General features: G+C 44.1%; 2 protein-coding genes across 5 annotated transcripts; both read left to right on the plus strand.

The window, feature by feature from the left end:
• Window positions 1-38,812: 38,812 nt before the first annotated feature.
• On the plus strand, window positions 38,813-91,144 carry PAN2 (poly(A) specific ribonuclease subunit PAN2). Of its 4 annotated transcripts, none has more exons than XM_048490338.1 (26): window positions 38,813-38,972; window positions 46,384-46,665; window positions 51,192-51,361; window positions 51,837-51,957; window positions 54,734-54,811; window positions 56,041-56,308; window positions 57,065-57,407; window positions 57,943-58,039; window positions 60,249-60,368; window positions 66,447-66,566; window positions 66,661-66,789; window positions 67,345-67,544; window positions 69,507-69,649; window positions 70,924-71,027; window positions 71,489-71,587; window positions 74,708-74,784; window positions 76,139-76,280; window positions 78,565-78,702; window positions 79,406-79,465; window positions 80,755-80,845; window positions 84,960-85,117; window positions 86,304-86,447; window positions 86,902-87,081; window positions 88,659-88,752; window positions 89,799-89,996; window positions 90,707-91,144. In XM_048490338.1, the coding sequence occupies exons 2-26, from the start codon at window positions 46,396-46,398 to the stop codon at window positions 90,739-90,741; spliced, it is 3,579 nt and encodes a 1,192-aa protein (XP_048346295.1). In that variant the 5' UTR covers window positions 38,813-38,972; window positions 46,384-46,395; the 3' UTR covers window positions 90,742-91,144. The 4 variants fall into 4 exon arrangements, with proteins under 4 accessions (XP_048346295.1, XP_048346296.1, XP_048346297.1 ...); XM_048490339.1 differs by having other exon boundaries at window positions 38,813-38,968; XM_048490340.1 differs by lacking the exon at window positions 38,813-38,972 and adding an exon at window positions 38,983-39,301.
• A 5,032-nt stretch (window positions 91,145-96,176) lies between these two features.
• On the plus strand, window positions 96,177-142,362 carry LOC125427875 (inactive dipeptidyl peptidase 10-like). Its single transcript, XM_048487437.1, has 26 exons — window positions 96,177-96,212; window positions 104,999-105,113; window positions 106,144-106,239; window positions 107,776-107,870; window positions 110,329-110,403; window positions 111,681-111,733; window positions 113,374-113,455; window positions 114,712-114,832; window positions 116,929-117,083; window positions 118,070-118,167; window positions 118,849-118,972; window positions 119,842-119,880; window positions 120,960-121,067; window positions 122,973-123,064; window positions 123,746-123,793; window positions 127,112-127,230; window positions 128,009-128,056; window positions 130,155-130,253; window positions 132,293-132,359; window positions 134,286-134,480; window positions 135,206-135,260; window positions 136,611-136,710; window positions 137,191-137,249; window positions 139,392-139,464; window positions 140,086-140,159; window positions 142,110-142,362. The coding sequence occupies exons 1-26, from the start codon at window positions 96,177-96,179 to the stop codon at window positions 142,242-142,244; spliced, it is 2,361 nt and encodes a 786-aa protein (XP_048343394.1). The 3' UTR covers window positions 142,245-142,362.
• The last annotated feature ends 1,817 nt before the right edge of the window (window positions 142,363-144,179 follow it).

Consider the following 144,179-nt stretch of genomic DNA (forward strand, 5'->3'; position numbering starts at 1 on the left):
TGGACAGATTTATGGAGGAGAAGTCAATCTATGGCTACCAATCTTGATCCTCTTTGATCTGAGATTGCAAATGCCTTAGCAGACCAGGTCCTCAGGAGCAGCAGCAGCAGAAGGCCATTGCTTTCATATCCTGCATGTGAGCTCCCTAAGGCACCTGGTGGGCCACTGCGAGTAGCAGAGTGCTGGACTAGATGGACTCTGGTCTGATCCAGCTGGCTTGTTCTTATGTTCTTAGGGATGTATGGCTTAATTCTGGCTGACACGTAAGACATCAACCTCCAGGTGGGGCTGTATTTCTACTCGAATTAGAACTGATCTCCAGATGTAGCAATCAGTTCCTCCAGCTTCAGAAAATTTACTGTATGGTATCATAATCCTACTGTGACCCCTCCTGAAACCCCAACTTTCACACACACACCCCACCCCCCAACTCTGAGAAGTTCCCAATCCAGAGTTGGCAGTCTCATTGAGAGATCATAAAAGATCCTGTGTTGCCACAGTTTTACCTGCTACTTAACTGGTTACGGTTTTGCTAAGGAGCATTCGGACAAACAGGGAATCCAGGTGCCAACATACATGCATGGGTGGGCATTTTCCCTCCCGTCTGCTTCAGCGGCTGCTTGCATTTTTCAAGGCAGAGGAACAGTGTCATTTTTGAATAGGGTGTGTGTGTGTGTGTGTGTGTGTGTGTGTTGATGTCTCTGAATGCAAACTTAAACTGATGCAGCTGTGCCAGCTTCTTCTTTACATCCACTCATTCCCATCAAGAATCTGTTCTCTATGTGAGAGCATGAAAAGTTTATCGTTTTGATTCCAGTAGTCCAGCTGTGTGGGGGTCTTCTACTAGGATTTTTCTGCACGTTGTCCTCCCATCAGCAGCTGTTTCTCCCTATCATCAGTGGGCTTTAGATGGGCTTTTAAAGTCAGTAATTACCATAGCAATTGCTTATTGCTGAAGTTCCCCCAAAACCCAAGGTAGGGGAAAGGTCCACATTGAGGGAGCTGTTAGCAGGAAAATTGTACTAATGTGGGTGGGGCCTTGGAAAAATGCACTTTCCCTTCTAGGCTGTGTTATGAGTCAATTGAAGTGTGCTCTTTCCCAAATGAGCAGAGCTGATTTGAGGAAGGGAATCATGCTGTGTGGATGCTTTTACTTTGGATGTTAAAGTGGAGGAAAATTTCAGGGTGGAAAGAGTTTGGGGAAGATGCTACAGGCACCAGTTCTAGGACAACCGAAATGGTAAAAGGTTTGGAATCCATGTCCTATGACAGTGGTGGCGAACCTTTGGCACTCCAGATGTTATGGACTACAATTCCCATCAGCCCCTGCCAGCATGGCCAATTGGAATCCATGTCTTATGACAGTGGTGGCGAACCTTTGGCACTCCAGATGTTATGGACTACAATTCCCATCAGCCCCTGCCAGAATGGCCAATTAATGCATGCACTGCCAAGGGGCTGATGGGAATTAGTAGCCAATCCTAGTATCTGGAGTGCCAAAGGTTCGCCACCACTGTCCTATGAGGAGAGACTTGGGGAGCTGGGTATGTTTTGTTTGGTGATGAGAAGGTTAAGAGGTGACATGATAACCATGTTTAGATATTTGAAGGGATGTCATGTTGGTGAGAGAGCAAGCTTGTTTTCTGCTGCTCCAGAAACTGGGACCAGGAGTAATGGGTTCAAGTTGAAGGAAAAGAAATTCCACCTAAACATCAGGAAACACTTCTTGACAGTAAGGGCAGTTCAACAGTGGAATGTACTACCTCGGAGTGTGGTGAGAGTCTCCTTTGGAGGTTTTTAAACAGAGGCTGGATGGCCATCTGTCAGGAGTGCTTTGAGTATAGTGTTCATGCATTACACGGGGTTGGACTAGATGGCCCTTGGGGTCTCTTCCAACTCTATGATTCTAGAGTGAAGTATTACACATCTAGGATTTGGGACCGCAGTCTTCAGAGATCTTCCATCCCTCCTATTCATTCTTCATTTTGTGAGGACATTAATTAGGCAGAGGCAATTGAGATGCAAAGGTGGAATACCTGCAACTGAGCTCTTGCCCTTTGAAGCAGAACGTGTATGAGAGGGCAGGTTTCTTGCAATGTTTGTCCAGGTGTTGAAAGTAGTAGCACAAGACAGTAGCTCTTTAATGAGGGACTAATTTTCCCTCACTACAAGACATGGAAATAGGGTCCTAATAGGGGACCCCATTGTAGAATATATATCTTAAGAAAAATTGGTAGATCTACAATAAATGATATCCACTCCAAACAGTCACATGCACCAACTTCGATGTTCAGCTACTGCTGTTGTGCAAATGAGACGACAACTAATTCCCACTTTAAGAATTTTACTGGAGAAAATGGTACAAAATATAAATAATCCATATAAATATAAAGAACCATCCCTAAAAAGAGGGACACGGTACTGATTTTTTAAATGGTGGAGTGAGGTTCTATAACAAACTGGTTCATTAATAATAAACATTGGTTTAGGCCACAGCACTGGGAAATATGATTGCTCGAAGCAGACTATCAAAGCTTTATGAAATAAATACGCATAAAATAAAATAGAATTAAAATACCTAAATAGAAGTATGCCATCATACCCTCCCTACGTACATCACTGGTTTCTCTCCCCCAATGCCTATTTCCCTGGAAATTACTACATAGAGAAAGGATTTCCATCTCAGAATACATCTTCTCCCCGCTTGTTGCAACCTAAATTACCACCCCAAGCTCTACTTCTGGAGGAGAAAGTGGCCCCCAGAAATGGCATGGAGGAGTCACAGGTGTGTAATGAGAGCCTCCCTTACTACTGAGTCTTCACATTTAAAGCTGCGCTGTGAGCGAAGACCCTCGCCACCACAACTGAGAAGGACTGCAGACGCCACAGGGTATCTTGCTGGAGTAGTTTGAGCTCCCAATTGGTGATGTTGTTTTTACTTAGGGGGATTCTGTCTGTGACGTCCAGATCCTATAGAAGAAAAGAAAGGGTTACATGAACTATTATTTCTTTTGGCAGGTTCATTTTGGGAAGGCGACAGAGAGCAGACCACACCAGGATATCTTGTGACCTTCACTTCGTTACACATCTTTCAGAGCTGAGTTCTTGCACTGGGAAATTATTCTGGAGATGGGCACTGAATAGCTATCACCTGTAGGATTGGCCAAGTCTCAGAGCAATAAATGGGTGATCCAAAAGCAATTCATTATTGAGGAGCCCTTTTCTTGGAGGATGGAGTAAAATGAGTATCATGAGAATTCCCCTTATATACCTCCAAGAGCCGAAAAAGCAGAGACAAGGAAAATGAGTGGCCTGGCCAAGCTTTTATTGTTGCCAGTGAAATTGGCAAAACTGTCCTTGGCCTTGTTAGTTGTTGCAGTTTCCAAAATACCTGTCACATCTTGAGAGCAGACAAGTAGATCAAACTGATCTAATCTGACAGCTGCTCCTCCCAGCACTTTGTCAGAACCAGCTAGAAACCAGTCAGCTGTTCTTCATTATCTCGATTGGTTACTTGCTGTATAAAGAAGTGCTTGCTTCTACCTGTGCACTAGCTCTTAGGGATTACCTATTGCTTGCAGTGGGCATGCTGCCCGTTTGCTGCTTTGAGTTCCTGTACTGCAATTGTAAATATCTGCAATCTGTTGATAAAGTTTTCCTCCACAGTTAAACTTCTGTGTGCAGTGGTAATTGCTTTCAGCTGTGCTCAGCCAGTGCTTAGCCGCACCTTGCTGGCCTCTGTAGCAGGCTTTCTCTTGTGTAAACTCAACTCTGTGACATTAGTTTCATGCACCGTGCACAGATCATACAGAGGGTTTCCCTCCATTTTTCTGTACACTCAGGAAATTCGAATGTATCATGGAGGAAACATGCCAGAATGTGTGTTTACAAGGAAAAAAACGGTGGGCAGGGATATAAAAATGCTATTCAGTTATAATGCATCTGTTCACAGTGATGCAAGAAATGCTACAAGGTTGAAATGTAATTGTGAGGCACATTCCGACATGTATGAACACAGAGCTGCCTTATACTGAATCAGACTGTTGCTCTATCAAGATTAGTACTGTCTTCTTGGACGAGGGCAACCCAGTTCCTCCAAAGACCTGTGGGTCAGGTCTTTTTGACTCCAGCGTGCAGTGTGGTATCCCTTTGAACTTTTAGGATGCTGAGGATTGAAACCTGGGACCTTCTTCTCCATGCAAAACAAATTTTATCCCAGTGAGCCACAGCCCTTCCTGCGGCTTGTGAGGCTCCAGTACATGGTTGTAACTGAATTTAAAACTACATCTCTACAAGATTCACACGTGCTCACTAACTGGGAGGGGAGAGCTGAAAAGAGCTTTTAAGTGGCATGTGTGAAATCTACCAAAGAGACTGATGGTCCACCCACCCACAGTATTTTAAAATACCCCATTTTTAAAAATATTTTACAATACCCCATTTCCAGGTATCTGAACCGGAGTTGTTTCAGTAGCTCCCTGAATTTTCTTACAGCCCTGCTTCGTGACACCTGTATTCCTTCCACCACACTTCTTCCACCCTATAGATACACCCACCTTCTGAAAGAGGAATGACAGCTTTTTCAAGGCAGATTGTAAGCGAGAGTGATACTTTGCGCTTCAAAATACAGCTCCAGAAGATCGTGGGATAACGTGGTTGGAAGTCTGCTTTGGGCTGATCTTTTTTGCAGACAATGCTAGAAAGAAGAACTTTTTTAAAAGAGCGTCAAGATCGAAGCTCTCCTCTATAGAATTCCTGCACATATTTGGTCCTGGAAACTTCTCTCTCTAGCTCCACTAAGATCCGTGTTGGCCCGAACCTTTTATGGCATCAGATGTTATGGACTACAATCTCCCACTCCAGCCCCTGCCAATTGGTCATGCTGGCAGGGGCTGATGGGAATTGTAGTCCATAACATCTGGAGTGCCAAAGGTTCGCCACCACTGCCCTAGATGGCAAGAACAGTCTGAAACCTGAGAAAAGGAAACTGTGCTGCACATCTTCAGAGCGGCTGTCAGTTTTGCTACTTAGATATTCAAGCGTTGAGCCGTGGCATTCAAAGCTGACTCTGGATCTCAGCAGAAGTCTGAACCACTGATGGAAGTACCTAAGCCTAGGGTTAAGAATCTCTACCTCTTCTCTGACAGTCTAGTGCTGAAAGTCTTCATATTTGATCTTATCTTTCGTATCCCACCTCATCCTTCTTTCGGTATTGAGACAAAATCTTAAAAGAGAACTGAAGTTGAGGACACCGGCATTTAGATGAACACAATTACGATTCCTCTTCCTGGCTTCAGACTGTGGACTATTTTGTTCCCCAGCAAAAGAAGAGGTAGAAAAGATAGTGGTCGTGAGTGCAGCCAGTGGAGCACGGAACAATCCATTCAACATGCTGACATATTGCAGCCCTTCTAAACATTTTCAAAAACTGAAATCTGTATTCTACACTAAAGGGGATGTATTCTTCCTATTTAATATATTGTTTCAACATGTCCTTTTTTAACTAGAAACCCTCAGTGGCTATGCTATTATACATTACCCATTTACCCAAACTAGAAATAATAGCCTACACATCTTTCCTTAACTCTGGGTCATTTTTATTGGAAGCTAAAATTGGATGGTTGCAACATGGTCTAAAACACTGGTTTTCAAACTTGCTATCTGCATGGAACAGTTTCCGCAAGGAACCCCTGAATGTTCACTGGGGAATATGCTGCATGTTGAAAAGGATTCTGGGACATATCATAAGAAGGCATGCTCTTGCTCAAAGGGCAATAACCAGGCTTGTTGGATCTCACCATTTACCCTATCATATTATTATTCATCTATTCCATCTCTTCCTGCAGGGAGCTTAGTGTCTACATGATTCCAGCTTCCTTCTTTTTATCTTCACAAAAACCCTAAGAGGTAGGAAAAGTTGGGCGGGAATGACTGGCTGAAAGTTATCCAATAATAGCCTTCGCGCCATCGAACTGGAGGACTCCTTTGACAACAGCGTCTGCTGTCCAGGTCACTATGGCTGTTTCTGCACATCGGCCAGGAGGCTCTACCCCGCCGGCAGGAGTTCTGCCGGCGTGGGGGCAGGAGCGCCTGCCTTTTCGCGCGAAGCGTGCGAGCGAAGAGGCGAAGGGGAGGCCGGCAGACAGGCAGGCGGCTCCATGCGGAGCCGCCTCTAAGCCCTCCCCTCGCGACCAGCCACTCATCCTCCCTCGTGTCAGCCTTGCGGAATGCGTCGCGAGCCCCGCATACGCTTCGCCCTCACGACCCCTGGAGGTCGGAGGGACAGTGTGGGCGGGGCTGCTACGCCTTCCGCAGGCGCACGATTGAGAGGACATCGCGAGGCATGGAGCATCGGGAGACAGCTGTCTTCCCGGCGGCGCTGTTCGCACCAGCGCCACAGGGAAGACGCCCTCCCCAACAACAACCACTTTAAAGAGGTTTGTTGTTTAGAAACTTGGCGGCTCTGACGCCGCCTCTGGGGAGAGGAAGAAGGAGTCAGAGTCGCCGCTGCTGGGTTGCAGCAGCGGCCTACTGTCGCGAACGGGCTGACCTGGGGCGGCAGCTCTTTGCTACAGCTGAGGCCGTCATCATAAATGGGCAGATGCAGAAAGCGGCCTTATGCACCTGCCTTATGTGAATGAATGTTAAGGCACACCCAACAATTCACAATGGCTATATGTTGTAGGAGAACCTCAGCACTGGATTACAACGTTGCCTGCCATTATTCATTCTCTCATTAATTAATCCTGGCTAACTTTGTATCCAGAAAACCCCCACCATCGCTCTAAATACTATTTGAAAGCCATTAATCTGTACCTTGTAAAAATATTTGATGGGGTGAGCTACTTAAGATATACAGGGCTGTAGACATCTTTATACTAGCAAAGCTGGAAATCAAAGCTCACCAACCTGAATTCATCTTTACTATGCATGAGGATTTAAAAAAAAAGTTACCCTTCTATTCTCATTGCCCAGGGACTCCGGATCACAGTGGTCTTCACATTCAATCTTCTTGGGAAACGAATCAGACAAAGTTGATTTCTAGAGGGAGAAAAAGCCGCACTGGGTGAAAGGATGTCTTACTCCTAGAACTGAAAAGCTAGCCTCCTGCTGTGAAAAGACAACTATCCCAACATGTACATCTCCTGATTTACCTCCGGCTGGCCCCAGCTTTGAGGTTGAAGTTATGATCCAGCATCTCCCAGCAATCCAAATAGGAGTCAAAAACCCTCTTTGGCTTTACTTTGTAAACTCACTGCCCATTTCCACAGTTCCTCCTCCTGCTTATGTTGCAGTTGGGTCCAATAAGAGACAGTCCATCACCTACTCAAAATTAGTTCTCTTAGGATATTAGGTTGAGTGGAAAGTTCCTTTTCAAGGTCTGAAAGGTTCTCAGCCAACCAGCCTGTCACTTGCTGGGGTAGTGTCCAATCTGGAGTTCGTCTCGGGTATTGTTTAACAGAACCAAATTTTGGGATCAAGCTTCCACCCACCACATGTGTATGTTCTTATTCTTTCTCTTTTTACTTTAGTATATATATTTCATTTCCTGAAGCACTTAATACCATCTATATAGTGCTTCAAATTGCTATTGGCACATCTTCCCTACTGAGATCTCATACACTATAGGTATTTAACTGGACTATCCCTTAGAGCAGGGGTCTGCAACCCGCAGCTCCAGAGCCACATGCGGCTCTTTCAGCCTTATACTGCGGCTCTGTGTGGCCTGGAGGTCGGAGGGTAGTGTGGGCGAGTCCCTCCAGAGCAGCGCTGGAAGGAAAGGTGAGTGGAGGGGTCGAACCAGAGGCGGCTGCGTGCAGAGCTGCCTCTCTGGCTCGGTAGATCTTCGGGGCCATGGAAAAAGGGTCCAAATGGCTCTTTGGGTGGTAAAGGTTGCTGACCCCTGCCTTAGAGAGTCTAAGCTCTCTTTGTCAGAAGGAAAGGACTATCCCTTATTCTTTTACACATAAATCTGCTGCTCATCGTGCAAACTGACCTGTGTGGTCCACCCTGGAATCTGAAGATGGGTCAGAGGATTACAAACCATACAGGTGGTTGCAGATGGTGGGCTATCCTCACCACACCTTTTCTGACATTCAAAGGACAATGACCCTCATTTCCATACTCAAGCAGCAATAAAGGAAGATACAGTTACACACACACACGCACGCACGCACGCACGCACGCACACACACACACACACACACACCCCCACTGGTTCCTTGGAAATAATCTTGGGTGTTGTTTGGTACATTACTGAGATTTCTGTTAGAGATTCCCCAACTTCTTTTGTGCCCCTGGCTCTCTGAAAATATACAGAGGGGACATCTTGGGGGAAATGGTTAAGCATGCCGTCCCCTCCTGCTCTGCTCCCACTTTGTATCACTCTTTCCGGAACATACTATTTAAAAAACAAAAGGGGCTAATGAATGTTAGCCATTTTCCCCATGGCCAATATATTCCTGGGACAAGGAAGTGAACCATTGCGGTTTGGCCATGACTTCTGCATGGCTTCTGGGTCTCACTCGGGCCCGCCCTGCAAGATTTGCCTTATCCTGTGGCTTTCAAAAAATGATAAAATTGGTGGTTCTTTTGGAAAAGCCCATGCCGATCTGCTCCCATGCAAATACCGCAAGAGACGGGCTGGTTTATTTTTCCAGCTTCGTCGCCTGCTCTCCCCGCCCCCTAGCTGCAGCCAACCAGAACGTTGGGAAAACGGAGTCTATGCAAACTACGTAAACGTTCATGTGGAAAATGAAAATAAACCAGGGAGTTGTGCATAATTCACTGGAGTTCTTCCTCCCGGTCTGAAAGCGCCGACGGGCAGCCATGCGAAGGGAGAAACCGGGATAAAAACACCCTGGGATATATGATCCCAGGTCTATCCCAGGATATTTTGTCCATGGAGAAAACACCAAAGTCAATGTGATCCAACTAACCAATTTTTAGCAAACCTGGATATGCTGCTGGGTTTGTTTGTTTTTAATCTTGCTCTATTCATGGGGTCTAGATTGACCAACATAGCATTAAAAACAAAAAATCTACTCCAAACATAAATTATTCAGGTTAAGCGTCTCACCCTCCATGAAACCGAACATTCATTACTCCTTAAAAATCTTTTCATAACAAGATATTTAAAGAGTGGTGGTTTTTCCTCCAAACATGTGAAAACAAGAGCCAGTGATGCTGCAATATTAGAAAAGTGGAGAAAATCAGCAATTACATCACATCCCATGATTTCCAAATGAAGATGGTATGAAAAACAGATCATTATCTGGATGTGAAAGAGATTATTTTATATCAGAAGTTTTTGGAAGGACTTCAGAGAAAAACATTAATTGCATTTAGTTGATTGTATGTATGGATCTTCCCCATCATGTAGAATTTTATACATCCCTAAGAGGGACTTGGGGTTTCTAAGTCACATTAGTAAAAATAAATAAAAGAGCTGAGGCACAGTAGTTGTTTTGATTGAAGTCATATGGAGTATTCGCATTTGTAAGCTCCTCAGGGCAGGAAATGTTGTCCTTGCTACTTAGTAAAGTGCTGAACATGTTGATGGCAATACACCGCCCTGCCCCAAACAATAATTATGATGATATAAGAAGATAGGGAGGAGAGGTTTGGATTTATACCCCGTCTTTCTCTTCTGTAAGGAGTCTCAAACTGGCTTACAAACACCTTCCATTCTTGTCCCCACAACAGATGCCTCTTGTAAGGTAGGTGGGGCTGAGAGAGTTCTGAGAGAACTACTAGCCCAAGGTCACCCAGCAGACTTCATGTGTAGGAGCAGGGAAATACACCCAGTTCACCAGACAAAAGTCCACCATTCATGTGGAGGAGTGGGGAATCAAACTCAGTTCTTCAGACTAGAGTCTGCCTCTCTTAAATACTACACCACACTGACTATCCTTGCATATGCAGTGTTAAGACACACCTGACCCAATCACTGTTCCTTGTCGCTCATAAAACAGTCTCCATGCCTAATTCATGCCCGTTCCTCTACTGCCACTACTGTCCTCTGCCTTCCTAAATCTGTTCTGTAAACAAACTCCTCTCAGACTCCAGCCTTTTCCACCTGTCCAGCTTACCACAGATTTTCCCAGCAACCAGACCTTGTGTCCTGGAAACGTTTTGTGTGAAATCATTCCATCAGTGACGTAGGTAGGTATAGATTTTTAGGGGGGGTTCAGAGGGTGGGGCCATGCCCCCTGCCCCTGCCACACCTCCCCAAGCCCCACCCCCGGCCTCAGTGCTTATAAAAGCAGCTCTCTGAGGCCAGGGATGGCAGACTCCCCTGTCTACCTGCCCCCCCCCCACCGGCTGGGCTCCCAGCCAGCTTAGCTGGCAGTCCTTTCTGCCCTCCCCTCCAGGCAGAGGCGTAGCTAGGAAAAATGGAGCCCGGTGCAAAATCTGAGTTTTGCGACCCCCGCCCATGGGCAGCCGCTGTGATGCTGGAATCCACCCCCAAACAGCATCACTTTCAATGGTGTTTAAACTAGGGAGTCCAGATTCTGCTTTTAAATCCACCTTAAAGGGAGAATCTGGGGTCCCCAGTTAAAACAACATTATCCCCCACCCTGAAACATCATCACTTTCAATGTTTAAACTGGGGACCTCAGATTCTCCTTTTAAATCCATGCCAAAGGGGGTGGATTTAAAAGGAGAATCTGGGGAAATTTGGGGGGGTGCCTGCTGTCAGGGGTGCAATTGTTAAGCTAGCAGCACCAAACTTTCAGGGTATCTTTAGGAGACTCTCCTGATGATACCACCAAAGTTGTTAATAAGTTTGAGTTCAGGGAGTCCAAAGGTTATATGGACTGGACCTCAAAGGTGCTTAGCCCCCATCTCCGGATTAAGCTCCCATTGGAGAGCAATGGGGGATGGGGCAAACCCCTTTGGGGAGTCCACTTAACTTTGGACCCCCTGAACTAAACTCTCACTGAAACTCTGGGGTGGTATCATCACTGTGGGAGAGAGTCTCCCAACAAATTCCCTTTGGAATTAGCCAATGGTTGCTGCTAGCCTTAAAACGCTAGCGGCCCCCCCCTGCAGGCCAAAACGCTAAAAAAATACAAAAACACACAAACAGGGGGCAGAGCTTCGGACATGTAAGGGGGGGTTGAACCCAAGAAAAAAACCCCTTATCTACGTCCTTGCATTCCAAACACCTTCTTTCCCCCTGCTGTTTTGGGGTTTTTCCCCCCTTGTCTCTTGAGTTGCATTTATTCCTCATGCTACTGCTGAAAACATATTATTCCTGATAGCGGTGGAATGCCATTTTTGATGCAGAAGAACAACTCTCCCCTCTTTTTCTTTCGCACAGGTGCTGTACTGTTACTGCACAGTCACATTTTAAAGCAGCAATGAAAAAATGTCTCAGCCTCCATTTCTGCTATTTCTACCAACCCCAAATGGAAGCCCGAGCAACTCCTGGAGCAGCTGCCATTATCTGAAGGAACAGAAGTGCGCATCCCACTCCTCCCACAAAGAAGCTTTTTTTTTTCCGGGCCAAATTTAATCTGCAGTAAAGCGCAATCGTTACTGCAGCAATCCCCAATTACATGCAGCAAGTACTCCTGTGAAATGTAATGCTTTTTCGAATTATTTCAGTATCCTATACAACTGATGCGAATCTGCCCCTCCACTTCAAAATGCAAGATTCCTCTGCCCTAACATTTACGCACGACTTTGACAGTTCAATATGAAATTGACAAACGGATCCAGCAGACCCTGCTTCTTTGACCTCTGCTTGAATATTAACGTGGCAAGTTCTGTGTGAAATTGATAATGCTGATCCAATGAACCCTCAACATTATATTGCTACTTCAATAAAACAAAGAGAATTTTTTTAAAAATTCGTTTGAAAACAAAGGGGGAAGAGAAAATGGCTGAAGGGGAGGCAATTACATGGGAGTACGGATAAGGGCCAGGTATTTGGTTTTTTTTTGGGGGGGGGAGAAATAAAGACAATTTCAACACACAATTTCGCACACTCAAGGGAAGCTGGCTTGGAAATGGCTTGGGAAAACAATGGAGAAAAATTGAAAGGAAAATGTTTCCAAAGCCAAACAGAGGAAAAAACATGTGGGAAAGGGGGGAGGTAACATTTAGTGGCATGCATTTGTAAACAACCCATGTGGAATAGGCCTCAGAATAGGATAATAAACTCATTTTCTCATCCAATGCCTCTTCTCTACACACACAAAATAACAGCTGTTGTGAGTACCCTTCAGTCACCATCTCCTGCCTCCTTGTATTGACAAGTTCCAGGTCCCTTTGTTCTGGGAAACATTTAATTACTATGGCCCCCAACAAATAAGCTCTTCCAGCTTGTCCTGGGGGAGAACCTGAGAGTTCTCCCTGTACTCCTATTCTGTGGCCTGTGCTCCTATTGCAGACTTTGACCCATCCAACTTCAATTTTTCCACTCACCAGTACCAAAGGCTCCACTCTAAACTTCAAAAGCTGTTGGATGATCTCTTGGGAGACATTTTTACAAAGCTGCCAGTCAGTGCCAGGTTCACTGGGCAGGGGCATCCCTCTGGAAGTTCCAAGTAGCAACAGTAGCCCAAGGAGGCTGTTTTCCCAATGGTACCCCAGTCTTTGCATCTCTAGTAGCATTCAGACTGAGGCTGAAATGATGCAGGAGGACCAGGTTTAAGACTGGGAGATGGAGGAACCAGGCTCCCTATTTATGATTCTGCTACAGGTGACTCAGGCAAGCAGTGGGGATTTCCCTTAGGGCCTGGCAGGTGGGGGTGGGACACTGCAATGATGTCAGGGAGCAGAACTAAAGGCAACAGGTCCCATTCGCTGTAACACTGTTGAGTCCACTGAAAAAGCAGAAGCAATACTCCTGACTGGGCTCTCCAGTGTGGCTTGTGGATAACCTCACAGGGCAGCTCATTTGACTAATCTGAGTTGGAATGCCAGAAGCACCAAGCAGAGTGGGCCAGGCATAAATCCCCTTTGCTCTCCCAACCTGTAAATACACACACTCACAAGAAGATCCTGTTTTTCTTACCTCATCCAAAATGTGTCTCAAAGGAAAGAATGAGGACAGATAACCCTGAAGAAGGGCTTTATTTCCTGACCTTAAATTAATTAATTAATTAATTTATTTATTTATTTATTTATTTATTTATTAATTAATTAAACTTTTATACCGCCCCATCCCCTAGGGGCTCTGGGCGGTGTACAACATAAAAACATGGTAAAACAAGTCACTAAAATCTTTAAATCATGTGATAGGGGTATATGTGAGAAAAGACTCGCCTTCAGACATCATAGCCTCATAGCATTGTAGTAGAATTAATTTTACCAGTTGAGCACTTAAAAAAATTATAGTTAATTAGAAACACACACACACACACACACACACACACACACACACACACACACACCACTCCAAGCTAACATCAGAATCTGTAAAATCAAAACCAAAGAAGGTATCTCCTTTGGATGCAAATATTTTAAATTGGGAAAATGCCACATGGGATCCTGAAAGATGGCCAAGAAAAGGATGCATAGGCACAAAACCAATTGGGGTACAATGTTTTTAAAAGTTCAGTTGTGCAATACCAAAATCACATTTTGTTCAATTGTTCAGGGACATTTCTTGAAATTAATGATCAAATTGGAACTGAAACAAAGGAATAATGACAGATATATTAGAACAAATGGGGGACCAACAAAGAATTGAAGAGGGGATCTCATTTCCCGTTGTCTACTATTTCCTCTTTTCCTTCCCTGAAAGTCCCCATAGCTTCATCCTTTTCCTGATTACTTCTCACCTTTCCATCTTCTTGTGAAACTACCATCACCTGCCCCTCCCCCACCTTCAGCTTTTCCTCCTCACCTCCCACTGGCAGCCTCTACCTTTTACCTCTACCTATCTACCTATTACACAGTGCCAGCTGCCACATCAGAAGACCCAGTTGTGCAGAAGAGGATCCAGCCACATGTAAACACTGATGAAGGAAAGTAGAGTTAAAAAGAACAGGTGAACAAATACACTCCATTGTCTCCATGGAGAGTCATAAAAATAGAGCATGACAACAGTCGTCCAGATACGGCAAAATGTATGATTCATCTGCATTTTCTCCAGGGGTAACCATGGTCTGCTGTAGGCCTGTTAGATGTAGGAGCAGAGGTGGGATGCAGCCTATTCGCACCTATTCGGTAGAACCGGTTACTAAAATTTTTCTTAGTTCGGAGAACCGGTTATTAGTGATTAACTCCACTAGGGACAAGGGTGTAATCTCTGTCCCTGGGTACAACAAATCTCGTCAAGTGGGGGATGCAAAATCGCCCCCCAGGGCCCCCTGCGGCCCCCCTGCCCCCCATGGCACCCCCCCACATGTGTATGAACTGTATGAAATAATACAATATATAGTAATTCTATTTTTTTTGTTCATTGATATAAAGGTTGGGAAAGTATTATAGGTAAAGATTTTTCATTTTCTTTTTTCCCCTTAAAATTTATATTGGAAGGAGAGGAGTTTACTCTTTTAGATTAAGGATTTTGGATCTCTCCCTCTGTTAGTTTTCTTTCAAGTGGAATAGATAAAGTAGTTATAGGAATCTGAAGGGGAAGTAGAAAGTAGGGAGGGAGGGAAATATGGGAAGGAGGGAGGCAATATAGGATGTTTTAGTTGGGGGCGTTGAGAGAAATAAACAATTAGATATGTTTGTAATATGTTAACAATTGTAAATAGTTTTTGGTTTCTCTCCTTACTTATGTTATTATTTAAAATAAATCAATATAATTGTATTAAAAAGAAATAATACACTACCTTTTGGTATATTGCTTTTTTAATACTTTAAACAGTCATTATTAGAATCTAGAGGCGGGGCGAAGGGGAACTGCACCTGGGGCGTGCGCGCCCTGTGTCCTTGCCACAGCCCCGCCCAGGAATGACCCGCCCCCGGAAAGCCTGGCCACGCCCCATCATGCCCCGCCCAGCCCTATTGGCGCTACGCCACTGTTTGAATCCCACCACCATCAGAACCTGTTACTAAATTTTTTGAATCCCACCACTGTGTAGGAGTCTCATTGATACAGTACTTTGCACAAAGTGATTTTTTTTATAATACATCTTGAAGTTAACAAAGTTCAGGTTGTTTTCCCCTTAGACTGTGGGCCTTTCCCCACTCTCGTTGTTCCCCTCTATACCTTGCGCTGCTCTCAGCGCACAGCATCCCAGACGCGCGCCTGGCTGTCCCCACGACCCCGCGCTCTGCGCGGGGCCATCAAAAGGCGCCGTTAAGAAGAGCGCCTGGGATGCTGCGCACTGAGGGGCGCGACAGCAGCAGCTTCGGGGCGGCTGCGCTGTCGCCGCCCCTCTCAGTGGGGAGTGCCGAGGGACCCCGCGCTACTCTCCTCGAGTAGCATGGGGCTTAAGGTAAGTGGGGAAAGGCCCAGGGACTTGTAAAAATGCATGCTGTGCTTACCCTGCATCTCTCTTCTTCACAGTGGGGTTTCCCCATGGATTTATGCGCTCGTCAGATTTCCTTGTTGCAAAGTGTTCCAAGCTGAGTTGATCCGATCCACCATGTTGCCCACCTGCCACTTCCTTTCTTGTTTCCTTGCAACAGCCTTTTTGGTGCCGTCGTTTGTTCCTCAAGGTGTAGCAAGATTTCACTGGATTTAAAGAGTCCATTGCTCCAATGATAGATCTTTGCCATTAAAAATTTTTAAAGTCCTGCCGATCATTCTGTAAAATGTATTGTTGAAGGCAATTCTGTAAAATAATGGTGGAACCACTGCCCTCCCACCATTTCCTTGTGCCAGCATGGTGTAGTGTTGGACTAGAGTCTGGGAAATCCAGATTCGAATCCCCACCGTGTCATGGAAATTTGCTGGGTGACCATGAGCCAGTCACACACTCTGAGTCTCAACCCTGGCAAGCATTTGGATGGGAGATCTCCAAGGAATACTAGGGGTGTGGTGCAGAGGTAGGCAATGGGAAACCACCTCTGAATGTCTGTTACCTTGAAAAGCCCTATGGGGGGAGGCAATAAGTCATCTCTGACTTAACAGCAAAAAAATGGCCATCAGAGCTGGTTTCAATGCAAACTATGTTGAGCTTTCATTGCTGCAAAAGCAAGAGTGTGAGCCAACAGGGATTATGATGTCACAAAATTTCACGCACTCATTTTTTACTTGTTGCCGCCTGCTCATTAAGCAGTTGCATTGATTCCTCCCACATTGATGCTATTATGATTATTTCAGTATGCTTTGAATCTCAAAACACCTGGATTCAGGTAACTGAGTACTCTGGTAGACCACAAAACCACACGATGCTGCAAGGAGCCACTCAGTTCTCCAGCATGAATTTCCTAGGACATGAAGAACCCATCATCAATGAATCTAATTCTCAGCACAGTCAAATTTCATTCAAATCAGCATTTAAGTATTCCAGAGCCATCAGCAGACAAAACATATTTCTATGAAACAGAAAATTCTAGGTATGCAGAAAAACTTAAAAGCTTTTTAAAAAAAATACACTGGGGGTTAACCCCCCTCCAAATAGAATCAGCAGTTGTAGCTTTAAGAAACCAAGGCCCATAGTGGCTGTTGCTAGGTAATCATAACAGCACTGTAAAATGAAACCTTGGTTTCTGTCACTAAAAGGCTGTGGGAGGGCACAGAACCCTTTCCAGCGCTACTTAGGCCTTTGAGGAAGGACTTATTGATGCTAAGCCTGTCGGTAACCACTAGGCAACTTGATACGATTGGCTAGATCTGGCTGATTGCAATCATTCAACAGCACGCACCCCCCCCCCCCAATCCCCATTATGGTAGTGGAGAGTTTCAAGCTAGGATCTGGGAAACTCATGTTCAAATCCCCATTCGCCATGGATGCCTGGGCCAGTTACACATTCTCAGCGTAACCTACTCATGGTGGGGGGGGGCGGGGGGGCGGCTAAATGCAGTATAAGAAATATGTGTGTCTTCAGTGCCATCAAGTTGCTGCTGACTCTTAGCAGCCCCTTGAATCAATATGCTCCAAAATGTCCTATAATTAACAGCCATGCTCAGGCCTTGCAAACGGAGCGCTGTGTCTGCCTTTATAGAGTCAGCCCATCCCACGTTGGGTCTTCCTCTTTTCCGGCTGCCTTCAACTTTTCTTACTGCCTTTTCCAGTGAGTGTTGTCTTCTCATAATGTGACCAAAGTACGATAGCCTCAGTTTAGTTATTTCAACCTCTAGAGACAGTTATTTATTTATTGTATTATATTATTATATTCCACTTCTAGACCGTCCTACTGCCAGAGGGCTCAGGGCGGTGTACATTCACATAAAAACAATAAATACAATAAAACCACTTAATATAATTTAGTTCAGATCAATATTTCCTATGTCACTATATATTAACTAAAGGCAACATTCCTACCCTATACCCACCCACAGGAGACCAGGATGGTATGAGGATCTGGTGGTCACCCCTGCTGGACAAAAGCCTGGCAGAACAGGTCCGTTTTACAGGCCCTGCGGAAGCTCTGCAGATCCCGCAGGGCCCTGGTCTCCTTAGGGAGCCTGTTCCACCAGAGAGTGACCAGGGCTTTTACAGCCCTGGCCCTTGTCGAGGCCAGACGGATCTGTTTTGGGCCAGGGATTTCCAGCAGGCGCTCCTCTGTAGAGCGGAGGGCCCTATTAGGGCAATGTGGGGAGATGCGGTCCCTCAGATATGTTAGTTGGATTAGTTTATTCAACTTAATATGGCACCCCTCCCCTTACACTTAATAATTTTTTCCAGCTTTTTCATGACTATCCTCCCTAGTCTCAATCTCCTTATGACTCATTGGTTGCAGTCTCCCTTTTGGTTAATGATGGAGCCAAGGAACAGAAAGTCTTCAACAATTTCAATTTCCTTGTTGTCCACCTGAAAGCTGAGTAATTCTCCAATAGGTTTTACTTTTGCCTTCCTGTTGTTCATCTGTCGTTCAGTAGTCCTGCTTTGCTGTAATCTATGGAACAAAAGCTGATGTTGTTCTTCTGAAATTCTCTAGTATGCTTCAGTCACCAACATGAATTTGCCATAGGATTTCTAATACTTCTTCCTTTTCTGAATCCAGGGGGTAGTTACATCTTAGTCTGGCATCCCAGCTGTGACCATTCTGCCTTAAGTGATTCCATGAGGAATTTAGCCTCTTGACAGAGAGTAGGATCCTTATGTTATTGCTCACAGCTTCGCTGACACACACAACCTCCCCAGTGGTGGGATCCAAAAATTTTAATAACAGGTTCCAATGGTGGTGGGATTCAAACAGTGGCACCGCCGCACACATGAACCTCCCATGGACGTAGGTAAGGGGGGGGGGTTCTCGGGTTTGAACCCCCCCATTCATGTCCGAAACTCCGCCCCTCCGTTTGTGGGTTTTTAAAACATTTTAGTGCTTTTCGGTTTTTGGCCTGCAGGGGGCGCATTGTTTGGGCTAGCAGCACCAAACTTTCAGGGATTGTTTGGGGGACTCTCCTGATGGTACTGCCAGGGTTTGGTGAGGTTTGGTTCAGGGGGTCCAAAGTTATGGACTCCCAAAGGGGGTGCCCCATCCTCCATTGTTTTCAATGGGAGCTAATAGAAGATGAAGGCTACATCTTTAAGGGTCCATAATTTTGGACATCCTGAACCAAACTTCACCAAACCTGGAATGTACTATCAGGAGAGTCTCTTATTAATACCACCCAGGTTTTGTGAAGTTTGGTCCAGGGAGTCCAAAGCTATGGACTCCCAAAGGGTGTGCCCCAATCCCCCATTGTTTCCAATGGGAGCTAATAGGAGATGGGGGCTACACCTTTGAGGGTCCATAACTTTGGACCCCCTGAACCAAACTTCACCAAACCTGGGTGGTATCATTAGGAGAGACTCCTAAAGACACCCTGAAAGTTTGGTGCTTCTAGATTAACAATTGCACCCCTGACAGCAGGCACCCCCCGAATTTCCCCAGATTCTCCTTTTAAATCCACCCCCTTCGGCATGGATTTAAAGGGAGAATCTGAGGTCCTCAGTTTAGAAGAAGAAGAGTTTGGATTTATATCCCCCTTTCTCTCCTGTAGGAGACTCAAAGGGGCTTACAATCTCCTTGCCTTTGCTCCCTCACAACAAACACCCTGTGAGGTGGGTGGGGCTGAGAGAGCTCCGACAAGCTGTGACTAGCCCAAGGTCACCCAGCTGGCGTGTGTGGGAGTGCACAGGCTAATCTGAATTCCCCAGATAAGCCTCCACAGCTGAAGTGGCAGAGCAGGGAATCAAACCCGGTTCCTCCAGATTAGAATGCACCTGCGCTTAACCACTACGCCACATTGAAAGTGATGCTGTTTCAGGGTGGGGGATAATTCACCCCAAAACAGCATCACTTTCAATGTTGTTTAACTAGGGACCCCAGATTCTCCCTAAGGTGGATCTAGTTTAAACACCATTGAAAGTGATGCTGTTTGGGGGTGGATTCCAGAATCACAGCGGCTGCCGGGCGGGGGGGGGGGGGCACAAAACTCAGATTTTGCACCAGGCTCCATTTTCCCTGTATGCCTCTGCTCAGAGGGGAGGGGCAGGGCAGGGCAGGGCAGGGCAGGGCAGGGCAGGGCAGGGCAGGGGAGTCTGTCATCCCCGACCTCGGAGAGCTGCTTTTATAAGAGCTAGGCCAGGGGTGGGGCTTGGGGAGGCGTGACCATGCCCTAGAGGCGGGTGGGGGTGTGGCCCCCCCCTGAACCCCCCCCATAAAAAATCTATAACTACGTCCCTGCACCTCCAATCCCTATTGGGCAGGGAGGTTGCTTTAGTAACCCCTTCTCGGCACTCAGAAAAAATTAGTAACCACTTCTAGAGAAGTGGTGAGAACTGGTTGGATCCCACCTCTGAACCTCCCCCACCAGATTAACATGTTCTTTCAAAATAGGGGGGTGGATTGTAAATATAGCTGTATAATAAATACAGCTGAAGATTGGGGGTAGGTGGGAAGGAGAGAAGGATGCAGGAAAAGGGAAATGTACAGGAAATAGTGTGGGAGACAAGATACAGGAGAAACTGTCGTTGCAGGTCCTCACCTGTCCACAACTGGGCCTGACTCAGTCGCCAACACTGTACAACTAGGCCAGACTTTCCCCAGGGAGAGAATGCCAGAGGTAATGAAGGAGGGAAAATTGGAGGTGGAGAGGAGGTTACAAGGTAGGTTGGTTGATAGGTGGGAATGAGAAAAAGAGGCAGGAAAAGAAGAGGCTATGGGAGGGCTTTCAGGAAAGGGAAAGAGGAAATAATGGAAGAGAGGGAAATGAGATGCCCTCCGCAAGTCCTTTCATGTCCTCCACTGGTCACATTACATGAGTTAGTTTCTGTGCTTAAAACGCCATGGCTGTCACTCAGATGTCCATATCAACTCGTTTTCTAGGAAAACCTATTAGTATATTTCTTAAGTCTTCATAATTTCCTCCCCAAGGCCTTTGGATATGGTTTTCCTGCAGTTCTACATAACCATAATACTATCACAAAAAATACCCGCCACAGCTCAGAGGGAAAATTTTATCTCTCACAGCCCAAGAATTACATTCTGTGGTCTACTGGCCGGGATGCAGCAAGAGCAGAAATGAGAGAATGAATGCCTTTTTGACAGTGAACATAGAGTCAAAATGTTATGGGGACACCAAAGATTAAAGGATCGCATTCTTTGAAGTTAAACATAATTTCCTGTGGACTGTGAGTTCTTAGTTCACCCCTTGCTGAGAATGGGAAAAGAGATTAGTCACAGGAGAATATTAATACCAGGTCTTTCTCCTCAGAGGTCTCTGCTCTACCGATTCCATTTAAGTAGCCAATGATCTAGCTGATATAGGGTAATCAGGTGTAAAGTATACAAGCCTGTTTGGCTTTGGTTTAAATTATAGGCTTTGTTTTAAATTCATTTTTCATATTTTTATTGTAACCCACCCTTAGACTGTGGTAAAGAGTGGGTAATAAATATCAATCAATAAAAAATATTTTCATTTGGGCAAGGGGTTATCAGCATTTGAGGAGCAGAAGAGGGGTAGCGGTTAAGAGCAGCTGCACTCTAATCTGGAGAACCGGGTTTGATTCCCTGCTCTTCCACTTGAGCTGTGGAGGCTTATCTGGGGAACTAAATTCGCCTGTGCGCTCCAACACACGCCAGTTGGGTGACCTTGGGCCAGTCACAGCTCTACGGAGCTCTCAGCCCCACCCACCTCACACGGTGTTTGTTGGGGGGTGGGAAGGAAAAGGAGATTGTAAGCCCCCTTGAGTCTCCTACAGGGGTATAAATCCAAATTCTTTTTCTTCTTCATTTGCTCTGCCCATTGACTCAAACGCATAAGGACGGTAAAAGGCCCTTTTAATGACCTCCCTCTCATTATTGTGAGGTTTTGAGTGAGTTAAATTCATCCTTCCCCTGAGTATGCATCTCAGCCACTGATTCATATATGGCTTAGATATATGCTTTGCTTATAGGCACATTTTGAATGTTGAAAACATGTAGTGGGCCCCACCACAAAATGGCTGCCATGGAATATGGCTCCAGGATCAATCACAAAATTACTGCTATGGAGAAGACAATCACAGTTGCTTGGAAGAGCCCAAGCCAAGCATCCTCCTGTGCCGGAGGCAATTACTTCTGAATCGGAGCTTCCTATAGACTAAAAAGTGATACATCCTGAAAAGCAGCAGCCCCAAAGAACAATAATACATAATAGAGATGATGATTTGCCAGAAACTGGTACCCAAAACAGAAATATCTCTGGAAAACAGGGACCATTAAATCCCCATAGGGGTGCACACTGTGCACACTCAGAAAGCCTTTTTAAAAAATCATTGGTTCCTATGTTTTATGGTGGAACACTAGCACTGATATTTGGTCATTGACCGTAAATCAAGTATTCTAAATTCACTAGCACTGAAAGCATTCTGAAGTACAGGACCCAGGCACCAATTAAACTTCATTGTGAACCTAAATGACACACCAGGAAATTAGCTGCATGCTGTAAACAAATTCTGTGGGGAAACCCTTGACCAGTATTACTCTTTTTTGGCTTTTTGACGTTTGTCTATTTCCTCCAGTCATCTGATACGTGGTGTGATGGATGACCCTGATTAAAGACATTGTTCTCCAGCTTGGGTATCTGCACCATTCCTGGACGTTTTTTCAAAGAAGGTTGTATACTATTTGTGGAGCACAAACTTGTTGATCCTAATATAGTTAATACAGTCCATTATCGTCTTGAGCTTACTCCTATTTGGGGACTATCGCTTTAAGCACGATACAAAGTGGCACAACATTTGGTTTTGCGAAGATATCAAATACAGTATACCGAAGTCACCTCGTTCTTCTATAATCTGGGACTTTCAGTACGTTGGAGCTTACTTGTTCCTCTACAATTTGGGACTTCCATAAATGGTTGTGCACTCTTACTTATATGTAACAGTTTATGTTATTTAGACATGACATAGTGATAATTATTGTATATGTATTGCTTTCACTATATAGTGCTACATAAACAATGCAAAATTGCAATAAGTATCCACAAGGCTATCACCACAACCACGTGGTATATTTTAACCAATGAGTCAGTTTATAAATGGAAATTTACAATAAATCATGTGTTTTCATACACTTCATATATACATTTAATCATCCAATATTACATCATATCAGAGATAAGTGCATAATTTTACATAAACTATTTTCAGTTGTAAGTAATTCAAAGCTTTTTCAGTTACAAAATATTCAAAACTATGAAAGTATGAGGTGGGGCTGGTTAACCTTCCGGATTTTTAGTTAGCCTCGTACAGCCTTCCAAGGTCCCTCAATAAATTTCCTGTATTAGGATTTGAGTCTCAAAAAGTTATCCTCTTCGTAACATGCTCCTTTCACAAGTGAAGCTAATTGTTCTCAGCAAGAGGGCTACTTTATCTTTATCACATGTTATAATAAATGCATAAATTTATTTAGGCAGCTATTAGTGTGGTGTGGCCACATCTGTGGTGTAGTCACACTGCCTCCAAAGAGGTTCCAGGTGGCACAACAAGCACAGAAACTCCAAAAAAAAAGTCTGGTTGTCCTGCAAACCCCTTTGCAGTTCAGTTGGCTGTGTCTGCCTTCTTGATGGTGTCAGTCTATTCCATCAAAAGGGAATGTTCCCAGGCTGAGAGCCCACTGGAAGCTGGGAATGCCCCCGAAGGTTCCCATCAATGCCAGCATGGGCACTGGAAGAGCACCAGTACAAAGGCTTGGATGGTGTCTGGGCATTGTGCTGCCGTGTCACAGCCCAACACTAGCATAGATGGCTCTGCAGCAGTGTAGATGCCACTTACACTGGCATTAGGTGGCATCGATGCCAGTGTGGGGCTTATGCCAGTTCCAAAGTCCTTTCTACCCACCCCTCCTGTCCCCCCAGCTTTGCATTGCAGTGAGGATCATTGCTCTTCCAGAGGACGCGTTATGTTTCCCTGCACCAATATGTTCTTCATGTATGTTGCACCATCAATGGCCATTATATTGCACAAATAGTATGGAGGTAAGGGTGGAGTAAGGCTCAATTAGGGGGAAACAAAAGAAAGAAGGAAGAGAAGGGAGGGAGGGAGGGAGGGAGGGAGGATAACAGGGAACTTTCATCCTATGGAAACCTTTTACATTCAAACATAGCTTATCCTAGCTAGTACTTCAGTGCAAATAGTTGAAGATGTTTGAACAGGCATCAAAAGGGACCAGTTCAATCAGAATGCCATGTAGAATCATAGAATCGAGTTGGAAAAGACCCCAAGGGCATCAAGTCCAACCCCCTGCAATGCAGGAACACACAATCAAAGCACTCCCGACATATGTTCATCCAGCCTCTGTTTAAAAACCTCCAAAGAAGGAGACTCCACCACTCTCCGAGGCAGTGAATTCCACTGTCGAAAAGCCCTTACTGTCAGGAAGTTCTTCCTCATGTTTAGGTGGAATCTCTTTTCCTGTAGTTTGCTGAAAGAACACATTTGATCTGTGAAAAAAAAACCTGCCATTCCAAATGTGCCTTAGAATGGGTGACTTCCCAGGTCTATTTTCCCTCTTTCTCTCATTCCAGTTCTGGTTTGGGGCTCTCCGTCCACAGTTCTGCAGAATCAGAGATTCTTATTGCTGGGATTCACTGGAGGTCCAATGTACTGGACACAAGGCTGGCTCAGTGGAGATTCCAAATGTTGTTAAGTAAAACTTCCACTGATCAGGGAATGCCCCTTCCTGATTTCTTAACGATCCCACATTGCACAGAAAGGTACTGCACACAGCTATGAAATTCACATGACACATTTCACTGTCCCTAGCCAATTGCCACACTCTGCTTTCCACGTGTCCCTTTTGTTTGAAAACATAGTAGTGTGTGGGGGACGGGAGAGGAAGAGAAAGCAGTAATTGCTTGAAAACCACAGGCATTTTTAGTACTAGGAATATCCTTCTCTTCTTGGCTCATCCTGTATTGCAAAAGAACTAGCACAACTGGTGAGCAGCTTCACCATTCCTCTTCTATACGGCAATCAAAGCGTTCACACAAATGGCCAGCGCACTGATTTTTTTCCCCACCTTTTGGTGACTTCATTACTTCAGAAGGTTCATGGAGAAGTATCCATAAATTTAGTTTAACATCGCTGCCTGACAATGGGAGATTGGTTCACCTGTTGTTATTTTTTAAAGCAGCCGTGTGTGTGTGTGTGTGTGTGTGTGTGTGTGTGTGTGTGTGTGTGTGTGTGTGTGTGTGTGTGTGTGTGTGTGTGTGTGTGTGTGTGTGTGTGTGTGTGTGTGTGTGTGTGAAATATTAGGGTCACTGTACTGAGTGAGGGGATTTTTTTCCCCATACTTTCTGCCTGCTTTGTCTTTTCTGACGCATATCACAGATACCCTGCAGCACCAATTCGCCTCATGGATATCATTTGCATAGCTGTACAGTACAGGACTTCTTGTGAACTTTGATTCAGAAACTTTTGCGCTAGCTGTTAGTAATGAAACTCCTTTCACTTCAGAAATGCAGTTTTAGACTGCATGAACCCAAGAGGGAGCCGCCTCCCCTCCCCTCTCCGTTCTGTTTCATCAGCTGGACCAGCAGCAGGTTTAGGGAACCTCTCTTCAGAATTTTCATCACTCTTTTTTAAAAGTCTAACATGATCATATCTTCCTTCCTTTTCTATCCACTCTGTAGTTTGCCGCATTGCACCTGTGCCACAGAAGGCCACTTTCAAAAGTATTATCAATGAAGGGAGAAGCTGAATTTGACTAAACATCATGATCTTGTACCTGAGGGAACAGAACAACCACTGTCTCAGATCTACCGAGCAGGCTATCTGTAATGGAAACACCAGGCCATCCTCTGCTCTCTCAGCTCTCTCGGGCTCTAACAAACATTCCTCCTTCCTCAGCACCATTGTCCCTATCCAGTCTGTCCCACCCTCCTGCAGATCCTTCTCACTTTAAAACAATTTGTCCCCAGAACCAGTTCTCCACCCCAGCAATTGCTTGGATCAGTTCAGTGATGAGGGTGCCAAAGCACTCCAATGGCTCTGCTCGCTCCGAACCTTCAGTGGGATGGGAAGCAGTTGTGATCACCTTCTGGGCCAGTGCTGATGCTGGACAGGTGCAGGAAGCAATGGGTGTACCAAACTGCCTTGACCCAGCCCTCTTCTTCTGAGATGTCACCAGGGATATTCTGAAAAGCTACCATTCCTGAGTGAACATTTGCACGCCGTAGGCTGCATGGGGTTCCCCAGTGGTGCCTCTCCCCAATTAGATTGGCAAGAATGTAGCAAGGCCTCAATATTCTAATAAACCCTCATGCTGTGGTGGAAATGCATTGGAGCAAGGAAATATTGAGAAATGGTTTCTCCGACACTTTCATAAGGCAACAATATTGATGGTACACCCAGAGTTCTGTTTACTGGATTATGTTGTTTTCATTATAAAGATGTTCTGCATGTTAGCTTTGAATGTTATAACAGATGTCAGACTAATATTAGCTAAGCTGTAGAAAACAAATTTGAAAGAGAGAGAGAGAAGAAGAAGAAGAAGAAGAAGAAGAAGAAGAAGAAGAAGAAGAAGAAGAAGAAGAAGAAGAAGAAGAAGAAGAAGAAGAAGAAGAAGAAGAGTTGGATTTATATCCCCCTTTCTCTCCTGTAGGAGATTCAAAGGGGTTTACAAACTCCTTTCCCTTCCCCCCTCACAACAAACACCCTGTGAGGTAGGTAGGGCTGAGAGAGCTCTGAAGAACTGTGACTAGACCAAGGTCACCCAGCTGGCATGTGTTGGAGTGTACAGGCTAATCTGAATTCCCCAGATAAGCCTCCACAGCTCAAGCGGCAGAGCAGGGAATCAAACCCCGGTTCCTCTAGATTAGAGTACACCTGCTCTTAACCACTACGCCACTGCTGCTCTTTAAAGTCATCTCTAGACAAGGTTAAGGACTTTTCTTTATATGTGAACCTATCCACTCTTTTTTAAAAAAATGAGAACTTTACAGGAATTAATTTAATTTGGTAAGGAGTTTCAGACTTTGGGCTGCATGGAACAAACAAAGTGAACGATATATTTTAAAAATATTTTTCTTTCCCCTTTTTGATTTATTGTATATATTCTGTTTACTTGTGTATTTTTAAAATAACAATAATTCTAAAGGTAAATCGTAACTAAAATGGTGGATATCACTGAGTAACTTGCTACCTAACACAAAAAGTAAAAGTCAGTCATTTAAAGTCCACTGTTTAATCACCCTCCACTGACTAAATTCATAAACTCCAGGCCTGTCGTTAAAAAAGAGACATCAGAAGTTGTAGTGAAACATCTTCCCTTTGTGTGGTTTTGTTTTTCATAACTGGAATGGGGGGGGGGGAAGGAGGCAAATACAAGGTGAGCAAACTTGTGGATGATTGTACTACTGTGGGGAAATGAAATGCTATGCCTCTGGACAGGTTGGTCACACACAAGGAGGAAGTGAAGGTTCCTGGATGTGTTGTTCAGTGACAGCTCTGCCTCCATGGATTTGCCAGAGTCATATCGCTCAGCAATTATGTTTGTTTATGAATCACATTTGCCCACTCCTGGACTTCAGAAGGGCCACACGTAATACAGAAGCTTGGGTTTATCAAGGCCACAACTTTATTAAAAGAACTGAGGCATACGTCATTCACCCCCCCCCCCCGGATCTTTACAGAATACCAAGGGAAGAGGCTGCCTCCTTCAAATGATCAGAATGGAATACAGATGCCCAGCCAACAGAATCAAAAATGCAGTTTTCCACATTGTGGTTCCCACTGGTGGGATTGGCAAGGTGCAACCTGACTCCCTCATAAAAGCCAGAGTCAGTGCATGCTGGATCCTCAAGGCAATCAGCTCTGTGCCATGTCAGTCCTATGTAGAGAGCCCTTTCTAGATTCCAAAAATATGTTTCTGTACTCTAGTTATTGCTTTTTATCTGTCTTGGGTCCTTAGTGTGTTGGGAGAAAGAGAGGGTATATAAATGTCATAAATAAATAGTCTTGACGAAGCCATTTTACCTGGCATGGTTTATTAACTGGCTTCCCCTCTGGGCGGCTCTGCGTTCTGCCATGGGAAGGGGTCAGCTTAGCTTGGCTCCCATCCTCATCCTGAAGTAAACTACTGTAACAGCCCCTCCCTTGAAGAAGTACATGACATTTCCTTGAAGAAGTACATGACATTTAGCAAAGCTATTTTTAACAAACTTTGTCCCACATTTAAAGTATTTTTCCATTCTACCTATTGAACTATTGTGCATTGCACAAAAGTTGCACAATTCTACATTACTGGAATGTTGGCTGAAATACAATTGTATTTGGCTGAAATACAATTTTAATTGTCACGAGTGTATGCATGCCCTCAATTTTCTGTTGCATAGCTTGTGGGATATGCAGTCTCAGAAGAATTCCAAGACACCTTAGCAGAAGAGGACCATCCCAAAAAGTCAAATTCCAACTTTCTCTCTTGCAATTTGCTGACTCCCCACTTCTCAAGTTATTGCCTGAATACCATTGTACAGAACATACTGGTTAGCTGGCAAACCCAGGATCAGAATTGGAGTCCCTTGTTGGAATTTGACTTTTTGGTATGGTCCTCTTCTGCTAAGGTTCAATAGGTAGAATGGAAAAATACTTTAAATGTGGGACAAAGTTTGTTAAAAATAGCTTTGCTAAATTTAGACCAATACCTAATTACCAACATGTATTCCTTTCAATCCACATGATCTGTTGGCAATCAAGAAGTTAAATATTATTTTATTGTATCATAGATGGGCTTAAAGGATTAAGGATGTTTACTTAGATGACTATCAGAAATGAACTAAAAACCAAGACTTGTTTTGTTTACAAGTTTTAACACTGCCTGATGAGAATTCCAGCATAAATCAAAGATATTCATTCTCCTTAAATTAGTTGAAGAATAGATTTTCCTCTATTAGAGGAAACACACCAAGCATTAACTCCAGTTAGAAAAAGCCATCTACAAATTCTAAAAGTACCGGTAGTTCGGGATGTTGGAGAAATGTAAAAATTAAATGTCAATTACTTTGAGATTCTTTGGTTTGAGCGTCACTGCTCAAAGCAGTTCGTATTTCTCCTTCCCCGGGAAATACTGTATGTATGCTCTCCCTACTTCGGAAACTCCCTACTTCTGAAACTCTCCTCTCTGCCTCATGTGTGTGAACCCTCGTTCCAGATGTTATAGAGTAGTTCCACATTCCATTTCATGGGCATGCAAAGCTAGTCTAGCTATCTGGAACATCTTTTATTTTATTTTATCAGATTTGATATCCCACTCTTTCCCAGCACAAGGCAGAATGTGAAGCTATATCCCCTCCTTGGTGTCTTAGTAAATTGCCATGTGATAGAAACAAAAAGAAAAGGAGGATTCCTACAATATTTTATGGCTCTGCAATACCGATGATCTAACCGTAGGGAAGATGGAAGGCCTTGAAAAGAGTTGAAATGCTTGCACAGGATCCAGTGTTTCTCTAGCCAACCAATCCAAAGCATCCAAATATTATGCGCTAGTTCTGCATCAGGGATATTTCTGATAATTGCTTTCTATCAGTCCTGATTCAGTTGCACAGCAGATGTAGGGCTGCCGGTGCCAGATCTCCCACTCTGACATAAGATGTCCTGTCCAGGAGCCTTGGTTCCCCACTGCGATTTGGTAGAGGGGTGGTGAGAGAAGTGCCAGGGAAATATGCATCACACTAATGCCTTGGCATCAGTTCCAGCATGAACCTGGAGCAACACCATCATTTCAGCATGACACTATAAGATCCTCCCTCCCCCCCAAAAAAATCCCCTCTACATTAAAACCTTGGAATTTGGGGAGGGGGAAGCCCCAGAATATCATGATGACAAAATGATGTCACTTCTGGGTCCACGCTGGAAGTAATGTCATGGTGTTGCTTAGCACGTAACCACAACCTAAAGCTGGCAACACTAAGTTGATGCCAATGGTGAGCAAAGTCAGGATCTTTCTGAGGAGCAGCCATTAAGGACCACATCAAGAACCAGTGCCATCTGGGCTCATGTCACCCCATAACTCAGCCAATCAGAGGCAGCACACATTGCCTTAAACATGGCTGGGCCTCTTTCAACAGCGAGTGCCTCTCTAAAGGATTCAGAGTATTTGTAAGTTTTCATACCTCATCTCACCAGCAAGGTTTGTGCTTTATCTCAAGCCTATGTCCTACATAATTTTTCCAGTGCTACCAACAGTGCACCACAATTAATCTCTGAATCAGTCATTTTAATGAAAAGTTGAGCATTTCTTCACATTGTCCCATCGCTTCTCCCACTCCAGAAATTCCATACATTGAATGCATAGACCTGGTGTGGAACACTAAGGAGAGTCTGGCTAGCTGGTGGGTGTACTGTCTGCCTTATGCACCAACAGATACCTTGTCAAAGTTGCTGGAGGTGGTAGCTGACTGGGCCTTGGAGTTCCCCAAACTATTCATTCTGGGGGACTTCAACAACCATTCAGATGATACCACCTCCAGGCAAGCTTTGGACCTGGTGTCATCCATGGCAGTACGGGGACTCCCCCATTTGTTTCAGGTTCCACACACAAAGCAGGACACACCCTGGTAGAGTATGAGGCAGCAAGAGCCTTTACTGGGACTTTGTGGTGGAGTCATAGCCAACTCATTGGTGTATACTACAGCTCTCAATCTAAGAGACATTACTGACCGCAGAAGTAAATTAGGAGTTATTACAATGCTGAGGTACACCCCAAAAGGCATCCCCTGTTGTTGAAGTGCCAAGATTTGAGGATGATTTTGAAAAGGTAAGGAAGGAAAAGGAGATAAATGCCTGCTTTGTTGAAGAAAGATGTCAGCAAGATTTGCAAATCTCCAGAGATGCGATCTGATGGAAATCAGCAGCACACAGCATGTACCTAACACCGAACACTGTTCAGGGTGACCAACGAGAAAAGGATAGATATCAGAAGAAACATGTTAACCGCAAAACCAGTTGGAAATGGAACCAGTAACTGTATTTTAAAACTGTTATTGTATTTACATTTTAAGTTACCTTGGGTTCCGCAAAGCAGAAAGGCAGCTAATAAATGTTTTAAATAAAAGAATAAGCTGTACAATCATCTGGCAAGAATGCTCTATTTAGATTCCTTGTATAGAACAGGGAGGGGGGAGGGTTGAATGAGGTAGCCTATGAACCCCTTGCCAACTCTTTGACTCTAAAGTCACTATAGGTAAAGAACTGTCCAAGGCAACAAAGTATCTAAAGTTTGACATACAATACTGAAGAGAGGGTTATAAAAGTTCAGATATCGAGCTGTGGTAGAATACAGGTCAATTACCCACTTGAATTTTAAAATAGTTTAAACCAAGTTTTTTTTTAAAAAAAACCTGCATCTTTTAATTGGGGTTTCAACCTCCCCACGTCAGATTTATTCTACGAAGTGATGCAGGGCTATGTGGAGTTCTGTGAATCCAGCACTCCCCACAGCAAATTGATCTCCGTTTTTTCTCCCCCCAATTGGCTGGCGTGCTGTGCTGGGGCTGGTACCTAAGCACCTAGTGACCACTGATTGGTTGTCATGATTTATGTCACACTCCAGGGCGGGAAATAAGTGAGGATTAGTCCCCTGCTCCTCCCATCTACACTGGGAAGAAGTGTGGTAAAGGAAAACATTGTAGTTCCAACGAGGTACAGCAAAAACGCAGAATAAGGGGGGAGATGAGTGACAGAACCAGGAAGAAACCCCCTTCATTGCTCAAGCAGTGAGGAGGCATGCCTGAAACCTCTTTTTTTCGCATGAGTACCACACGATTAATTGTAAGTGGGGATTCAATCATAGAGTGGAGGAATACATACAATAAATATTGCAACATACTATAATATGCAACATGTTGTAATTATAATATACTTATGGATGCAACCCCCTGAACTGATCTTTTATACTTTAGTTTTGATCCCTTTATAAGGCCCTCCTGAACATTTCTGCTTTTGCACATTCTCCAAATTCACATTTATTACATAGCTCTTCCCCCCTTTTCTCTTCATAACAACCCTGTGTGGTAAGCTAAAGAAGAGTAACTGGCCCAAAGTATGGGTTTTTGAACCTCAGTGTCATCTACACCATAGAAATATGGAGAACCAACCTGATAACCTCAGGCAGGCTATTCCATAATGTGGCAGCCACCACAGAAAATGTGACTTAATGGGCAGTTGCCACTGTTTACCTGTTTGCAAGATGGCATCTTCAGAAGTCTTTGCTCAGATGAGTACAGCTGTTGTGGTGGAATACAGTAGGAAAGACAGTCCTGCAAGCATGCAAGACCAAGGCCATTAAGGGCCTTGTAGGTGACAGAACTTTGAACTGAACCTGACAACTGATGCGTCTACCAAATGGGATTGATACACACATTCCACGTAACACCCAATAACAGTCGGGATGAAGTGTTCTGTATTTGACTGGAATTTCTGAGTTGTCTTTAAGGGCAGCCCTGTGTAGAGTGTATTACAAGTAATTCCTAACTGCACATTGAAGCTTATAATCAAACTCTCTTAGTCCAACCTTCCTCAGAGGATTGTTGAAAGGATATAATGAGAAAGGGAGAGCCATGTCTGCAGGTCTGAGTTGCTTGGAAGGAGGTTGACAGATACATTACCTGGCAAAGCAGGCTCTGGCTCACAAATGTTTTTGCCCCAGGGTCGATTACATCTTATGCAGGAATCTTTACCTGCCATGCTCCAAGTTACATGTGGTTCTATGAGAGTTTTTTCAGATTTTTTACCCAATGCATTTGGCAGCTGAAACTGAAGCAGAAGGCTGCAACCTGAAATAGATGGCCTCTTAATCTCTCATACTATGTATTCTACTGCAAATCTGGCCCTGCCCACCCACAGTGGAAAAACTATAGATACCACTGTGTTTTCTTTTGCAGGGGTAAAAATAGCATGACTTACAGTGCAGTACTAAGCATGACAGCGTGGTGTAATTGGTAAGAGCAATGGACTCTAATTTGCAGAAACAGGTTAGATTCCCCACTCCACCACATGAGCAGCGAACTCTTGTCTGGTGAACTGAATGTTTCCCCACTCCTACACATTTGTTTCCCCACTTCTACACATGCTGGGCGACCTTGGGCTAGTCACAGTTCTCTTAGAACTTTCTGAGCCCCACTTACCCCCACAGGGTGTCTGTTGTGGGGAGAGGAAGGGAAGGAGTTTGAAAGCCACTTTGAGACTCCTTACAGGAGAGAAAGGCAGAGTATACATCCAACCTCTTCTTCTTCTACCTCTTCTTTTTCTACTCAGTATCTTAAAATTAAAGGTACTCTCCCATGCAAGTGACCCATGGAATGACATCACATCACAACATTTACTAGGCAGACTTTTTATGGGGTGGTTTGCCATTGCCTTTCCCAGTAATCTTATACTTTACCCCCAGAAAGTTGGCATTGACTTTATTGACCTCAAAAGGATGGAAGGTTGAATCAGCCTTGAGGATCAAACTCAGGTTGTGAGAAGCTTTAACTGTAGTACTGCAGCTTACCCCTCTATGCCATACGGCTCGGTATTCAGTACCCTACTCAGATCTATTCTGTGGAACTTACTTCTAGGAACTTACTCCCAGAATGGCACTGTACATGTTGCATGTAGTTGGAGCCTCAGTGGTGTCGAAATTTTTTTTAAAAGTCAGATCAAAAGTCCCACAACTAGAGGTAACATACATTTCCAGTATAAGTGATGGACACCCAAACAAAGGCTACCTGAAAGAACTTTAATGAAGGTGTGCAAGAGTGGAATATAGCAGAGGTAACTGCAGGCAGCGGCGTACTGTCCAGGGGACATATGGGTTCAAATGTCGCCGGACTGCAACCATTTAGTCATGTGGGGGTGGGAAATCGGCCCCATACCCCTCCTCCTTCCCGCTTGGTCCATGCACTGACTTCAAAAAAACATTGTTTGGTCGTGGTGGGGGATGGTGGCCTCCCACATGGGTTGGGGGCCCCCAGAAAACTTAGATTTTGCACCGGGCTACATTTTCCCTAGATATGCCTCTGACTGCAGGGTCGGGAAGAAATAGGAAAAAGTGAGAATGATAAAAAGATTGTAGGGAGGGGAGATATAGAAAAAAACCTGAAAGCATTATGTTATTTTAGCACAGAATTTCCCAAAGACCTTGAATCCTCCAAATTTAAGAGGGTTTCCCCCCTCATAATGCTAATAATACAAATAGAATTAGACCTCTCAGGGTGTGGATTTTATAAAGAACGGTGGAGTGGAGATTGTAAAAACAGTTACAAGGAACAAATTTAGTCATTGCTGTGGGGAAGAGAAAGGGGAAAATCAAAAGAGAACAGAGAGGAATGTAATCAAAGAGGAATGACTATTTCCTTTCCAACAGAGCCACAGGGACAGGGGACAAATGACCCACAGGAACGTTCTTACTAGGAATGGTTTCTCAAATGAAGTCAAAATGATATACTATAAAGATACCACTAATTACTTTTCTGAAGGTGTTCAGCCCTTAGATTTTATTTACTCTACAGCCAGGTTTAACAGTCTTTGTTTCTTTGAGCAGCAGTGGCGTAGTGGCTAAGAGCAGGCGCATTCTGATCTGGAGGAACCGGGTTTGATTCCCAGCTCTGCTGCTTGAGCTGTGGAAGCTTATCTAAGGAATTCAGATTAGATTGTGCACTCCAACTGGCTTAAACACCAAGGTTTCGAGGGAGGTATGCCCACAGTGAGTTTACCTAAATTGAAAAAACCATGGCACAATACCATGCAAGGATAACTAAAAAGTCCTTATAACAGCGGTGGCAAACCTATGGCACGGGTGCCAGAGGTGTCACTCAGAGCCCTCTTTGTGAGCATGCGAGCTGTTGCCCCAGTTTGGGCACTTGGCAGTGGCATAGCACCAAGGGGATGAGGGGTGCATGACGTACTGGGCGCGTGCCCCTACGGGGGTGTGGAGAGGGAGTTTTGGGGGCAGGTGGGGGTGTTTCAGGACATTCCGGGGGCATTCCAGGGTGGGGGCATGAAAGGGGCACAGGGCGCACACGTGTTCCAGGTGCAGTTTCCCCTCGCTCCACCCCTGGCACCCGGTCTCTAAAAGGTTCACCTTCACTGCCTTATAAAGTAGCCCTTTTTTCCTGTATCAGTTGCGAACTGCCTTCATAGTTATCCCAAGACATTTATGTTTTGTGAAGCACATAGTGTTGGCTCTCACAGATCTATTTCACTAATGGCAGTATTTTTCTGTGATATCAGGTGCTTTGCAACACACAAACTTGTTCTACCACTGGAACAGCCTTTGCATTGGAAGGCTGCTTGTGCTGGAGGGAAGTAATTACATTAGTGACACAGATTCTTGACTTTGAATCCAGTGATCCATAGAAGGATATTTGCCCATGGCATGTTACTTTCTTGCCTTCCTCTTATTGTTGTAATTCAAATGCTGCTCTTGAATGTCAAAGGGACCTCCATGGATCCAGCCCACGGCGCAATAGAGAAACCAGATTGCAGCATGAAAGAGGCGTAGCTGGGCCAGAGTGCGCCTGGCGCGCACTCTGGCTTCCCCCTGGCGCGGAGCCCCCCGCAGCACACACACACCGTGGCACATACACCGCAGTGCGGAGCCCCCCCACAGCACACACTTCGGCGCCCCCCCCCCACACTTACTTTAGAAACCAAGCAGGCTGGAGAATAGGCCTGTTCCCCTTCTAGGCTTCAGAGGCCCTGGTGGGAACTATATTTCCCAGGAGACCCTGGGAAATGTAGTTCCCACCAGGGCCTTTAAAGCCTGTTCTCCAGCCTGCTTGGTTTGTAACGTAAGTGTGGGGGGCGGTGTGGTGGGGGGAGTGCTATGGTGGGGGGCTGTGGGGGGAAGGGGGAGGGGTCTGGGGGGAATTTTCCACCCCCCCCCACTTGACCCAAAATCATGCACCCAGTGCATGGCGCACCCCTATCCCCTGGTAGCTTCGCCACTGCAGCATGACACAGCTAATCCTTGGATCATGCAGCAACTGTCTGCATAAAGGAATGAATGGAGGTGACACAAGATTCTACTCCTGTTGGCTATTTCAATGAAGCAGGAGCTCCTGAAGACTCAGATACTACATAAGACATTTTGAACATATCATGGATGCTGAAAAAAGAAAGAAGATAATCTAAATGCTCTTATGCAGGAGTGGACAAAGGAACTGCTGAGACCTTTGGAGCTGCAATACAGGTTATTATAAAAGGAATCTGTGTGCTTGCATGTGCAAAGTGCCATCCAGTCATAATCGACTTATGGTGACCAGTAGGGTTTTCAAGGCAAGAGAGTAACCAAGGTGTCTTGACATTGCCTTCCTCTGCATAGTGACCCTTGAATTCCTTGGTGGTCTCCCATCCAAATACTAACCAGGGCTAGGGATGCCAGCCTCTGGGTGAGACCTGAAGATCCCCTGGAATTACAGTTCATTTCCTACTTTAGACATCAGTTCCCTTGGAGAAAACTGATGTTTTGGGGAGTGGACTCTATGGCACTGTAGCCCACTGAGGTCCCTGTCCTCCCCAGGTTCTACTCCCAAATCTCCAGGAGTTTCTCAACCTGCAGAAGGCAACCCAACCCCGCATCTCCTATGCTGTCCAACACAATTGAGAATATTGCCCCATCCTCTACATTGCAACAGTTTAGGTATCAGAAGTTGGCAATGTCATCACCATACAAGCATCTCTTCTCCTATGTAGAGATTCCCTTTCACTCACTCTCTCTCTATGCTGGATTCTTTTTATATCAACACTGTCTTAGTAGCAGTATGCAATGGGTAGAATTTTAACAGGATAGTTGTTAGTAGTTGATTATTTCTTGTCTGCCTGTTTTGCTTTTATTGTGTTTTTAGCCTTTTGTGGAGATAAGAAAAATTACTTCAAGCATTTATTGCACCCTACGTTGAGCTGATGGGCAGAAGGTCGCTAGTTTGATCCCAGGGCGAGGGATGAGGAAGTTTTTATTTTAATCTGGCTCCTTAAAATGCTGGAGAAAGTCAATTCCGTTTTGTGCCACATTCATGATTTTAGGCATAAATCCCCACCTCTGAACACTTTAACCCCTTTATAGTTGTGGGGAGGGGGTGTGAGAGTGTGTTTGTGTCTACCTTGCATTCACTTAAAAACTACTATACAAAGGCATGTGGAAATGGGGCTTTGTTTTAATCGCCTGTTTCCACATCCCCGCATAGGGTCATTCTGTGCTTGCTCGCAGAGGCGTGGATCCGTCATTTTGAAAATTTAAAAAAAAGTTTCCGCCACAGCACAACGCAGCAGCCCATCAGGATAGCCCCTGAGCGGATCGCGTGATCTGCCAACAGCAGGGACTCCTGCATGGCTGTGTGTGTTTTTGGGAATGAGGGGGCAGAAGCTGCAGTGGGGACCATGAAACCGCGCTCAAAAGGTCCTGAATCAAACCAAACCGGTTTGTATCCACTTTCACTTTTGAAGTGGGGAATCAACCAATGCCTCTTTCAAATCCTGCTTTCCACTTTCTTAAGAACTGTTGTATGAAACGGCCATATTGTTAAGCTGCTGCTCAGAATTACTGTTTTATCCATTTAAATTTGATATTGATTGCTTTCTATTAATCATGACTGATGTTTGATGCCTTGAGTCCTTTATGAGAAAGACAAACTATAACTATGGAGAACTCTCCCCGTATTATATTATATCAATATAAATACAATAAATGCCATTTTTCTTAATGTAAGCTAACTTACATGATTTGCTCTGCTTACAAACGTATATGAATTTTAAGGAGTGTCACGTATACCTAAAAAGGGCCTAATCACCATCATCTTTTTAACTGAAACATACCCTCCTTTAACCATATATTATCAACAGGCATAATTATACTAATCAAAGTACTCCTTCTTTCACAGCTTCTAAAATGGATTGTGTTTATTCCAGTGTTACTATATAAAAGGCAAAAGTTACCAACATCTCACTCCTTAAAGCACAGGACACTGGGAGATGTACTCCAGAGGGTAGTGTTTCCTGAGGCGCTGGGGGCAAAGGCTTTGCAGACAGGGCGAGGGTACGTATGGAGAAGGGAAGAACTCTCCCCATCTTCACAAGCACCCTCCTGGTTCCACTTATCCTCTGCAAAGCCAGGATCCAACTTGGCAAATGAGGGGGGAGGCTATGGATATGGGGAGGACTCTCCCCATCTTCACAGGCACCCTAGTGGCTCCCCCCTTTGCAAAGCTGGGATCCGGCTTGGCAAACAGGAGGAGGGGGTCTTATGGAGAACTATCCCCATCTTCACAGGCACAATGCTGGTTCTCCCCTCCCCCAAAGCCGGGATCCATTAATGCCTTAATGTTATCCATTATAACATCATAAACGAGACTTTACAACTCTATAATTCAATCCCTGGCAAAAATTGCTTTTCCAGAACTGTGCTAGTAGCATCAAAGGCATTACTGTTAGATTTGTGTTCCTTGTGTAGCTTTTGTGGTGGGATATAATTACTCTAAATAAATGCATTTATCTCTCTGACTCTTTCTTTATTCTAACAAGGACAAAAAACGATCACCACCCACATAGAATCTATTTTCAGTCCAGGTCGTGGAGATTTTATGTAGTTTCTTGGGCAGTTACGTAAAGGGAAGCTTCAATGTGCGAATGTGTGTAAAACTACAATGATTCATTACGACAGGAAAGTACAGTTGCTCCTCTCATGAGACATTTTAAATGGATTTTCAAAGAAAAGGACTCGACAGAATAGTAGCAGGCAAAGCCATAATTAGCTCAGCATGGAAAATGCTGACAAAGACTTTTAGACAAGGGATGGAACAGTCCATTTGCTGAATTAAAATGTAGGTTACAGGTTGTTTTTCTCATTCCACACTTAAAGCGCAATTCTAAAGAGCAGATATCTCAAGCAGCTGTTCCCCAGTTGTAATATTTTGCTCCTAAATCCCTTTTGTTCTTTTAATCTATGGACCTGTTTGCTATTCTTGATTGGATACTGTTTTCTGCTGTATGTATGTTTTATAGGTCAAATACATCTTATCATTATTTCGAGCGGCTCAACTTAGATGATTCCCTTAAAAGCGTAAATAGGAAAGGCGCGACCCCACCAGACGAACCCCAATCAAATCTCAGGGAAACAACACCGACTCCTTGCTCTACTACACGGCATTTCCCTTTTAATAACTTGTGTCACTGCCTGACGCCTTTGCCCCTTCTATAGTTCCGTATTCCTAGCACAGCGGCCACAGCGCGTCATCTCAACTTTGCTCCGATTGGCTACTCTCTCCAAGGCGCCCGGTAATTGGTCGATACGCGCCAACATTGTTCAGCTAAGGCGTACCTAGGATGCTGAAGCGGGAGCAAAGACGGAAAGGATTGGGGTTGCTATAGCGGCAGCGGAGAGGTTGGAGGTGGGGAAAAGACGGCAGTAGAGGCGAGGGAACCCGGAAGAGCAAAGGATTGTGGGTAATCCCCTTCTCCTTTCAAAGAGGGAGCGTTGGGTAATTTACAAAGGGTTGTGAACAGTTGGTTGTGTGTGTGTTTAAAAACCATATTGAGTGACTTAATCATGAGATAAGATACGGAACAGGAAGTTCTAAGTACCTTCCATTGCCTTTCTCTCTCCTGCAGCAGGGCAATTTGCCTCTGTAGCGCAATGGATTATGGGTGTCATTAAAAAAAATTGTACTGGTTCTTGTTTCTCTGTCAGTTAAGCGATGGCCTGTTTCTGTTTAATAGTGAAATAAAAGTTTAGTTGGAAGTGAGCCTCTGACTTCATTGGGACCAACTCCAAAGTAAGTTTGCAACTAGAGGACTGCCTGCAGTATTCATTGACCAGAGGCTTTGGTCCTCTTCCATTTTGCTGAAGGATGCTTTGTGATGTGGATTTTGTTGATCAGGATGCCGTGACAGAGTCAGTTTGCCCGCAATTCTAACCGGTGGTGTAACACACACTTAAAATCCCATTGTCTGGCCCCAGCCTCAGAAGCCGGTTTGGTGGGTGTGCTCAGGAGCCTGCTGTGAGTAGCTTAGCATTTGAAAAGCAGGGAGAACGTATTTGCATGCAAAATTTGCAAGCAACACTCACTCCTCTCCAAATGTGCAGACCCAAATGTGCAGACCCAAACACACGCCCCCAGACCTGGCTCCTTTGAATCTAATCCTTGCAAAAAAGGGGGCCGGTCTGCCCGTGAGTTACAGCTCTCCATGCCAAACGAAGGGTGAGCCCTCCTCTCCCCCCCCCCCAAAAAAACTGGCAAACTCCCCGACTCCAAGTCCGGCGGCATCTCTTTGCGGACAGAAGTTGGTGTGTCTTTTTTTGCCCTACTCCGCCCGAGTTTCCCGGTGCTTTGCATGAATTTTTTGCCATGCGTCGGGTGAGGCAACCGAGCAGGAGGGGTGGATGGGAGGTCCAGATTCAGCTTTGCAACAGGGGAGTCCTGCTCTGACTTCTGTGCATACCTGCAGGGTAGGCTGCCATGTGGGATGAATAGAAGCTGCTGCAGAATGAGTAAGGAAGCCTCCTGGCTTACCTTACAAGGCTATTGCAAGGTGGGAAAATGCGTTGCCAGCTCCTGACTGGACATTCCTGGAGATATGAGGTGGAGCATGCCACTATCTGGTGTAGCCCCCCCCCCCTTCTTGGGGAAATGTATCTGTCTCTCCTGGAGATCAGTTGTAATTCTGGAAGATCTCCTGGCCTCACCTGGAGGTTGGCCTGAAGCAGAGGCGTAGCTGGGCAAAGCTGCACCCAGGGTGGCCTCCATATTTTCAGGCCCCCCATGGGTCCCCGTGTCGCACCCTGCACCCCCTGCATCACTACTTACCTTATCCTGCAGGTATGATGGTGCATGGGGGTGGCTGCTGCGCAGGGGCCCACAGGGAGGGGGCAGAAAACGAGGCTGCCATCCCCCCTCTGCCCCATGGAGCAGAGGAGGCTTGCAGGGCACCATTGCCACCCCCTCTCTGCCCAAAGGAGCAGCAGGTGGCTGCCTTCTCCATGGGGTAGAGGGGTTTTGTATGCTCGGTGCTGCTGGCTCAAGCAGTGCGAGTGCTGGCAGCACTAGGCAGGCTGCTGCCGCCGCCACCGTCTCCTCTCTGCCCAATGGAGCAAGCGGCTGCCTTCTTTGCGGGGCAGAGGGGGTTTGCAAGCCTGGCGCTGCGTGCTGCCCGGCACAAGAGCCGGCAGCACCAGGCAGGCCCCTGCCCCTGCCCCCTCTCTGCCCAACGGAGCAGGCGGCTACCTTCTCTGTGGGGCAGAGGGGTTTTGTATGCCTGGTGTTGCTGGCTCGCGCAGTGCAAGAGCCGGCAGCACAAGGCAGGCTGCCACCACCACCACCGTCTCCTCTCTGTCCAGTGGAGCAGGCGGCTGCCTTCTCTGTGGGGCAGTGGGGGTTTGCATGCGTGGTGCTGCCGGCTTGCACAGCACGATAGCTGGCAGCACCAGGCAGGCCGCCGCCACCCCTCTGCCCCACAGAGCAGGCAGCTACCTTCTCCGTGGGGTAGAGGGGGTTTGCATGCCTGGTGTTGCTGGCTCACGCAGTGAGTGAGCCAGCAGCACTAGGCAGGCTGCCGCTGCCGCCATCTCTGCCCAATGGAGCAGGCGGTTGCCTTCTTCCCGGGGCAAAGGGGTTTTTCATGCCTGGTGAGCTGGCAGCACCAGGCAGGCCACCGTCACCATCAGGCGGCTGGCTGCCTTCTCCATGGGGCAGAGGGGGTTTTCATGCCTGGCAATATATGTTTATCCTGTTCTGCCCGTGACCTAAAGTGTGTTTTGAGTTTTGGCCCCCTGTGTGATTGAGTTTGACACCCCTGCACCATGTGCTGGATCATCTTTGTTTTAGAATGCTCCACTTGGGTCCCAGGGCCAACCTAACAGAACTAGGACCCAAGCAGAGCATTCTAAAACAAAGACGGTCCAGCATCTGGCAGAAGAAGTTACAATTCTACTTAGTTCTTTTTGTTGAAAAGGGTATAAAGTCATCTCGATCCCCACGAATGCCCCCAGAATGTCCATGGATGCTGACGCAGCTTGAGGGGCTGGGCTCTCTTCTGGATCCGCCCCCAACAAGATCCATGTCACCTGCCCACCTCCCAGTTTGTTCTCCCCACTGGCATAAGCACAACTTATGCCAGCGGTGTGGGCAAACGCACCAAAACAACCCTTCGCTGGCTCCAAGAACCCATGCGACCCATAGAATGTGGCTGTAATTCACTATATGTGTACAATCTACATGTGTACAAAAAAACAAAGGAAGGTGATTGCATTTCCTATATTTATATGAAAGGCAAGCTGTATTCTCAATGACTACTTAAAGTGAAGGACTCTGGGAGATACAGTCCAGAGGATGATGTTTCCCAACCAAAGAGGGGCTGACTGGAATCCACAATCCTTTGCTTTAACAACACAGTATAGCTTTAACAAACACAGTTGCTTTAACAACTCCAATACTCAATGGCTCCAGATAAATTTAGAAGACAATTTTTGCAAGATATTAAAAGACTACTTGAAAATCACAGGAGACTTTCCAGATATTGACAAGATATTCGGAATAAATTCTAGTTTTGCATTTCAGAATAAAGATCAGAATTGTACACAAGAAAACACTAGATGCCATACTGAACAATCAAAGAAAAAGTAGAAGGGAAAGAAGTGCAGATTTACCAGTATCTACCTACTAGTTTGTTGGGGAAAAGGAGGGGCTTTGATTTTTTTATGACAAATTTTACAAAAAGAAGAAATAAATATTGTTGGGGAGTTCCATTTGCTATATAAGTTGTACTACTCAAGGCCAAAAGAGTAATCGCCACAACAGAACAAGCTAAGCAGATGAATTATTAACAGAGAATACACCTAAAGAACTTGAAAAATGACCTGATAGAAGAGATGCAGCCTGGGGCAGAGAAGGGGGGAACAGGTAAGGTGGTGGCAAGGGAGAGGAGCCCCCAAAATTCTCCTGAAGAGGGCCACCAGAGCATGGAGTGGGATAATCTCCCCAGGGGTAGGTGGGTCTTGGTGAAGCACCTGGGGCTAGGGTCCATGGTACCCCCCCCCTCAAGGGGGGAAAACAGCAATCCTGCTGCCATAAGGGTCAGCTGCAATGGTAAAGATGACCTCTCTGGACAGGTGCAGAGGGTGCCACTATTGGGAAGGTGGGGGCAGGTCCCACTAGCCAGAGTTCTCACATAAAGGGAGCTGTGTGAGGATCAGCCACCAAGTAGTTTCCCTTACCTCGGTGCCTATTTACCTTTGACCAGTCGAAACGGATTTCCCTAAAACAAGGAGAGGGCAACAATATCTTCTGAGTTTGGGCCTGGATGACCCACCATGCGCAGCTGACAGTTGTCGGAGGGGGTCACCCTCTAGCATGACAAGAATCCCTTTACATAGTTCAGCCCTGTCCTTTTGTCAGTGAGAGTGGTGGTTCCAAGCCCAGCAATGGCGGCAATCCTCTTGGATACCATAACCTCACCTCCGCACATCTGCCCCCACAGTCAGTTCTTCCAAGGTCTGTGGTTCCCATATGCAAATTAATGGGGGACAGGCTGGGAGATTAGGGGGCAGAGCACCCCACATGCCACTGCAGCTTGCCTCGTATGGAGCCTTGCTTCCTGACAGAAACCTCCCACCTGTTTGCTCCTGGCCAGCAATGGCCTGCACATTCCTTCTTAATGTTCCTGGGTTGTCCTGCCTGCCAACAATCATGGGATGGTGGTCATGCATCATTTTTCCTTCTTACAACTGCCTAGTTGACAGAGAAGGGAAGCTGCCCTCCATATCCGTCCCCCACATTGCCTCCTTCATGTCCACCCCCATCAGTCGCTAATGTTATGTCTGCCTTTCACCATGGGATTTGGTCCACTGATATGGGGATCACCTGCTGGCCTGTGTAGGCCTTGAAACCATCACTGCTGTCAAGCAGGCTATGCCTGTCTGATATGAGGTTTGTCAGTGGTTGCCTGGGGATTGACACCAGTACAAAATCCACCAGGCACTGAGGCCAGCCAATGCAGTAATACTGAGGTCCACTCCTTCCCCGTCAGCCATGCAGGCCCCTGCTGCTGTTGCCATTGAGTTGCCCTCTCCAAGCTTAGAAAAGACTGACCCCTGGTATATCCAGTGGTTGGATGGTGTGTGTGCCCCTTGGGCCCATGGATGACGTCCTCGGGGTGTATGGTTACTGACTGCCACCCCTGGTCTCTTTGGCCGTGGGCCCTGGTGGATTGAGGGAGACAGTCTGTGTGCCTTTGGTGGTCCTGTGCCAGCTGCAGAATGTGGGCCTGCCTCGCAGGAAAATAACAAACAAACAGTGGTGGGATCCAAAAATTTTAGTAACAGGTTCCCATGGTGGTGGGATTCAAACAGTGGCGTAGCGCCAATGGGTCTGGGCGGGGCACGACGGGGACGTGGCTGGGCATTCCGGGGGCGAGGCATTAATAATTTCTCTGTTACTGTAAAAAACTCTTACTGTAAAAAAAAGTTCCTAATTCCCAGCTGGTATCTTTCTGTCCATAATTTAAACTCATTATAGCAAGTCCTATCGTCTACTGCCAACAGAAACAACTACTTCTCCTCTAATTGACTGCCTGTCAAATACTTAATACTTTCAAATACTTAATTTTGTTTCTAGAAATCAAAAGGATACTTTCCTTAAACAAGGAACTTTACCATATTACTAAAACATGTTTTTAAAACAGCCCAACAGGGAGAATTATCCCATTTTCAACCTTTGCTAACCAGCCACATAGGAAACAACAGGACTTTATGATTTTTGGACCTAATGGAATTTCTAACGGAAAAGCAGACCCAATTAGTAACCCCCTCTCGGCACACACAAATGATTAGTAACCCACTCTCGGGAACTGGTGAGAACCTGCTGGATCCCACCTCTGCAAACAAATAAGTTCATTTGGAATGGCAGAAAGCCAAGAATCAGATTTAAAGTTTTGCAAGATGAAAAAGAGAGAAGAACTAATATTAAACCAGTATATTAAGCAGCTGGTCTGGTCTGGATTGTGGACAATCAAGAACCCAGATCAAAGAGTAATAAAATTAGAAACAACAGATATGGAATAGGGTTTCCACAACTGTTCATGGATTAAAAGATCAATTACAAAGACAGTAATGCAACAAGGAAGCCATGTCATTAGAGATGGACAAGTTAGAATTTGGGAATTTACAAGGAAAATAATTCATCCTGCAATATCCTCAGTAATGGGTCCTATGGAGGCTTAGTATGACAAGAATGTGAGGAATAATAACTATTTTATTGCATATGGGTTATGAGAAATGCCCTAGGATAAATTCAGTCTTGGTAAAATATAAAGAACAAAGGTAAAAGAAGTACTATGGCTATTATATTTCTCAAGATTAAGAAAGGACATTCAAACATCAAGTGGTGTAATAAGGGGACTGATAGAATCTGAAAAGGTGATAACACAGCTAAAAGAACATTTATTAAGATGAATGTATAAGATATTACATCAATATTATATGGAAACAGACTGAATGAAAACATGGTTAAATGGATGTAAAATTTTGAGGACAAAAGACATAAAATTTACAGCAAAACCAATTATTGAGAGAAAATTGATACAAGATGCTTTCTAGGTGGTATAGCACTCCAAAGGATATTGAGAAGATGAACAAGAATTATATAGGGAAATGTTGGAAGTGTAAAGAAGTGTATGGTTATCTTTCAGCATATGTAGTGGACATGTAAAAAAATTAAGCACATGCGGGAATTCAGAAAATTTTTAAAAATCAAATTTTCTATGGACACCAAGAGTATGTTATCAGGCATTTTGCCAGGAAACATTCCAAAAATCTTAGACAAACTATTTTGAAATATAATGATAACAGTGGTTGTGAATAAAAGACCAGTCAAAGAATTTCAAGATAAATGGAAAACTTATTATCTATATTAGTCTTTAAAATGTCAAGTTGAGAAAGTGTTTGTTGAAATGTTGTATGTAAATTATTAATGATCTGTATAATATAATAATAATAATAATAATAATAATAAGCCTTTATTTGGCATAACAATAATCATAACAATAAAAAACCTGAGATAAAAGGTATACAAATACAAAGGTTTAAGATAAAAGGTATACAAATACAAAGGTTTAAGATAAAATATAATATGCTAAATACTGAAAAGGGATTTAAAGGGAAGAAAACATATGAAGCATTTAAACATATTATGAATAGATGACAATGAAATGTGTATTCAATGTGTAATATGTGAAAAATATTCATAGAAATTATTCTTATAATAGCAACCATCAGTTATTTTTATCTACTCCATCTATTTGAATTCATCATATATTGCATAAGGTATTTTGTTTTTGTTGGATTATTATAGTAAGAATTATTTTATGTTTATTATGTTATTCATTATTGACAATAACAGCTATTATAATTAACAGCTATTATAATTCAGTGTCTATTTATCAGATTACTGTACATAATAACATATGCACAGTTTCTTTTTTCTTAGTTTTCCTATCTAATTGTAATATTTGGTTCTTTTTTCTTTCTTTCTGTCCTGTTTGTACTTATAATGAAAATAAATTTTAAAAATAAAATTCATTCACTAAGAAAACTGTTACATAGACTTCAGTTGTCAAGACCACATCACCCTCTAGCAACTGAACGCAACAATTTTATTCATTCATAATATTCTCTAACTGCAGGCTGAGTATGCACCATTGATTTGTTACTCGAATCAAAAGCTAGGGTGCCCAATGGAGTGCATGAAACGTTGATTTCTGTCTTGAAAGTTAAAAAAATGAATGGTAGGATGCATCCAATTATTGTTGCCTTTCTGTAGGATGAAATTCCTAATCTGTTATTGCCTTTTCTTTGCCTTAAAAGTGCGCAGCCACCATGAATTTTGAAGGCCTTGACCCAGCACTTACAGAATATGTGCCTGCCCTTCACCCTGCCCTGGATCCCCACCTCAATCCTAGTCTACTACAGAATGTGGAGCTGGATCCTGAAGGAGTGCCTCTGGAAGGTATTCCCGTGCCTGACCCAGTGCACATCATGGAAGGCATGTACTCAGAACTCCACACTGTGGTCTCTGAAGTGGGTGTACCTGTCTCCTTCTCACACTTTGACTTACATGAAGAGATGCTGTGGGTTGGAAATCATGGGGTAAGTAGTGCTTGTTGTATGTTTCACTGATTTAATTAAACCCAAAGTTAGCTGTTGTATTGCTATGTATTACCGTATATACTCGTGTATAAGTCGACCCACATATAAGTCAAGGCACCTAATTTTACCACAAAAAGCTGGGAAAACTTATTGACTCGCATATAAGTCGAGGGTGGGAAATGCAGCAGCTACTGGTAAGCCCTGATTCTCCCTTTAAATCCACTCAGAAGGGGGGGGTGATTTAAAGGGAGAATCTGGGGGAAATTTGAGGGTGCCTGTCAGGGGAGGAATGTTTATGTTAGCAGTACCAACATTTAAGAGTATCTTTAGGAGACCCCCCTGATGATACCACCCAGGTTTGGTGAAGGTTGGTTCAGTGGGTCCAAAGTTATGGACCCTCAAAAGTGTAGCCCCATCTACTATTAGCTTCCATTGAAAACAATGGGAGATGGGAACACGCACTTTGCAGACCCATAACTTTGGATCCCCTGAACCAAACATCACCAAACCTGGCTGGTATCAGCAAGAGATTATCCTGATGATACCCCCCAGGTTTAGTGAAGTTTGGTTCAAGGGGTCCAAAGTTATGGACACTCAAAATGTAGCCCCATCTACGATTATCTCCCACTGGAAACAATGGGGGATGGGGGCATCCCCTTTGGGGGTCCATAACTTTGGTCCCCCATGAACCAAACTTTACCAAACCTGGCTGGTATCATCAGGAGTGTCACCTGATAATATCCTGAAATTTTGGTGCTGCTAGCCTAAAAACTGTACCCCCTGGAGGCCAACAAAATAAAAACCCTGAAATATTTTTTAAAATACACCTCACTCGCGTATGAGTCGAGGGGGATTTTTTCAGCACAAAAAATGTGCTGAAAAAGTCAACTTATATGCGAGTATATATGGTACATAGTTGAGAAGTGTGGCAGAGGCTTATCTGGTGATCCCGATGTGTTTCTGCACTCCTACATTCCTGCTGGGTGACCTTGGGCTAGTCACAGTTCTGCAGAACTCTCTCAGCCCCACCTACTTCACAAGGTGTCTGTTGTGGGGAGAGGAAGGAAAGGGAGCTTGTAAGCCACCTTGAATCTCCTTACAGGAGAGAAAGGTGGGGTATAAATCCAAACTCCTTCTGCCTCTACCTTGATAGTTATATAAAATAGGGTTAATTAACTTCCTTCTTTCCTGGTCTAAATTCTCAGATAGATAGGCCATATGTTCTCAGCTTAGTTTCCACTGTTTTACGCCAGGGTGAGTTAAATGAGTCCTTGCTGATGAGATAGAGTATTTCCAAAACAGGTAAGCTGTGAAATAGGTAGGCTGACAGAAAGTGACTGGCCGAAGATCACTAACGTCCCTTCTGCATATGCAGAATAATGCTCTTTCAATCCACTTTCAATGCACTTTGCAGCTGGATTTTACTGTGGAGATTAGCAAAATCCACTTGCAAACAATTGTGAAAGTGGATTGAAAGTGCATTATTCTGCATGTGTGGAAGGGGCCTAACTAAGCTTCTTGTCAAAGTGTGGAGTTGTTGAACCTGGACTTTCCAGATCCTAGTCCACTATGTTTATAGGGTCAGAGATATTCAGAAATTTATCATATTAGATAAAAGCTATGCGTTCCTGCCACATGTTAACTGAAGGGAAGAATTTGCTTTTGAGCATTATTAAGTGGGTTGTGGGGAGAGGGGTCTTTATTTTAGAGCATTTAAACAAAACAGAAAACAGTTATCTATAAGTAACGCTTGGTCAATTGCTGACGTTGTGCTTACCACTTATGTACACTTCTCATCAGAAAATGCTTAGTATTTATCAAGCTCTTTCATTCTCTAAACATGGTTTTAGTAACCAAAAAAACAACCAGGTAAAGTAGGCTTCTCTCCATAGCCCCCTGCCTAAAGTTACTTATCACTATATTGTAACTGGGAGGAACTGAGCGTGCCTTGCCCACATTCACCTAGTGCAAGAGATTGTTTACTTTGGCATTCCCTTAATGATCTCTCCTTCCTAACCAATATTTTATGGTTTGCATATACTGTAACTGTTTTTTTATATCTATTTTAACTTCCTTTTAAAAAACTCTTTTAAAAGTTGTTTTCATGAGGAATGTTTGGGAGGGAGGTATTTTAATGGGTTTGTAATGTATTTTATCATGTATGTTTTAAATAATTAGCAGACTTTGCAGCCCTTGTAAGGGTAGAAAAGTGGGGTATACATTTTGTAAATAAAGGTTGAGTTGCAAATTGCCCCATTGTACTAAAAAGTGAGGAATCTGAGTTTTGAAAGCAAGAAGTGACTTCACAGGAATGGGCAGGGTTTGGGACTTCAGCTTAGAAATGAAACTGTAAGGTAATCAATTGACCTTTGACCTGCAAGTGATGTCATGGGACTGACTCAAAGGTTGATTTGTAAATTGCCCCATTGTACTGTAAAGTGAGAAATCTGAGTTTTGAAAGCAAGAGGTGACCTCACAGGAACAGGCAAGGTTTGGGACTGCAGCTTAGAAATGAAACTGTAATGTAATCAGTTGACCTTTGACCTTGATGTTATGGGACTGACTCAAAGGTGTTAGCACTTCTTTATTATTTATTTTATTGGATTTATATCCCGCCCTGTCCCTGAAGGGCTAGATGGGTTACAACATAATTTAAAACATTCAATAAAAATATTTAACAATGTAAATGAGATATAAGTTTTATTATTACTTCATTATGTTCCCTTTGTTAAGCTGATGTTTGCAAGTGTCATTATGGCATATTTTTCCCCATTTAATACTTGTTAAAATATGTATTCATATATTATTTAAAATTTATCGTTTGCTTTATACTTTATAATATTTATATTTCTAATATGAATGCTTGAATTGTTTTTTAAAATCCTCTTGAAATACATTTGCATCCAATAAGAACTTTAAAAAATTGATTAATTCCCTCCAGTGGTTCTTTTTCAAGTTAACCACATTTGAGAAACACCTTTATTTACTGAACAATGCTACCATTCTAAATTTTATAAATCTATATTTTCTCTATTGTTTAGTGTGGGAAAGAACAGGATACCTGTACAGAATAAGGTCATTTGTTGTACCTCTTTGTAAAATTCTGTTTCATTTAAACATATGTGTTTTATGCCATTCAGTCTTCTCCTCCAATGATACGATATATTTTTAGATATTAAAAAACGGTAAATACAAATTTTTCAAATTCTGGTTGTATCTAAGTATGTTATATCTTTGATTTTGAAGTTTAAATCTAGTTAAGACACACTGGTGATTCTCATGTCAATGCTATTAGAAATTTCAACAATTTATAATCTGTCATTTTAAATAGATTTTATAACAATCTCATTATTTTCATCAAAACCTAACATTGCTTAGATGGCAATCCAGATTTTAAAAACTCATCACCTACTGAATAAATATTCACTATAGATGGAATAATTTTATGCTAGTCATATTCTAATGAAAGTACTAACAATAAAATTATCCTCACAGTAGAATATGGGACTCTTGACTTGATCCTGTACTACCCCAAAGCTCTTGGATTCTTTTATCAATGAACCTCATTAATTGTGAAAATATTCTTCATTTTGAAGAGACACCAGAACAAAACCTGAACAACATAATTATTTTTAAATTGTGTGTTTCCTCTGTGCAAGGAGAAGAAAATTCTGGACTGAAATTAATTCTTATCCATTGGCAGTGAGATATGACTCATGGAGTTTTGGAGGAAGTAGTATCAGTGTATTCATTTTAATAATTTTTCTGAAACCAAAATACTTTCCTATTGTGACCCTCTGAAAGAGGTTCACTTAATAGGTCAGCAAACAAGGAACAAGTAAAAGAAGATCTTACGGGTATTAAAATATGCAGGAAGAAGGACCAGAACATAAGAAAAGCCCATCTAGTCCATCATTCAGTTCATACAGCAGCCAATCAGCTGCCTCTAGGAAATTCAGAAACAGAATTATTACAAAAGCATCATCATTTCTTATACAGAGAGTTATGCCTTTATTACTGGAGAGAGTAGATACTGATCATGAGTAATCATTACAGATAGCCTCATCCTCTATGAATCTGTCCACTCCCCTTTTAAATCTGCCCATGTTGGCAACCATGATCAAATGCTGTGGCAGTAACTTCCATAAATTAGCTACACTGTGTGAAAAAGAATTTATTTTTTTTGTCCTCCCTGAATCTCTCACCCCACAGGTTAAGTGGATGACCCAAGAGTGTCTCTCTCCGTGCTACGCATAATTTTATAGATTTTATCTTGTTTCCCCTTACTCGGCTTTTTTTCTAAGTTAAACAGCCGTAAATATTTTAACCAATCAACACAGGGCAGTTGCTGTAGCTCCTTGATCATTGGTTGTTCTTTTCTGTACCTTTTTAGCAGCAGATTATTAAATGGCTTCTGGGAGCCGCTGGTCAACATGGCTGTTCCTCTCTCTTCAGTCCCTACCAATAAGAGATGCCCATGTGACAGAATCAGATTTGAAATGAAGCCTTGCACATCTTAATTTCAGGGCCATGCTACCTCTTTCTTTGGTCCAGCCCTGGAACGTTATTCGTCTTTCCAAGTACACAGCAGTGATGACATCCGACAGATCCAGAGCCTGGAGAACGGGGTGCTCTTCCTGACCAAAACCAACCTCAAATACATGTCTAGAGGAGGCCTCATAATCTTTGATTATCTGTAAGTGCCTTACCCTATGTGATTCTGGGTTTTGGAAGATGCTGACATTGTATGAGTCATTGCTCTTGGTACAACATTTTGCTTATGAGGAGGCTACTTGAGCCCATAGGGATGCAATGATAGGGCTGTACATTTCATCACACATCTGGGATACTGACAAACTCAAAAACGTGTTGGCATTGTGTGGAGTATTCCTGTGCAAACTTGAGATGAGAGTTTGTTTTTCCTATCCCAACTTTCTTCCAGAAAAGTGTGGGCAGATTTCAACATAGCACTTCCTGTTTCCTTTTTTAAAAAAACGTCATCCCATGAGCACATAGAGGTGAAATCATCCCATGAGCACACACCGTTTCCTGGGATGGTCCATGCAGTGTAACTGTGTGATGTAACTTGTTCCATGTGCATCCTCACTAGGACACTCAAGAAAGTTATGTGAGTAGGGAAATTACTCTGCATATCCTTCTTTTTTTTCTAGCATGGACGAGAGTGAAGACATGCACAGCCTTCTGCTGACTGATCCCACCACTTTGCTCATTGGGGGACTCACCAACCATGTTATAGAAATAGATCTCAATACTGTGCAAGAGACTCAGAAGGTATTCCAAAACTCATCAATTTTATGTCATTTATTGAAATTACTTGATACTGGAGGTAGGTATGTCTATGGATGCTACAGATCTGGAGGAAAAATGTCCTGTCCCTTTTAGAAAAGTTAATCCAAGGAACTGGATGACTGAAGCTTTTCATTACACGGAGGTAGATAACAATATCTGATAAATAACATCCTGTTAAAGGGGCAGGACAATTTTTTTTCTCCAGAGAGCTGAGTGTGTCATGTCTACTTTTCCACAAAAACATCTCCAGTGAACAAATGTTTGACTGTTAATACTACCCAAGGCAACAAATTGAGAATTTGAGAAAGAAAGCTGCCTCAAATGACAACTTGAATCTGCCATGTTAGAGGGAGCTTTTCATCTTCTTTGTATTGATTGAGTCAAGCTGTATCTGCACCTATTACAGATAATTCAGAGGTGTTAATATTTTTGCCTCGCATTTCGAAGAATACCCTGGAATGTCAAAATGAGGGTCCAGATTTCTTTATTCTTTTAATGTTAAAAAAGGGGAGGGAAAGGCAAAGGTTGAATTTTCAAAGAAAAAAATAAAAACATGCCCATTTCTTTCCTCGTGTAATCTAAATAACCTTAAAAAAACTGACCCAAACCTTAATTTTGAAACGTTGCAATGTATGCAGATATACTGAATAATTACATTTACAATTACATTCAATGCATATACAGTTCTTATTTTAGATTTAGACAAGGTCTGTTAGTGATAGATGGTGTGTCAGAATTATTATAATTACCTGAATTATATTCCTAGGACAATAATAAGGGTAAATGATCACTCTCGGTACGAAAGCCAATATAATATGAACTGATGTTACAGACGGTTTTAATAGAACTTAGGCAATAATCAATTACACTCCTTTCTCGAGCAGATATATAGGTGAAACTATTAGAGGATGGGTATTTTGTTGAACCATTTAATAACATGAGGTTATGCTCAATACAGAGATCCATAAATTGGATCCTGGCTCTGTTTACTACAGTATCCTTGGATATTTGAGGTAACCTGACAGGAAAAGGAAGTGTGTCCTTGAATTCAAAACCCAATTGAACTGTTACAGATTGATTATTAGGTCCAATGCAGGCATTAAAATCACCTGTAATAATTATATAAGCTTCATTGTCTATTAACAGGTTAGACATTGTCTGATCTGGGAAGAAATAAAGTCCGATAATTTAAGCCAGTTGTTATCTAGAATTACTCACACAGTGGGTAAGATATACATTAACCAGGATTAGAGGGATCATATCAATATGGATCAAAATCGTCATTGCTAAATTCTGGCAAGTCCTGAGTAAAGGGGAACTGGTTGAAAAACAGGACTTTAACAAAATTGTAAGGCCCGTTTGCCTTTGGAGTGAATTTACCAGGTAGGCCGGAAGATTGTAGGAAGTAGTGAAGCCATTAAACCTTATTTCTGCCTGTTTCCTGTAATAAAATTTCTGCCTGTTTCCTGTAATAAAATTTCCAAGTTTCCTGTAATAAAATCCAATCAAAAGAATTCAGGTAATCAAGATCTTTAGACCTAGTGAGCCAACCAGCAATATTCCAAGTTATAATATGGAATTTTGAACAAGGGGGCTTTACAGATAGTCAGTCGATTTCCTCAATTCAACTTTTTACAAGAATCTACATATATACAGCCATTAGATAGAAAAGGCACTTGAGCTACAGGCATCTTTAGGTGTGTAGAGTCAGAACAATTGGCAGAGTAAGTCAAGTCAATTAAATATGCTTGCTTAGTGCAGCAACCTTACGGATTTTTCTTCTACTAGCAACTCACAAAAGTCTGATTGTCACTCTTGTCCAAAGATGACAAAGTGTAAGCTAGCTCCATTAGTTCCTGGACCCATGATTTCTCTTTTCCTCTTGTGGCAAAATCAAAATGTAGGACTCTGTTAGATCTCGTGTCCAATTTCTAGAGGACCAGCTTCAGACCTCTTTCGTTTCGTCATAAAGAGTGTGTTTGTATCAAAAGCCTTCTCATCTAAGGGGGAGATGCAAAGGTCTATGCAGGGTTAGGTTTTACAGTGACCATAGAAAGATTTATTTCTGGACAATTCTGAACAGTCTTACAGTCGTATTACCCTGTTTCCCCGAATATAAGACATCCCCTAAAAATAAGACATAGTAGAGGTTTTGCTGAAGTGCGAAATATAAGGCATCCCCTGAAAGTAAGACGTAGCAAAGTTTTTGTTTGGAAGCGTGCCTGACGAACAAAAAAATAAGACATCCCCTGAAAATAAGTCATAGCGCATCTTTGGGAGCAAAAATTAATATAAGACACTGTCTTATATTTGGGGAAACACGGTAGTACAGTGTAGAGAAGTCAAGCTCCATGCTGATGTTGCCAGTGGGCCTAGTTACAGGAATCTGACTTTCCATCTGCCCTTCTGCTGTCTCCTGCAGGGTCTTCTTGTCTTCTTGGTTCATCAGATATTGCCTTTTCCAGCAGATATCCCATGGCTCACAAGCTCCACAACTCCCGCCATCACTGCCCTGTTCCTGGTCAGTCAGTTTTGCAACTGCTGTGACCAGAGGTTTGTCTAGGCTTTGGTGGAGAAGAGCAATGGTGATATTAGCATAACAGGATCTCCACTGGATCCTTAGCTTCTATGAGAAAAAGAACTTGCATATGACATCATTTGGTGTTCCCCTGTTTTTGCCTTCGTGCATTTTGTGCTTCTGTGCATTTTGTGCAGCATGTGTTATGACTGTCCTGCTCCTACCTTGCTGTTTTTTTAGTACACTGTGGAAGTACCTGGAGTCACCATCATGAGGCAGTCAAACCGTTTCTTCTTCTGTGGCCACACTTCAGGAAAGGTAACCTTTTAACCACCTAATTGCCATCCACTGGAGAGTCATAAACAGCACCAAAGTGATACAGGTTGTATTAAGTTGTATTAATTCCCTAAGAAATCTACCGTTTCCATCCCAGGAGTAAATCGCGACATTCCTATTCCTTTAAGCAATTGTACCAGTTTTCTTTAGCTCTTAAAACATTCCAAAATATCATAGGGTGTTATGGAATTGATCTTGTTGTTATAATAGGTTTGGGAATGAAATTAGCCTTATGGCTGGCTGGCTGATGAACTGGAAGAAGGCTATGGGCCAAGATGCATTGCATCTCCTATTAGAAGGGAGCAATTCCTTTCAGCTGTTTGAGTGAAGAGATTCTTTAAGCTGGTATTGTTGTAAAAAGCATAAATGGTTGTTAAAGCTCTCATTGTATCTCTTGAAGCTGTTAAAAATGGAGTGCTGCTGCTAGCTACATGATATTTACTTGCCGTTCAGTCCGAAATAGAATTGCAACCTTCAAAGTGCATTGACTGTAGTGGGCTTAGCAGGGTGTTAGAAAAGCGCTGTTGGTCCGCTGCTATATGGCAGACAATAAAGCTATAAGTGAGAACCAGATAGATTAGTCTTCGGTAGTCTGAACGTGTGATGCCAGACACATCTCTCCTACGGCTCGCATAATTTCCGTGACACTCTTGGTGTTCAGAACATTGGAATAGATCATCTTGTTGGTTATTCTTGCTACCGTCCTGTAAGTTAAGCCAGTGTTATTATTCCCATCTTTAAGGTGGTGAGAGAACAGAGTAGCTTGCTTAAGGCCACATAATGAGTTCATAGCAGGCCAGAGATTTGAGAAACATCCCATATAACAGCTTTTTCTTTTAAGGGACCTTAATTATATAAGATGAATGGACAGAAGATAGGTTGGGGATCCAGAGTTTATGTTCATGGGAGGCTGTTCTGTCTCCAGAATGGCACTTTTTTTGCTCCTTCCCTCCCTCTGTAGCCCATAGATCTTTCCAAAATGGTTCCCTGTCCCCCCGGGAGCAGCATTTTGGGGAGATCTCCCGGCTTCTGGGGGGAGGGGGGAAAGAAAATTTTCTTCCAGTTAACATAATTGCATTCCGTTCAGAAAATTTACTTTGAATCCAACCGTCCCTTTGACTTGAAGGAGCCTATGGAGAAAAGTGTCATTTACTTTTCTGCTGAAGTCCTTGTAAGTGGCTCTCATGGAGTATCTTTTGCTTCCTCGTTAGGTCTCTCTGCGTGACCTTCGCACTTTTGCTGTAGAACATGAGTTTGACGCCTACTCAGGTAGTCTGTCGGATTTTGATGTCCATGGCAACCTGCTGGTGACCTGCGGTTTCTCCAGCCGGATGAATGGCCTCGCGTGTGATCGTTTCCTCAAAGTGTATGATCTGCGCATGCTACGAGCCATCACACCTCTTCAAGTCCACATTGACCCTCTGTTTCTGAAGTTCATTCCTACCTACACGTCTCGCTTGGCTATCATCTCCCAGACAGGTAGGAAGATGGTCAGGCCAGTTATTTGGCCTCAGACAAAGACATAGGTCTTTGAACCCAACCCCCCCATTACATGTCCGAAGCTACGCTCCCACGCCCCCCCCTGTGCCCCCTCTCCTGCCGGCTGGGCTCCCAGCCGGGAGTCCCTTCTGCCCTCCCCTCAGGGGAGAAGAGACTGCCATCCCTGGCCTCAGAGAGCTGCTTTTATAAGCACTGAAGGAAGGGGGCGTGACTCAGGGAGCGTGTCCACGCCTCCCCAAGCCACGCTCCCAAGCCCCGCCCCCTGGCCTCAGTGCTTATAAAAGCAGCTCTCCAAGGGTGGGGATGGCAGTCTTTTGTGGCCTCCCAGGAGCGGAGGGCAGAAGGGACTGCTGGCTGGGCGCCCAGCTGGTGGGAGGGGCATGGGGGCATGGGGGTGGAGCCAGGCGGGGTGAAGCCTCTGTCTCCAGGTGGGGGCTGGCCGGGATGGAGCTGAGGGGGGCGGGCTTTGGGGAGTTGTGGCCACACCCCCAGGGTGGGTGGGAGTGTGGTCCTGCCCCTTGAGTCCTGCTCCCCAACCCACCCCATAAAAAATTTATACCTACGTCACTGGCCTCAGACATGCTGGCTTTTCAAAGTCACATCTTGGCAGTGTCTAGCATCCCCCAAGAGGTAGCCACAGAACCAAGAATAAAGTTGTGTTGGGGAAATGTTTGCACTGAATGCTGGGAGAAACCAAGTTTCCGTTACGCTCTCCTTTTCTTCCATCACATCTAGGTCAGTGTCAGTTCTGTGAACCCACCGGACTGGCTAACCCTGCAGACATCTTCCACGTCAATACAGTGGGCCAGCTGATAATGAGCTTCGATGTGTCAGCCAGCAAGCAAGCCTTGGTCTTTGGAGACTCTGAGGGCTGCGTCCATCTCTGGGCTGACTCTCCTGAAATCACATTTAATGCCTACTCCCGGGAGACTGACTTCGCCTTGCCTTGCATCGTGGACACTTTGCCCCACCTTGACTGGAACCAGGATCTCATGCCTTTATCGCTCATCCCCGTGCCACTGACCACCGAGTCCTTGTTGTCAGACTGGCCAGCTGCCAGCTCTGGCCCTGCACCCAGGTAGTTCTCCAGTGTAACAGATAAAAACAAGAAACGTTGAACCTGTTTGGGAGCTGAGTGGGTTGCTTTGGGTGATCGCTTGCTGTTTTTTAATTTGCTTCTTATTAACATTTTACTGCTGTTTTATTATGATTATTTTTTTGCTATGTTGCATTATAAGCGTGTGTCTGTGTGTTCTCATTTTATTCATTTATGAATTATATTGTAAATCACTCTTAAGGATCTAGTGGGCTGTTGAGGCAGTGGTTGCATATAAAAAAGAAAAGTCTCTTTTTAGACTGGTAAAATCGCCACCTGGAAATGGAGCTAATGGATTGAATCCTACAGATCCAATGGCAGCATTTTCCTCTTAGACAAGGAGCCATCTGCTGATGCAAGAATCTTGGTGAGATCTTACCTGATATCAGGGCATTTGAATCCGTGGAAGAGGTCTAAGGAGTGCTCTCACACCTCCCATAGCAAATATCTGCCTCTCTTTGTGAAGCTTCTCTCCCTTTTTGAGGAACACGGGTTGAAGCTACAATTTGTTTTATAGACGAGCCCCACCTGTTGACCCAGAGATTCTTCGTACCATGAAGAAAGTTGGCTTTATTGGGTATGCTCCAAACCCAAGGACAAAGCTTCGAAACCAGGTAATTTACTGCACCAGCTGTCATTTGTGTTTGCACTTTCCGAGCGCTTAGGCTCTTTCCGCACATGCAGAATAATGCACTAGCAATCCACTTTCACAATTGTTTGCAAGTGGATTTTGCTATTCCATGCAGTAAAATCCAGCTGCAAAGTACATTGAAAGTGCATTATTCTGCATGTGCGGAAGGGGCCTCAGGGACCTGCAGTTCTCTGTGGTGGCTAGGATATATCCCTGAGGATACAGTTATCTCAGAAGGGTTTGATATTTCAGGTGAAGGCAAGGGAAATAATTTCTGCATTCAAATCTGAATGTTTATTTTGCATCAGATGTGACTGTTGGTGTAAGAGAAGTTTGTCAACTTCATGAGTGTTGGTTTTATAGAACCACCAAGTCCTGTAACTCCTGAAATTAACCTGGAGAACAAAACAGAAAGTGGCAAACAGGGGTGCCTATTCATTACAAAAAATAGAATTGACCTGACCAACCTTCCATGTGTAATAAATAACCATTCCACCAATGCACTAATGTTTGGAAAAGAAGGGATGCTGTTATTTCTAATGTCTCATGTACCATTCTAGACCTGTTCGGGGCAAACTATTTCCATACCACCAGACTTTTTTCAGGACTGTTCCCGTTCTGTATAATAAATAGACAAATCATGCATAACAGTTAACCAGTGACCACTGAAGAAGATTTTTAGAGGCTACTGATTTAGAGTTTGTTACAGCTCTTTGAAAGTGATTCATTAATCCTAACGTTTTGTCATTATCCTTTTAATAATTTTTTAGCACAAAAGGAAAATGCTATATTGAGCAGCTTTTGAAGGAGACCCCCAAATTGCACATGTCTAAATCTGTGAATTGGGCCCTTTTACATAGAAGAAAGGAGAAATCTGAAAATGAGGGGGAATCTTTCGAAACAGGGGAGCATTGTCTGTGGATGTGCCGACGGTGCTTCTGCTGTGAGGAGAAGACATTGTGAGGGGAAGACATTACCTGGCTTCAGCAACAACACTGCTTTTGCCATCCCAGCTCCCACATCGTTGACATGGCCCCCAGGCCCAGTGTGACTCATTGTTTTGCCATGGTTGCCCTTGAATCTGACACAGCTCTTCAACAGGCCACTGGTTCAGTGAAGCCAGGGCAGCTCAGGACCTGTTCTGAGACACACGAGGAGGCTGTCCCAGTGTCTCCTGGGATGGATGAAGAAGAGACCAGATAGAGTACAGAAGACTATTTGGGGGGTGGGGGTGGGGGGTAGGGCAGTAGCAAAGGTGGCAGTCTGAAGGTAGAAGAAAAGAAGAGTCTCCTGTAAGGAGACTCAAAGGGGCTTACAATCCCCTTTTCCTTCCCCTCACAACAAAAACCCTGTGAGGTGGGTGGGGTTGAGAGAGCTCTGAAGAACTGTGACTAGCCCAAGGTTACCCAGTTGGCATGTGTTGGAGTGCACAAGCTAATCTGGTTCCCCAGATAAGCCTGCACAGCTCAAGTGGCAGAGCGGGGAATCAAACCAGTTATCCAGATTAGAGTGCACCTGCTCTTAACCACTACACCAAGTCAAGGAGAGGCATCACCAAGGACAGGGGGGTGATTGGTTGGCCCAAAAGGAAGTCAAATTAGGGAAGGGTGAGGGGAGAAAGAGGAAGGGAGAAGGCTGACAGAAGGGGTGGGAGAGAGAAAGGGAAAGGAGATTAACAGTTTTTCTGTTAGAAAGTAAAGGCAGGGGGTGGGATGCCCCCTTTTTCTTTGCAGATTCCCATTTGTTGCTGTATATTCCATTAACATTTAAGCATTAATTTTTAAAATTTAATTTTTATTCCTTTTATTTTCTGTGTTAACATTTGCTTTGCTTTGTTTTTTCTTTCATCTGACATGGTTCAACCTTTGGTGGGCTAAGGTTCTTATCCCTACTAGGTGTGGATGTTGAGTGACTGATGGATCTCAACTGGTTGGGGTTCAATTATTTGTTGCATGTTATTTTGTTTTAATACCTCTTCATGAACCCATTCATGCGTAGAAGAAGTGGCATATACAGATGGAAATAAATAAACAAAACCGCCTTCTGTACAGCATGGGGCTGAAATGGGATACACGCGAAGAATTTTTAATGTGTGAAATCAATGTATTCTGTCTTTGGGGGGAAACTATGAAGAGGAATGGCAACAGTACATGTATTGCGCCCAGGTCTTAGCGTGCTTCTTCCTTTTGCAGATTCCCTATCGACTGAAAGAACTTGACAATGAGTTTGACAGTTTCAACCAAGTCCCTGAATCACCCATTGGACGGGAAGAAGAGCCATATGTCTATATGGTAGCAAAGAAATACAGGAAGGTCTGTTTCAAATGTTTCTCAGGGCACTGGGTCTTTTGGCAAAGGAAGCTCTCCGGATAACAGAGCAGGTGTGAAAGAACAGCGTCTTTTTCGGGGGGAGGCGCTAAGTATGCCCATCTGTAAAAACCAGCACTCTTCACAAGTACCACAGGTCCCCAGCCTGACCAGAGCATCATCTGGCGGTGAATCAGCTTTGTGTACTTGTAGCGCAGAATGGTAAGTTGTGGTACTGCAGTCCAAGCTCTGCTCAGGACTGAAGTTCAATCCTGACAAAAGTCGGTTTCAGGTGACTGACTTAATGTTCACTCAGTTTGCCATCCTTCTCTTATGGCTCTCATAATGGATCCTGATGCCAATGTGTACAGTTAAAGGACTATATTAAGAAGAGCCTTTTGGAGCGAAAATAGGGCAATATTAGGTTTACTCCTAGAGGAGAAAGAAAAAACCTCACATGAATGATAACGGCTTGAAAAAGAATCATTGAAATAAAAACCAAATCTGGAGGTTTTATGGCCAAAAAGCCTACATGCTCACCTGTTGAACTACAGTAATAATATTTTGAGTTGTTACCGAGATAATAAAGATAGAATTGTATTCCAGTTTATTATTGGTTGAAATATTACTCATTTTGTGAGTATAAGGTACGCACTGGTGTAATTACTTTGGTCTTTACCTGTTTTACACCTGCCTTGATTACTATGGTAGATCTTTCCAACGCAGGCAGAATGAGTACCCAGCTTGTGTAGATGACTGGGGAAAGCAATAGTAAACCACCCTGTAAATATAGTTCGCCTAGTAAACATCATGATGTGGTCACTTTTGATGCCAATAAAGGCTTATGTATGTATGTATGTGGTCACACAGTGGGTAAGTAGTGACCCAGTTTTGTGCACAGGGGGACTACCTTTACCTTTTACTCAGTAGTGGTGACAATATTGGTCATAGCAGGGTTGGTAAAACAGACTAACTGGAGGGGACAGTGGGGAGGTAAAGCCTTGGTCACAAATCTGTCCTATGCAGGGTAGATCCAGCTCCCTTGTATAAGCTCAGGAGCAAATGGAGGATGTCAAAGATATGTGTTCTGCTTTATGAGCTTGAGTGGTGGACTTCCGATTCTGGTACTGGAAGTAAGTTGTTTATGAAATAGCTCCGATAAGGCTGGAGAAAAAATTTAATGTATTTTAATTATATGCAACCTTTTTAAAATCACATAACTGCCTGGAGGTTGTGAGACTGCTCCTTGGTCTATTATGGGACGTAAAAAATGGCTGAGGGAGGCGGAAGGAATTTCTTCTCCCTTTGCAAAACAACCTAGGGTAATGGATTTTTTCTAAGTTGCAGCTAGCAACTGTTTTATAGTTTTAAGGGATAATGAATTAGAGATTGCTGATGATGTGCCAAGAAGGAATACTGGAGGTATTCTGGACATTTATGTGAAATGAAAAACAACTTCAATGAACTGATGAGAACAGCAGAAGAGAATAATGATGTTAGTAAAAAGAGGGTCTTTCCAGTCTTTTGTCACTTACTGTTTCCACTGTTGAACGTATTTTTAAGGAGTTAAAGCTTTTAAATGACAAATTGGATAATGTCATTAAATTTAAAGAGGATGTGTCAGAGGAGGATCCAACCGGAAGCAGCTAAAGTTCCAGTTAAGGAGCATGAAAGGTATACACCAGGACTTCAGCACAAAAGATAATGGAACAGCAAAGGACTGTAACCTGATACTCTCCCCCAACCAAATTTGTATAACTATTTACAATTACAGAGGTTTAACCCCTAATTGGAATAACCTCCGATATGCAAGGAGACACCTTAGAGTGTTGCTAAGGGGAAATGTTAACTATGTTAACCTGCAATCAGTGGAAGCACTGGAATCTGGCTTACAACTACCAAGCGTACTACTGACTTTTAATACAAACAGAATCTCCTCATTACTGCTACGTAAACGAGGCTTTTTGGAAACTAAAGGTGTACTCCTGTCTCGTATATTTAAAAACACCCTTATTTGACCATTGCTTCACAATTCTGAACTTGCTTATAGAGGAAGACCTCAATGCACAGTGATGAAAGATATGAGGTGTGTAATTAACCCCAGGATTCCACATGATGGAATATATGATATTGGTGATCCCATCAAGATGATGGATATACAGAATTTTTCTAACAAGGTACTGGACAATTACGCACTAGAGGAAAAGCTTAAAGAATCCTACCCAGCCCTACCTGAGCAAGAGCAAGAAGGTATGATTAACAGACTAGAACTACTAAAGCAGGAGCTATTAAGAAGCAGAAGGCCCTTAACCACCAGACAGCAGAATACATGTTATGAGGGTAACAATACAGCACAAGTTGGCCCTATTATTCTAGACTCCCCATTGCCAGAGGAACTTATTAAGATTCCCGTACTAATGAATCAAGCTGCCTAAGACATGGGTGTAGCTGTGATAACAGAAACAGAAATAGAAATTGATAGATGGCCAAGCCAGATATTAAACAATAAATTATGTGAAGAGTGAAAAACGTGGGCCCAAGAATTGGCTGAATTATCGCATGACGGAATATATGATATTGGCAATCCCATCAAGATGATGGATACACAGACTTTTTCTAACGATGTACTGGACAATTACTCAATAGAGGAAGAGCTTAAAGAATCCTACCTAGCTCTACCTGAGCAGGAACAAGAAGGTATCATTAACAGACTAGAACTACTAAAGCAGAAGCTATTAAGAAGCAGACGGCCCTTAATCACCAGACAGCAGAATACATGCCATGAGGGTAACAATGCAACACAAGTGGGCCCTATCATTCTAGACTCCCCATTGCCAGAGGGACTTATTAAGATTCCCGTACTAATGAATCAAGCTGCCCAAGATATGGGTGTGGTTATGATAACAGAAACAGAAATAGAAATTGATAGATGGCCAAGCCAGATATTAAACAATAAATTATGTGAAGAGTGAAAAACGTGGGCCCCAGAATTGGCTGAATTATCGCATGTACCCGCCCCCATTGGACATGAAGAAGGCGTTACCACCTATTGAGAGATACAATGAAAGAACACCTAATGAAGGAAGAGTACTGGGAGAAAATAGGAAACAACAGAATAATGGATGTATTTTCCTGGATGATCGTGGACAACTGGTCCAGATTAACATTGAATGACGATGTAGCACAACTTCCAGATCTTTGAATAAAGCATCTTCATTAACACTCATGTCATGGAATGTAATGGGCTGGAAGGGAAGAAGTATGGATTTGAATACTTGTAACTTTGTAAAGAAATTTAATGTTATATTAGCACAAGAGACCTGGTGCCTTGAATCTCCATTCTTGTCTGGTTACTGGATTTATGATCTTCCTGCAGAGCCATCCTCTAGGGGAAGGGCAAAGGGGGGATTGGGCATTCTGGTCTCGACTTCATTAAAAGTGAAGATAGAAGAATTAGATTCTTACTCCCATTACACCATGGCTGTGTTATTGCATTGTAGGCAAATAAGTTATCTGGTGGTCAATGTTTATTTACCCCCTGCTTAGTTAAAATCTCAGATAGATCAACTTTGGGAAGGCTTGGGAAAATATTTACACTGGCTAATGAAGAATTATCCCCCCCCCCTTTATTCTGGGGGGATGATTTCAATGCAAGAATAGGTAGGCAGGAGATTTTTTGAACCTTTAAGGTTTGTGAATAATAATAAGGATCTTTCAATCAGGATATACTCAAAAGATACTAAGTATAATTATGCTGGAGGCAAACTGGTTGAATTGGTCAATTTAAATGATTTCGGAATAATGGTTCATATCTGGTGGACCAACCAGCTGAATTTACTTACCGTTCAGGGGACAAATTTAGTCTAATAGATTACATTTTGGTCTCTGAGGAGATGGTGGACATGGTTGAGAATTTCCAGGTTTCCACATAGTATGATAGCGATCATTTACCTCTTGAAATGAGATATAAAATTCCATTGTGTGACGTTATTATCCAGGACAGATTGGTACAAGAACTTTCGTACAAGAACATGCACTGTAAGGCCAGATAGAATAAGTCTACTGATAAGAATATGAAACAGTACATGAGAGTGGACTTAGAGAAAGAACAACTCTCGAGTCTAGAATATTAGTTAAAGAGACTGAAGATATCTGTATAGCTGCATATGAACTCCTGACTAGTGAAATCAAACCAATTATGTTAAACAATCAGCCCAGCATACAGAGGCATCAGAAAGTTCAGAAAATTTATTCTAAATCATGGTTGGACAGTGATTAAATTTGACTATTAGAACCGGGAATCACTCATTGTTCTGGAGATTGACTTAGAATAATATTAGTGGAACAGTTAGGTTAACAAAAGAAGACATTATCCCAGCCATATGGGAGGATTGTTTTAGATATCTGTCTGCAACATTGGAAGACTTGCCTCTAGCAGATAAATATATTTCTGATTCGCCACACTGGCTTCCAGTATGCTCTTCAGAAATACATACATTAATTACTTCATTGAAAAGTGGGAAGGCTCCTGGAATAAACTTGATCCACCCAGATCACCCAATTAAGTATATAGACTGGTGGACTCCTATTCTTTCAGCACTCTTTGCTGCTGTAGACAGATCTGGCATAATTCCTAAAGACTGAATACAGCAATTATTGTCTCTATTTTTAAAAAAGGGAATAGAAAAGAACCAGTGAACTATAGACCTATAAGTTGATTAAGCATGGTGAGCAAGACACTTGCAATAGAAACTGAGTGACTGGTTGATTCAGCAAGATCTTATTGAAGAAGAGCAGGCCGGCTTTAGGGAAGGCCGTTGTTGTCTTGAAAATTGTGTGATTTTAAACCATCTGATGGCCAAGTATAGGTCGAATAAGTACACATCCCTATATCTCGCCTTTATCTTAAATCGACTTTTGATTTGGTTCCCAGGAACAAGCTCTGGAATAAACTTGCCATGACTAATATAGATAACAGACTTCTATTCTTAATAAGGGTGCTTTATGAAAATACCTACATTAAGATCAGACATAATCCTCAGGGGCACCTAACTGAAGCTATAAATACCAAAAAAGGAGTCAAACAAGGGTGCATATTAGCTCCTTTATTATTACTTAATTTCTAGATTAATGATTTGGTATCACATATGTGGAGATTAGAATTCCATCCCTCCCAAATTAGCGGATCATCATATTTCTGTTTTATTATATGCTGACAACACTGTTTTACTAGCACGCACTCCCATAAGTCTAAGGCGAGCTCTGAATGCATTCGTATTGTCTTGATAACAACCTGGAAATTAACTACGGGAAAACTAAAATCATGGCGTGTGGTAATAGTAAGGGTTTGTGAAAGCGGTGGATAAACTCCGTCAGTTTGGAACAGGTGCACTCTTGTAGATATCTGGGTGTGGTCTTCCAGGATAATGGCCAGAATAATTTGCATATAGCGAATGCCTCTGCAAGGGCTGAATATCCGCGCTATTAAGTGATTCTTTTGGAATGAGGATGCCCGTAATGTAGAAGCGGCGCTAAGATTGTTTAAAGCGAAACCCTTGGCACAACTGCCATACGACTCCCTGTTCTGTTCTGAAAGAGCTCAGTTGAAATTTTTGAGAGCCATTTTTCAGGCTCCGCCATGTATTCTAAATGCTGCGATGAGGCTGGGATGATCATAATCGATACTAGCATTTGATTGGTAGCTTCTTTGTATTGGCTCAGACTTTTTGATTCATCTGAAGGTCTCCTTTATCTCATCAGCAAGGACTCATTTAACTCACCCTGGCGTAAAACAGTGGAAACTAAGCTGAGAACGTATGGCCTATCTATCTGAGAATTTAGACCAGGAAAAAAGGAAGTTAATTAATCCTATTTTATATCACTATCAAGGTAGAGACAGGAGGACTCTTATTTCCATATTGGTTGCTGAAACCGATATGGGTGCGTGCTTTGACAGATTGCAAAATACCTTTGAGTCACATTTCCCCTGTTGGAGTGTTGTTGCTCATTACATGTGTAATACGTGATTATATGTACCTTCACACCATTACACAAATACATGTTTTTGTGGCTTGATTTGCTTAGGTCACCATTAAATATTCCAAACTGGGATTGGAGGACTTTGATTTCAAACATTACAACAAGACTCTCTTTGCTGGCCTGGAGCCCCACATCCCCAACGCTTACTGCAACTGCATGATTCAGGTAGGTGCAACGTTGCCTTTTCTCTGTGCTTCACTTCCTGCTTCTTGTAGTCACCCCTTTTCTCTGGTAACCTCTTCCTCCTGTCTGTTCTCAGGTGCTGTATTTCCTAGAACCTGTGCGATGCCTGGTTCAAAACCACCTGTGCCAGAAAGAGTTCTGCCTGAGCTGTGAACTGGGTTTCTTATTCCACATGTTGGATTTGTCCAGGGGAGATCCTTGTCAGGTAAACGTGGGCTAACATACCATGCAGAACATCTAGATCTTTGAGTCAGATGATGGTTCACAAGGTGTATTTAGAGTAGTGGCAAAATGAGAGAGAAGCTCATGAAGACTAAACCTGTGGAGTGTCATTAGAGGGTTTTTTGCAAAGAAGTGCAGATGGGGACTGCTTGCCTTGGGAGGAGCCTTTAATTTTGTGGAGCTCGTGGGAAGTGGGCAAAATGATTGTTCATCGCACCTGTCCTCTTCTGCTTCACTGCAGTGCTTGCATGAGGCAATAGGATGGGGCCACAGCACAGCAGACTTCCTCCACAGATAGCAACTCCCTGACTCCCAGCTAATAGCATCACAGTGGGTACCTGGAAGGCAGCACAGCCGCATGGCAGAAAGTGATTTAAGGGCTCTGTCCCTCTTCCCCCTTCCATTTAGGACAGGACCTCACAAAGAGGGTGGAATGGGACCAGTTACATGGAAGGGTGGGGCAGTCTTGGGATCAGTCTACAGGCAACTACCTTCACCTTCCCTTTTTCAGTATAGTCCTTCATTCTGTCTGTCCCAGGGCAGTAACTTCCTCCGCGCCTTCCGCACCATTCCAGAGGCTGCTGCTCTGGGGCTGATATTAGCCGATTCAGATGAGGCAACAGGAAAAATGAACCTTGGACGCTTAATTCAGAGTTGGAATCGCTTCATCTTAACTCAGCTCCATCAAGAAACTCAGGAGCAGGAAGGCCCTCAAGCTTACCGGGGCATTGGGAGCAGGTAGAAGAAAACACGTCCCTTCCTTCTGCTTTCCTCTTGTCTGTTGTGGGCGGATTGGAATTGTACATTCAGCAGTTTCTCTCTTGAAATCCACCTTATTCATATTCCTGGTTTGATCTGGGTTTAAAGTAGCCATTTCTGGATTTCAGTCCCTCCTGATGATATAAATGAAATGATACCTGAGATGCAGCTTAGCCATAGTGTAGGCAAGCTCAGCCAACGTTGCAGGTTTAGCAACTAAACAACAGTCTGGATCCCAGCTGGTGGCAGGGAGAGAAGATACTTGGCATCCTGATGGGGCTTACTATATACTGTCTGTTGTTTTGTATCACCCTATAGCAATGGCGTACCTAACCAAAATGGCACCTGGGGCAAGAGAGGCCGGACATGCCCCAGCATGGAGGGAGCATCAGATGTCCCCCCTCCCAAGATCATCGGGGAGCCCTCTGGGGTGGGAGGGTCCCAGCAAGGATGCCTGGAGGCTGGGGGTGGTGGCGGCACCTTGGCCCCTGGGCCAGGAGCGCACTTGCCACCCCTGCAAGGCTCCCTGTGCACCCTTATATGGCCCAGCACAGTGGCATTGCTGAGCCACGCAGCGCCCCAGTCGCTGGATCCGTGTGCACTGATGTGTGGCTGAGCAGTGCTGCTGTGCCGGGCCAGGTAAGGGCACACAGGAAGCCCGGCAGGGGCGGGAAGTGCGCTCCCAGCACAGGGGGCCAAGACGCAGCTGCCACCAGCCTCCAGGCACCCTCAGCGCTGCAGTCGGCTGGGCCAGCAGGGTCACAGCCGTGGCAGGGCGAAGGGGTAGGTGGGGTGATTTTGCACTCCCCCCCACATGGCGGCCAGGGACATGCGACACCACATGTCCCTGTGGGCGGTACACCGCTGACCTATAGCCCAGACTGGCCCTTAAAGAAAATCTTCTCTTTTCTTTATTCCTCATAGCCTGCTTCAGAGGAGGAACCGGAAATTTTTCTTTGTTTCCCTTTTGCCTCAACCTCCCTATCCTTTGTTACAGAACACGTTGTGAGAACCAGTGTCAGAAATAGTCCATATGCATGAGTGGGTGTACTTAATTATACTTGGCATTCTGCCTGCTGATGAGTGGGGTAAGAGTGCTGAAGTTCAGAAACTGAATCATAGGCTCAAAGAGTTGGAAGAGACCCCAAGGGCCATCTAGTCCAACTTGCTGCAATGCAGGAACACATAATCAAAGCATGGCCATTCAGCCTCTGTTTAAAACTCTCCAAAGAAGGAGACTCCATCACACTGCAAGGTAGTGCATTCCCTGTCAAACAGCCCTTACTGTCAGGAAGTTTTTCCTGATGTTTAGGTGGAATCTCTTTTCCTTCACCTTGAACCCATTACTTCTGGTCGTAGTCTCTGGAGCCGCAGAAAACAAGCTAGCTCCCTCACTAACATGACATCCCTTCAAATATCTAAACATGTCTTTCATGTCACCTCTTAACATTCTCTTCACCACACTAAACATACCCAGCTCCCTAAGTCCCTCCTCATAGGGAATGGATTCCAGACCTTTTACCATTTTGGTTGCCCTTCTCTGGACCCGTTCCAGCTTGCCGATATCCTTCTTGAACTGCAGACGACCTGTAAAATGCATAGCGTAGATTCTAGGGTGGGCTTTTGGTAACCCAAACCAAAAACAAACCTCTGAAAAACACTTTGTCAGTATTTTGGAGGGTTTTTTTCATCCAAGAAATCAGCTGAAAAATCAGATCCTGAAAAATCCCAATTTCTCCCCATGTCTATTAAACCCAAAACAGAAACATACAAAAAAGGCTGGCCAAAGCACCTATCAGATTGAAAAAACATTCAAGTTCCTCCCAGTAACAGCTGTTACCTCGTAAAGTAGCAGATAAAGTGGACTGTAAGGACGTTTCAGCATTGCCCTTTCAAATGTTCAACCCGAAAAGTCAGCTGACCAAGTCTCCTTTCTTCTAGCAACTTCGGATCTTCAGGGGACTCAGTCATTGGGCAGCTTTTCAGCTGTGAAGTGGAGAATTGCAGCATGTGTCGCTGCGGCAAAGAGACTGTTCGGGTTTCTTCTACACTCCTTTTTACACTCTCCTACCTTGACAACAATGGTACGACCTTTAGGGATGCTAACAAGAGCATAGGGGAAGCATGGAATTAAAACTGGACCGTGATTGCCTTGATACTTTAAATCAGAGGCAGCAAGGATTGGGGAGTTGTTGTGAACCTGTGTTTTCCAGTGGCTTCTTTAAGGCTTATGTATCTGGCAACCCTTGATTAGAAAACCACAGGTTGGAGCCATGTGTTAGAGGCGTCCCTGCAGTGGCAGAAACCCTTGCTAGGGGAGTTATAAGCTCCTTGCTTCCATGTCTGAGTACAGATCCTTCCCTGCTTGTCTGGTACAGTGTAATCAGCGGCTGGTTTAATTTCTGTAATGTTTCCTAACATAAACCACACTTTGCAGTTTACCTGTTCATCCTCACAGCGGCACTATGTGAGCATCGTGATTACTTTTCCCATTTTACGTGCGGGGAAGATACTAACTTGCTCAAGGCAATCCAGTGAGTTCATAGAAGAGCTGAAATTTGAAGCCAGGCTACTTGAGTCCAAGTCCAGTGTTCTGCCCACTGAACCAACATCGCGTCTAAACCGGTTTCTTCCCTGGGGGACCTTCAAGCTTGCCTTCCCCACTCTCTTTTTAAATTTTTATTTGCCTGCCATTGCTTAAGACAATGTTGAACTCTACCAGCAAGTTAAATCTGATGGGATCTCATGCATCTAATGAAATGGACAAGAACCTATGAACATTGACACTTGAGTAAAGATGTGCTCGATTTTTACGATGCCACAAGACTTTCACTTTTTAGGGGCCCCTTTGATTTAGTTTTAGAAGAAGAGTTTGAATTTATATTCCCCCTTTCTTACAACTTCTTTCCCTTCCCTTCCCCCAACAAACACCTTGTGAGGTAGGTGAGGCTGAGAGAGCTCGAAGAACTGTGACTATCCCAAGGTCACCCAGCTGGCATGTGTTGGGAGTGCACAAGCTCATCTGGTTCACCAGATAAGCCTCCACACCTCAAGGGGCAGAGCAGGGAATCAAACCCGGTTCTCCAGATTAGAGTGCACCTGTTCTTAACCACTACACCACGCTGGCTTTTACATGAGAAGCCGATGCTCACTGTGATAAAATTTCAGACCCCTTCATTAAGAAAGAGTCATACTCATCTCTGGCTCCTGGTAATTACTTTTTGTCACAGTTTGCCCTTCAGCAATAGCACTTGAGCTTCTCACCCTGGGGTTAATTTTCTTCAGTGCCCTTCAGGGTTTCTAGTTAGATCTATGGGGGCAATGAAAGTCATTCCTTTTCCCCTTCCCTTGTCCCCAGATAAAATCAAGGATTATGATTTTGCCCAGATCTTAAAGAGAAGCATCTGTTTGGAACAGAATACACAGGCCTGGTGTGAAAACTGTGAGAAATACCAGCCCACGGTAAGTGGAGAGAGAATTATACCTCATGAACTGTTTTCCCAACCATAAGCTGAGGCATATTTGTCCAATGAAAGCTTTTGCACAAGGCTGTATCAGTCACGTCTGCTGTGATAGAGAGTTCTTGAAATTCTGAGTCCTGATATATGTTATTAGTGATTTTGTTTCAGGTGACCAGCTCTTGAAGCAATCACAGCTAATTTTTGGACTTAAATTCTTAAGCTGATAGCACTGATAGACAGTGGAACTTCCACATGAACAAAAGATAAATCCATCAGTTTTAATCTCTGGTATCTTTCTCTGTGCTGCTCTCACTGCAGAATTCTTTTAAGATGGATCATTTGTCTGATGAGCTATAAGAAATACTCAGTAGCTGTACGAGAAAACCACCACAGCAGTGCCAAGTAGTCGTGTGTGTCACTTGCTTTTCTATCATGTAATATGTTGTGTTTTTGCCATTCAAGGTCCAGACCCGCAATATCCGCTGCCTGCCTGACGTCTTGGTCATTAACTGTGAAGTGAACAGCTCCAAAGAAGCGGAATTCTGGAAGATGCAGGCAGAGGTATTTAGGAGTGCACATTTCCCCTTTCAGTTTGCAATCAGATGCTTTTCAAGACATCTTTGTACAGGACGTGTACAAATACCTTTATTTGGCATACATTAAAATAGACATATAGTCAGAAACATTTATAGGTTAAATATTAGTAAAAATGCCATCAGCCATTTCTACTATACAGATGGAGGTCAGTATTTCCCCTCTGCAGTAAAGGTTGGTAGCCCAAATTTCGTTTGCTTCTCCAGTTTGGATACAAGGGCTTGATGGTGAAATGGATAGGCTGCAAGTGAGCTTTTTGAGATCGCTTTTCCAGATCCCTTAGTGCATTCCAAATGCGGTTTTACTCCTTGAAGCTGGAGAATATCCAATATCCAGTGTGGATTGCCGCCATTAAGCTATGGATTAAGGCAGGGGTGTGCAACTCTGGTGCTTCAGATGCTCATGGACTACAATTCCAATGGACCATGTCAGCAGGAGCTGATGGGAATTGTAGTCCATGAACATATGAAGTGCCAGAGTTGGACACCTCTGGATTAAGGTTTTCCTCTTTACAAAGGGATCTGGTTTATTATCCTAGCAACTGAGGAGTGTGTTAGCCATTGGCATAGGTTTGTTGAACGCAAGGCAGCCTCTTATGGCCATCCTTTCTTGCTTTGCTTGGCCCGGATGTCAGGATGGCAGCTATGGGGGCTGGGCTGCCAAGGGAACTGTGCCTTTCAGCTTTTGCTACTCTGCCTTTTTCCACAGCTGGCTTATCATGTAACCTTGAATGCCTGGAGATGTTGCGGGGAACTGTTCTGCTGAGTGTTTCACGTGTGTGTGTGTGGGGGGGGGGAAGTATAATTCATATTAACACTGGTCTGAGAGCTGAAGACTCAGAACAGTCTTCTGTTGCTTTCCTGTCACTTACAATAAAATCTGGAACTTCTGAAGTTTCCCTGGTACATTGTCAATGCAGGGGAGTGTTGACACCGGACATGGCTCTTGAAGCTGTGATAGAAAGATTTAAAGACGTAAGCCTAGCAGAATTGTGGCTTGTGTTTACCTCTAGATCACAGGTGTCAAACTCATGGCCCTCCAGATGTTATGGACTACAGTTCCCATCATCCCCTGCCAGCATCATGCTGGCAAGGGGATGATGGGAGCTGTAGTCCATAACATCTGGAGGGCCGTGAGTTTGACACCTATGCTCTAGATGCTCCCTCACTGAATCTGGCCTAAATTATTTAAATTCATTCGGTATGGCTAATTACCTAGAAAATCTAACGGTGGTAAGATATCAGAAGCTCTTTGGTATGGCGAAGCTGAATGTGTTTCCATCTGAGGTCCTTCAGGCTGCTTTATGAGAACTCCTTATTCAGCCAGAATCTGTCCCTGCAATGGCACAGGCATAGAATCTTTGGAACACATTCTTTTGTTCTGCAACTGGTATCATAATCTGAGACAGGAGTTGATACTGCCTTTAATTTCACATAGGAAAAATTTACCATTTGCATTATTGGTCAAATTGCTGCTGGAAGACAAGTACAGTGGAACCTCGGTTTTCGTTGGTAATCCGTCCGAAAAGAATCGATGAAAACCGAAACCAATGAAACCCGAGGCAAGCTTTTACATACCAAAACCACATTTTTTGGTTAATAAATATAGTGTTTAATGCTGAAAACAGTAACAAACAATAACACTAGGACCATCTTCAGAGCCAGTGGACCAATGTCGCACCAGAAAGCTGTCCAAAGAGGTCTTTTTCTGACGCCTCTTTAAGATTTGTCTGAAATGGGGCAAGACATTGTCATTAAACAAGTTGCAGACACGGCCTGCAACAGCTTTGTCGGTGTAATTTTTCTCCACAAACCCCTACACCTTACTGCAAATCGATGAAAACCGAGACAAATTTTTCACTGAAAAAACCAATGAAAACTGAAATTGATGAAAACTGAAGGCAATGAAAACCGAGGTTCCACTGTATGCAAAAATTACCCTTGCAGCTGCAAAATTCCTTTCTGAGGCAGTCAGGATTAGACTAAGTCCAGTGTTGACATGTGCTTTCTATATATCGTTGGATCATTTTAATATGTTTTATAAATGATGGCAGTTTTTTTACTGCTAATTTTGCTCTTTTTAAATAATGTTTATGGGTTTTTTTGTAAATCGAGTCTTTGGACTGCAAATAAATGAGAAAGGTTAAGATGGTAAAAGTTACAGTTAAAATTGATGTTATAAAAAGATAAAATTGGTGATTATGTTATATCTTTATTCGTAATTCATATACCTGTTTCCCCAAAAATAAGACCTACCCCGAAAATAAGCCCTAGCATGATTTTTCTGGATTTTTGGAGGATGCTTGATATATAAGGCCTACTCCAAAAATAAGCCCTAGTTACAAATTCCCCAGCGCAGCTGATCTGGTCACATTTGGGTGGGTGGGCACAAAATCATGGAAAAAATAAGACATCCCCTGAAAATAACCCCTAACACATCTTTTGGAACAAAAATTAATATAAGACCATGTCTTTTTTTCAGGGAAACACGGATATGTCTTTACTTAATTTTGTAAAAGATTTAATAATTGCATTTTTCATTTTTAACGGCCGTGAGAAGTACTGAGCTATCAAGTTTGTGAGTTGTGGATCTCTACCAGACAGGAGGAGAGCAAGTTGTTTCTTTTTGCTTTGAGTTGTATTGACCTGAGCCATTGGGGCAATATGTTTCTCCTGTAAGTCCTTATAAAGTTGCCAATCAAAGAGTACGTGGGAGGTAGAGTCTGACATTTCTCCCCCGCATGTGCAAAATTGCATGAATATGGCACATGGAGGAATCTCCCAGAAAGGACGAATGACAGGAAGGAATTCTACCTGGCCATCATAAAGGCGTGTCTGTGCGTGGGTGATTCTAGATCAGAAAGATAAGATAAATTAGCATTATAATTAAACTGGATGCCCAAAGATGGGGAGAACAAATTCTTGGGTCGTGTGGAAATAATGTTGCAATTTCATGGTCACGGATTCTTTGTGACGTCTTTGCCTTGATCTATTCCTGAAACTGGCATGAGAACGTTTGAGTGACTCACTGCAAGTTTGTATGGACATCTGTTAGATGTATGGTTTTTGGTTTCTCCTTTCTCAACAGTATGCCTTTAAGAAGTTGAGGATGAAGAAGGGTGGCCTGGAATTCTCCAAGAGTAGCGAAATCCCTTTTGGGGAATGGTAAGTTAAGATAGGATCTTACCTGCCCATCAGAAAAATCTGTTTTTGTCTTCTCGAATTCATTGCCACTGCTGATCTTCTCTTGCTTTAGTCACTTGGTTTAAAGACTGGAAGGCAGAAGTGGCTTTGACCAGTCTTGTCTGTGCTATGCTTTGCACTGGCAGGGTACACAGAAGGAAACCTCAGTAGCCAGGGTGAACTGAATAATATAGACCATTCTATCTAGGATATCTATGTACTGAAACAATTTAAAAGTCCATACTGAGTTATAGCCCCATCCCCCAGGCAGCTGGGAACAGTGCTGTTGCTGCACCACCCCACTTCCTTGGGGAGGGCAAATCCACCTGCTCAGCCGTGTTCCACTCCCCAAAACTGTTTCAGCCAAAACTGTTTCAGCTCCCCACCCCCTTTGAGTGGGGCTGTTAGTAATCTTGTACAAGTTTTAGATTTCTTAGTTGACCTTGAATAACAAAAGGTAAAGTGTAGATGTCATTGTAATATGTAGTAACACCAGTATTATCTAAGAAGTAACTTGCCCTTGGTTAACCACTAATTGTGGATATTAGAGCTTGGCCTGCCCACTTGTAAGTGGCGCTGCATCTGGCCGTCCTCAGCCACTTGTCTCCCCACACCGTGAAATCATGGAGTAATGTCCCGTTGAAAAGAAAAATCACGAACACAATAGATTTTTCTATACAACCAAACAGTCAGGAGTCAAAAGTGTCAGGCTGAATAGACTAGACCATGCTGATTCTGAGATGGTCATTTCACCAATTCCATCGTAACTTTTTTTCCCCTTCGGAAAGCCATACCAATCCTCAGTTGCTTTAATGGATACACTTTGGCAAAGTGAATATTGAATAAGCTCTCCCTCTTCCTATTTTCTTTGTTTGATATTTGTGGATCTTTACTCCCCTTTTTTTAAAAAAAAAAGAATATAACCACTGTATTTAAAAAAATGGAAATAGATATTCTGTTTTTATGAACAATTTGCATGGATTTTGCAGGACACATGAACAACTGGTTATTAGACTCGTTACTCATCCATTCTTTCTCACAGATTTTTCCTGCCAAATTCACAGAGAGCTTTGCGTTTGGATGTGGCTTTTTCGTGTTTATTTTTCCATACAGAAAGACAATTACGTGAGAACTGGTTCATTGTATAACTGACCAAATGGCTGATAGTGAAATGTGCAGGCTCATCTCCTTGGCTTGTGTCCTTTGGTTCTCTCTCCATCATGTCAGGAGAGCCTGGTCCTTGACCGAGCTGGAAAAAAAATTGCTCTTGGAAGCCGAGTCGTCTTCCTCACGCATGCTTCCTTCTGGGTCTGTGTGCCTGTGCTTTTGCTTTCAGGAATGAACTTGGAATTGCAGAAGGGGGTAACGCTTACACCTCCATTGAGGAGCTGAAGAACATCTGGATTCCTTATTCCATCAAAATGAAACTGTCCAAGAACAAGGAGCTGGAAGTTTACAACTGGGATGAAAGTTCTGAAGTAAAACATCTCATACTAATAAAGTGACCTGTAGCACCTGATTTTTTTTGGGGGGGGGGGGGAGGGATCCCTAGGGCTAGAGAAAGCAATAAAATACATATTTTAAAATTTCAAATATGGTTGCAAAGGATGAGTAAGAGAGGATTCATGGGGGAGGGGTCCATCAGTGGCTCCTAACTATGGTGACTGAAGGAAACCTCCACATTTAGAGATAGAAGGTCTCTCAATACCAGTGCCAGGAGGCAACGTCACAGGGGGATCTTGGCTTCTGTGCTCTGATTCTTAGTCCTCGAGGGCCACTGGTTGGCCACAGTGTGAAATAGGATGCTGGACTAGATAGATCACAGGTCTAATCCATCAGGGCATGTCTTATGATTTGCAGATGCTTTCTCCAGATCACAAACCTCAGGGATTCTTAAGGAAATCTTCTGATCAATTTCTGTCAACTTTCAGAGACAACCAATCCCTGAAAGGTGTTAAGCAGCAAATTTGGAAGAATGTCCAGGGTGAGGGCTTCTATGACCCCGGGAATTTGTCCCATGGCTTGATTATTTTGTAGACTGGTTGTAGTGGATTTTCCAGGCTGTGTGGCCGTGGTCTGGTGGATCTTGTTCCTTACGTTTCGCCTGCATCTGCGGATGGCATCTTCAGAGGTGTATCACAGAGGGAAGTCTGTTACACACTGTGTCCAGTGAGAAGGGAATGTTTTAGTGGGGTATAAATTTTCATGTCCCTGGGTGGGGAACCAATTGAATCCAGCCGTATATTAGCCTTTGGGAAGTTAGCATGCTTCCATGGTAAATTGGATGTTTGGGTGGATGCCATTGCACAGGGAGGCCATTGAAATTCATAAACACCAAGAAACTTCAACAAGAAAGAAGAGACTTTGAAAATTAATAAAGCTTGGCTATCAGTGCTTAAAAACAGGGCCAAGGGCATGCTAACTTCATGGACAATGGACTCCACCCCAACACAGGATTTGCATTCACCAATACTGCTGCTGCAGGAAATGCTAATGCGAATCACTCCCTGGACTGAAAAACCCCACCTGCAATACTATACTATCAACCACACCTTTGCATAGCAAGTTCCACCCAAACACTTACTGATTGGTTCCCCACCCAGGGACATGAAAATTTATACCCCACTAAAATATGCCCTTCTCACTGGACACAGTGTGTAACAGACTTCCCTCTGTGATACACCTCTGAAGATGCCAGCCACAGATGCAGACAAAACGTTAGGAACAGGATCCACCAGACCATGGCCACACAGCTGGAAAACCCACTACAACCAGTTGAATCTGGCCGTGAAAGCCTTCGACAATATATTTTGTAGACTGTTTCCTCATAATGAGAGAGATAAGTTCCCCTTTGACCACCATTTGCCTCCACTACGACCACATTAACATGTGGTGTGGAGATTCATATGAAGAATAAACTGAGTTCTCATCTATTATTTACTGATTTGCATTACTTTCATCATAGTTTCCCCACTGATGTGCTCAAGGATTTGGTGAAAAACTGACAAAATAGCAAAAATTAGAACATTAGTACAAAATTATGACAAGAACCGTAATGATGTGATAGAAGCAAATTAAAACATTTCGGGATTTCCCTGTATAGCTATTGGGTCATCTTCCAGGGCAGTAAGCACCAATGATAGTAAATGAAAAGAAGAAGTCAAAACAGATCCAGGAGCCACAGCTGGCTAAAGTTCCTAGAGACAGCACATGTTAACTCTGTGAAATTGTCTGTAGGTTTCAAAGGTTTTACCACATGACTATAAACACATCCCTTCAGCTCATAAAGGAACTAAGTGGGTTTGGCTTGCAGAAAAGGTAGCAAGCAGTTTTTCAGATGTCGAGAATGCAAAATAGTCTCTGTGGAAACAAATAAATAGGAAAGGGTCCAAATTGTGTGAGCAAAGCAAACTAGAATGATGGCGATCCAATGAAAAATCAGAGCAAACATGTTTTCCTGTTTTCGTGAGAAAGTTTATATCAGACTGTAAGCCAGAATTATGAAGGTTCTGTAAACATTAGGAAAGAATTTTAATGGGTATTTTTTAAAGTAAAGATACTGTGAGGTAGCCCGTGTGACGGTAGTTAAATGTTCTGTGTTGGGACACAGAAAGGCTCGAACATTCGAGTTCGGATTTCAAAGCCTGTTTACTGATGCATATGTCAGGGTGGGGCAGCTTTTCCTCCACATTGGAAAGAGTGAAGTTTCTTGGGCCCTTCGCCATTTCCAGCCCACTGATGGTGCCATTGTCCTCTTTGCAGCTAAGTGTGTTGGATGATCAGGAGTCAACATATGTCTATGATCTTATGGCAACTGTTGTGCATATCCTGGATCCCCGCACTGGGGGCAGCCTAGTGGGACACATCAAAGTGGGGGAGACCTACCACCAAAGAAAGGAGGTGAGTCGGCAGCAGAAACCAAAACAACTTGATGATCTTTCCATTCCCTGCCCTTGAGTGTTCTCAGATCTCATCAGTGGTGTCCCGAACTCTGGGAGAACTGTCTTCTGTCAAGGCTTTATTCTGTCACTGTTTGTACCAGAGTCTCCTTGGGTATAGGTAGTAGAAGAAGAGTTTGGGTTTATATCCCCCCTTTCTTTCCTGTAAGGAGCCTCAAAGGGGCTTACAATCTCCTTTCCCCTCCCCCCCACAACAAACACCCTGTGAGGTAGGTGGGGCTGAGAGAGCTCTGAAGAACTGTGACTAGACCAAGGTCACCCAGCTGGCATGTGTTGGAGTGCACAAGCTGATCTGGTTCACCAGATAAGCCTCCACACAGGCGTAGCTCCAAGGGGGCGGGTGTGTGTGTGATGCACTGGGCGCGCTCCCTTGTGGGGGTGTAGTGTGGCAGGATGGGGGCGTTCCGGGGCGGGGGTGGAGGATGCACCAGTGCACCGGGTGCTTTCTCCCCTTGCTATGCCTCTGCCTCCACAGCTCAAGTGGCAGAGTGGGGAATGAAACCCAGTTCTCCAGATTAGAGTGCACCTGCTCTTAACCACTACACCACGCTGGCTGCCTGGTAGTCTTCTGTTTGACTGTAACTCATAGTCCACAAGCAAAGATTTGCAGCCAGTAATGCATGTATGTTCTTCTCTTTGTTCAGGGGGTCACACATCAGCAGTGGTACCTTTTCAATGACTTTCTCATTGAGCCTGTGGACAAGGTAAGGATACCTTGTTCTGTGTCTCTTTCTTTTCCCAAAAATCTAAATTCTCCATGAGAGAACTCCATTTGTACACATTCGTATGTAAAAGCACTTTTTAAAAATCAAGGTGTTATCTTTACCTGTTTTTTGTGAACATGGTAGTTCCTGTTTTTTCAGAAACTTTTAGCATATGTGGAAATAAAGCTGTGGAAGTGTAAAAGGGAAGGGGAATAGGTGAAGCCCTCCCACCACCCCACCACAATATGGTGCCCAGGCTGGCAGAGCAGTGGTGCCTTGATGGCCGCTGCTCCACAGCCCAGGAGAAGCCCTCTTCGTCCCCCACCCACCCAAGTATCCTTACTCTACCCTTCCCCAACTCAAGTCTCACCTTTCCACCCTCCCTCTCAATACCTACCTTCCAATTCTCCCCACACCCCAACCATCACTTTTAAATCCTCCCCCCACTCAAGCCACACCTTTGCACCCTCACCCCCCAGTACTTACCTTCCAACTCTCCCACCCCAACCATCACTTCCAACCCCTCCCCCACCCCAAGCCACACCTTCAGACCCTCTCACCACCCCAGCCCACACCTTCCAATCCTCCCCCCTTCCCAATCCTTCCCAGTTCACCCTCCCCCACCCCAAGCCACACCTTCCAACCCTCCCCCACCTCACCCCTCACCTTTCCTTCCTTCCCTACCCCACGCCTCACCCCAAGCCACACCATCCAACCCTCGCTCCACCCCAACCCTCACCTTTCCACCCTCCCTCACCACAAACTTTATCTGTTCACCCTCAGGCATCCCAAGCCTCATCTTTCTGCCCTCCTCCCCCACCCCAAGCCACTCCTTTCCACCCTCCCTCAATCCTGACCTTCCCACCTATGCCAACCCACATTTTCCCGATCTCTCCAACCCCAAGACCCAGGACCAGGTAGGTGGCGAGTGTTGCGCCAGGAGCTGGGGGGAGGGGTGCACTGTGGCCCCAGTAATGCCCATCATGGGGGGGGGGGGAGATCCTTCCTCCCCCACTCTTTCTTAGGGCCCATTGCATCTTCCCTGCAGTGGGCTTTGCTGCTAGTTTTTAATAAACAAGCCCTGTACGGTTTGGGTCTGTGAAAGAGTTCAACGCACAGGAGTGACCTTATCCAGGGGGAACTGTTTTCTATGTTTCCACTTTGCTTTCTTTTTTTAAAAAATGGAATTGTTGAAATTGTTACTTGAAGCGTGTTCATGATTCTTGAATTTTGTCATTGTTGTTTCCCTTATTTCTTTATTGTTTTACTTTTTTGCTTTTGGGTTGCAGTGTGAGGCCGTGCAGTTTGACATGAACTGGAAGGTGCCAGGTATCCTTTATTATGTGCGGCGGAACCTCCACTCCAAGTTCAATTTAAACAGTAAGTGAGCCCATATGTGTGTGGCTGGCTACATGGAAATGGCTAGAGCAGAAATTTACAGATGTTACTTTGACTCAGGAGACCCAAGGTCAACTTCATGCTCTTGCCACTGACTGACACTCTCTCTCTCTCTCTCTCTCTCTCTCTCTCTCTCTCTCTCTCTCTCTCTCTCTCTCAAATGCAGATTCTAACTATAATATGTATGGAAGTGACCATAAAGCTTCTGCTTCACTTTATACTTGCGCTGAATATGTGCACAAAATCAATTAAGGCTATTAAAAATTGCTTTGTTTAGTAGCATTCTTCCAGAGTCCACAGATACACATTTTTTTACAAAGCCAGTGGCATTCCAGAGCCAGGGCTCCACTATATTATTCCAGGTATGGTCTGTGAAGTACAGAAAGGTCTGGAATCCGTTCCCTACAAGGAGAGACTTAGGGAGCTGGGTATGTTTGGTGAATAGAAGGTTAAGAGGTGACATGATAGCCATGTTTTTGGGGAGGGAGCAAGCTTATTTTCTGTGACTTCAGAGACAAGTAATTGGTTCAGGGTGAAGGAGAAGAGATTCCACCTAAACATCAGGAAGGACTTCCTGACAGTAAGGGCTGTTTGACAGTGGAATTCACTGCCTCTGAGTGTGGTGGAGTCTCCTTCTTTGGAGGTTTTTAAACAGAGGCTGGATGGCCAACTGTCAGGAGTGCTTTGATTTTGTGTTCCTGCATTGCAGGGGGTTGGCCTTGATGGCCCTTGTGGTCTCTTCCAACTCTATGATTCTATGAAAGGTGTCATTTGTGATTCATTTTACAGCAACATCCCAGCATCTTTGCTGTCAATATCCCTTGAAATATGCCTGAATGAGTTCTTTAGATGCACCTCTCTATGGCTCATTCCGCACATGCAGAATAATGCACTTTCAAACTGCTTTCAGTGCTCTTTGAAGCTGTGTGGAATGGCAAAATCCACTTGCAAACAGTTGTGAAAGTGGTTTGAAAATGCATTATTCTGCATGTGCGGAAGGGGCCTCTGTTTCCATCAGCAAGCCTGACAATCACAGTATAGGATAATATCAACTCGATTTGCTCAAGATACTTGGCTGTCCCCCTCTTCTTTGCAATGAGTCAGGTTCCTACATCCTTCCCTGGTTATTAGTTCCCACGAGTCCTTATCCATGTATTCGGCACATCAGTTTGATAATCAGCTCTCTCTTTTTTTGCCATCAAATTGCAACTGATGTGGGGACACTCTGTAGGATTTTCAGGCCAAGAGACGTTCAGAAGTATTTGCCATTGCCTGCCTCTGTGTAGCAAATGTGGCATTTCTTGGTGGTCTCCACTCAAATACTAACCAGGGCTGATACTGCTTAGCTTCTGAGATCTGACAAGGTCAGGCTATCCAGGTCAGGGACTTGATTTCACCTCCAGAGACTTCTAATCCTATTTATAATATTCTTTGTGTTGGAAAGCATTCTAAAAATTCTCAACCATTACTGCCCTTTTGTACTTCCTTCCTGTTCTCTTCTGAACTGTCCTTGATTGCCAAGTGTGGAGGTCTGACTAATGCGGAGTTTTTACTATGGGATTGGGGTGGTGGGGTGGTGGTGGATAACAGTCTTCATAAGAAGGAGTGTGGGAATAAAGTGGTTTGTTACGAGGTATTGACGCACCACAGGAATTGGACAGGCATAAAGTACCTCATGCAAAGAAGTGGGCTACAAATCACAAGGAAGTGAAAACATATTTGGCTGATGATGAAAAGGAAATGGCCACATTTGTGGCAGGGTACAAAAAATGCTGCTCTTAGGCAAAACTGTGTCTACTTTCTGGAGGTGTTGAGGCAAATTTGCATAAACCTAGAAGTCCAGATGGTGAAATGGAAAGCGATTGTATGTGGGTTGGCGTTCAGGCACAGGAAGAAAGACTGCCTCTGTGTGTGACCCTGAAAGGCTGGATTGTTCAGCAGGCATGGACATTTTACTACATAGTTTCTGGTCCTTTCTCAGAACCCTTTTGTAGTGGTGCTATAAGTCATCTCCATGCCCAGAAAATCAGAACGTGGGCTAATCATGTACTTTCTGCTCTGCATTTCAATATGCACCTGAAGTTGTGTGAATTACTCACAGTATGATCAGCTTTAGTGTTGTGTGGTGAATGCATGAGAGAGGAAGGGATCCTTGCTTATGAGTTTGGTACTGCTAAGAAAAATGAATCCTAAATCTCAGTGCCATCTGCAGGATTGCCATCAAAAATCCATCTGGTGGGAAATTACATGAGTACTTTGCTTGCTTGGTACGAATAGAGCCTGTATAATGGAGCAATGATGCTGCAGGGCTTTTTAAAGACTTGACGATGCCCTTGATCCCATTAGAGTCCCTGATGAAGAGAGGTTATTGTAAAAGTAATGTGTTGTTAAACACATTAAAAGTATTTTAATTAAAAGTAATGTATGGGTTTGCCCTCTCTGCAGCAACATTGTCCTGAGGCTGTGTTTTGAGGGGACAATCATACCCCAGGATTTAAAGATACATGCAGGTGAACTTCTAACTCTGTGCAGACACACATGTTGCATGAGAGAAAATGGAACTGAAAGTCTGCCTTAAACAGTCAAGCAAGCACATCTGAGCTCTCGAAAAAAGCCCACAGATCTTTCTTGACTGCACAAATTCAAATAAGCCAGTTTATTTCTTTTCCTTCATTTTTCCTCTATCTTGACATTGGCCCCTTTCCCTTTCCCCCTTGCCGCATGGGAAAAGTGGAAGCTTTTTTTTTTTTTTAAGATGCTGCAATGTGTTTAAGATCCAAACACTTGTCTTCATCTTTTTTAAAATTTGGATGTGGTACTGAAAGTGCAGGAAGCAAGCCCCCACCCCCACCCCCACCAGTGAAAACAGTGACTGAGACATGGAGTGTTATTCAGAATGGCAATTATATCTTAAGTGGCTTCTAAAAGACAAATTCAAGGAGAGTTCCATCAACTCCTGTCAGCCACATTGACTACATGGAATCTTCGTATTCAGAAGTCATTGGTGAAATACCTGGAGGCCACTGTGTGAAACCAGATTCTGGCCCTTAGGGCTCTTCCCATAAATTATCCTGCTGCGACTCTTACAAAACCCCATAAGGTTGGTCCATATTATTGTCCCTATATTGCAAGAGTGGATGACTCTGATTCAAATTGAGGACTTTCTGACTGGCAAGAAGAAGAAGAGCTGTTTTTATATCCTGCTTTTCTCTACCTTTCAGGTATCAAACTCACGGCCCTCCAGATGTCACGGACTACAGTTCCCATCATCCCCTGCCAGCATGATGCTGGCAGGGGATGATGGGAGCTGTAGTCCATAACATCTGGAGGGCCGCGAGTTTGACATCTATGCTTTAAGGAGTCTCAAAGCACCTTACAGTTGCCTTACCTGTCCTTCCCCACAACAGATACCTTGTGAGGTAGGTGGGGCAGAAATATCTGAGAGGGTTGCTGGCCCAAGGTCCCCCAGCAGGCTTCTAGTGGAGGAGTGGGGAAGACAAACCTAGTTCTCCAGGTTAGAGCCTGTCGCTCTTCACCTCTGAACTGCTCAACACCTGGTTTGCTTCAGCTTCCTGAATGTTATTTGGGTTTCACATGAGCACCTCATTTTCTGAAGGGAAAAGTGTTGTTGGGACTCCATCTGGGCATAACCTACTCCTGAATTCACTCATCCCAAAAACTAATAGGTAAAATCTAAAGTTCATTTTTTGGAGTATGTGGTTATGGGCTGTCATTAAGAGTTTTAGCATTTCAAAATGTATCTTCATCCAGTGGGTCTATATCAGGGGTGTCCAATTCTGGTGCCCCAGAAGTTCATGGACTGTGATTCCTATCAGTCCCTGCCATCATGGCCAATTGGCTGATGGGAATTGTAGTCTATGTAGTCCATGAACATCTATGTAGTCCATGAACATCTATGTAGTCCATGAACATCTATGTAGTCTATGAACATCTGGGGCGCCAGAGTTGGACACCCCTGGTCTAAATGATGAGCATCCAAATCCAAAATCAGTGGTGGGAGGCCCCATTGTTGTTCTTTTCTGCAGATTATAATCCCAAAGGGCATCCATTGAATAAACATCTCTTCCCCTTCCAGTTAAGAATCCCATTGAAGCCAATGTACTGCTTGCCGAAGCCTCCCTTGCTCGCAAACAACGCAAATGTCACGCTACTTTCATCCCACTCATGCTGAATGAGATGCCACAGGCTGGAGACCTGGTGGGACTGGATGCTGAGTTTGTCACCCTGAATGAGGTAGAGGGTTGCGCTGGACAGCTTCAAATGTGATTTACAGTTTTCAGACAAAAAAGAGGCTACCAAAAATGGTGTTAAAAGGTCAACCTCTCAATTAAAGTCCTGGGGAAAATGAAATATTTGGCTGACAGAGATGAACATAGCATCAGATGAGCCGCATGGGGAAGGGCATTCCATAGGCAAGGTGCCATCACTGAAAAAGTCCTGTCTCTGGTGGCTCCCTGCCTCATCTCTGAAAATGGGAGTGTGGAGTTGGGAGAAAGGGTGCCATATTCCACGGAAAAGACCTGATCCTCCAGCCATAAACCTGGATTCATCACGATTGAAGATGTTCACAACAGGAAGGCTGAATTGTTTAGATTATCCTGTGGTGTGTAATCCACAAGTTTGGGATGTTTTATTAGCGGCATGGAAGGAGCCACGTGGTGTAGCGGTTAAGTGCTTGCACTGCCACTCACACGGTCAGGAGTTCAAGCCCCCTGTGGTTCAGATATCCTGGCAGCTGGCTCATGGTCAGCTCAGCCATCCAACCATTCCTTGGTTGGTAAATGAGTACCTAGCACATAGCTAGGGGGGGTAAGGAATAGCCGGGGAAAGCATTGGCAAACTACCCCACAAAAACGGCTTGCCTATGAAATCACTGCTCGCTGTGGGACCCCAGGGTCAGACACGACTGAAGCGGAAACTTTACGTTTTTTATTAGCGACTTGGTACACACTACATATTTTAATAGCTTAATATTTTAATGTTAATGTTTTATATTGGTTATGCCCCGTGGTACAGAGTGGCAAGCTGCAGTACTGCAGTAAAAGCTATGCTCATGACATGAGTTTGATCCTATTGGAAATGGATTCAAGTAGCTGGCTCAGAGTTGACTCAGCCTTCCATTCATCTGAGGTCAGTAAAATTAATACCAGCTTTCTGGAGGCAAAGTATAGATGACTGGGGGAGGCAACGGCAGACCATCCCGTAACAGTCTGCCTAGTAAACACTGTGATGTGGCATCACCCCATGGGTCAGTAATGAGGTCAGTACCTAACTCACTTATACCGTAATGTCATAAATCACCATGAAACCCTAATCAATACAACATAAATAAAATAACCCCCACCCCCAAGCTATTGATGAGTTCTTTTGTGAGGGCCACATGAAACAAATCTATTTGCGCTTTTAAAATCCGTAACAGGAGGAAGCTGAGCTTCGCAGTGATGGGACCAAGTCCACTATCAAGCCCAGCCAGATGTCGGTGGCCAGGATTACATGTGTGAGGGGGCAAGGTCCCAATGAGGGCGTTCCTTTCATTGATGACTACATTTCCACGCAAGAACAGGTATGCAGCCTTTGGCATAAGAACCTACCTAAGGTTACATTGGCTCCCCCTTCTGAAGAGGTCATATTGGATTACAGACAAGTTAGTTTTCAAATTCCCATTTCTGGAGCTTTATGCGAAGCTGGTCTTCATTCGCTTTGGAACCCAGTAGCTAGCACAATTGATTCCATGGGGAGATGCCCTCCTTTTGTTTCCTCTGTTCAAGAGAGCTCTTGCTTTGATAAGCTGAACATCGTTTGTTGCAGTTCATAATGTGTTTTTTTGTTATACTTTTTTGATCCTTCTGATCTGGGCCATACTTTCCCCAAGAAGTCTTGATATGGTATCCCAGACTTTATATGATATCCCAGGATAGCAGTTGGCCCTCTCCCAGTGAGCATGAAGAGCTTTCATGTTAAGTCCAGTGTTTTTCTGTCTTCATAACTCGTTGACCATCCTCTCTTCATCTTTCTAGGTGGTCGATTATCTCACTCAATACTCAGGCATAAAACCAGGTGATCTGGATGCTAAAATTTCTTCCAAGCACCTCACAACCCTCAAATCCACCTACCTGAAATTACGCTTTCTCATTGATGCTGGAGTCAAGTTTGTGGGTCACGGGCTGCAAAAAGACTTTCGGGTCATCAACATCATGGTGACTGTCTCTTTTAAAAAAAATATCTCCCAGATTAAAATTTTAGTTGGTGTAAGTTTGGAGTGTATGTTTCTGTGCTTATGAAGAAGGTGAAGGCATTCAGGGCAGAAGAATAGCAAATGAACATAGTTGCAAAAGGAATAGTGTGGGGTGTTGTCCTTATAGCCCAATCCAGAGGGCTGTGGTTGCTTCTACATGAAGCTCTTGCTCCTCTTTGCCTCCCAAACTGCAGCAGTTCTTTTTGGGGCTTACACACAACATTCTTATTTAGGCGATTTCCCCACTGATGATTAATCCTGGGATAATCACCCGAAATATCCCGGTTTCCTCCCAATCTCCCCACTGCCGAACCGCGGAACACAGATCAGTCCTGGCTCTGTCACTCCTCCTCCCCCATATCCCATGTTTCCCCAGTACCTGGCTGCTTGTGCAACTTTTTGGCAAAACACGCTACCAATCCACATCGGTGGGGAGGTTCGGGGGCCTGATACAGTTCAATTTCCCACCATTCACAGTGACTCAAATGCCGCCAGCCAATCAGAGCTTGGCGGTCCGTGCGTGATGCGTGCGCAGTTATTTCTTTGTTTTCACTTCATTATGGTTTCATTTTGTTTTGTTTCAGTCTAATGTTTGAACAAGCGAATGAGAGCAAGGGGACAATATTCTGTATCATCATGACATTATAACATTATAATATTATAACATTTAAACACGGGGGGGGTGCCTTGCTCACGGTCTCACGTCTTCATGGGCTGACGTGATGATGTGAAGAGAAGTTCCCGCCCCAACAGGGCCAACAGCCAATTGGGACAGTCCTGGCAACCCGATCGCGCGGTGATGGGGATTGTCGTATTTCTGGAATCCGAGGCAGGCCCAGACATCTTCAGTTGAACATGGCACAGTGAGGACAATGAAACTGCGATTAAAAGTAGTGGTTTATTTCATTTCATTTTAACCTTTAATGGCATATAGGTAGTGGTTTATTCCGAAACTTGGATTAATCTACATCTGATTTTCAGTGGGAAATCGACCTTAGTTATTCTACGTCCATGTTTTCCCTGACTCTGCTTTTTCCCAAACCAGCTTTGGTAACATCTTCCCTACAATACTGTACCCAAAATTGGTGGCAAGTGTGAAGCAGAAGATGTGGATTTCTGCACCTTCCCCACCTATGTCTAGCACCATTTGCTTATCTTACCCCCCACTGTTGAACCTTTTAAAATATATATATTGGTAATAAATACATCATCGTACTGCTGAAAGGCTATATCAAAATACCAACTGCCAATTTTAAAAAGGCAGAAAGCCTGCCAGTGGTGGAGGTGAGGAGGAAATGGAGGGTATAAGACAAGGGTGTCAACCTTTGCTGGGAATTGTAGTCCATGAACATCTGAAGCGCCAGAGTTGGACACCCCTGGTCTAAGGCGAAGACCTGGGGAATAGCCCCCTGTGGAGGTTCCATTGCTGCTGCAAATGCTTTTGCAAACCAAAATGGTGAACAGCGCTTATGCAGAAGCAACCTCTGTGTTTGTTTGTGTGCTGCTTGCACTTATAATAAGGTTTGCCTTTCCCTGCAGGTGCCCAAGGACCAAGTCATCGACACCGTGTACTTGTTCCATATGCCCAGGAAGAGGATGATCTCACTGCGCTTCCTTGCATGGTATTTCTTGGGTCAGTATAGGCTTCCAGCCACCAGAATCAAATACAGTGTCCCTCCCAGTCAGTTGATCTCCCTTTGTTATAGACTAACACATCCTTCTCCCCGCCCTAGGATTCACCTCCCTCAGCGTTGATGGGGGACCCCAAACTATTGGGTATGATCTACCAAGTGGGCTTTAATCGACCTAGCAGGAACAATATACCGTTCGTATCTCATCAACTTCTCATCATGGGGTACCACGTCAAAAGCTTTCCTAAAATCCAAATACACCACATTCACAGGGTCCCCCGATCCTCCCAACTAGTAATTCTATTGGGGGAAAGATCAAATTAGATAAGTCATGCTGAGATTTAACAAGCATCCTGTCCCTCTCCAAATGTTCAAGCACACCCCTTAATAATCTGTTCTTTCTTGGAATTGATGGCAAATTAACAGGTTGATAATATCCTGGATTATCTTTATCCTCCTCCTTAAAAATAGGTACAATATTATCCGTTTTTTTCAATCCCCTATTACATCCTCTGTCCTCCAAGATTTTCCAAAAATTAAAGAGGGGTTCTGACATGACATCTGCCAAGTGATTATCCCTACCCTTTCCTCCCCATTGTATACTCGCTCTCCTATTTTTTGAGCCCTATGAAGAAGAAGGATTGGATTTATATCCCCCCCTTTCTCTTCTGTAAGGAGAATCAAAGGGGCTTACAATCTCCTTTCCTTTTCCCCCTCACAGCAAAGACCCTGTGCGGTGGGTGGGGCTGACAGAGCTCCAAAGAACTGTGACTAGCCCAAGGTCATCCAGTTGACATGTTTTGGCGTGCACAAGCTAATCTGATTCACCAGATAAGCCTCCACAGCTCAAGTGGCAAAGCGGAGAATCAAACTCAGTTCTCCAGATTAGAGTGCACCTGTTCTTAACCACTACACCACGCTACCAATGGTACAAAGAGAATTTTGCACTGGAGTAGAGTTGTTTCCTCCTCTCTCTTGTAGTGAGGAATGGCGCAGGAAAGGACAAGGCTACACTTGACCTGGCAACATTTTGTCCCTTGTCTCATAGACCTGAAGATCCAGGGGGAAACTCATGATAGCATTGAAGATGCCCGGACAGCCCTCCAGCTCTACAGGAAGTACATGGAGCTGAGCAATGGAGGCCTAGAACCTGAAGAGTTCCGCAAGGTCCTCAAGGGCCTCTATGAGAAAGGGAGGAAGATGGACTGGAAGGTGCCAGAACCAGAAGGCCAGAGCAGTCCTAAGAGTAAGGAGCAACTTTTCTTACCATGAGCTCGGATAAATGATCCCCTGTATGGACCAATGTCTCTGCCCACAAGTGTGTGAATGTATCCAGGTGCCTCTTTTGGCATTCTGCCCTTTTGTATCTGTGTACAGAATGCCTGTAGCCAGAGCCACCTATCTACATTTGCATCTGCAAATTTTGCACACCTTCATATACAATACAGAGTGGGTGAGCAAAATGCATTTGGCATGTATGTAACAACTTCAGTATTGAAGGCCAGAGTTCCAGAACTTATCGCTTTGGGTACTGCTGCTGTAGTCCATGTGCCTCTTCATTATTTGACCCAGAGAAGAATCTGGTGGAATCTTTTGTGGTGTGTGTGTTTTGGCTGCTGCAGCAGAGATATCAGCACCCTGAAAGGTTTTCTGCATCATTTGATATGAGATACATTGTATGGATTTGAATCCCTTGACCCTTGTCCATGAAGACCCTGCTGACTTTGGATTCTCAGCTGCCATGTTTGCTTGTGGAACAGCAGGAGGGCAGCGTTGGTTGATTCTCCCTGCAGCAGTTGTTTCCTCCTCTCTCTTTGACCCACATTATGTTCCTGGGGTTCCACCGACCCACAATGGGAACATATTTGCAAGTAGCGTAGCTCCTCTCCTAGAAGTAGGCTTTCAACCAGTTCTCTCCTCATGGTTCAAAGTATTCTGTTCTTGCTTCTCTAACAGGTGCTGCTGTGTTCTCTACTGTGCTGTCTCTCTGACCCAAGAAGACCTCAGTCACAAGACTTTTTACCTGTGCTTTGGAGAGGATGATCCAAAAACCTGATCCATGTCTTGTGGCCATTCTAGACATGTATGAGAAAGGAAGATCCAGATTTTAAACAACACTCTGCACATTCCTCAAGAGCCCAGAGATTTCCGCCGGGGTGTAGTTGTCCCCAATTTACTGACCAAACTCATGGGTCTCAGACTAAGACAGTATATGAGGTGGTTGCCTTTGTTGACCATGTGGGGGTGCAATTACATCAGAAGTGCTGGTCTCTGGGTTTGGATGCTCTGTTTATGTTTCATTCAAGAGAGGAATTGTACATCATCCAGCACTGCAGTGCATTCACTCTCTAGCTATTCTAGCATATATTTTATATTAAAAGGGGTTTTCATGAAGCATGCCTATGAATTGCTTAGATACCCTTCCTTTCGACACACACCAGTTTATTGCCAGAGTTGTCATTGTTTATTGGGCAACGTTAGCTGGACGACCTTTTGATAATGGTTCCTCTTCTATGCCTAGCCTATGCCTAGATGGATTGTGATGTACCGTCAACTCTCCCTCCACATCTGCTTTAGCCATTGGCACTTCCTGTCTTTTCTGTGGCTGGTATGCAGAAAATAGCAAAAAGCTGTCTGACTTTGCAGGGATGGGACTTGTTAAACTTATAGCTGAGAGCTGCTCCTTGAAACCAATCAGGGCTGGCCACTACCCTTCATGTGGGGTCAAATGTCTCCAGGCTGTGGCCATTTAGTCACAGGGGGGCAGAAAATTGCCCCCCCTCGCCCCTCCTCCTTCCCCTCGTGTCCATACACTGCCTTCAAGACCTGGTGCAAAAAAAAGTTGTTTCGTCGTGGTGGGGGAGAGCAGCTGCCCATACAGGGGTGGGGGTGGGGCAGAAAAGTCAGATTTTTGCATCGGGCTACATTTTCCCTATATATGCCTCTGCCCTTCATAGAAATCTCATGGTTTTAAAAACACTTTCCTTTTTTCCTCTGCGAGTTGTGATCATGGGATCTTTGAAATGACATCAAGTCATAAAGTGGTCAAGTCAGTGTTTTGAATGCTACTTTGAAGTCCTGCCTTTTCCTTGTCTGATGCTCTGTTTTTGTTTTATTACATTGTACCAATATAAGCAGAATGTCATTTTATGTACACAATCCCCCTTTTTTACTCTGGTAAAATGGAGGCATTGGAGCTCCATCCCCATGCTGAATAACTGACCAGAAGACAGGTCGTCATATCAGCCCTTGTGAAATTCCTGGGTTCAGACCCCAACTTCGTCATACATTTTTCCTGCCATGCAAGTCCTTAAGATTAGGCAATCATTTCTACTTGTGTGTAAAATAGTTACGAATTGTGTATAGCAATTTTCAGGATTAATGTCTTAGGGCAAAATATAAAATAGGATGGGGCGGTATTAATGGGACACCAATTTGAAAAGCAGTTCATTAGGGAAAGGGTAGAAAGCAACTAAATCATTTTCAATATAAACAAACACAACCCTCACTAAATACTTCTGTAGGCAGAATTCAGGATCCTGTCATTATTGGTGATGTAGAGTTGCCTGCAACTTATGATTCATAAGCCCAAATTTAAATCCTGGGTCATCAGTCTGTGGCACAGACAGTGAGAATTTGTGGAGAGTCCCCAAACCTGATGGTGCCAAAAATGCTGTAGTGACTTTCCCTGCTGCCTGTTCTATGTTCTCAGTCAACTATGGCTGTTCTGTGGCCCAGATCACATGGGGCTCTTTATTTCTTGTAATAAGCATTCCAGAATGATTCTCCCTTTATATTCTGAGTTTGACTTGCCATGTTTTCCAAAACAGATTGGCCCCTTACAATTTATGCTATTCATATGCTTCGGTTGATTAGTCTAGAGATGGTCTTGAAGTGTCAAGAGTTTCCCCTTGTGATGGAGCAACTTTTTTGTTGTTATATTTTGAGCTGTATCCCCAGAAAATCAAAGATCGTTCCATACTTTCCAACAAAGCAGGAAACAGAGCTCACCCTAGCTGACTCTCACACAGTTTTCCTTTCAGTCACAGTATACTTTCTTCCAGATGAATAAGTGTTCACATAAGTAATGATTGTTAAGGAGCAGTTATGTCATGATAGGTACTCCTTTCTTGTCCCATTTGCCCTGAGTAAGTAGCAAAGCATCTGAGAACCACTGGCTGGTTTTAAAGTGATGCAAACTCCCAGGCCTCATTAGCCAAAAGGCATGAAACAGAACCCCGGCTCCAATATCAACCTTTTAGAAAACAAAGCTGTTCTAGATTGTATTGGGACATGGGGGAGAAAGAGAGACAGAAAGGATCCATCTGGGAAGAGTACAGTTAGTCATATTTAATGTGAAGATGTGAGCATGCCCATTCCTAGTTCAGTAACTTTCCACATTTTAATAGATGACTCAGTAAACAATGCAGAACTAAACTAGAGACTCTCCTCCCTATCCCTCAGCCACAATTTCTCTATGCCAGTTGATGCTCTTGTATCTGTGTTTGTTAATAAAAAATACATTTCCCCCATTCAGGTGTTTAGATTATAGTATGTATGAGTTCAGTGTATGAGCTCAGTGAGTTCCTCAGGTGGTTGAACATTTTGGTAACGATACTGGTCTGAGTAGTAAATATTTTAACTACCCAAAAAGAAGATGATCCTCAAAGTAATAACTCCCCTCCCCCCAAAAAATAATTATACAGAGTTTTAGTTTGGTTTTTTCATTTCCATTCATACCTGAAACTAGTATGTGATTTTTAAGATGATCATACTATTTTCTTGATGGCACTCCTGGGAAAAAAACTAGTTTTCCTTTCAGGTAAGTGGGTTGGAAAAAAAAACCCTACAGGTGGAGAGAGGATATTCTCTCCTAAGCAGTTTCTCAAACGACTTCTGCTATGGAGAAGAAGAAGTTATCTAAGGCCCATTGTGCATGGATCACTTTCCTCAGGGCTCTTTGCTATGCAGTGGGTTGTAATAGGTCTCCTCACAGTTCACTGTTTACAGGTAAAGAGGACCCCACTGCCTGGTGTGCAGCTTGTCTGCTGAACTCTCCTGGGTCTGGTTTTCCTGGCTCTCTTAACTCTGCCCATCAACTCACTCTCAAATGCACAAATCTGACCACACCCAGTAGTCTCACGATTGCTGGCTTTGTTAAAGCACTTTAGATTAATGTTATATTGATATTGCTGTTGTTGCAGTTATATCGATATTGTGGCCCCTTTCCAAAAATAATCCCACCCCAAATGAAAGAGGCAAAATAGTTTCCTGGATCACACTCTGCTGAAGAAGGGGACCATGTTCTAAAACTGATATTCTCTCCTCCGCCCTCTCCACCCACCCACCCACACACACACAGTGCTGCTGCTGCCATGGCAGGAGAGAGAGGCTTGTTATTTTGATATTCCTATATTAGATCTATCAGTATTTCGAGAGATCTAATATGGTACAAACGCTTGAAGTTGAAATAAAGTTTTTAAAAGCCCGCCTGATCATAAGAGAGGGCTGAAGTAGAGCTGTGAGGGGGGAGGGAGGCAAAAAAGCCCAAAACAATAACACAGGGCCACTTGTTCCATCTTCCCTACAAAGCAGGGGGAAAGGTTGCTTTTTGCCTGCTTTCACAAACAGCAGAGATTATGGGATCTGCTGCACAGTGAGTGTGAAAGGGGGGGGGGGTCATCCGTAACAGAAGTTCTGCCCCAAACAGAATCTCCCTTCAGCACGGGGCAGAGCAGCAGTGTATAATCAGCCTAGGAGTCTGGTTGCTCTACAATAAATCTCAAATAAATTTTTAGTAAGAACCTGCCAAATCCCTGTGAGAATGGGATGGTCAAACTCCCTCAAGGGACCACATATGTGACAACCTACTGCTGTCTTTTCTGCCTATGTTTTGTGCAGGAGAAACCTAATCCATGGTCTGGCAGACAAAGAATAAGATGTGTTTTTGTGTGTCTTGTGCTATCAAGTTGCTTCTCACTTACAGTGATCCTATGAATGAATCTTCTAAGCATCCTGTAGTTAACAGCCCATTAAGCCAATCCATTGTATGATTGGTCTTCATCTTTTCCTGCTGCCTTCAGCATGTTCCAACACTATTATCTTTTCCTGAGACTCCTGTCTTCTCATAAAGTGGCCAAAGTACAATTGCCTTTGTTTAGTTATTTTAGTTTCTAGGGAGAGTTCAAGCTTGATTTGATCTAGAATCTACTTATTTATCCTTTTGGCGATCCATGGTATCCGTAAAACACGCCTCCAATTCTCCACCAATCGCACCTCTCAAATCAAGTTTCTCCTCGTCAGCTTCCTTCATTGTTCACCCATTCACACCCATATATAGTAACAAGGAATATTAATCTTGGTTGCCATCTTACACTTGAGAATCTTCTAGCTCAGTGTTTCCCAACCTTTTCGAGGTCAGGGTACCCTTGACCTCACTCTTCACATCTCACGGTACCCCTGCCGCCACCCTCACCTTCCCCTTCCATTGTCCCTGCTTGCCACACCCCCACCTTCCCCTCTCAGGATGAAGGGAAGCACTGGGGGTGGAGGTGGCTGCTGACCTTGTGGCAGGCCCTGCCCCATGGGCCAGCTCCATGTCCTTGCTGGCACCAGTGGGAGACACCACAAAAATGAGGGGGGCCCGATAGTGTTGTCGCGGTACCCCTGGGACATGCTCACGGCACCCCAGGGTACCACGGAACCCTGTTTGACAATGGCTGTTCTAGCTCCTTCATGGCTGCTTTCTTTCCAACTTACACAAACGTGTGGGCTATTCCTGCTGGTAATCCTAGAAGCTAAAAGGACGATGAGTTATATTATTATTGGAGGTAGCTTGGATATTTCTCTTTACTTGCTCCCCCTCCCATTATAATTGCAAGGAACTTTCTGCATGGGGCATGCAGCTGTTCTGCATGGGGGTTGCACAGGTTGATAGGAAACTGGACTCATCTGCTTTTGAGTCAGACATTGGATTTGAGAGCCTTTTGGTCTTTTCCTGGTCTCTGAAAGAGTGGGGGCTTTCACTTGATGTTTTCCTTTGTAATCATTCCGTTCCCACATCCCTATACCCTAAACAGTTAAATTACCTTCTGGGTTCCTGCTTAAATGCTCCCTCCACCCTTTTTTCCCCTTCCATCCATTCACTTTAATTGGTTACGCTCCCTGCCAAGCCATTGGCAGGAATTTTTTTTTTTGGCTGAGGGAACCTTGATTGCATTTGTCATCTTGATTGATCCCCCTTCCTCTGCATTGGTCAGTATATCAGTTGTTGCTGAAAGGGTATTCTTCAAGAAGCGCTAATGGCCTAGGGATGCCGAAAGCCACTTCTGTGTTCCAGAGGACCTGAAGATTGTCACCGGGGACGAACAGAGGGACACCCACAGTTGGTTTTTGTACAGTTTGGACTTCTTCACAAGAACTCAACATGATTGCTGCCCATCAGAACATGACAACTCCTCTGGTGAGTTTCGCCTGAGCCTGAAGCCTTTGCTCATTCCACTTTAAAGCAGGTTTTCGAGCAAAAGGGAACTGGATTGGGGCTCCAGGGCAGTTGCTTAAATAGGGCTTAACTTCGTGGGTAGCATCGCATCTCCATCTGTTTCCCATAGAGCACTTTCAGGATGAAATAAAGATTATAGACAACAGGAAAAGAATATACATTTGTTGCTGGTGAGCAAAAGCTGAGTTAAAGAAAGCACAGACCAAGGGATTCTGATGAGCTGAGGCTAGAAAGTTTCTATCTGTGGGCCCGTGTGATCAGGGATTTATTTCATTATATGTTAAACTGTCATACCTGGAGGCTAGATTCAAGTTCTAAGGGGCAAGTTTTGATATTCACTATATCACATGTGCTTGCTGCTTCAGTGACAAACAGTGGGTGGTTCATTTATTATTATTTTTAATTGTGCTGGCTGTATCAGAATGAATTCATGTTTGCATGCGGCAGCAACAGGCTAATTCGATTAAAAAAACCTGAACAGAGATTTGAAAACTGCCTATCAATAGGATTGTTCATCCATGTTCCTCGTTCCTATACCAGTTTGGAACCTTTCAAACCATGGCTTCATGTTCTCTCTGGCATGCACCCTGTTTGTTGTGGTCTGATTTACAGGAATTATTACTATAATCCAACCGTTTTCAGAGACTTGGGTTCAAGTGGCAAGCCCAATTTTATAGTCACAAATTAGCCATCCAATTCACACCTGTAAAAATGAGACAATAGTAAGCTACCTCACAGGGCTAGTACAAAGACAGTCAAGGAGAAGGCCACTTTACAAACTGATCTTACCATGGAACCCAAGAACTGACGCTACAAATATTAGATTCGTAAGTGTCGTCAACCACAAAGGCAGAACGAGTTGTGGGGTTTCTGCACACACGGGACTCCTCACATATGCAAAAAAGCAAAAAAAACCCCACCCAATGGCACTATAAATTCACCAAAGGTAGCCTGAGGGATGAATATGCTTGAGGGGGGATGGAAAATGGAGGGCAAGTGGGAGTCGAAGGAAGGAAGGAAGGAAGGAAGGAAGGAAGGAAGGAAGGAAGGAAGGAAGGAAGGAAGGAAGGAAGGAAGGAAGGAAGGAAGGAAGGAAGGAAGGAAGGAAAATAGGCCAGCTTAAGCCCTTGAGAGCTTATAGAACCCTAGAGGGGGGCTTTTTTGAGGGGGACTCCCAAAATGGTCCCCATTCCCAGGATTCCTTATGTTTATTGTAATAAGCGTTTATTGTATGTTTATTGTAATGATTACCAGTTTATTGTAATAATTACCAAATGCAGCTACAATAGCAATAGCCAAAATATTTTAAATAAATGTTTAATATCTTTAAAACTGCTATTCCAGGCTCTGAAATTCAGAGCAGGAAGGGAAATCTGAAACTCAGCAGGTTTATAAAGCTAACACATGATAACGGATAATGTGAATTTGCCTCACCTGCTGATTGTAAGAATGGAGTGCAAATTATCCTTATCATTGCTAGAATGAAATGATGAGGTCTTACTTCGCTTTGTCACTTGTCAGCTTTGTGGTAGGCACTGGTGCATAGGAAGCAGCAAAAACTATTTTTCTAATTGAGGGAAAGCTGCATCCAGGAATCAGACTTTGGCACTCCAGATGTCATGGACTACAATTCCCATCAGCCCCTGCCAGCATGGCCAATTGGCCATGCTGGCAGGGAGGAAGGCTATTGATATGATTGTAGTCCATGACATCTGGAAGTATAAAAATTTCTCCTGCAGGGACTAGAGGGTCATTGGCTAACCAGCTGTTTATTGCCTCTTGTTTGTTTAGAATATTTCTATGCTGCTTTTTCAGAGTCCTACTCAATATGGTTTACAATTAACCACACTATTCGAAAACAAGCCATTAGATATAAGCAGCATAGAACAATCTAGAAAAGAGAAACTGACGGTTAAAAGGCTGATGAATTAAAGTCCCTAATTAAAAGTCTGGATTTAAAAAATGTTCTAGGCTAGTACCTAAAAGAAAGTAAAGTAGCTGCCAGATGAGCCTCAAAGAAGAGAACATTCCAGATGGAAGGTGCCACCAAAGATAATGCCTGGTCTCCAGTCATCACCCTCCTCACCTCTGAAGGCAAAGGCATAAAGAACAGGGCTTTTGAGGCAGATTTTAACTGAGAGGCTGAATAGTATGGGGGTGATGGTCCTTCAGGTACTCTGGTCCCAAGACATACTCTGGCCCAAGACATCAGGTACTCTGGTCCCAAGACATTTAGAGCCTTAAAGGTAAGAAACCAGCACTCTGAATTGCGTCTGGAAACACAAGGGTAACCAGTGCTGATCTTTCAGCATAGGGGTGTCACAGACTCCAACTTTAATGATATAGAATCTTGAACAGGAAATTTGCTTTTAAGTTTTCAAATATGCATACATGTATTGCTCATTTTTCTCATTGTCCCAACCTTGAGAAAGATAGTTTATTATTAATGGCCTTTTGCCCAGAATAAATATTAGAACAAGCAGAATATGATTTGAAAAAAAGTATTCCTTGGGAAAATGTCATTCTGTGTTCCAAGATGCCTTATATCATACCTTCAGAAGAAATGAATTAGATGGTTTAATAAAGTCATGTGAGGGTCATGTAATTGAGCCTATCCCTAATACCCTAATTCTGCAATTTGGTAAGAATCTTAGAAATTCTTTGGTAGAAATACGCTTTGGTAAGAATCTTAGAAATAATATTCTATCTCTTAAGTTTAAGATAGATAGGATCCAGCATAATGTGTACTTTTCTATTTCTAATTGCACTAACAAATGCTAGCATTTTTATATCTCCTGATTCTCAATGTAAGAGTGATTAAACTGATTTTAAATTTAAAAAAAACTTAAAAGATAATGTTGAATGATGGGATATCATGTTTTGACTTTACACCTGAAATAAATAAACCTGATCTCTCTTCAGTCAGAGGGCTGATTATCTGTCAGAGGCTGATTATCAGAGAGAGTAATGATCTCAATACAATCTTGTGGCTTAGTGGTTATTATGTTGCTTTGAAACAGTCACAGAAATTTAATTTCCATGTGCTTGTTATAAAGTAATGTTTCCATGTACAAGAGGGACAAACTTTCATAACAGGGTAAATATAATCCCTATAACCAACCCCTGCCCATAGCCTGGCCACTGAATTTTGGACCAATTGAAATTAGAATACAACTTTGTATGGGAGTAACTCTCTGGCTTTAAATTTAACATGGGGAGTAAAAAACGGACTAGAGAGCTGGAAGAAAACTCTCCTCCCCCCACGGCTAAACAACCAAAAATCCGGGATTTCTTCCAAATTCCAGTAACAAACCGGTACACAATCTTAGCCGATAATGAACCAGTGCCGAGAGATAAAAGTCCCATTAGAAGCTTATCAGAAAGAATAGAAACAGGAATGTCTTCTAGCAAAACAGTAAACAAGCCGAACCAATTGAAATTTCCAAATGATTTTCCAAAGCAATCTAACTTGGATGTGATCAGAGCATGGATCACTGCAGCTAGATCACACTTTTAGAGGAACAGCCATAACTGGAAACCAATCATAGCTGATAAAAGGTGCCATGTGCTATGCAGGAGACCTGGGCCTCTAACTTTAAGCCAGGATCTAGTAGCACCCCCAAACTATGAACCCGCTGCTTCAAGTGGAAGGTAGGCCTCTCTGGGACAGATTGGCTTCACAGTCCCCAAGAAGCTTTTCCATTGACCAACAGCACCTCAGTCTTGTTGAGCAATGGTTTACTGTATTTCATCCATCCCCTTACTTTATCCAGGCACCAGTTTAAACTTCCTCAGACCAAACTCAGCTGTTAAGGAGAAATGGAGCTGGGTTTTGGAGGAACCTCACTTCAGATCCCCAGATGACCTCTCCCAGTGATTTCATGTAGATATTAAATAGCATGAGAGACAACATGGAATGCCATGGGACCCTATAGCATAAATACCATGAGGCTGAGCAGCAGTCCCCATCTTCTGGAATCAGTTGGTCAAAGAACTGCTGTATTTAATATTTATTCATATATATCCCACCCACAGGGAACCAAAGCAACTTCCATCATTCTCCTGTCTTCCATTTTATTCTCACAACAACCCTGTGAGGTAGGTTAGGCTAACCACTATACCATACTGGGTTTTGTGGCATGGCTACTGTTGAGCAGTAGCAACAGCAAGGTTGGGTTACCCGATATGGTATCCGATAATTTCTCAAAAGCAGCTGTGTGGACCAATAATATGACCTGTTTGCCTTCAGATTACTTGGTAATGACCTGCTTGCCTCCAGATTACTTCTTTCTCTCATGCCATCACAAGCTATGAACCCTCAACATGTACTCAATCCTTCTCCTTAATTAGCTGTCTCCAAGCATGAGTGAAGAATTTTCATTGCAACATTGTGTGTGATACAAATGTAGTGACTAAGTAGGTAGGTAGATATTTATGCCCAGCTTTTCTTCCCAGCAGTGACCAAAAAAGGAATACAACATTGTTCTTTCCTTTCCCACAGCAACTATCTTGTGAGGTAAGCTAGACTGAGAGACTTCTCCAAGATCACCCAGTGAACTTCCATAACAGAGCAGGAATTTCAACCTGGGTCACCCAGATCCTGGTTTAAACCGCCCATTATGTTGTCCTAGCTTTCCTATTAAGTAGAAATATTCTGCATGTGCTCAGTCAGATCCTTCATTGTCCTCCTTTTTCCCAAGGAGCCGTGGTGTATATTTCAGGGGCAGGGCTGTCATAATTATGTTACATCCCCCCCGCCCTGGCGCAGACACGCGCACGCACACACACACACAAACCTGGAATTCACCCTGTCTTCCTGATTTTCTAGTGATACTACCTACCCTTCCCCATCTCCATGCTGGAATTGCCACTCTAGGGATACTTGTTGTAGACAAAGCTGGTTTTCCCTAAAGGGATTTTTCTTTCCATATAAAGATAAAGATCAAACTTTAACTGGGAGCTGAGAGTAGGAAGTTTTATGGAAGAAAGCTATTAAAAAATCTCAGTGATGACACCAAATATTGCACAAACCGGTCACAGCTCTCAGGGGGGAATGAAGCTGCTGCTGCTGCAGTGTGAGGAACCAAACTGTGAATGTTGAGTCCAAAACTTTCATAAGCAAATATATGTCTAGCGGTGGACCATGAATCCATCCTGGGCTCTCATCCAAGCTGCTTTGGAGGCTCTCTGAAGTGATCTCTTAATTAAGACTGAAAATACCAGTGAGGCAAAAAGACAGATTGGATGCCAGGCAATTAGTTTAAAAGCTCTGTGGGTATTATAGATCAATAAATAGATAGTTTCATTGAGGGTTTTTTAATTAGTAACTCCTGTCTTTTCCAGAAAGAGGGATTTGGGGGAATGAACCAAAAAGAATTAGAATCTTATAGAGTCCTATCCAAACCTAAGGAAGAGACTATATTCATCTGACAGCGAGACTGGAAAGCATTGGGACTTCAAATACTCCTAAAGGGTAGGAGCGCCATTTCAAATAAAGTGGAAAAACAGGGACCTTTTCTACATCCTGGAATTGCTTCTGATTTTCTTGGGAGTCCATAAACATTTGAATCGATTTGGGAATGGTTCTTCCAAACACCTAAACTCCCTGTGCATTTTTACAGTTGTGGAGTTAATTAATTTTCTTTTGCACATGCTTAAATAATGAGGATTTTCAAGGGAAGGTGCTGTTGTCATCAGTGTCATTATTGGTGGTGTCACAGCAGCCCCTTATTTTAAAAAAGTCCTAAAATATTAATATAATTCTAGACCTTATTCTGAACCTCAAACTGCTATGCCATATTGGCTTTCATTAATTGTTAATTGTTGATGCCAGGCCTAGGGTGCCAGCTTCCAGGCAGAATCTGGAGATTTCCCAGAGTTTCAACTGAACCGACAGAGATCTGTTCCCCCCAGAGAAAATGTTACTGCGCTGCCTGGTAACTTTTAATAGCTCCAGACCACCCAGCTCTCGGCAGTGCAGAGGAACAGAAACGGGACCCGACACAGCAAGTATAGTGAATAAAAAGAAGGTTTTATTGAGATGCTGACCAATATGTCAGCACCTCCGCACCACAGCAACTGCAACTGCCTAGCTGCTTTACAACATCTTAAATACCCTTTCTCCCGTCGGGAGTCCGGGAGAATACAAGACAGCCTACAACCATTCATTCACAAAATACATGACAACCAATCATACAGCTACAATACATGGGAACCAATCAGAGTCCGATGGGCAGTCCCTTCTTGAATTTCGCGGCTGGAGTAGAGTGAGGCGATGACGTAGGTACTGGCAGGAAAAGCACAAAATAGTCCTTTGGGTGCTTGGGGTCAGGAAATGAAACTTGACAATGATGGCACCCTTATCTGCCTGCTGGTGGGATTAGGCAGATTGAGGCACTTCTTCCGGGGTCCCTTTTGTCAATGTCCATTCCGGATTTTACAAATGAAAGGAAACGTGCCCAGGTGGAGCAGGGGTGGATTCCTGCCTTGAGCCAAGGAGGTTCCATGCAGACGCAATTACAAAAGATAACTATAAGTCCTACTCTCTATCTAATACAGGGTTGTTCCTACCTATGTTATACAGAAATAAAACATTACTCCGTTTTTATTAAACTCAAGACCAGAAGTGGAATAAAATCACTTCTGGCTCCACTATCAAAAATAACTCCTTGCGAGATGGACTCTGGCGTTATATTCAGCTGAGGCTTCTCCCCTCTCCAAACACTACCCTTCTTAGACTGCACCACAATATCTCCAGGAATTTCCTAGCCTTGTCAGCTCTAGTAAAATCTGGCCCCAATGAGTCTGCTGTCAAACATTAAAGTAGGCCTGGAAAAGGATCTGCCCCTCCCCCTGGCTTTTTGCTGATAGAATCCAGCCTGGAATGCTGCTGTTGCCTAGCAATAGCCACTGAGGGAGTATGAAACTTAAAGGGAGGGAGTATAAAACTTAAAGCTACAGGCACTCCTTTTATTTTGGGGGTTTTTTTAAAACACCCCCAATTTATTTTTTTCAGATTTCACATTTTTCTGGAAACCTGGGATTCAGGTTTCTAGAAAGATCTGTCTTGCCTGTTCATCATATTTGCCTGTTCATCACATGGTCATCATATTTAAGCATCCTCAGATTTGGCTGATTTGACTCTTAGTATATAGACAAGTGGGGCGAAACTCATGGGGGAGGGGTGGACAGGGACCCCGTTTTTTCTCCCCCTCCCATTGCTTACCTTACTTACAGTAATGGGGGGTGGGGTGGGCAGGGACCCCGTTACCAGCTCCTGGGCTACACTGCCATAAACAGGCTACCAGACTCTGCATCACTGCATCCCTGTGGTGCCTGGCTGCAGCAGCTGAGTCTGGTGTGGATATCTATGCTAACTACCGCAGAGCACCTGGTGGGGACCCCGCTGACTGTTTGTGCTGTAAATACAAATAAACCGGGCTCGTGCAAAAGAAACTGGAGTACTTCATCCCAGTTTTAACTCGATTCCTTCATGGAAACGGACAGCCATGCAAAGGGAGAAACCAGGATAAAATCGACCCGGTATGTATGATCCCAGATTACTGTTCAGTGTAATTGTGGCATGCAGAAAATGCCATATATTTTTCTAGTTGCTGTTCATGCTCTGTGGGGGGTTGTACATAAAAGGATACTGACCAACTCAGTATCATTTGGTCAACAATATCTACATTTACTAAATTTTATTATGTATGCATAAAGAATAATGATGATTCTCACAATGTTAACCTAATACACAATACGCAAAGTTCATATCAAGAAAATGGTATCAGTTGTAGATTGCACAATATATTCAGTCTGTGCTTTTAAATCATTGCTACCAGCAATAATTATTACAAAACTCATCAAGTCCATCAAAGTAAATAATCATTCTTAAACAACGAAGTCCATTATTGAAACTAGTAAGGTCCATCAAGGTTCCACAGTAAACTTCTTGTTACTCTAACTGCTTCCTCAGAAACCGGATATGTTTTCAATATAACAATGAAGGTTCTCCACTGCTTCAGTCAAAGTCTCATCAGATGCCTTCTCAGTATTGTATTGTACAAATGAGAATCTGCGGAGAACTGGAGAAGAATGGAGATCCCATTTTCCTCCCTTCATACTGTTCCTGCTTGTACTGGCTCCCCTGTATGAGGTCCCAAGATTAATGGGAATGAACAACACGTGAACCATAGCTTTCCTCCTTTCCTTTTTTCAAAGACCTGTGCTTTAGGCAGGCTTTTCACCCCACAGCATGGTGTAGTAGTTAAGAGTAGATGGATTCTAATCTGGAGAACTGGGTTTGGTTCCCCACACCTCCACCTGAGAGGCGGAGGCGTATCTGGTGAACCAGATGTGTTTCCACACTCCTACATTCCTGCAGGGTGACCTTGGGCTATAGTCACAGTTCTTCGGAACTCTCTCAGCCCCACCTACCTCACAAGGTGTCTGTTGTGGGGAGAGGAAGGGAAAGGAGCTTGTAAGCCACCTTGAGTCTCCTTACAGGAGAGAAAGGTGGGGTATGAATCCAAACTCTTCTTCTCAAATGGTATTTTGAAAACAAACCTAGAGTCAGGCAGCCCTTATTTTGCTATCTGTACTGGCATCCGAACAGAATTTTGGGGGTAATTGCCATTCCTAGAAAAACAGCCCAATTAGCACAATTGATAACTTCTTCACCGATATGCATGAAGCAAAGTAGGCCTTTAGGTACTAAATGTGGATCTTCTTTCTCCACTCCTGCTCAGAGATTAGGGGGTTCCAGCTCTTCACCTCACAACTGGAAAGGCATTGGAATCTCTCTGCTGGTGGTTGCCATGCTGGCATCTGTGATCATCTTGGCTATTTTGATGCTCACTCCAGGTAAGCATATACATCATCAGCAAGGAGGGTGATGCTTTTCTTGTTGGCAGAGCTGCAAAAGACTGAAGAACGCTTATTCTCTAAGGATTAAAAATTTTATATATATGTATGTACATATATGTATGTATGTATATGTATGTATATATATGTGTGTGTGTGTGTGTATGTGTGTGTGTGTGTGTATGTATGTGTGTGTGTGTGTATATGTGTGTGTGTATATATATAAAATATATATTAAAATATATATATTAAGTCTAGCGATCTTCGTCCCAAAATTCTGTCACCGCCCTCATTGAAACAACAATCTGAATTAAGTGTGCAGCGTAAGAAGATGTATGCCATTTGAGTAATTTGCATAAATGTGTAATTTTAATTAATTTGCATAAATGTGTTTTTCATAAGACATGTGCCAAATACAAGAGATTCTGTTAATTCTTCAAAACTGACAGCACTCTACACACAGTTAAAGTGATAAAGGTCACAGATCTCAACCTGTAAATGGCTATGTATTTGTGGGTACAGCTGTAATCTGGATTGTGGACAAATGGGAAAAGAGATGTAATCCTTCAGTCCCTCAGTTAGTTTTACTAATAGAAACTTGACTTCCTATGTAGTTATTAGCAACTAATTATGTAGTTGGTTGTTGTGGGTTTTCCAGGCTGTGTGGCCGTGGTCTGGTGGATCTTGTTCCTAACATTTCATCTGCATCTGTGGCTGGCATCTTCAGATGTGTATCACAGAGGGAAGTCTGTTATACACTGTGTCCAGCCTTCGACAATACATTAATTATTTAGCGATTTAGTTATTAACAGGGGGCTTGTTTTAGAACTGCTAATAAGTGCAGGGAGCATGGTTTTAATTACTAAAACAGAGTGGCACTTTAGGCTTTAATGCTTTCTTAATCCCAGTTGTGGGGAGTACTTGCTTTTCACAGACTGACAGACATCTGTAATCTCTATCATGCCTGCTTTGGCCCATGGTAGAGACAGCACTGCTAGTCAAATGCTAACTCCTCTCCTTCTCCATTTAGAAGACCCTCCATTTGGCTTCAGCACCCCACTGACTCTTGCTGACCTGGAAAGTGATGAATTCCAAACTCATCACCCTCAGCTACAATGGGAGACAGGTGAGTAGCTTTGTTTTCCCCCAGTGATTTTACTCAATTTACAATGGGGCCCTGCAAGGAGGTGTAAGGCAGTTTAACCCTTCAAACTCCACCCAGTTTTGTCAGCCAAACCTGAGACCTCCACTTCGCTGTTAGCATTCTAAAGGGGGAGAAAGTGTTTTATAAGGATATGTCTCTGTTTCTCTTTAAAATGCTAATAACAAAGTGGAGTAGCTGATTTTGATTAGTAAAACTGAGTGGCAATTAAAGCGATAAACTCCTCTCCCTTTTTTTCATGAGCATGATGCAAACTGAGGCTTGCATGAGCCTGTAATTTGCACTGTAACGTGGATGAAGATGTGTAGTCTTCTGAGTCTTTATAATCTTCTTCATTATGATGACTGCAAGCTGACTTGAAGTACAACTTATTACAGAGTACTGATTTTCAAACTTTCTACCTTCAGAGAATCTCTGCCTTGTATGAACTGAGAGTGGGACCAAGAAAATGCTCAAATACACTTCTGTTTATACATTTGTGGAAGAAAATTTTTAGTCAGGAAGAGTGGTGGTCACCTGTCTTTCAGGCATACCTACCAGTATATGCCATTATGAATCTTCCATTAGGAGCCATGTGATAAGATTCCCAAGAAATCCAGAGGTCCCCCCATAAAACAGTTTGAAAAATACTATTCCTGCACATTATTTGACATATTTTCCAGAATTACACGCACACACTGCTTTTGTGAGTTCTGTGCCTGATCATGACCATCTTTACTGGCCCAGAAAATTTTTTAATTTGAATGAGGTTGGGTAGAATAGCTGAACCAGTTCACATGACCAATTCCACACAGAGAAATCCAGTGAAAAACTGACTTTTGGGGAATTCTATTAAAATAAATAATTGTGAATTTCAGCTTGCAATCCCATAGAATATATCAATGTTCTTTACTTACTGCATATTACATCAGAGGGTTCCTTTTTATTGTTGTTTGATTGATGCTCAAAGCCATAATATTAAGTTCGTTCTGTGAAAGGACTAGTACCTGGAGGGTAAAACAAGGATGACTATTAGGAATGAAGAGGACATTGAAAAGACACTACGATTTATGTAAAAGTAGATTACACCTAGGAAACACCTAAATTCTTACACCTAAATTCTTAGGCCCTTTACCACCCTAGATCTGAAACTGACCACATGGCAAGAGCCATTTCCTATTTTTTTCCCCCCACCCAGATGGCAAATATTTTTGGGGGATGACTATCACTTGATTTAATAAACTTTGCTCTCTAATCTCTATTTTGAACATTTTATTATTTCTCCAAGGATTTCAGGATGGCATGCATGATTCTCCCTTCCTCATTTTATCCTCACAACAACCCTGTCAGTTGGGTGATACTGAGAGAATGATTGGCCCAAAATCACCCAGTGGAATTCATGGCAGAATGGGAATTTGAACCCAGGTCTCCCAGATTCTGGTTCAATTTGCTATCCACAACATTCTATCTGATAAAAAGATTCATTTCAGGTGTTCAGCTTGCTTTCTCTTATTTGTGCAGATGATGAGCTAGTGGTGCTAAGTGACACAGGGACCGTGATGAAGTGGCACATGCCTCAGAAGAACAGCACCTTGTTAGTGGAGGACAGAGATTTGGTAAGATCAGCTGCTTTCATGTTCCTTGTGTTCTCATTGATAAGATTTTGGGAGGAACATCTGTTAAACTTGGAGCTTGAAAAGTATGTATCTGGGCCTTTGGAGCTAGCTTCTGTCTACCCCTTTTCATCTGGAATGTGAAGCCAATTGTACTTAATCTCCCACAGTGGAAGAGGGACGGGAAAAGAAGTGCAGAACTGAGGTCAGTACAACCCCTGGCCTCCCGTGTCCTCTCTTGAGATTGGGAAACTTATAAGCCAACTTAAACGAGGTAAAGCTGCTGGTCCTGACACTCTTCTTCCAGAGTTGTTTATAGTATTTAGGGAATGGTGGTCCCTTATATTGGCACAATTGTTTAACATGGTTAACCAAACAGGCATAATTCCCACTGTGTGGAGCTACTCAATTATCATCCCTATCTATAAGAAAGGTGACCCTAACAGTCCATCTAATTATAGACCAATCAGTCTTCTCTCGGTCTTGGGAAAACTTTATGCCAAATACCTCCTTGGGAAATTAACTGATTGGATTGTTGATAAAAATGTCATAGGGAAGGAACAAATTGGATTCCAAAGGGGTAAGTCAACCCTCGACCACTGCCTGGTGTTAAGTTGCTTGATAACCAAATATAAGAGGAAAAAGAGCCCCTTGTATGCAGCCTTTATTGATCTCCGGGGCGCATTTGATTCTGTTAATAGAGAGATTCTCTGGAAGAAACTCAGCAGCCAAGGTGTAGAGCCAAGGTTGCTTGAATTAATTAAGATCCTGCACACAAACACCTATTGCCACGTGAGATGTAACATGGAGGGATTGTTAACCCCAAAAATTCAAGCTACTAAAGGGGTGAACTGAGGTCAGTATCTACTAGAAAAAACTTTTAAAAATATTTTAGCCCCTGGAAGTACTCCAATTGCTTCCTAATTGGGAAATGCATTGGGCAACTGTTGTTGGGAAGGCAGCTATCACACCATCCCAGAAGAAATGGGGATAATGGGCAAAAAGTCTAAAGAACCCTGGACTGGGCCTGCTTATATGAGCAGCATTAAGCCTGGGTAGGGCTGTCAGATTTTGAGGATGGAGCCTGAGAAGGACAGGGTTTGAGGAGACAGACTTCGTTGGGGCAAGGTTCCATAGAGTCCACCTTCCAAAGCAGGCATTTTCTCTGTCATCTTGGGAATCAGTTGTAAACCCAGGAGCAGAGGCATAGCAAGGGGGAAAAGCGCCCAGTGCACTGGTGCGTCCTCCGCCTCCACCCCAGAATGCCCCGTCCCACCCCTGCCATGCCCCTGGAACACCCTTGCGACACCCCACACAGGGGCATGCGCCTGGTGCGTTGTGCACACTTCCCCATGTCCCCTTGGAGTTACGCCTCTGCCCAGGAAATCTCAAGTCATTACCTGGAGGTTGGCAATCCTAGGGCTGGGACATGCAGCCAAGATCAAAAAGAGTGAAGCCACATCAATAACAATAATACCTTGGATCTATACAATGTTCAAAGCAGTCCACATATATTATCTGCTATAATTTTTACAACAACTTTGAAAAGTAGGCCAATATTATCATCATCTCCATATTTCACATGCAGAATTATGTCTGAAAGAGAAATTGTCGTGCTTATAGGCACTTGATCAATTAAAATGAATTCTTCAGAATATCACCTTTGCTAGCTATTGCACTAGACCAGCTTGATAGACGTCATCTGGCTAGTGGAGCTGTGGAGGTGAGAGAGCAAAGAAAGCTTTGTTGGAGGTCGACTACCATCTGCAGCAGGGAGCAACCCACAAATCCAAGATCTTTCAAATCTAATGCAGACAGGGGATGGGATGTTAAATACTTGGGGAGGTTGTATACCAAAAAGCAGGATGTGCATTTTGTAAGAAATAAAAAAGTAATAACATTTTGATTGTGTATGGTCTAAGGCAGGAGTTTGACAGAGCGGGCCCTGGCTCTTTGCAGAGTCACTAGGTCCTGGGGGGAACTGCAAACAGCTTCAGTTGAGATGCATAGAAAAGCCCAGAATTCCTTGGCCTAGGGCAGTGGTGGCGAACCTTTGGCACTCCAGATGTTATGGACTACAAATGCCATCAGCCCCTGTCAACATGGCCAATTGGCCATGCTGGCAGGGGCTGATGGGAATTGTAGTCCATAACATCTGGAGTGCCAAAGGTTCGCCACCACGGGCCTAGGGAGTCAGACAACACTAATGAGCCAGTTCAATACCACAGTTTGGTATAAAACTCTCATACCTGCTACTGTTCTTCAGACTGAACATTGTTACTGAGGGAGTTAGTATTCCTCTGCGCAGGCTGACAAATGGTGAATGGAATGGTGGACTGTCTTGACTGCCCTTGGGTTTGAGTACCTCTTTGTCTCATCCAAATATTTAAGGTTAACCTCAAGAAGGAGTTTAGTTGCCTCATCCTGTACACAATTCAGGCCTTTTCTTGTCCTTCTACAGCGTTTCTTGAGAGCTGCGAGGTTCCAAGTATCTCCAGACCTCCAGTTTCTGCTTTTGGCTTGTGATGTACAGCCGGTAAGCTTCGTTTTCCCATCCAGTAGGTAAAACGGGACCATTAGAATAAACATCTGAGGCAAGGGGATTTTTTTTTTCTGGAAAGGGTCAAGATTTATCACCAATAAAAGCTTAAATAAGCTGGTAAGGGTTGGAATTGGCTGCCTTTCCTTGTTCCTGTTCTCAGACAGTCATAAAACATTAGAACAGGCAGAAGTGCTGAGTCACTGCTGTGTGCTACCTCTTCATGCCAGCATTAGGGGATCAATTTTGCTTTTCTTGCTTCTTCAGCCATTCCTGCAAGTGTCTGGATTTCCTGTTAGGTGCAGTAAACACTTCCCCCTCCCTGTGTCAATGGAATGAAAGGCGCTGTAGTTGCCTCCACGTGTCAGTTTTTCTCCACTTTGGCTTCCAAGCTGAAGTTTATTTTTGGAGCATTCACACAACATTGTGTTCTAATCGTGTCGCTCTTTCCTCATCCTCTGCACATTCTTTCCCAAACTGGCTTTTTCTGAACAGGGAGGGGAGGGAGGGTAAAACGCAGTCCAGTCCAGCATGGTGTCATGCTTAAGAGCTGTGGACTCTAATCTGGAGAACCAGGTTTGATTCCCTTCTCCTCCACATGAGTGGCAGACTCTGATCTGGTGAACTGGGTTTTTGTTTTCTCAGCTCCTCCACATGGTAACCTTGGGCTGGTCACAGTTCGAACTCCCTCAGCCCCAATTTTTCCCAAGGTGTAGGAAGGGGAAGGGAATATTGTAAGCCATTTTGAGAGTCCTCACAGGAGTTAAAAGTAGGGTATAAAAACCATCTCTTCTTTTTCATGCCATCTGGATAGAAAAATGCATATTGGCAAAGCTCCTGCCCACATTGATGCCATTTCCCTTCTGTCAGCCCTTTGAGGCTGCTGTTTTCACCACTGTGCCACAAGAGGGCTTTTTGAGGATTGTTTTTTTTTTAATCAATAATCATCAAAGTGCCATTTTTAAGCCCTCAAAAAGGCCTCTGGTGGCATCGCACAGAAAAAAATGCACCCTAAGGGATGATTGATGGAGGAAAGTGAAAATTCCTCAGTGGAACCTCCATTGTCAAAGAAGATGCCTCTGCGGAGCCAAAAGCAATACATGCAAAACAGATAATTTTTGCCATGTGGATTCAGTCAGTGATATTTTGCTATCCCATGCTATCCCATCCCTTCCCCATTGTGTCATTAATAAAGGTAACCTGAGAAAAAGGCGGGAAACGGGACCCCAATGGATTCATCATGCTAATGTCAATTTTCTCCCTGTTCTTTGAAGGTTTTTCGCTACTCCTTCACTGCTCAGTATCTGATCTATAACTTGGGGACCAGGTGAGAGCTACAGGATGAGCATTGGCTTGAGATGCATTCTTCAATAAAACAAGCACATCTATATAATTTCAAAGAGGTTGTTCAATAATGTTTACAGCAGATGCGTAGCTCCAAGGGGCGGAGGGTGACACACGGGGTGCTCCTGTGGGGGCGTGGCGGGGGCGTGGCAGGGCAGAGGATGCACTAGTGTACCGGGCGTTTTCCCCCCTTGCTATGCCTCTAGTTTACAGTTTCTACATACAAGAGCCCACACATCTATAGTTATGTAGGGGCCAACTAGAATAGGATATGGATTTTGTTCTAAATCACCTCTGTCAATGAGCCTGTTCGCATAGCCATTTCAGCCCACAGCGGCTTTAAGTCTCAGCTCGTGTGATGATACCCCAGACTGCTTCATCCCATGATAGCGAGCTGGATGTGTGCTTGAACTTGGCAGCCGTGCACAGAAAGGATTGCCTTAATTGAAACTTTCTGTGTTAAACTTTCTATGGCTTTAAAGCCCCCTCCCAACACACATATAAAATCTATTTTCTTAACAGTCTTCCAGAATTTATTTCATTTCCCATACTCAGTGGTCCCGGTGATTATATGATGTTTTACTAAGTTTATGCTTAGAAAAGAAAATATCCTCCCTAATTTGCACTAAGCTAATGGCTGACTTGCATACTGCAATTTCTCACTCAAAGGGGCAAAGGGGCTGTTACACAAAATCTATTTGTGGGCTGTAAAATCCACACAGATGGGTTTTTCATCCAGTCCAGCATCTTGTTTCAGAGGCCAATCTGTTGCTTTGGAGAACAACCAACACAGCATAAAGAGACTTTCCCTGAGGCTGCCTCTTAGGTCAATTCCCCGCAGTCAATTTATTGTGTGATACTCACGTGAAAAATCACGGTTTAAGCAAGAACTCCCCACGGTTTAAGTGCTGAACACGGCTTCATCCCAGTTCTGGCACGTCTCACCCACTTATCACACATTAGTGCCACTGTGCAGAAGAAGATTGCTGCCTATATATATGGAGGTTCCTTTAACTCACCACGGCTAATAGCCATTGATGGACCTATCCTCCACAAATCTGGCCAGGAACATAAGGGGGCGGGGGGTTTGAAAAAGGTTCGTGGAGGATATGAAATCCGCCATGGTAATCTAGGCTGAGTTCTCACATTAATTCTGAAATAGCATTTTTGTCTTGGATTTTGTAACGCCCAAAACAGCCTTAGATGCACGACCTGGTTTCTTGGCCCCTTCCTCCAGATCTTTCAGCAAGTGTTGATAGATGTTGTCTTACCGATTATGAAATTGATACCTATGCTGCAATTCCCCAACTCTGACTCGAAGTCATTACTTCATTCTATCGAGTCTCAAATTCTGGCTAATTGCTTTACAAAAGCAATCAAAATTCAGCATCAAAGGAAGCTAGCGGTTGCACCTGGTATAAATTGGCATATATTTGCTCATTTTACAAAATTCTTGTATGATGGTTGGGGCAAAAAGATAATCAAGGCACTGGAGCATCATTCCTTGTCTAGCTCCTCATGGTCCTGGGAAGACTTGACAGTCATCATTATAGAAAACATAAAAAGATAGGTTATGCTTGCTGTGCTTCCCAGATTACCCTACTGTAATATTTTCCTTTCTAGAGAAACCAGCAATCTAGATGTACCCAAGACAGACACCACACAAGTACAGTATGCAGCCTGGGGAGCCCAGGGTAACCAGCTGGTAAGTCTCACATCTGTCTCACTCTATTTTGATACTCACAAGAAGATTCTCAGCTTGAATGGCATGTTGTTGGTATGCTTTTGTAACCCCCATGCCCAGAATGGATTGGCCCAGAATGGGTTGACCCAGTAAGGGGGTGGAGACTCAGAGCAGCAGAAAGGCTGAAAGAGCTCTTTGCAGAAGACAAGGCTACCAGACTCGGACCTTGATTTCTATAAGCCCTTAACACCTTGTTAAGGGTTTCTTTTGTGGTTGTAATGGGTGAGAGTTCTCCTGGAGACCTTCATCATGTTGCAACCTGTTCATCAAGCCCTTGGAGTCTTCAGGAGCCAGCCAACTTGCAAAGAAGAATTTGGACTTGGCAATATTAGTAGACTGTAAATAGAAGGACTTGAAATGCAACCTGAACAGGACCCTGAATTGTAATGTTAAATGTTGATGTTTAATGTTAATTGTAAAGGAAAGTAAACCATTTTGTTGTTTAAAAATTGTTGTTGCAACTCATTCCAAGTACTGCCCCACAGAACCCACAGTTAGAGGTTACACTTTCAGTATGAAAGTGACAAATTATTTGAATCAAATGACCGGTCGTCTGGAATTTTATTTGATTCCACAGAGGACAAATGTTAATTCATGTGGCTCCAAGCTAAAGGTTATTTAATATTTGAGGCTAATTAGATTCTGGTATGCAACTTTGCTAAAAAGAAAATATTAATGGTGCCCTTGCCTTCTGTTATCACAAGGTAGCTTTTGTTGTTGAATTTTAAATCTGCAAATGTATGCATATTTACTTGCAGGTAAATCCTACTGAACACAGTACAACTTACTTCTGAATAGAGTGGCATACTTACAGTACAATCAAACTATGGGTTCAAAGGAGACAGTTCTATTTAGGATTGCACGACAAGACACTTCTTTCAGTATCCCCTTTCAGTAACTAGGGTTGCCAACCGGAGAAAAAATGCCCTGTCCCTTTCATAGAGACTTAGTGGGATGTCTTTCACCAGATGATGTTATTTACCTCCATGTCACAGAAAGCTTCAGCGGCCATATATATAAATATAAACACACACATACACATATGGTGTATATATGGTTCCTGAAAGGGATAGTGCCCAGTAGTTGCATCTGGTAAAAGCTGGTTATTTTGTCGTAACACTTGCTCTTTAGAATGTTTCTTAATCTCTGGTTTTGGGGAGAAAGAGAAGCTGTAGATAGGCTGATCTATTCACCTTTCTGATTTCTTCCATTCCCAGGTGTTTATCCTAGAAAATGATGTTTACTATCAAGCTGATGTCTCCAGCCAGGCCAAACGTATCACCTCATCTGGACACCAAGGAGTAATTTTCAATGGGATCTCTGATTGGCTGTATGAAGGTGAAAAAAATGGAGTGGGCAGAGTGATATTAAAGTATCTGGAAGCCCTGGGGCAACTATAACTTCCTGGGCAGAGGCAATGGGAATGACATCCCATTTCATTTACACAGGCACTTGTAGTAGAAGGCTCTCACTCTGAACAAAAGAACCTTACCTTGATTCTTTTATAGCCCTATCCAAATTGGGGGGGAGGAGTAAAGGGAATGGTGCAACCCTGCAGTGGTGCATTCGCCCTCCCTGGGGCATTTACCCTGGTGGAGGGGAAAGATGTGTAAGCAACCGTGCATCCTGCAGCCCCACAGCTTACCAACCCAGAGGTTTGGGCTGCGGCAGGGCTGCATTGGGGTCCTGCTCGAATGCCAGTGGGGGGGACAGAATGTTCCTGGGCTGACATTAGTCAACTCTCTCCCAGGGTTTGGGCTGGTTGCACAGCCCTTAGATATACACTGTCCTTTGGGCGGTATTTGTCCTTTAAATGCTATGGGGCTTTCCAGTGGCAGGAGAGTTTGGGGGCTTTCCTGAGCTCCCTGCACCACCAGAAATCCCTATTGGAAGCGGCGTTGCGGCACCACCCTTGCGCTGCGTCCTGCCGCCTTCAGGTTTGGATGGAGCTGCCTGTTTTCCTTTCAGGCTGTAGTACCTGTGCACAGTGAACAAAGTCCCCTTTTTATGTAGTCAAGTCACATCTGACTTTTGGCGACCCCTGGTTGGGTTTTCCAAGCAAGAGATGTTTAGAAGAGGTTTGCCATTGCCTGCCTCCACGTCCCAGCCCTGGTATTCCTTGGAAGTCTCCCATCCGAAACTTGCCAGGATCGATCCCACTTAGCTTTTTTTTACAAGATCAGGCTAGCCTGAACTGTTCAGGTCAGGGCATAAAATCTCTTTATATCTCCTCTGGAGCTTCAGAATTCATCAGTAAATCACTCAAGGTTTCCTTCCGTTTCATAAGAATTAAATGAATCACTTTAAAGCGCAATACATTGGTTATATGTTTCACTAGTGTCAACAGCTATTGCTTTATTGTAATACTTTGACTAACCCATTGGCAAACCTGGTAGAGGTAGGGGCAGAGCCAGTGGTGCAGCTGGGAAAAACTGAGCCCGGGGCAGACTCTGCATTTTCCACACACACACACCCCACGCCCCCCCTGCACTGCACCGCCCCCCTGCCCTGTGCCTCACTTACCTGGTGGAGCAGGGAGGGTGGCGCACCGGGTGGCGCACCAAACCAGCCCCGCTCCTCATGGAGAGGGACGCACCAATTGGGGCTGGCTCAGTGGGCCAAGGAGAAGGCTGGGGCCACGCGTTCCTCTGTTGGCACGCTGGGCCAGCCCCGCTCCTCCTGGAGAGGGACACGCTGAGCCTACCCGGAGAGGGAAGCAGCGCAGCAGTGACTGAGCTCCAGCTGCGGCTGTGCCACTTCCTGGAAGCCAAGCAGGCTGCTTAGAGAGGGAAGCGGTGTGGCGACAGCTGAGCTCCAGCCATGGCTGTGCCGCTTCCTGGAGCATGAGCAGGCTGCTTGGCCTTCAGCTGGTGCCTGCTCGGAGCACTCTGCTCCAAGAAGGAGCCAGCTGGAGGCAGAGCAGCCTGCTCAGAGAGGGAAGCAGCGTGGCCATGGCTCTAGCCATGGTCGCGCTGCTTCCTGGAGCACAAGCAGGCTGCTCGGCCTCCGGCTGGCTGGAGACTGAGCAGCCTGCTCAGAGTGGGAAGCAGTGTGGCTGCAGCTGGAGCACTCCAGCTGTGGCCGCACTGCTTCCTGCTCCCAGCCTGCTCATGTGGGGGGCCATTTTGCACCCCCCATGTGACTAATTGGCGTGCACCCGGGGCACATGTCCCCACATGTCCCTGTGGCAGCTACACCACTGGACAGAGCTCAAATGGTTGATAAATAATAGGGAGGGACTTCACAGTTTTCTGAATATTCTCTATAATTAATCTAGTTATGGGTGAGAATTTGAGAGGTGTACAAGTTTTCTGAGAATATAGTGGTTTCCTTCCTGCATTCTCTGAGTGTGTTCTGAGTATCAGATTGGTGGTGGATTTCAGCATGCTGGGCTTTATATTTAGTACTCATATTTGATGTCCCTTGCTCCCAAGAGGAGATCCTGCTGGCAAGCAATGCACACTGGTGGTCTCCTGATGGTTTACAGCTAGCCTATCTTACCATCAACAATTCCCTGGTGCCCAGAATGGAGGTGCCCCAGTTTCTAGGAGGAAACTACCCAGCCAGCAGGCACTATCCCTACCCAAAGGTGAGTCCCACTTCTATTCTCTCATATCAAAAGAAGGAAACAGTAGTCACAAGGACATTTATGTGTAGTTCTTAGCCAGATCAACTAACTAAAGTACTTTGCCTAATCTTCTCTGTGCCTTAGGTGGTGGCTTGAAAATTCCTTTTTCCCAGACTTTTAACTTAGAATTTTACCTCCGGAAATCATTTTATTGACAGCATTTTAGTCCCCTTATTGTGCATTTTATGCTCTGGATGTTTTCATGACACAGGTTGTTTTTTAATGGCTTTTTAAATTGTCTGAATTCTAAGACTCCCCGAGTCAAGTTGCTGGAGAGAGCATAACTTTTTTTCCTAGCAAAGTAAATAAATATTATTGGCAGAACCAGTTTTTAGATTGAATTTATCCCTTCTCATCACCTGATCCTGGGACTCTAGATTCTGGTCATATGAGTCAAAGGCAGAATCTATGCAGATTTCAGTACAAAAATTTCTAAGTATCCCACAAAGCTTCTCCCAAACTTCTCTTTGTAGCACCTAATGCAGCAGCCCCTGCCTGACTGCGAAGAGAGAACAGCCCCTTCAGCGTTCCTTGCTTCTCTCCGCTGTAGACACTTATTCTCCTACTATACAGAACAACCCTCTGGGAAAATGTAGTGATAGAATTTACAATTCAGAGAAATTCCTTGATATGCTACATTGTTAAGGCATTGATGATTTGAGGCTTACCCTAGGATCACATGATCTTTGTTTTTAGAGACTCACTCATGCAAGATGTTTTAATTGCTCTTCTTAGTGAAGTTAAGCCATTCCTCATTTTGGTCATCGTGTCCAGGGAGCCAGAAACATTATAGAGTGTGGTTTACCCTCACAATTCCAACACCTTTCTGCCAGCTAGTGTTCACACTAGTATTGTGTGGTGTTTGCACAGCCTTGCTCCGCTAGCACATTCTGACGTCTCCTTAATTTCCCTCAGTCTCACGTGTGTTTTTTTCTTTTTCCTCTCAGGCTGGCCAACCCATTCCATCAGTTCAACTTTTTGTGGTGAATCTGTCTGGGCCACTTGGCGTGAGGGAGTTGCTCCCTCCTAAATCCTTCCAGGACAGGTGAGGGACGTGGGGAGTTGTTAGTGTTGACTGTCTGTGATGTTTTGCTGCTTGGGTGGCTTCAGTTGAGCACTGAGACCCACTGCAAACGCAAGCACACCAAAAAAAAAGTTGCTAGTCTAAATTGGCTCCTATATTGGCTCTTCCCAGAATATGCTGGCGCAGGAGTGGTCAGTATTTTTTTTTAGTTTAGAGGGAGAGGTCAGCATCTTTCCAGGCCAGCTGCCTAGGAGCCAGATTTCCTGTCCAGTGACGTCAATATGATGTGCAGCAGGGAGGGCCCATAGCTTGCGCTGAAGAACCTGGTAGAGCAAGATGAGAGAATACCACAGAAGCTTTTTGTAGAGCTCATTTTTCATTTAATGCCAGAAGGGCCACCAGCCAGGTTCAAGGATTACCTTGCAACCTTGGCCATCCAGTAGCTTGCCTGAGGAAAGTCCGATGCATTGGCATCAATGCATGATAGGGCTTTCTTTCATTGTGTTCCAGGAGAGGATTCTGCCAGATCAAAAGGTATCTACTTCTTACCTGGCACAAAGAGGAATGATACAAAACAGAGCAGGGCTTAGAATGACTGCTCCTGTGTTAATGGCTTGGGCAAGGGCTAAGGGGGACATTAAGGCTGTTTGGATTACTTCCTGAACCTCCACCCTGATAGTATCTCTTCTGTTTTGTCTCCAGAGAATATTACATCACTATGGTAAAATGGGTGACACAATCCCAGCTGGCTGTGCGGTGGTTAAACAGGCCACAGAACGTGTCTGTGTTGACCTTGTGCGAGACCACCACAGGGGCCTGCACTGAGGTAAGCACTGGGCTTTGTCGCTCTAAGCTTGATGACAAGGTACCAAGGAGGATGCATCCACACTAAGTGATTAAATCTGGAATAGATAGTATTCATTCAGTCCATTTTTAAAGAGATTTCAGATGATGTCTTCAACCAATTATATTCCTCCAATGTCAGTGGCTGCTTTCACTCAGATTTATTTTCCCTGCATGGAAAGCAAGACCACCACCACCCCAATGAAAGGGGAACATTTGACAGCGGCACCAAGCATGATTCACAGTGTTCTTGAGGCTTTCCTCTTAATATGGGGTTCAGAAATAAACCACCACTGCCATGGATGCCAAGAGAGATTCCGAGCCCTACTGCTGTGGGCAGTGGGCTTAAAGTAGGTGGTGGGGGCCTGGAGTTCTTGCAACCCCCCCCCCCCCCCCGCCCGCTGAAACAGCAACCAGGAAATAGGGGAAGCAGATTCTTCAAGCAGAATGGAACAAGGAAAAAAGACTGTACGAGTAACAAGGTGATTGGGAACCGAAGGAGAAGAAAGACTGTGTTTATGTGAGAGAGGGTGATAAGGCATTTGGGAAAGGAATAAGAAAGAGTATGTGTGACAGAAGACGCTGGAGAAGGGAAAAGGGGGCACAGCACTAGAGATTGCAAGGCATTTATAGAACAAGTAATAGCTTGTAACGGTTATATTTCTATATCTATCTATCCATCTATCTATACTGTGTATATATACTGTGTGTGTGTGTGTGTGTGTGTGTGTGTGTGTGTGTGTGTGTGTGTGTGTGTGTGAGTATTCATACTGTATATATACAGTTATTACAATGGTTCCAAGTCAAACAAACAATGTTAACTTTGCTAACAACTTTATGTGTTTCCTTTAGAAATACAAAGTGACCTCAGATGCTTGGGTGGATATACAGGTAACAGACTTTATATCATTTGAGTCCCTTATTATTTACAGTCCAGGCCAGCTCCATTCTTTAGACTTAGAAGAACAAAGGGTGTTACCCTATGTGGTCACTTTATACTTTGGCATTCACTCTGAAGTGCAAATACAGGTGCAATTGTCACATACTTGCAAATTGCATATTGTTCAGGTACACTAGATGGAGCCAACCTGACTGCTATGAAAAGAAGCCCCAGTCAGCTTATTATACAACACAGATGGAAATGCCACAATTCAGATATGGCAGTTGTCATCCAAGGGTAGACTTGTCAGGTGTCATGAAGGGGGCATCTATTGCTAATTTTTCTAAAGAAGGTACCATCTTGTGTGTATAAAGCCTAAAGGACAACAATAGTACCTCAGTTGATAGGATAACAAACAGTAAAAAGGATGACCTTTCCAGAGACAGCCTAGACTAGTCAGAGATAAGTATATTTTATACTTAGAAGATGCCAAATTCCATGCCTTAAATCAAGGATGCAGATTAAGTATGCTTATATACTTGTTCATTCTGCACAGTCATTCTTTGGGTAGTTGTGTAGAAGAGTAGTGAGATTCTCTCTGCTGGAAGTCAGGTTCACAGTCTGGTTCAGAGTCTATCTGCTTGTGGTCATATGGGGGTAAGGACTAGAAACTTACAAACTTGCTTTCTAAAAAAATCGAAAGCTCAGGTTCTCAGGATGCTGACATCTATCAAATTCCAAATGTACATGTGCACTTGGCCAGATTTTTTTTAAGGGGTGGGGTAATGGGGGGAAAGGCCTGAGCCCTTCAAAAATGCTCCAGGCTCGTCCCTAGAATTTTTCACTTACTTCAAGCAAATGAAATGTTCTAGTCTTTTGCTTACATATTCTCTACCTCGTTAGTCTCCAACACATGAAGGTGGGCTACCTGAAATCCCGCAGTGCTGGTATTGACAGTATTCAACTTGAAAAACAAAAAGGCCTGACTTATAAAGCAGTTTGATCGATAGCGTGAGGCAGTAGAAACCCCAGTCACATCCAGTAAACTGAGGTATTCTGCAATGCAGCCACAACCTTGTTCTTATAACAGCAGGGGCTGCCAGTCTTTTCTGAAGATGCTGAAACTCTCTTTCTGCGTGTGCCAGTGAAGCAGGGGGCCCGAGGAGAATTCCACCACATCACCATGCTTTCCACACAGGTAAGTCTTAGCCATCTGGTTGACAGAGCAGTTCACTTTTTAAAATACATGTTCTCAGGGCCAGAGCTAGGGACAGCACGTGGAAGCAGCTGCCTGGGTAACAGGCAGAGAAGGGATGGTGGTTCTCAGGTGAGAGGCTGGGACTACATGTCCCACTGCTGCTGCTCTCAGGATGTTCAGTGACAGAGGGCAGGCTGGGATTGCGCATCCAGTATGAACATGCCACTCTCGGGGCTCCCAGGGGTATAAGAGGAATGCAGAGGGAAAGATGGCGAAGCTTCCAGTAAGCTCTTGGTGCAGAACAGGCTCAGCTTGTCCGCTGTTCTTAGTAGTTGGGGTGTCTTTGGGGTGGGGCGTTGCAGTTGAATTGACTGCAACATAAGGAGCAGTGTCTTCCTCAACTCTGCTCAGTCAGCCAGTGCACAGAGTTTGCAAGTCTCCAACACGGTTGCAGGCAGGGGTCATACTGAGGGATGCTCGTTGTCCGTCTTCCATGGAAGGCAACTCTCTATAGTGAAGAGAAGACCTTCCACGGGGTGGGGGGCATCTCAGCAGTGCCCTTCAGATGGAGGAGAACTTAAATGGAGGCTGTTGGAGATGCCCTGCAACCCCACTGCCTTTAACTTCTTAATAATGGGGTTTTTCCCCCCCTTGAGAGAGGTCAAAGCAAATTGCAAAGTTTGGAAGTTCAGCTGTGCAATCCTAAGAATACCTTTTGGGGGAGGAAACTGGGTTGAGTCAACCTGATTAGGGTTCAGAATAGGTCTGTTTATGATTAACTCTAGAGGAAACACGAGAAAGATTCAAGTCTCGCAGTACCCTAATGTTCAGCATGCTTTGACATTATTGGCAGGACATTTTTTTTGCTGTTTAACATTTACCTTGACGTGCCTTGGAGAGTAGCTTTTTATGAGCTCTTTTAAATCTGTATATATTTGGGGTTTTATGTCTGAGACTAGCATCCACGGACTCTTACTGAGAAGCTCCATTGACCTCACGATGTACTCTACAATAAGCTTGCACAGACTTTCTGCTCAAATGGGGGGCACTGAGATTAAACAAGGATACAGTTGCATACCCATTTAATTAGCAGAATGCCCCACTGAATCAAGGTGTGTTGTTAATTAGGTTGATCCAGCTGCTGTTAAAAGCACAAGAGCAAATCTGACCAGGGATTTTTCCAGTAATTTAGTAGCTCTGCCTGGAGGATGAGAGAAGGTCATGAGAGTTCTGTCTGATGGTACCCTCCATCCTTTGGTGCATTGGGAGAAAATCTCAGGCATGTTAAGGCCAATATTCATATTCCCTAAAGGCCCCTTTTCAAAAACAGCCTGCATGTTCCCCCTCTGCAGGCTTCCCACCTGTTACTTATTACAAAGCCTTTTTTGTATGAACAGGATAGATTATATTATCTATAATTCACAGGATAGATTATATTATCTATAATTGCAAAAAGCAATTCTATTACAAATCTGTTACAAAGCACCATTCTATTACAAATCTATTACTAATGTATTGAATTTCTGTTCATGTTCTAACACCTGCAAGAGGTCATTCCCTTACAACAGAGGTGTTCAACTCTGGTGCTTCAGATGTTCATGGACTACAATTCCTGTCAGCACCTGCTGGCATGGCCTCTCTGATTCCTGGTCTGTTTTTGTTTTCCTTTACCATTCCTGGCCATTGAAGAGTAATCTGACCTGCAGGCATTTCTTTTAGTTACTTGCTTACTTGACTCTTTGCATAAGAAACCATCTTGTAACTATAAAAGTTAAGAAGGTGAAGCTTTTCCTGACACGGAAATGAAACTGTGGGAGCCTGCTTTGGAGATCATTTTTAAAAACTAACAGCACTTGTGGGGAAAACATGGGAGTCTCACAACATTTCTTTTTTCTGTCCTATCAGCCCAGCCACAAGGAAAGCAGTGTGCGCCTCCTGACCTCTGGAGACTGGGATGTCATCAGGATCCTGGCATATCAGGAACACAGCAAACAGCTGTGAGTCCTCATACCGTGATGGGGAGGGGTCAGAGCTTCATGGCTGTGCATGCAGGAGGTCACAGGTTCGTTCCCTGACATCATCAGTATCAAGGGTTGAGAACCTCCCTTTTCTGTCAGTGCCCCTGGAGAGCTTCTGCCTGTCAGAGTAGTGGACTGGCAAGCCTGACATTAGGCAGTTGCATATGATCCTTGCCTCTCATGGCTCCTTAAGCAAGAGTCTTCTTGTTTTCAGGCTATATTCCCCTTGAGGGAGTTAGCACTGACATTTTCTTCCCCAAATAGCTCCATTTTGGGCATTTTCAGGGGTAAGGTTGACAGCATGCATGTCTTCAGCACTGCTGTCCATCCACTGTTTCTTTGGTCTTCCGCGTGGGCAGTGGCCTCCATGGTCAAAGTTTAGGGCCGTTTTTGCAACAGAAGTCTCCTCCTGTCGCATAACGTGCCCAAACTACCAGAACCGTGCTTCCGTCATTTTGTTGTTGTTATTGGTGTAATTCCTTGTTCGTATGGCTTCGTTTGTAACACGATAGAAAAGAGTCAGGCCAAGCATCCACCGGAGCATCTTCATATCCATCACATGAAGAGTTTGTTCATGTTTCCGAGTTGTTGACCAACATTCTGTTCCATATAGGGCCACAGGGAGCAAGAGTGTGTAATTGAATCTTTCTTGATTTTCAGGTACTTCCTAAGCGCTGAAAATGGTCCCTCCACTAGACACTTGTACAGGTGAATCATCTGACCTGCATCAAATGAAATACGTTCTTGCCACAGTGAGCCAGTTCATCTTCCTCCTCCTCCTCCTCCTCTCCTCCTCCTCCTCCTCTTCTTCTTCTCCTCCTCCTCTTCTTCTCCTCCTCCTCCTCCTCCTCTTCTTCTTCTCCTCCTCCTCCTTGGCACCTTCTCCTAGGCATTTTTAATAACATATTGCAAGTATTAAATCGGTTCACATACATGATCTATCAATTTCTATCTCATCCTGTGCTCAAAGAGGCTAAGGTATAAGGTGATCACAGACTGAAAAATTCCTGGTGACTTGGAGGTGGAGTTTGGGTAAGGGAGGGAGTTTAGCAGGAATGTGATGGCATAGAGTTCACCCTCTGATACTGACATTGTCTCCGGAGGAACTGATCTCTATAGTGTGGGGATCCGTTTGTAATTCCAAGAGACCCCAAGGTCTCCTCAGTACAATACTCTAATAGTGCAGTCATAAACAGAGCGTAACTGTAATCGTTACAATAATTCTGAAGGTTAGGTCAGTGTTATCCTTGTTTTGCAGATGGAGGGCTGAGACCTACGGCTATCTAGAGAATGCATGACTGATCATCACCATCTTTGATGTCTTATTTGACGTCTGTGTGTTAAGTGCTGTCAAGTCAGCCCCAACTCATGGTGACCCTATGAATCAGTGTCCTCCCAAATGTCCTATCGTTAACAGCCTTGTTCAGGTTTGTAAACTAAGGGCCATGGCTTCCTTTATAGAGTCAATCCCTCTCATGTTGGGTCTTCCTCTTCTGCTGCTGCTGGCAACCTTTCCTAGCATTATTGTTTTCAGGGGACAGTTCAGGCTTGATTTGATCTAGAACCCACCTTTTTTTGGCAGTCTACTGTGTCCATAACACTCCTTTCCAACACCACATTTTCAAAGGAATCTACTTTCTTACTGTCAACTTTCTTCATCGTCCAGCTTTCACACCCATGCATAGTAATAGGGAATACTATGGCAAGAATTATCTTGATCTTGGTTGCCAGTGTCACATCCTTAAGAATCTTTTCTCTCTCCTTCACGTGTGCCCTTCCTAGTCTCAGTCTCCTGACTTATTGGTTGCAACCTCCCTTTTGGTTGATGATGGAGCCAAGGAATAGAAAGTCTTCAACAATTTCCATTTCCCCACAAAACTGAGTAATTATCCAGTAATCACTACTTCCGTCTTCTTCTTTTTTAGTGTTTTTTCTTTATTGAATTTTTTGATATAACATTGTAATCATTCATATGTAAACACAGTAAAACAAATATACAAGATATAATTTAATATCTCTTAAGTATATATCATTAGTCCTAATATTAAACTAAAGACTACTCAGAAAACAGGACCAAATGTTCAATTAAAATTGTGTCTCATCATATTACTATTTCACATCTTTCTCATTACGTTACCTCAGTATACTAAAAGAGTAAATAAAGTTCTTTATAGTATCATTCTCAACAAATTATCTGATTTTTTAAACAATATTAACATTATCATATTATTGAATATTACAATCTCCTTATATTATAACAGTTCACTAGAAAGCCATAACTGGAATTTAGACTCCCGTATTTTCTCTAATGTACCTTCTCCACTGTTCCCAATTTTTATTGTAAGTATCCATGGGCAAATTCCTTATCTGATGTGTCATTTTGTCTAAATTATAAAATTGTTGTACCTTTTCATCCAGTCATCTTTTGTTGGAACTTTTTCCGTTTTCCACAGCCGCGCAAGTGCAATTCTGACTGCTACTATCAAAGGTATAATAAGTGTGTGTGTCGTTGTATCTCAGCATTAGAGAAAAATATCCCAAAAGACATACAATGGATTGTAATGGAAAATCAATCCCTATAATTATTTTAACTTCAGCATGAATCATACTCCAGTTTCTGTATACCAACCCACACCTCCACCATAAATGGAAAAATGGTCCCTCCTCCCGTACTTTTGTCTTCTTGATGTTCAGCTGTAGTCTTGCTTTGGCACCCAGATTCATGGTGGTATACAACTATTACCAAAATCTGAAAAGAAATATCCAGTGTATCCTCCCCTACTCCCCTCATGTAAGTCTGAACAAGGCCTAACTTCACTGTTAACTTCAGGTCCTCTGGTCTTTTTTTACAATGATCACATACTGCCACCTAGTAGTATTTATATAGAACAACACTCAAGCAAATTGGAGATTTCCAAAAGAAATATGGAAACACTCATACGAGGAATTTTTTTTTTATTATTAAGGTGGTCAGGAAAGAAAGACTTGCAGGGAAAATGGGACTTATACTACCTCCACAAACCCCTAGGGACAGTCCAAAAGTGCATTTGTAGTATTATCACTAGGTAAGGTGGCTGGCTTTTCAACTGACTAGGTTGGGTTTTAGAGGCAACATGGTGTGCAGAAACTAGCAGGTGATCATTATTACCGCCCAGCTAGGAAAAATTTCCACTACAACTTTCAGCTGTCACTGAGACAGAAAAAATTATTCCATTTCTTCTGGTCAGTTGGCGCCCTCATATTCAGTTGCTCACAGGCTATTTAACCAAAGACACAAATGTGCTTTGAGGTGGGTGCTTTTGAGGTGGCTGTTGTCTATGATGCCTCATTTCTAAATCTTGTCTTCACATGTACATCCGGTTTCCTCTTGGAGGTCTCATCCTCTGGGATCTTGGAAAAAACATAATTTGAATGTTTGCCAGTGCCTGTTGTGATAATGCTAAGGGTTTAGGACACTGCAGGGATGGAGGAGAGGAAACTGCGCCCAGGGCACAACCTGCCCCTGCACACCCCATGCCCCGATCTGCCCACGCTCCACCCGGCCCATGCCCATGGGAGGGGGGTCTGGGGCAATTTTACGCCCCCATGTGACACCAATGGCATGCTCCCAGGACGCAGCAACCCAGCCCCGGCCCCATTGCAGCTTCGCCACTGGAACGTATATTCATTACATTTTTACTCCCCCCTTCTAGCCCTAGTTTATATTTTCATGAGGGAGAGGATGCACAGCATTTTTAAAGCTTTTGGTAACGTATGCTGCATTTTAACCACAAAACCATCCTGTGAAGTAGTCTCAGCGGGGAAAGAGTGACTTGCTGAGATTACATGCAAACCTGTGTTTTCCTACCACAAAACTCAGTACTGTAGTCTTTGGGCCACTTTGGCTTTTCAACCATTGGTAGTTAGGAGAACAGGACTGACAAGGTTGTGAAGCTGCCTCTATCTTGTTGGCCATGTGCATAATGGTCCTTGGAACAAGAGAGAGACTCAGTATTTGCTTCTCTTCTCTTTTTTTTTCCTGGATAGCATGAACCTTGATGACTCCTTCAGCCGCACCTGTGTGACCTGCGGCCTGCGACTGGGCTGCTCATTTGTAGACATCTCTTTCAGCCCTGGACTAGGACACTTTGTACTGTTCTGCAAAGGTGGGTGTCTATCAAAATATCCATTAGTATTTGCAAGCAAATATGCAGATACATGTGTTTATTTCTATAGTGTGGAACTGAGTCACTCACAAGGTATTAAGGTACTGCTGCTGCAGGCAGAAAGCTGAAATTGTTGCTTCAGGGCCAATTGTGACTCTTTTTGCCTCCAAGTGAGGTATTTTATATCCTCAACTCCAGACTGGCCAGGAACTGAGCTTCTTTTTCACCCCCTCCACACTGGTACCTGGAACTAATGGGTTGTAAGATGAAGCTTCAGGAATGATTGTAAAGGATGCTATAACCAGATGTTAGAACCCTGAACTGGGAAGAAGTTGATAAGGACACCACATCAGGCTGAACTGCCCCAGATCCTTGGAAGCTTGAGGTGTGCTCAATATGACTGTTGTCTGGGGCATTCACCTTGCCAGTTCCATTTTTCACCAAATTCAGTGCTGCATCAGTGAGAACCACAGGGGTTCCCGACCTTTTTGAGTTTGTGGGCACACTTGGAATTCTGACTCAGTACAGTGGATGCAGCAACAAAATGATTGCCACAGCTTAATTTAATCGACGCTTTCAAGTTTGAAAAGAGGAAGACCCCTGTCCTCCTACAGTATATAGTCCTTCCCCAGTAAAGGATGGAGGAATGCTAAGGGGTTTTAAAGCAAGAAAACTTTTAAAATTGCATCCATCTAGGCCCTCTCTGCAAGTAACTTTGTGTAACGGCTTATGTTTTTCACCCAGCATAGGCTAGATAGGTATTTCTTTCATTCTGCAGGACCCGGGATTCCTCAAGTGTCTGTTCACTGTACAGCTAACCCACATGGTAAGTATTACAGCTGGGGAGTGCTTACTTTTTATTAGAGAAGAGCAAATTCCTGCAACATAAGTTCCTGTCTGTTTAATGTTTTTAATGTAATATATTTTATGTATAATGTTTTTATGTAATCTGTTTTATGTATTTTATTAATATTGTAAGCTGCCTTAGTAGGGAAGGAAGGTAGCTAACAAATCGGATATGAATAAATTGTGGTTCTCTACTTTAGGGGATTTGATCTAAAGATCATCTGTTAAAGATTGTGAATTTCAATGCAGCAGAATCCTATGATGGCAGAAGGAGCCACCCTTTGCCTTTCCCCAGAATTTTCCCAGTATCTGACAACTGCATTCTTTTTATTTTTTCCAAAGTGAGGTTCTACACTTCTTAGTGACTCTTTGCACAGTTTAAGTTGTAAGAAAGTCCTCTGCTACAATCTTAAAACTGTAATATATTCGATTTCGAATACCTCTAATGGCATATAAAAAATAGATTAACATTAACATTGCAAGATAACAACAGCCTTAACAACTTCTGACGAGTTAAAATAACACCATTTAAAAATTTAGCCACCGCTTCCAACAGCTCGTAGTTGTGTCTGTTTAAAAGATATATAACCTTCTGTTTATCTGTGATGCCTTCACTTCCATGCAGGAAGGGGATTATGTGCTTCTTCCTATCTATCTCATAAAAAGGCTTTTGATAGAGAGTTTCAACAGAACTGTAATATAAATGTGTATGATTTGCATTATTTCATCCTCTCTATTTTAAAAAGAAATGTTAATATATTTGACAAACTTGTTTTCTTACTAGTGAAGACATTAAATTTTGCAGCGGTAAATATCCAAGGAGAAGATATTTAAAAAGGAAAAGTGGAATGAGGAGAGGGATTTTTTAAACCTCCTAGCTGGGGGAGAATCATGTACAACACAAAAACCTACACTGGATTCCTTTTGTCTCAATAGCAGCACTATTTTATTGGCCTGGGGCAGGGGTCGGGAACCCGCGGCTCGCGAGCCGCATGCGGCTCTTCCGCCGCTGTTCTGCGGCTCCATCAGCCGAGCCGCGGGGCCCCTCTTCTCCCGCCCTGCGAGAAGCAGGGCGGGCGCATCGTTCCCCCAGCGGCCGGCCCGGCCGAGCCGCCGGGCACCTCTTCTCCCGCCCTGCAAGGAGCAGAGGCGGGGAGCATCGTTCCCGGCAGCCCGGCCCGGCCGAGCCGCGGGCACTCTCCCGCCCTGCAAGGAGCAGGGCGGGAGCATCGCTTCTGGCGGCTGGCCTGGCTGAGCTGCTGGCACGCCTCCCGGCCCTGCAAGGAGCAGGGCCCGGGGGGGAGCATCGTTTCTGGCGGCTGGCTTCTGAAGCTGAGCCGGGCCAGACGCCCTGCCTGCAAGGAGCAGGGCGGGAGCACTGTTTCCGGCGGCTGGCCTGGCTGGCACTCCTGCCCTGCAAGGAGCAGGGCGGGAGTGATCAGCCTCGGCGGCCGGCCCGGCCGAGCCGCTGAACCTCTTCTCCACGCCCCTGCACCACAGGGCAGCAGTGGCGGGCACGCATCGCTCTCGGCGGCCCGGCCCGGCCGAGCCGCCGGGCCCCTCTTCTCCCCGCCCCTGCAAGGGAGGCAGGGCGGGAGACATCATTCCCGGCGGCCCGGCTCCGGCGAGCATGCCGGGCACCTCTTCTCCCGCCCTGCAAGGAGCAGGGCGGGCGCATCACTCGCCCGGCAGCCCGGCGGCAAAGGCCGAGCCGCCGGTGCCTATCTACGCCTGCCCTGCAGTAAGCGTGTGTGTGTCAATGTGTGAGCAATAATGGCGAAGGAGAGGCCTTGGCGAGCGAGCAAGTGGGCGGGGGAGCGGAGGGGGGGCGTGCCAGCGAGTGGGGGGTGGGTGAGCCAAATGGCTCTTTGAGGGGAAAAGGTTCCCGACCCCTGGGGGGAAAGCTGACAATTTAGAAGTAACAGTCAAGCCTAGCATAGGGAATCGATTCAAGTGTGTGGAGAAGCACTGGCTTTCAAAGACTGGCATCCAGAAATAACTTTGGAGAACAAACAGGAGGCTTTTCGAACCACTGCTGATACAGCTGACTTCTATGTAATTCCCCCCCCCCCCCCCAGACTTTCTTCTTCTAGAAGAGAACCGACTCTTGCAAGATAGCCTCATGCACAAGGAGACACCCTTGGTAGAATTCCGGACCCTCCGCTTGGCCAACTATAGTAAGTCGGCAACAGCCTCCCTGCCCCTACTTGCAAACATTTCAGCTGCATAGGAAAGGCTTGACGTGGTATGGTTGAGAAGCAGTTTCTGGTGAAGTTAGGAACCATGGGGATTTGCTTTGCATTGTAGCTGTACTGGTGGTAGATCTCTTTTGTGGCGATCGAAACAAGGTCAAGCATCGTTAAGTCTGATTATTAATAGTTATTTAATTTCCAACTTTTACTTTTAAAATACGTCTCTGGCCTTTTTGATTGCAGAGTTATAAGGGGAAAAATACTGGCTGCACATTTCTTCTAATAATTCTGTCATCAAAAGGGCTGGATACTTACTGTTAAAAAATGAAACTGGGAACTGGTACATGATTGCAACTGATTGTTATAATGCTATGGTACTGTGATACCCCTTCTCCACTCATATAGAGTGCCTACCACCCTATATGCCTCTCTCTTTCAGATTCAGGATTACCAGTAAGTCAGGCTGTCAAAGACTACCCTTCTTTTCTCTTTTAAAGCCTTTGGAGAGCAATTACTATTTCACACCTCAATTCCTTTCTTCACAGAGATATCAGCAGAAGACCCCAGCCTTCTTTCCTAACCGGCACTCGCTCAAACACTTTACTGAGTTATTGGGGTTGGGGGCTCATACACTGTTCCATTCACACACTGCCACCATTTACTCATATTATAACATATACAGAGGCCCCTTCCGCACATGCAGAATAATGCACTTTCAATACACTTTCACAATTGTTTGCAAGTGGAATTTGCTATTCCGTGCAGTAAAATCCAGCTGCAAAGTGCATTGAAAGTGGATTGAAAGTGCATTATTCTGCATGTGCGGAAGGGGTCGGAGATCTTCATTGGTTTGTGTGTGTGTTTCTTTCCTTGAGACACACAACCTACAGGATTAAACAAACAAGGAGTTAACTTTTATTTATGGTTTGAACACAACAGTAAAGAGAGTAAAGTGGAGGTTGCAACATTTGACTTCTATTGAACTTTTGGACTGTTCCCCTACTCTAGCAGCTTGGATCTTAATTACAAATTGACTCTGAGACTCTCCATGCTGTAACACTATCAAAGTCATAGATTCCCTGTCCCAGGCTGAATCTGGCAACTGGGGACTAAGTTACAGCTTGGTGTCAGTGAGAATGGTGGGATTGTTGAGGAACTGAGAGGCTGCAATGGCTGAGTCACAAGAATGGGAGCTGATGGTGGTACCACATGGTTGGGGAAAGAGGCTATGATGCCTCTGGTAGTACGGAAATAATTTGGAAAAAACTACAATAAATTAAGGACAGTGATTGGGGTCATGATGGGGCTGTACTATGCATGTGCATGATCACCTTCTTATTCTAAGGCAGGAGTCGGCAACCCGCGGCTCTGGAGCCACATGCGGCTCTTTTGTCCTCGTACTGCAGCTCTGCAGTGGTGACGTCAACGATGGCAAGTTGCACTTGGGACGCAGCAAGTGCGCCTCCTTCCCCGTCCCCTCCTTCCTTCCTTTCTCCCTCTGGCGTCTTTTCCCCTCCTTTCCTCATCTGGCACCTGGGAAGGAGAGGAAAGGACACCAGAAAAAGAAAGAAAGGAAGGAGGGGGGGGGGAGGAGGCACGCTCACCACGCCCCAAGTGCAACTTGCCATCGTTGGGGCTGCCACCGCTGTCTATCCCGCCCGCTTGGCTAAAGGCAGGGCTTGGGGAGGGCGGGGGTGGGGCTTGGGGTGGCGGGGCCAAATGGCTGTTTGAGTGCTAAAGATTGCCGACCCCTGTTCTAAGGCAAAGATTGGATTTCAAAGTTTTGGTGTCAGAGAAGAAACTGGGTCCTATTACAACTTGTCATTGTGAGTGTCAGGGTCTATTGGGAATTATGAAGGACCAAAGATTCTGAGGCAGAGTCTATAGGGGTCAAAGGTCATAAGTTTGCAGAACTCTTGATGTTTGGGTGATTTGTCATGAAGAAGGATATTTGAGTAAGACAGGTAATGGGTTACCTTTCCATACCCGCAATTATTTTCTTTCTTCTTTCCCTCACAATCCAGACTTGTCTGTGCGTGTGTCCTTGCCACCTCCAAACCAGTGTGACTTATGTCCATTGCTACTGATGCTGTAAGTGACACCCCTCAGAGACGGTAGCCAGCTAGATGACCTCCGGGACTGGTGGACTGATACTGCTAGCCTCGAGACAGAATGAAGGATCCTGGTTAACTCTCATTTGAGGGGGATTTCTAAATTGGGATTGGCACAGGCAATATGGACCTGCCTTTGCTTGGACTACCCTACTCTGGAACTTAAGATCCACAATCCAAAAATAAGCACTCAAAATATAGCTTGTGTACAAGGAGCATAGCTCTCCCTCGCCCCTTAATTGATTCTATAGAGATGAATGCTTGAGTAGACATAGGGATTTAAACAAAATGTTCAAGAAGCATGGCTCAGAGAGTAAGGATGGTTTCTTCTGCGATCATGGGGCTGTGTGTCTGCCTCTCCTGCCCTCCCTGCCTCTGCTAGTTGTTTGTCTTGTCCTTAGGGGAACGCTTTAACTAGCACCTCCAAGTCTTGGGTAGCAACTGTGTGAAAGAGTTGCTGTTGGTTCAAAAGAGTGGGATATCAAACTCACTAAAGCTGATGCCCCCAGGGCCGCTCACACTCCTTTTCTTTTTAAAATAAAAACGCCAGTGCTACTGGAACGCAATACCTAACTCTTCCTCTCATCCCAATTACATGTTAACATTTGACAACTTCGTATCATTTCATGGAGTTCTTCACTTCTGAGGAACATCAATAAGCACCCATTCATCTGGGATTAGCCTTCCAAATCAAAGGAGGTGGGGATAGTTCTGAAGCAAGTGTGAACCCTGTGGCAGAATAGACCTGTTCTGACGTCAGGCCCTATTCAGCCCTTATCCTCTCGCAAGGGGTTCCCAACTCCTCCTACAGGGGCTTGTCTCTCTCTTGCAGCTAACCATTGCCACCACCTGACTGTTGTAGGAATTGCCCACTGGGAGGGTCAGGATTCCCCATGCAAGCATTAAGACCTGGCCTTGCTATCTCCCACTCCCCCACTCCTGAGTCTTATGGGCACAATTTAGTGCCTGGTGAACACCTGGAGGAATAGCTGGTTGCCAACTGCAGCCTTCCCTCCTCCTGGCACCCCCCCTTTTAAAGTAACATGTCCAAGATGGTGGAGGTCTATATGGTACAGAGAACTGCTACTGACATCCAAAGTTAAAAAGTATTTATTGAAAAGAAACTGTTTACAAGCATACTTTTAGTTCAGCACCAGTTTGAGCAAGGAATCCAAAAGAAACGAGAGAAAGGCAATTCCTCCGTCCCTCGTTCCATAGATTCCTTATCAGATGTTGGACTATTGGACAGGCTCTTGAGTTTAGGATGTTATACGTCTCTACTGAATCTCCATTACTTGCAAGTTTTCTGCAGCTCCCTGGGACAGCCCATGGTATAAATGGCTGCCTCCTCCAGATCTGTCTTCCTTGAGAGACCCAGTAAAAAGGGACTTTTCTCCCAGGAGTTTTTTCATCCCCTGACTAGGTCAGCCTGGGTCAAGGAAACTTTTCCTGAAGCCTCCAAAGAGTCGCCTTCCTGAAGTCTTTTCCAGCATTTTAGAACCTCCAAATCTCTGATCCCTGCTTAGAAAAGCGGGGGAGCTTGATCCAACCCACTGACTCTTGCTACCTCTATTTCTAAAAAGTGAGGCTGGAAAATAACTGAACTGACTTCCCCCTTGCTATATTTTTAAGTCAGTGACTGCATATGTGTATCTTGATTAGCTATAAACCAATCAAGCAGAAAAACTGGCCATCGTGGCTTTAAAACCTTGTGACTTTTAAAACTATGAGGTTGTAGGATTTATTCAGAAACAATTGATTCACACAAGAAATCCCATCAGGGCTCCCTTATCCTGTCTTCAATCTCTGTCTCCAATCAGGGTCACTTTGTTCGGTTTTGCATTCTTTTTGCTTCAAACACAAGAACTGGTTTTGTACAACTAATCCCTCACTGCTATTCATGCAGCCCAGAAACTCCAGGCAGCCAGGAGGCCACAGAGGAATTCCGTCTCGACTGGGACACTGCTCTCTCTAGCTCCTTGGGGGCTGTGGTGGTTCAGTTTGACGGCCGAGGCTCTGGGAACCAAGGCCTCAAACTCCTGCATGAGCTCAACCGCCAACTGGGCTCCTTGGATATCAAGGACCATGTCACTCTGATGCAGTAAGTCTGCTCAAACCTTTATGTTTAGGCAATGTTTACATGTTGCATATATTTATTCCACTACAGAATTGCAGTGGTGATCCTCCCATAAAAGTTCCCCTGCCTTTATCAGGGATGGACAAGGAGGTCAGTACACACAAACAGCCTCCAAATGTTCTTTAACTCTGGTGCTGGCCCCCTGCCCCCTTGAAAAATCTACAGCTTTGTACTTCTCACTGCAAAGCATCTCGGTCTAGCTAGGGTTGCCAACTCCAACGAGAAATTCCTGGAGATTGCAAGGCAATGCCGATGGAGGGTGAAGTTTGGGTAGGGGAATGAGTTCCGTGGGATTGTAATGCCATAGTGTAAAGGAAGAGGATGTCACCATGGCGCCCTTGGGTGTATGGGATAGACCAAGGATCTGATTCAGTATAAAGCAGTTTCATGTGTTCATGTGTGTCTATGACTTTCTGGAAGCAAAGCAGTGGTTCTACCATGGAGCCTGGGCTTCACCCCAGGAAGAGTATACATGCTCTGATGGTTGCATGCTCACAGCAAAGAAGAGACAGGGGTCAATGAAAGAAATGTCAAAGCTCTGAAAAGATACAAGTATTAAGCTGCAGAGTGCTTTTTGGGAAGTGGAAACCTTCATAGCAAACTCAGGCGTGGGAAAGAGAGCAGTTATTGGTAGCAGAAGGTGGCAGAGGGTTGTACTAACTGTAATAGGACCCCTTGTTGTATTGCAGGCTGCTGCTGCAGCTTCCTTACGTGGATCGCAGGCGCACAGCAGTCTATGGAAAGGTAAGTATTGTCCATTGGCACAAAGGTGACCTGTTACGGGCAAATCCATGGGCGGGGGGGCGGGGACTCTGCTGTGCCTGACCCAGAAAAGTCTGCACCAGCCTAAAGCTGTAGGCCAATGCAGCTGGGATGGTCTGGGGGTGGTTGGCTTCCATGTGGCTTTCACACTGGGAATACCTCCAGTACAGGGCTCAAACTTACACCACCCCAAAGGGTGGCGTAACTCCAGTTAATTCTCCATAAACAGCCAGGGATTCTCCAATTTGTTCTGCTTCTCCATGCTACCTGGAAGCCCTCTAGAGGTGGTGCAGTGGCCGAGCCAATCTCAGCCACCACAACCTCAGGATTGGGCTGCCTGTTTTACATCCTGGATCTGTATAGCACAAGACGACTATGGTAGAATGTTCCAGTCCATTGGACTCATGACCTTTCCTCTGCCAGCCAAATTTCCAGCCCAAGGGGGATCTGGAGTCTTTCCTGAGCAGTACAGCAAGCCCCAAAGGGAACTTCCCAACGGTAACTCCTCCTGCATGTATACTGCCCACACAGCCTTGGAAAAGGAAGTACCTCAAGGACAGGACTGAGATAAGCATAGAAAACCACACAAAAACCTGGGTTTCTAGTACCAAACTACAAAGTGGCAGTTGGATGGGTAGGCCAGTTGATTTAAAAAAAAAAATCATAGGGCATTGCGTTCATTCTCTCTATGGGGCAAATCATTCTTTCCCTGGCATTGGACACCATCCAAACCAGTTAAATTCAGTTTGAAACCAGTGGTGCCGATGATAGTTCACTAGGACAGAGATTGCTTGTATTCAAATAAGAGGGACTTCCATGTATGGTACTAACATAGCCGGCTTGGTGTTATCCTTAAGTGTTCTTTGCAGTGGTCTTACCACTCTACTTGGGGTTATCGGTAATCACTGCTGAAGTGATTTGCCCTGCACGGCTTGTAGGTGTCGGGTGCCTATCACTTGCAAAAGCACCATGATTCGTGGAAAGAAACCGACTGGTGGAAGGGCTTTTAGAGATTTTGCTTGTTCCATGTTCAGCCTATTCATGCAGGAATTTGAACTGCTTGTGTCTATTGAAAGAGCAGCATTGAGTAGATCAAATGTTCTGTTTTCTCTCTATCATAGCAAAGAGCAACAGCAAACAATAGGGATTAAATGGTAGTCTCAGGACCAACTGTGAAAACAGCCCAGTCTTTCCTTTGAAGGGGAAGCAGAAGGTCAAACACGTAGACACAAGTAGAGTTGCAAAACTGAATAATCCACAGCTCATCTACAAGTCAACTTAACCTGTGCTAGAGGCATGAGCGACTCTGTGCTGTTTCTGCTTTTTTTAAAGGCATATGGGGGCTTTTTAGCACTTAAGCTCCTGGCAATAGCAGAGGACCTTTTTAAATGTGGAGCAGCTGTAGCGCCCATCACTAGCTTTCACTTCCATGGTAAGTAGCAGCAAGGTTTGTGGATTGCCTGTGTTTATAAAGGACAAAGGAAAAGGAATCAAAAACTGGACTGGTAATGAATGGTAAACCTTTAAGTTTACCTTTGTGTGTTCCTAATTTTTAAGATCTTTCACCATTATTACTGCTACTCCTTCCTTCGTCTGGCTAAATAAAGAAATTCATACAAATACAATTCTGTATTGAGATGAAATGAATTCTGCAAAAGGTGAAGTTAATTTCTGCAGTCTGCATGAAACTTCACTGCTGAACCATCTTGTGAAAGCAGTCAAGCATCAAAAACTTTCACCTGAGGTTTGGGATCCAGGGACCGGAGACTCAAGCTGTTGCCCAGCTGCTGAGGCTTGTCAAAGCACAATGCTTTGGGACACTGCTGCTGAGACTGTCCCATGTGGAGATGCTTCTTGGTAGAGGTCGCCTCTATAGGATTCTAAACATCCCATCCTTTGTCTCTTTCCACAGCTGCCCCTTTCTCTGAACGCTACTTAGGGATGCCAGCCCGTGAAGATGCAGCCTACACGGTATGGGTGCCCAAGAGGTTCTCCCTGTCTCTGTCTTATCTTTCCCCCTCTTTGCTGGGCTGAATGCAGTAGGAACTGAGAGGTTTTGTCTCCCAAACATCATTTTGAGTGTGTGGTACAGTGGTTAAGAGTAATGGACTCTAATCTGGAGAACCTGGTTTGATTCCTCACTCCTCCACATGAGTTGCTGACTCTAGTCTGATGAATTAGATTTGTTTCCCAACTCCTCCACATGAAGTCTGTTGTGTGGTTAGTCACAGTTCTTTAGAATTCTCTCAGCCCCACCTACCTCACAGGGTGTCTGTTGTGGGGAGGGGAAGGGAAAGGAGTTTGTAAGCCATCTTGAGTCTCCTTACAGGAGAGATCCAAACTACTGCTACAACTCCCTTCCTCCTCCTCCTCCTCCTCCTCCTCCTCCTCCTCCATTGCTTCTTTCCTTGGCTTTTTAAAGCATGCAATGAGTACTTCCATTGTAGTAGTATAGTGGGGAGTGCTCAGCTGAGCTTCAGCTTAAAAACCAATAGAAAACAAATTTCAAATGACACTAGTAGGGAGGAGTAGCACATCCTTCATCATGAACAACGTCTTGGCACCAACCAATTGGCACCTGGGCAACCACTGTCCAACCAAGCATCACAAACAAGAAGAGACCATCAAATGTTCTCAACAGCCAGATGTTGAATGTTTGGATCACACAGTGCCACTACTTTGGAAGTGTTTGATGAGGTGTTTGGTGTTTGATGTTGCCTGGGATGTGTACAGCATCCTTGTTTTTCACGTGAGGCACTGCAAAGGCAAGGTGGCCTGTGGAGAAACATGATTTGCTGTCCCTAAACACAGCCAGTACCATCTTTTGGTTAGTGTATTGGACTAGGACTTGCGTTTGAATCTTTACTCCTCTGTGGAGGCTTGCTGGATGACCATGGGCTGATCCCACACACTCAGCCTCACCTACTTCACAGGTTGGTTGGTTGTGAAAATAAAATAGCTGAGAAGAGTAGTGTTGCAAGCTACTTTGGAGGAAAAATTAAATATAAACAAGGAGGCTGAGTTGTACCACTGGTCCTACTATTGAGCATCTCCATGCAACACAGCCCTTCAGTCTGTTCTTAATAACCCTTGCTAGCAATCCCTCTTTCTTGTTCTCACTCCAGCAAGGTCCAGTAAAGTACAAAACCAGATTAGCCAGTTCCATGACCATTTCCCCTCTGTTTGGACCTTCACCAGGCCTAACATAAGAAGAAGAGTTTGGATTTATACCCTGTAAGGAGACTCAAGGTGGCTTACAAGCGCCTTTCCCTTCCTCTCCCCACAACAGACACCTTGTGAGGTAGGTGAGGCTGAGAGAGATCTAAGAGAACTGTGACTAGGCCAAGGTCACTCCGCAGGAATGTAGGGGTGTGGAAACAAATCCAGTTCACCAGATAAGCCTCTGCCACTCAGGTGGAGGAGTGGGGAATCAAACCTGGTTCTCCAGATTAGAATTCACCTGCTGTTAACCACTACACTATGCTGGCTCTCAGAGTCAGAGCAGAGTTTGGTTAGGGCAGGGGTAGGGAACCTGCGGCTCTCCAGATGTTCAGGAACTACAATTCCCATCAGCCCCTACCAGCATGGCCAATTGGCCATGCTGACAGAGGCTGATGGGAATTGTAGTTCCTGAACATCTGGAGAGCCGCAGGTTCCCTACCCCTGGGTTAGGGCCTGGATGGGAGACAGCCTAGGAAACTTTTGGTAGGCCAGCATGGTGTAGTGGATAGAGTGTCAGATTAGGATTTGGGACACCCAGGTTCAAATCTTCACTCAACCATGGAACCTCACTGGGTGATCAGGGCTAGTCACATAGGCTAACCTACATCGCAGGCTTGTTGTGAGGATAAAATGTAAGAGGGGAGGATGTTGTACACCATTTTGGGTCCCCATTGAGGAGAAAAGTGAGGCATAAACAATACAAAGAAACAAACAAGAAAGCACTTTGGGCTGAAAGGGGGAATACAAAAAAAAGTAGAAAGCTAGCGTAAAAGACCAAAAGAAGCGAGAAACCACGTCTTTTGAAACAATGTATGGAATCTGACTCTGGCAGAAGAATAAAAAGGCCAGGTTTTAACTCTTTCTGTGCTACCTGCTCTATTTCCTCTACAGGTGGCCTCTGTACTGGAGGAAGCCATCCGCTTGAAGGACAAGAACTTCCTGATTGTGCACGGAACTGGAGACGGTAAGGCTGAACATGGATCCATCCTGATTATAATGTTCAAGGGGGGTAGGAACTCTTCTTCTCACGGAGTCTCTCAGATCATGTTGCTATGAATACGTCCTCAACTCTGTTCTTAGAGAACCCCAGGAAGAGTTAAAGTGAGGAGGGAACAAGAATTCAGACTCGTTCTGTTTTGTTCCAGGTGTATGCATAAGACCTGTACACCTGAAAATGAACACATTCTTCCGATACGTAAAATGAAGGCTGGTGGCAACTTAAAGCTTAACACTCATTTTCCATTTATTTCAGTACATTAAATTTCCCTTTTAAAAACTGGGATTTCATTTGCACATATGAAAGCTGGAAAATATGTGCATGTCCCTGGCCACACAAAATGATGACTATGCATATCTGGAGGATTTCTGTGTGGTTGGAACACCAAAACTGAATGTCTAAAAGGAAATATACAAAAAATGTTTTAACTGTCTATTGGTGGGATGGAGCCACTTGGTCTGAATGTAGCCGCTGGTAATACTGGGCGTTCTTAGTTCAACGTTAGACCTCATAGAAAGGGGTCTGCAAGAGTTAAAAGACCCTCCTGACATGTCACCCAGTTCACTTTTCCTCTCTTTCCTCCAACAGCCACGGTGCATTTCCAACATACAGCTGAACTTCTTATCCAGCTGTTGGCTGTGGAGTCTAACTACTCTACCCAGGTAGGATGTATTGGAAAGGAAGGACCAGGTCTCTCTCACTGGGAGACTGAGCATATCCTCTCAATTCTAATGAATGAGACAATCATAGTTTTCTTTTTATCTTTTGCTAATTCTGGAAGACATTTTGAGTGATCTTTTGAACCTGTTTGATTGCTATAATAACATATGCACGTGCCACCAAGTTGCAGCTAACTGATCGCACCCCTGCAACAGGTTTTCAAGGCAAGTGAGAAGCAGAGGTAGTTTGCCATTGCCTTTCTCGGCAGAATCTTCCTTGGTGGTCTCTGTCCAAGTACTGACTGACCCCCCTGGTTCGCTTCCGAGATCTGATGAGGCTATCCATGCTGCCTTCCCTCCCTCATAATTTAGTATTCAGTAGGAAACTTGTGTGGTCTTGAAGTTATCTAGGACTGAATTCCCACTGAAAATTTAATCTAGATACAACCAAGTTTCAAAAGAATCAGCACTTTTTCATCCAGGTTCCAACATCCTCACTGCAGCATGTTTCTAGTGAAGACATCTAGGCCTGCCCCGGGGGGAGGGGGGGGTGCCTGCTGTCAGGGGTGCAAGAGTGCAAGCTAGCAGCACCAAAATTTCAGAGTATCTTTAGGAGTCCCTCCTGATGATACCACCCAGGTTTGGTGAAGTTTGGTTCATGGGGGCCAAAGTTACGGACCCTTAAATGTGTTACCCCATCTCCTAATAGCTCCCATCAGAGTGTTTTTTTCAAAAAGGTGCATACATAAGCAGGTCCAGGAAAATCCCATGATAAGGGGGGAGCGCCAGAAATGGGATTGATCTGTGTTCAAAGGTTTGGAAGTGGGGAAGTCGTGAGGAAATGATATTTCGGGGGACTACCCCAGGATAAATCGCCAGTGAGGAAATCACCTAGAACTAGAAGCGTGTGTTTCCCCGCCTACCATTAATCTATGAGCATGAATGCCACACCTGATATAACTCTTTCTTGTCTGCCACTGCTTGAAGCTCTGGATCCTGGGCTGGCAAACCTAGAAGATCAGAAAGCTCTAAGAAGAGCTGATGAAGCTATGCTTTCTCAGGTTGATTTGAACTAAGCAGCTCCTGCAAAGTGGGAGGGGGGAGAGGAGCATGTTCTGGGCCGGTCTACTCCAGAAAGGCCCCCTCAGAGAATCACAAGATTGTTGAATGGTACTCATAGCAGTTGTGATAGAATCTAGCTTTGCTTTACCTTCCTCTCACTAAAACAGTAGCAGACACAGCTGCCAGCTCCAGGTTGGGGAATACCTGAAGATTTTAGGGGTAAAGTCAGAGGGGTTTGTGGGGGGGGGGGGGAGACTTCAGTGGAGTTTAATTCCATAGAGGTCACCTTCCAAAGCAGCCCTTTTCTCCAGGCAAGTTGCTCTCTGTTGCCTGGAGACCAATTGTAATCCAGCTACCACCTGGAGGTTGGCAATTCTACTTTAAAAAGGTCCAGCTGTTACTACAATGATGCTGATAGAGGAATTGAGCATCCCCACCTTTGTCTTCCTCATTTAACAACAAAGACCTTTATTTGGCATTTAAAATAGGTTCTAGAGCGTTGCCAGACACTTTTGTCTTCCTCATTCAAAGGGAGAGCCTATAGTAGGTAGGCCAACCTCCTGGCGGGACCTGAAGATCTGCTATTACAATGGATCTCCAGACAACAGATCTCCAAACTCCACCCTCCCAGACTCAACTCCCAAAATCTCCTGAGTATTTCCCAACCCGAAGCAGGCAACCTTGGCAGTAGGCCAAAATGGCCACCTTAGATCTTCTAATCTGTTTTATTTCTTTATAACCTGGCCTTCTTTTCCCTGAGCTGTTTTCCTAACCTTGGTAACTTTCTGTGAGTTGTTACCAGCATGAAATAATACACAGGGTTTTTTTTTCTTTTTTGCCTCAAAAGGCAGTAACGGAAACATAACTAACCACAATGTGTCTGTTTACCAGATCTACCCAGATGAAGGCCACATCTTTTTGCAAACTACCCAGCATCACCTCCGCCAGACCCTTTCTGCCTTCTTTCAAGACTGCTTCAAGGACTCAAAACAGGAACACCTGATAGCCGAGGAAGACTATGACTAATGGTGCTTTTCACCTGAGGGATGCCCAATGCAACAGAATGCAGTATTGTGACGGGCCTTTGTAGCATTCTGTACATCCCAAAGATCAGGGCCATGTATTTTTCAATCTTACTATGCAAGCAAGCACACAACTGAGACTGATTGCAAAACTGAGCATCTTTAAAATTTCAGTATAGTCTTGGCAGGGCGGGGCAAGGACGGGGGCAGGGGGCAGTGTTGCTAGCCTTTAGAAAAATCTGAAAGGCTGATTCCGCACGGGCCAAAAACAGCGGTTTGAAAACGGTGTGAAAACAGTATAAATCCTTTTACACCGTTTTAAACCCTTTTACACCATTTTCACACTGTTTTCACACTGCTGTTTTTGGCCCATGCGGAATCAGCCAAAGTTTCCTTGGAAAAATCTCAGCAATCCATTAAGTTGGGGATTAGAATTTCCAATTATCAGGAGACAGACGGGAAAATGCCCCAGCTTATTCCTTTAACCATCGAACTAGCTAAGCAGAGTAGAGACCAAACAGCATGTGACCCTGGCCTGGATAAGCAGCAAATGTCTTACTTGGTGATTCTAAAAAGCAACTACAGGCAAGGCCCGAGGGGGAGTGCAGACCAGGTGCTGGGGAAGAGGGGGTTAATACTGTTCCCGTGCTGTTATGTCAATCACAAATTTATCTGTCAATCACAAATTTATCTCTCAAGGCTCAATATGAGTACATGTATTTTTTTTAATTATTGGAATTTAAAGCAGCAGCGGCAGCCCTTTTGAGGATGTCCCTGCCATTGCTGCCCTGATAGATATTTTCTCCTTTTCCCTGTTCTTTTTAAAGAGCCAAATTACACAACTGGTGGTTCAGTCCTACAACTCATACCAGGTGGTTTAGCCCTAAGCCCGTGGTGACGAACCTTTGGCACTCCAGATGTTATGGACTACAATTCCCATCAGCCCCTGCCAATTGGCCATGCTGGCAGGGGCTGATGGGAATTGTAGTCCATAACATCTGGAGTGCCAAAGGTTCGCCACCACTGCCCTAAGCTATGTAGCTAAAGCAGATGTTTGCAACTTTGTTGGCTACATGACTTAGGGTTCAACTACCTGGTATGGTTGCCATCCTCCACATGGAGCCTGGAGATCTCCTGGAATCACGACTGATCTCCTGACTGTAGAGTTCAGTTTACCTGGAGAAAATAGCTGCTTTGAGGGTGGACTCCATCCCACTGAGGTCCTTCCCCCTAGTCCCTGTTAGATTTAGTTTAGAATTATGGATCTGCCCAGTAGTGTGTGTGAGTGCAGTTTATAGAAACTTCTCAAGAGATAAACGTAATAGGTAAAACTTACATTTATTCAAGCATCTCCAGTTCACAGCTTTGTTCCAGGAAAAAGGTAGATAGAAAGAAACCCTAATCTAAGGATTACTATCCCTACGACAAGTGAGCGCTCTAACGCACCGTCATGTGTGTGGAGGTGAGAGACTGCTTCAGTGGGAAAGCCCCACTAAGGCAGGTATCCATTGTCCATGCGCTCAGGTCAAAGGCTTGGACAGAAGAGAGACCAGCATGGGGAAGAAAGGAAGTTAGTGGGCGGTCTCCTGGCCCAGACAAGGAGGGCAAACAAGAGAGGCAACATCACAGTTAGAATGAGATGCACAGCACCCCTCAGTGTCCAGGCGTGCAGAAGTCGCTTATTCCATCAGTCCCACCCTCCCAGGCTCCAAATCTCCAGGAATTTCCCAGTCAGGACTTGGCAACTCTAGTTGTGTAATATATGTAGGTTGAAGATTAATTTTTTTCGTGCTTTCTGAGAACTCAAATCCCAGGTGCACAGGGGGACAACTTGGATCTAGACTTCCAGACGTGAGAAAGGGTTCAGCCTTTCCTCTGTGCCCCTTTGCCAACCTGCAATGACCCTAGATTGCTGCCGTTTGCCCCACTGGGAGCTCTA

Source organism: Sphaerodactylus townsendi, linkage group LG03 (assembly GCF_021028975.2).
Source record: "Sphaerodactylus townsendi isolate TG3544 linkage group LG03, MPM_Stown_v2.3, whole genome shotgun sequence".
Taxonomy (NCBI): Eukaryota; Metazoa; Chordata; class Lepidosauria; order Squamata; family Sphaerodactylidae; genus Sphaerodactylus; species Sphaerodactylus townsendi.

Coding starts and splice junctions, on each gene's coding strand:
- PAN2 (XM_048490338.1), top strand. CDS start 46,396: ATGAATTTTGAAGGCCTTGACCCAGCACTTACAGAATATGTGCCTGCC. Junction 51,958..54,733: donor CTGTGCAAGAGACTCAGAAG/GTATTCCAAAAC, acceptor CTGTTTTTTTAG/TACACTGTGGAAGTACCTGG. Junction 57,408..57,942: donor AGCTCTGGCCCTGCACCCAG/GTAGTTCTCCAG, acceptor TTTGTTTTATAG/ACGAGCCCCACCTGTTGACC.
- LOC125427875 (XM_048487437.1), top strand. CDS start 96,177: ATGATTGCTGCCCATCAGAACATGACAACTCCTCTG. Junction 121,068..122,972: donor TCACCATGCTTTCCACACAG/GTAAGTCTTAGC, acceptor CTGTCCTATCAG/CCCAGCCACAAGGAAAGCAG. Junction 137,250..139,391: donor GTGAAGATGCAGCCTACACG/GTATGGGTGCCC, acceptor TTTCCTCTACAG/GTGGCCTCTGTACTGGAGGA.